General features: G+C 43.5%; 1 protein-coding gene and 1 non-coding gene across 6 annotated transcripts; one reads left to right on the forward strand and one right to left on the reverse strand.

Annotated features, from left to right (window-relative positions):
* Nucleotides 1-4,450: 4,450 nt before the first annotated feature.
* On the reverse strand, nt 4,451-4,543 carry LOC147884355 (small nucleolar RNA snoR69Y). Its single transcript, XR_015543727.1, has one exon. It is a non-coding gene; the product is annotated as a small nucleolar RNA snoR69Y (small nucleolar RNA).
* Nucleotides 4,544-52,037: 47,494 nt separating this feature from the next.
* LOC147884356 (E3 SUMO-protein ligase SIZ1-like) lies at nt 52,038-99,953 on the forward strand. 5 transcript variants are annotated; one of them, XM_087399150.1, is made up of 18 exons: nt 52,038-52,366; nt 52,880-52,960; nt 53,161-53,221; nt 53,484-53,562; nt 54,123-54,137; nt 61,166-61,331; nt 62,466-62,593; nt 87,728-87,796; nt 93,863-93,950; nt 94,240-94,315; nt 94,400-94,473; nt 94,616-94,723; nt 94,832-94,987; nt 95,195-95,299; nt 95,717-95,797; nt 95,913-97,224; nt 97,358-97,610; nt 99,490-99,952. In XM_087399150.1, the coding sequence occupies exons 1-17, from the start codon at nt 52,340-52,342 to the stop codon at nt 97,507-97,509; spliced, it is 2,778 nt and encodes a 925-aa protein (XP_087255276.1). In that variant the 5' UTR covers nt 52,038-52,339; the 3' UTR covers nt 97,510-97,610; nt 99,490-99,952. The 5 variants fall into 5 exon arrangements, with proteins under 5 accessions (XP_087255276.1, XP_087255274.1, XP_087255275.1 ...); XM_087399148.1 differs by lacking the exons at nt 52,038-52,366; nt 52,880-52,960; nt 53,161-53,221; nt 54,123-54,137 and having other exon boundaries at nt 53,488-53,562; nt 61,148-61,331; nt 99,577-99,953; XM_087399149.1 differs by lacking the exons at nt 52,038-52,366; nt 52,880-52,960; nt 53,161-53,221; nt 54,123-54,137 and having other exon boundaries at nt 53,488-53,562; nt 61,148-61,331; nt 97,364-97,610; nt 99,490-99,953.
* Nucleotides 99,954-144,179: the final 44,226 nt, after the last annotated feature.

Genomic DNA, 144,179 nt, shown 5'->3' on the forward strand with positions numbered 1-144,179 from the left:
GCCTCACAAAAAATCCTTTTTGCCTCTCAGTCATGCATTATGTCATTTTGCCAACTACTTATATTGGATATCAATAATCAAGACTGAACATCTAAGTTGCAAGGTAGATTGAGAGGCTATTTAATGGAGAGTACTTTGATATACAAACTCCCCATGGCACTATGCTTTTCCAAGGCACTTCGATGCTGTTATCGTTGATAATTCTAGTTGTCCAAAATCAATGGTGCTTTATGTTATCAACCATTTATAAAGACCAAATTCCAATGACCTTCTCATGTATCTTATGAAAATCTTATGTCACTCCACTTCATGGAGCGAGATAGAATATGCAATATATATGAGTTAATGAAGATCAAATATGAAGTGAGAATGAAAACCATTTACAAGACCCAATTGATGAGACTAACACTATATACTAACACAGAACAAAAAGTTTAAGAGAGTCTTCCCAACCTTGTTAAAGCATGCACAACCAATAAGGTGAAATAAATTATACATTATATCATTCTAATTGATTACTTGCATGCGCGGACGAGTTCAAACGACTGAATGGGACAGACACATTCATGGCATGATGTGGCCTGAGCAAGCCCTATGATATGGCCGACAACAAAATTGATGATTTAGCATTCACGTCTACAGGCACTTCATATGATGCAAACTTAAAGCAAAAGATGGCAATGACGGACACTCAAATTCGATGCCATGGCGTGCGTAGAATAAATTGCAGATTACTGAAATGAGACCGACTGTTGGAACAGGTTTTTCGCATGATGTGGCAATACAATCCTGATGATGTGGAGCGCACAAAGACCCGACCAAGGGAGGTTGCACAAACAACAAACAACCACCCCATGGGAGAGGTTATTCTCTCTCTACGAATGGTTGTTCACCTTCTCTTCTTGGTAAATTGAAAAATGCCCATCACTTGAAACACAATTCACATATAAATGTGGCAAGCTGATAGGTGCTAGAATATCCATGCAGAGCGTGCTACAATCTCAATAGCAACATGTTTACCTCAAGTATTCTCCCTTCCAAACTATAATCAAGGTCGACCGCATCGAGAATCAACAAGAGTTCTCTCTCGAAGTTCTCAACATCGCACACTCACTTCACTTAGCCGTTACTTCTTCTCTGAAGCTTTGGAAAGGGAAACCTCAGAGAGAGAGAGAGAGAGAGAGAGAGAGAGGGGGGGGGGGGGGGGGGGGGGGAAGGGGGGAGGGAGGTGATTGCCACATGGCATGAGGAAGGAAAATAAAATATAAATAAGTATATATACATATATACATACATAAATATATAAATATATTTATTTATACTATTGTATCATAAATATATTACTATTGTATCTTATATAAAATTTATACTATTGTATCATATATAAAACACACACTCAGAGAAAGAGAGAGAGGGAATATCTGATATACTATTTAACTAACACATACCACACACACACACACACACACAAATGTCACCCCCTCAACCACCTCTGCATGAACTCCATCATTATTGCCAACTCGCACTATTAACTTCAGGTCATTATACATAGGGTTGTGTGTGTGTTTATATATATAAACATGTAGATAGATAAATAGAGAGAGAGAGAGAGAGAGAGAGAGAGAGAGGGGGGGGGGAGGGAGGGGGAGTGTAGCGAGGGAGAGATCACTCCTTTCCCAACATGGCTTCATTTCATAATTGTTTTAGATCCGTTCAACTTTGTTGCCCAATTTGTTATAGATCCTTCCACATACCTTTCCAAAACACCCGACTCTGCACTTGCGAGTGTGAGTCCCTTGGGAAAGGTTGTTTTGTGATTTTTATGAAGCAAGAGAGGTGAAGTTGCATTTGGACGAGGACATCAAGGGGATGTGAGTAAGACAATGGACAAGAAATAAATTCTACTATAAAGATATGTTGGAATCCATTTATGATAATCAAGTTGCGATTAAGCAAGCAATAAGGTAAATTATTATCTGACTTAATTTATTTGAAGATTTATCTTAAGCAATAAGGTAAATTATTATCTCACTTAATTTATTTGAAGATTTATCTTTTGGCTGGGTCAAAACCATTTGTACATGTTGCCAAAAGCTCACATTTTTTATTATCAAGTTGCGATTAAGCAAGCAATAAGGTAAATTATTATCTCCCTTTATTTATTTGAAGATATATCTTTTGGCTAGGTCAAAACCATTTGTGCATATTGCCAAAAGCTTACTAGGTTTTATATTTTTCTTTGTATATATGTTGAGGTAAAAGGTGGCATGTTGTACATCATTACTTTTCTAGCTTTCCATTTTTTTACATGAGTAAACAATTTTGTCTTTATGCAAAGATTATGTTATGTTATGATTTTTATTCTTTTGTAAATATGTGCACTTTTACTCCAATAAATCACATAGGAAGTTGGAGTCCCACACAAAATAATAATCCATTTGGATATATTCCTCAATTAATGGCATCCTATCATCCCAACTTTGAGAACGAAGCGCATTATACCTTGTCGTATATGGATCATACTACTCATATGAGCCATAGGGGATTAAACATGAAGTGACAAGGGTAAAAAGAGAATGAGCGAGGAGGATAGTTGCATGTAAGAAAGAGGAGAATAATCTAGAGAACGAGCAAGGAGGACAGTTGCATGTAAGAAAGAGGAGAGTAATCCACCAAATTGGATGCTTATTCTCTCAAATCAACATTTGTGTTGACTAGGGAGGTAACAACTCAAATGTAGTGGCTTCTATGAAAAGCTATGAAAAGTAATTAGAGATGCTTTGGGTCTATATGACATATAGCTTACGTTGAGTGAAGGGAGAATTTGTTGAGGCATATTTTTGAACATGGAATAGTATGGACATGGATAGTACACTAATATTAACTTCAAAATGTCAAACTAAAACTTCTACCTATTTTGGTTTGACCTATACTAAGAGGGAGGGGAGGTGAGAGGGGAGGTTGCCGTAATTTACAAGATTCTTCTTAAATCTTTATGCAACTTTGCCTACTTAAGTGTTCACAAAAAATATTGTGGCATTCACTAAAGAGAGAATTGGTTGTGCACGAAAAACTTGTTCCATTCCTTTTGTTGAGAGCTAGTTCACTTTCTCAAAATCATAGTTTAGTTATAACATGCAACCAATTTATATATATATATATATGTGTAAATATAAAGAGTGAAATTTGTGCCGATTTTGCAAGAGCAAAAGACTTTCCATGGAACTTGCCCAATATATATGTACAAATATATAGAGAGAGAGTGAAAAACTTGTGCCCGATATTTGCAAGAGTAAAAGACTACTTCCATGTAAGTAGGTCTTGACTTTTGATAGAGCAAAGTATCTACATGCATCCAAGATGCATATTTTATGGGTAGGATAGGTAAAGTAGAGAGAGAGGGAGAGTTTGCAATCATCTTACCAATTAATTTAAGCATACACCTAAAGAAATGGTAAGCGCTAATTAAGAGCCATTCAAAAATATATCCTATCCTCGGATTGTTTTCGAATGGATGAGTATTCAGAATTCACTCAGCCCTTATTTTTTATATGCTTGCTCGAGCAAGGGAGTAACACTACCTTTAATGGTGAGTACTATTTCTGAAATATTTACTCTTTGCTGCAACCAGCTCGTCCACTAGGAATAACTTAGTCAACCTTAGGAATAACCAGCTCGTCCACTGAGGGTGGCTAACAGCTGCTTTATTATAATTTCATCTTCAAGTGATGTAATGAGAACATCTTCTGTGGAATGAAATGTAATGTGAACCAGGGATATACATCAGTTGGTAGGTTAAGAGTTGAGTATGAAAGCAAAAGTAATAATCTGCACTATGTTTCCTATCTGTCATACTGCCTATGCGTCGCAATATCACTGCTTCATTAGGTGAAATATATTTCACTTGCCAAGCGCCAAGCTTAGCAAGAAGATGAGAAAAACTTTAGACTCGAGTCCAAACCGAAGGACACATACATCAAGCTGACTTCAAGATATTTAACAATACATGCAATGAGTAAAGTGAATGTTGGGAAGAGCTGACTACACCTTAACTGATAGTTACTCCCTGTGCTTGATCATTCACCCTATTAATTCTATAAAAGTAAAATTCAAAGCACACGGAAGATTCAGGGAGAGGGGGCAGAAAAATCAGATGTACAAAAAAATTTCTGGAAAAGTGCTGCTCAGAATTTAATCGAAGATTTAACCTCCTCACAAACCTGACGGTTTCAGAGTGAGCTGGGATAATCAATTCATCATTGCAGCATAGAAAGGATGGCTAACTTCACGACAGCCCCAAGTATCCAAAGTTACAAAGTTGACAACACAGTACAATCGGAAAGCTCCTGTTACAAAATGAACTTTAACAATGCAAATTGATTTTAAACGACTGAATGTGGAGTAGCAATACGGGACATCAATAAACAGTTTACTGACGAAAAAAGGGGACCAGTGTTGCTCAGATTTAATTATGAAACTAGTTCTCCTCACGGACAAAGAGGCCTCAGAGAGCTGGGATTATTAAATCATCATCACAACATTGGAAAACGGGAAGTGACGAGAAGGCGTACTTACTGACCATTGCGAAAACAGCACGTTTTATTGCAAAATATCAGCTTCAACCAAACTATTCACAGAGCAATCCAATGTAAATCTCCACGTTTAAAAAAAATGAAATATAAAACAGAGGGAACTGATGCTCGTGATACACAAAGCTAGGATATTGATATCGCTGCAGCACCGGAATGCAAACTGTCATAGCGCGACAAAATGAGATTACGGTTCACCAAAGGGTTCGCCATACAATCATACGACTTTATGCAAGCTAACACCGACATAAACATTACGAACTCTTAGGAGCTTCAACCAGCTAAGATAAAAGCCTATGTAATATTCTTCTCCCGTGAAAGAAACTAATCCACGGCCATTCCCGTGGAGGAAAAATCCAAGACAAGCTCAAACTAAAAGTTGGACTATTGACCAAAAAATTTCAGTCATATGCTGGAAAAATTTCAGTCTGGATTCCTCAGCTTCGGCGTCAAACATCACTAACGGCTTTCCATACAATGAAAGCATTGCTCAGAATTAGCATGGCTTAAATCACACATCATCGGAAACCAGCCAAGTGCATTCTAGAATCTCCCATTCAAGCTTAGACTGAGATGGCTAAAACATTGGCAAGGGAAAACAACCTGAGCTGAAAAGCGGCGTTAAGAAATAGATCTCAAAATGTGGAGACGCAGTAGAGCCCGCAGTCTCAAGCGCAATAAGAACCTGCGCATGTGACGCATAATGAACTTGAACAAGCCTGCTACAGAATAACATCAAGAGGTATAGATCTCCATCACACTGCAATCTTACAAATGTAGGCAGTGAAACAGAAATGACCTGTAAAGGGGCGTGAGAAGAACATCGGAGCGTGTAAGATCACAGAAGAAGCAAAAGCAAATGCTGCGAGGAGGGCTTCGTAATCAGAATGCATTACTGGAATTCGGAAGAAAGCAATTTCTGTTGATGAAAACCATGAATGCGGAAACCGACCATCGAAGAGAAAAACTTTGTGAACGGAATACATCTGTCCGACTTCCTCTCTATCTACCAAACTTATATCGCCCAGTCAAAAAGCCCTAATTCGTCTCTTACCAAAACCTAATCCTTAGGGCCGGTCTCCTTCCCCAACCCTGATATTGAGGGTCCTTTCACACCACCAGCCTGCCCATCCAAGAAAAAATAGAATTGGAGGATGGCCACCACGTTCGCAGGCAATCACCCTATTGGCAAAGATGGAATGGGCCAATTATATAGCAGTTGGAGGAGTCGGCCATGGAGTGGGCGGCCTTCATGGGCTGGATATAGGTTGATGTTTGGGCATGTCCCTCCTATTGGACCAAGTAGCCCCTCATACCACTTTTGGAGGATGGCCATCGGGTGGTGTGAACCCACATCACCGCCAAATGCTATATGCACCCCTATAAGTAATCAAACATCCGCATTTTGCTTCACAACAAGCAGACGCTCACTATGCAAAGTAAATAAATATTATAAATGATGTACAACTCGACACTAAGCAAAACTGGTTCATCAAACTCCAGCCTAGTTTGAATCCTTGCTATTGGTGGTAGACGCAGGGCAGCATATTAAGGCCGCTCGACTTTCATTTCTTGGCTAAGCGTGACTCAACTGCCAACTCATTTTGTTGAGCATGATAGTGGATGTGTGTGAATGGGTGGAACCTGTAGCTTGATTCTTTTTGGATGAGACAAAGTTGGCCAATATGCAGACAGTTTTGAAACCCACCTTAGACACTATAGCCCCTACTAGGGAGAAGAAATCATAAAGGAGCTTGACTTTCCCACAATATGAAACAAGACAAATATTTTTCATTAGGCCTGTCCGAAAGGAATTAGTGGATGAAAGAAATTTGTGACAAACTTGCTCTACATCGAGCTCCATGCATCGTATTTTCACCTCATTTGGAGATGTCCTCTTCCAAATTCTCCCTCTCTTACTCTCCGATCTTCTCATTTCTCAAGGGAGAGGATGCACTCACAGCAGACTAATTCTTGATCGTGAATTGGACTAACTCGGCCCATCTGACTGTGAGATCGTTCTTGGATCCCAGAAGAGCTTGAATGGATGTGCCAAGGTGTTGCAACGATTTGTGGAACTAGTGCCTGCAGACTAAGTGTATGTATAGATAGAGAGATAGATAGACAGACAGACAAAGAGAGAGAGAGAGAGAGAGAGAGAGAGAGAGTTTGGAAGAGGACATCTTCACGTTTGGAGATGTCCTCTTCCCAATTCTCCCTCTCTTACTCTCCAATCTTCTCATTTCTCAGGGAAGAGGATGCACTCACAGCAGACAAATTCTTGATTATGAATTGGACTAACTCGGCCCATTTGACTGTGAGATCGTTCTTGGATCCCAGAAGAGCTTGGATGGATTTGCCAAGGTGTTGCAACAATTTGTGGAACTGGTGCCTGCGGACTAAGTGTATGTAGAGAGAGAGAGAGAGAGAGAGAGTTACGGACATGTTTTATAGAGATAATTATGAACATTGAAAATAATCCAAGGGTATGATTGAGGTGTCACATTGAGAGATGGTGTGAGGGTACCAATTAATGTGTCACACAAAGCAATCAAAATATCCATCTTTTGCTAGGGTAGATGGTTGGTATTGTGGATGATTCCATGTTAATACTAGCATTGCTAGTGGGAATAGTATCGTTGCAACTGGACATATTTTTATATTTGTATATCAAGCATGATTGTGTTGGGATTCATTGTTGTGATGATACGTCAATTAATTGATAGTAACACAATTGGTGACTTGCGTATAGATGATCAATTAGATAACAAGTAATGGAGATGGGTTAATAATATTGATTGAGCAAAATACCAAATTACTGAAAAAGGCCATGGGCCAATATCGTAAAATAATCTATATTAATCCATGGGCTAATTCTCTTATTAGTTTTGGATGAGCGCATATAAGCCTTGTAGAGCTATGTTAAGAATCCCTCCAATTGTGGACAAGGGATACTTCTAGATTTATCGTTATTGGCTCTTTGCTTTTTGAAATAAATAATTATAAATACTCTAATGGGAAGCTAAAGCCACCATTTGGAAGGGCATATTGGACCCAATCTTTCATTGCATCATCGCTGTCTTTTGAGTTTTCTTCATTTCCTTAGTTCATGATATCTTGTTCATAATTTCTAAGATGGTGTGAATTTTTGTTGTGGTTTTAGTGGTATCATAGTGAGGCTACACCCTAGTGGGAGAGATCACAAGTTTCCAAAGACCCCACATGCCACCTTAGAATTTAAAGAAGGCCAGAGGCCAGTGCAAGCCATGCAGTGCATACAAGCATTAAGTGAGCAAGGACAAACCTACCCTCCCTAGCTAGCTAGCCTCTGAGCCTACTACAACAGTCAAAGGGTTTAGAAATTAGACCTACTATTTGCAACAAAGTGGTCATGCAAGAGGAGCAAGTCTTAAGGAGTATTTGCACCCTTGCCAATAGCTAGTTCAACCAGTATTTAATATTGCCACATTCACAAATCTATGCAAAGATTTGGGAGGATTTGTCATCGCAAAGTACACATATAGATCTATATTGCCCCAATGGTTAACAAACATTCAGGATCCAAAACCAATCGAGGGGTGTCCAAATAAAGACCATGAGATATAATGGTCGCCATACCTTCCCTGAGGTAGCCATGCACAAATTCACAACATGATCAACTACCACATGAGCTCTAGGGGCTAGGTGTAGCATAATCTGTGTTTGAGGATTGTATAAATTGCCACTATGGATATAGCACATACGATCAAACCCTAACCCTAAGAGGTTCACACACACACACACACACGCGCACGCACGCACGCATGCACACACGCACACACACATATATGTATATGTGTGTGTGTTTGTGTATATATACATAGACATATACATACATACATATGTATATGTATACGTATAAATCTATATGTATGTATGTATGTGTAGTGTGTACACGTACATGTACATGTTTATGTATGTGTATATATGTATATGTATATATGTACGTACATACTTGCCTGTGTGTGTAGGGGGGGGGAGGTCTTCAATAAAACGAAGTGTGTAGTGAGCTATCTTGTGCACTCCACTCTCCCTCCAATCCTCCAATGTGGTATCAGAGCCACTCATGCTCTAGTCATTGTGGGAGAGTGCAAGCCCTTTCTTCGTCAATGCATAATCCCTGGCTCTCATCAAGGCATAAGCCCTCCTTCTTGAGGCATCTTCATCTCTTTTTCAGCTCTTCTTGTAGAGCTCCTTCCACTCTTTTCAATTCAAAAAGCTTCTAATACCATATTTGGGGCTTTAATTATCTCGTTTTGAGTGTTTAGATCTCTTGAGTTCCTTCCTTGGATTCCTAAGAGTTTTTTGTGAAACAAATAAATTCTTTTTTTGTAAGGCTCATTCCTTGACTATTTGTCAAGGTTCTCTCTCTCTCTCTCTCTCTCTCTCTCTCTCTCTCTCTCTCTCTCTCTCTCTCTCTCTCTCTCTCTCTCTCTCTATCTCTCTTATCTATCCCCTTGATAGCTCAATGTAGTTGACCACGACTCAACTTCTTCTAAAACAAGAAGGCAAATCTTTACCTACTATGATGTTGATCAACAAAGCTATGAAAAAGAATAGCAAAGCAATAGGCAAAATGCAACATGAACACAAGCATAGGATGTATGCTATAGCAACATGAACATAAGCATAGGATGTATGCTATAGCTAGTGATGCAATAGCTTACTAATTACACAGCTATAGACTCCTATGACTACTACAACAATGTCAAACACAAAGCATAGCCAGAAGTGCATCAACAATAGTGCACAGGCAAGCCAGAAGTAGTTATCAATGGCTCAACAATGTCAATAAACATCAACATATGCCAGAGAAGCACTGTCATGATAATAAAAAACCAAAGCAACAATTTCAACAAATGCAAGCAAGGCTCGACAAGGAGCCAAGTACGTAACACACACTTATCCATAAAGGACACAAAACACGCAACAGTGCACAACCAACCTACAAGCAATACTAATGCAACTACAAGCAACATAGGCAAACAACAACAAATGTAGCAAAGCAAGCAAGCCAACATAGCACTAATCAAACAAACAAAAGACAATTGATGATAGACAAGCAAGTAGCCAAACATGTAGGCAACAATAGCCTACGCTGATTGGCCAATGACAATATGCAAAATAGCAAGACAAAATAGGTAGAAATAGCAACCAATGGGCAACCCAAACACAAACAAAGGCTTTAATGGAACAATAGCAAAGACTCTCAGTGCTCACCAACAAAGTAACGCACAAAAAGATATGTCATCCATAATGCTCAAATATGAAACAAGGCTAGCTACAAATAAGAATCTTTAGCAAGAGCACCTAAAAGGCTTAACAATTAAGGCAACACAAGAAATATAGAAACAAATGTTTATTATCCATTGACACCTACATCAGAGCATGGCATAAAGCAGCAATATTCATGCAGTCGTACTCCACATCAAAATGGACTTGCAGAAAGGAATAACATGCATATTGGAGAGTTATCTCAGGCCATGCTAAATGAAAAAGACCTCCAAGATTATTATTGGGCTGAAGCAGTTGCTACAACAGTTTACATAATGAACAAGACTCCCACTGCAGCAATACATGGCATGACGCCAGAGGAGATGTATACTGGTAGGAAACCAGATATTTCTCATTTGAAAATTTTTTGTTGCATTGCCTATGTTCATGTGCCAGATGAGTTGAGGTCCAAGTTGGACCCAAAAGCTGAGAAGTGCATCTTTATTGGTTATTCTCTACAACAGAAAGAGTATAGATGCTATAACCCTTCTACTCGTAAGTTTACAGTGAGCAGAGATGTTGTTTTTTATGAGATGAGCAACTGGTATAAACCAGTGAATGTGATTGATGATGTAGATGCACAAAATGGTAATGCTGCACAGAATTCACAGCAGCAATCACAAAATATTAGTGGACCTACAGTGTCCTCTAGTAGTGGTTCACATACTTCGCCATGGACAGGCAGATTGAGATCAGGAGAATCTCCTCAAAGCAATGCCGATAGTGGTATGCAGGTATCACGAAAAGGAAAAGAGAAGGTAGATCAGCCCATGTTTGACATGAATGCAGGTCACTCTTATGTGGATGGTGAATCCAGTGGCTCAGAACAGAGCATTGATGATGAGTTGGGTATTCCTTCTGTTGTTACACTTGGAGTAAGGAAGACCAGGGATGTTTTGAGAGAACCTGGAAGTGAGCCCATTTTGCGCAGGTCTACTAGAGCAAGCTATCCTGTGTATAGGCTAAAATATGATGGATTTACAACCATTCACTATGCCTATATGGTCAAAGTGATACAGGAACCAAAACCCACTTCTTTTGAGCAAGCCATGGGAAAAGAAAAATGGGAGAAAGCCATGGATGAAGAAATGGATGCCTTGGAAGCAAATGCTACATGGGAATTAGTGCCTTTGCCTAAAGACAAGAATGCAATTGGCTGTAAGTGGGTTTATAAGGTGAAGCACAATGCAGATGGTTCTGTGAACAGATACAAGGCAAGATTAGTTGTTAAGGGGTATGCAGAGACATATGGCATTGATTATGAGGAAACATTCTGTCCAGTTGCAAGGATGGCAACCGTAAGAGCAGTCATTGCTATGGCTGCATCAAAGGGATGGTCTTTACATCAGATGGATGTAAAGAATGCCTTCTTGCATGGTGATTTGCAAGAAGAGGTCTTTATGGAGCAGCCACCAGGTTATGTTCATGCTGTTCATCCTGAGTTTGTTTGCAGGTTGAAGAAAGCCTTGTATGGCTTGAAGCAAGCACCTAGAGCATGGTCTGACAAGATAGGACAGTATCTTGTCACTATTGGCTTTCAAATTTCCAAGGCAGATTTCTCACTTTATGTGAGAAAAACAGAGAAAGGTATTATGCTGCTTGTCATTTATGTTGATGATTTGATCATCACAGGTGATAGTGATGAAGATATCCTTCATGTGAAAATGCTATTGAAGCAGAAGTTTGAGATGAAGGATTTGGGAGAGCTACGTTATTTCTTGGGCATTGAGGTGATTAGAGCACCAAGTGGGATACGGCTCTTGCAGAGGCAGTATGGATTGGACATGCTATCCAAATATGGGATGACAGGCTGTAAGCCTATTTCAGTTCCTTTGGAGCAGAATGTGAAGCTGAGCGCAGATGCAGGTGAGCTTCTGGAAGACCCTACTATGTATAAACGCATAGTAGGAAGTTTGATTTGAGCTATGCTGTTGGATTGGTAAGTCAGTTTATGCAGGCTCCAAGGAAACCGCATTTGGATGCGGCTAGACGCATACTCAGGTACGTGAAGTCCACATTGCAGTATGGACTATTTTATGAGGCTGGGGTTCAGATACAGTTGCATGGATACACTGATGCTGATTGGGCTGGTAGTATTTCAAATAGACGATCTACCAGTGGATATGTGTTCTCTTTTGGGAGTGCTGCAGTCACTTGGAGTAGCAAGAAACAGCCTACAGTTGCCTTGTCGAGCACAGAGGCTGAGTACAGGGGTGCAGCAATGGCTGCATGTGAGGTAGCTTGGTTGCATAAGCTACTTTATGATATGCATCAGTCTATAGATGGGCCAGTTGTCATTTATTGTGACAATATGAGTAGTATACACTTGGCAAATAACCCAGTCTATCATGCTAGAACAAAGCACATTGAGGTGCATTATCACTATGTGCGGGAGAAGGTTTTACTAGGTCTTATTGATCTAGTTTATGTCAGCACAGAGGATCAAGCAGCTGACATATTCATGAAGGCATTGGGCATAGAGAAGCTATGCAAGTTCAGAGCCCTGCTTGGTGTGCAGGAATTGGGATTGAGCTCGAGGGGGAGTGTTGAGATATCGAGCTCCACTCGTGATATGCCAGGGTGACTGTTATGCATTTATGTCACCGACTTGTTAGCCGCAGATGCGGTTGGTACACCGCCCATGAATAATAGCTAGATGACAGCTATCCTTATGTACTCTAGTTCGTGGCTCATTTAGTATGCCACCTTAGTTAGCTGAGTTTGGTTTGAGACGCACATATAGGGTTCTTCTTTTTCTTTGTACTAGAGCTCTTTTGGCTTTCACAACTAAGAAGAGGAAAACTGTTTTCAGCCTCCACCTTTGTGTGTATTCCCCCATTGTGTATGTGAGAAAGCCGCAAGTGAGACTCCTTCCTTCTCTCCCACTATCTTCACACATGATCTATTGATCATTTTTCTATTTAGATCATTGCAAGCTACAATCAATGTCAAACTTTGTTTAGGTCAAAAGTGGCCTTGTGACATGATGTGACAGCGTGTGTTCACATGCTACTTGGAACACATGCTAATTACAAAAGTATACCTATGTGGCACAATGGAATTGATGGCACGTCATGTTGATGTGGCATGATGATGTAGTAATGATGACATGTCAATTTAATGATGCAACTATTGACCTATCAATGATGATGTGGTTGCTAATGTGTCAATGATGATGCGACTATTGACATGGCTTGTGTGATGCTGTGGCATCTGAGGTGGTAGGTTGACTTAGATTGTTAGTGTGGCATAGGTGCCAAATTAGCCTTGTGGATTAGCTTATCTGCCATGTGCTTCTATTACCATGTGGCACTATCTTGACCTAAGGGTTAGCTAACCCTATTTGTGACATGGAAATGCCATGTGGCCTAGGTCTAGAGAGAGGAAGTCTTTGAGAAAATAAGCTATACATAATCTATGGCATGAGGGTGGTGATCAACATTGAGCAACACTCAAGTGCAGGAACCTTGCAAACTCATTTGAGAGGTACTCTCCCCCTCCATCTGACCTTAGGCATTTTATTTGCAGGCCTGTTTCTTTTTCAACCATAGCTTTAAAAGCTTTGAAATGCCCAAACACTTCACTTTTCTTTTTCATAAAATACACCCAAACTTTTCTGCTGTAGTCATTAATAAAAGTGACAAAGTAATGATAGCCTCCAATAGATGCAGCTTTAGTAGTCCACACATCAGAGTGGATTAATTCCAATGGCTTCTTACTCTCTTGAACATGTCTAGGAAATGGTTTCCTTGCCTGTTTTCCAAATTGACAGGCTTCACATACCTTATGCATTTCTGCAACCTTGAATTTAGGCAATCCTGCAACAATATTTTGGGCCTGCATTGATTTAAGTCACTGTACGTTAACATGACCAATGCGTTTATGCCAGATATCAATATGTGCAACTACACCGGTCCCATGTGCAAACATTGCTGCACTCAATTTAGGCATGTCTGCATCCAATGTAAACATCCTGCCCTTCTTCTTTCCTTTTGCTATCAAGCAACCATTATTTTTCATATCCTCAACAAAGCATCCATGAGGCTTAAATCTGACTTGCAAGCCCTACTCAACCATTTGACCAATAGAAACCAGGTTCTTGGTGATATTTGGGATATGAAATACATCAGACATGTATTTCTTTTTCCCATCCTGCATAGACAAAGGAATTTTACCAATCTCCACAATAGGATGTGCAGTATCATCACCAGTCTCCACAAATCCTGGTCTATCCATTTTCCTTGCATCCTACATCCATTTTGCATGACTTGTCATGTGGTTTGATGCACCTGAGTCAACATACCACACATCATTTCTTTCTTCTGCACTTGTCATAGAATCGGTCATGTGCTGCACCATAAATAGATGCTCATTTCTGTCATCATCCTGTCTACTGAAGATGCATAATTGCCTTGCTGCAATTTTCCATTCATAATGTCATTCTGCTTTTTGTAGCAATCTTTAGCCATATGACCCATTTTACCACAATAGTAACATTCAACATTGCTGTTTGCATTTTGGCCTCTCTACCATCCACCACGACCTCTTTGGCTCCCCCTGCCTGTAGAGTTATCATGTCCTCCTCCAAAGGACTGGTTTTCTTGAGTTTGCTGCATATTCTAATTTCTACCACGGCCTCCAGATCGTCGGCCTCCTCTACCTCTGCCTCTACGTCTTCCAGCATTTGAGTAGAAGATAGTTTCTTTTGAAGTTCCTCCTGCAGAAGATGCACCACCATTTCTCTGCTCTTCAGAAATTAGAAGAGCAAACAACTCCTCAAAATCATGAAATTTTTCACGGATAGCAATGGATGTCCGGAACTGTGCATCATCCTTTCCTAGACCATTCAAGGTCACAGAAACTAGATCATCATCTTCTACTGGCAACCCAATGGAAGCAAGTGCATCTGCAATTTTCTTCACCTTCATGTGATAGTCATTGATGCTCATATTTTCTCTCTGCACATTGTGCAACTCCTGCTTGAGCTACATTTTCCTGGCTTGCGTATTTGTGCTGTACATTTTTGCCAAAGTATCCCATGCCTCCTTTGGCGTACTTGCATCCTGAATATGCACAATCATAGAATCTGAAATACTGATAGACAGCCAGTACATAACTTTTCTAGCTCTTTCATGCCATCCTTTAAATGCCTGCATTTTCTGTTGATTGGGAACATTAGGAAGAACTGGTTCTTCTTCATTTCCTGTAATGAACTCCCAATAGCCTTTTCCCATAAGGAAATTCATCATTCTAAACTTCCATGCTTGGAAGTTGTTCTTGTCAAGCTTTTCAGTGACAATCTATGAAAGAGAATCAGACGCCATTACAGAACACTGCGAAATATTCTGTCACTGCAAAAAACACAGCTTCTGCCTCACATGGGCAAATCTGCAAAACTGACGAAAGTGGTATTTGACCACACAGTCACTTCCTAGTGACGATTTTGCATCAACAGGCAATAAGGATGATTTTGTAACTCCCAATATCTTTGCACACAGGCATACGATGCAATTTCTGTGGCAACTTTTCAGCAGTGTTCGCACAGCAAAAACAGGGCCTTTTTCTCAATGCTCGCGAAGAACTTCCACTCCAAAACGGGCCCCAAAATGGCCTCAAATCAGAAAAATAAAGTCACCAAGGGCTTTGCTCGCTCCCGCAGCATATATCAATTGTGATTTGCACATTCTCATAATTATTTTTTGGGCCAATCTAAGCTTGATGAAGTGTGATTTCTATCCATTGTCATTGTGGTTGTAGACATACATCATCATTACTGGGTGCTTCTAAACCAATGACTCCAACCAAGGTCATCAAAGGATAAGAAAACACTTACAGAACCTGCGCGAGAGATTTCCAGTATGCTTACCACTTCTACTCAGTAGTAGTAATTGTAACTTCAAAAGTTGCGATGATTGCTAGTGTCTGATTTGGAAATTCAATGGATGAATTACGTGGGATTGAGATTTGAATTGGAGGGGTCTTTGATTGCAATAAGATTGAGATTTCATACCTAGTGGGGGTTTATAGTCGCATAATATTTTGGAGAGAGAACATGGGGTGGTAGAGCCGTACTTTATCCCTTTGAATTGGAGGTGCTCTTTTTTATTGAGAGACATATTTATCTTGAAAAGTTCTATTTTGGAATCATCTATTCTTTCCTATTGCAAAATTATCTCACCCTAGTTCAAAGACATATTCCTTTCATAATATAAATTGTAGCATGTAGCATCACTTGCTAACTAACTAGTTGGGTTAAAAGCAAGTTGTAGGTGTATATTCAAACATTTAGACATTATTTAAATGTTAGAATGGAAAAAAGAAAGTGCAACTTGAAGAATTGTACTTGCTCACAATGTATAGTTGAACAAATGTGTCTATGTAGTGTAAGTAGTTAAACAGGCCAATGTAATTGTGATTAATTTCAATGTGTGTAGTTGAAATGGAATGTGTAATATAGAATAACAAGACTATGGAGCCATGGTTGAGGTAGCAATCTTGGTCATGTGCCAACCCCTCCATGTGGATAGCCCCATGAGTGAATTGAATAGAGTATTTGCACATAGTCCATGCATGTAGTACACTATAAGGGGGAAACACGATGAGGTGGCAAAGAATTTTTGTGCGAAATCTCCACTTGTCCTCATAGATTCTTTGTGTGCATTTTAAAATAGGGGAAGGATACAAGGAGGTGAGTTATGCAATCTTGTCTTTGGGGATTAGATCTTTTGATTATGTGGAAAATGAGACCAACTGTTGTTACACACCATTGAGAGGTATTGGGCTTCGATGCTAACATGGATGATACACTCACTCTACACTCATGTGCCTTGTGCATGTGGGATGCCACGAATGGAGAAAAAATTGGCCATAAAATGAGGGATCTTTCTTGATGACACAAATGCTCCATCCATTTTCCCCCGTGTATATTCATTATATTCATTAGTTTCTTACTTATCTCTTCCCTATGGAATCTCCTCTCCCTTTCACTCCATTCTCTCTCCTCCCCAACTCCCTTCCCCTTGGAGTCTATCTCACCCCTTGTAAATTCTTGAATATGATCCTTGCTCTCCTCCTTCTTCCCCTTGTGAAGCTTCAATTCTTAAATATGGTCCCCATTCTCCTCCTCCTTCCCCTCATGAAGCACCCACTCCCATTCACCTCCCTCTTCCCCTTGTGAAGCACCTTCCTCCTATTCACAAGTATGCACCTTCCTCCTATTCACAAGTATGCACCCTCCTCCTGCACTTCACTAGTATGTACCCCCACTCCCCTATGTCCATAGAGCATATGCTCCTCTCTTGTGGTGCACATAACATGCCACCATTACAGATGCCAATGAGGTCAAGTGACATAAGTGTTCTTCAAAATATCTCCCATGATTTTGGTGTGGCTATTAGGACAAGTTATCCATGTAGAGGGCAATAGACTTGAGCATTTGAATATTTTTACTATCTCTCTCCTTTTTATTCACTATCATGGAGAACTTTAACCCCTTCCTTTCCTCCCACGCTTGAATTTAAACAAATATTCTCTCCTTTTCAATTTTATTTGGAGGAAGGGACTAAGCTCCTTTGAATGTATTGAGTTAGTGATTTCCCCATTCTTAATTCTTCCATCCGCATTCTCACGTCCCCCACCCTCATTCTCTCCTTTGTTCTCTTCTCTAACTATATTAAGTCAGTAATTTCCTCACTCTTAACTCTTCCTTCCTCATGTATGATCTTGGCATTGAGTAGTTGCACTCCACAATGATACGAGCATCGTATTCTTCAAGCAAAGCTTCTCACATTCCTTCCAACATTCTGTCTATCTTTCTGTTCTTTCTAATTTATGTTTTTGTGGCATTGTGTGTCTAAGTTACGACCTGACCTGAACACTTCTGTTTTTGCCTTGACTAGTTTGCTATGTTTCCAACTAGTGGCTATGTATTTCATAAACACTGTACCGATATGTTTGTTGATGAAGTTTCCTCCCATTAACACTTTGGCGACCCCGATTGTCTAAGAATCCGCATCATATATGTCTACATGTGAAGCTCATTATCTTCCTCACAAATAGCATCGTTCTGTTGATTTGATGGAGTCCCTCGATTATGAAGAACCTAGCATGAGTGCTCTCTTGAAAGGTGGTCCACATCCAAGGATTTGCTCTTCTCTTTCCTATGTTTTGTCATAGATGCTAGGGTAGCTATTCCTATCCTGCCTTGCCATTGTTAGCGATGATGACATCTCCTGCATCACTAAGTGAGGGCCTTGGTTCTAGGTTTGCTACACATGTGAGGGGGAGAGAGGGCCTTGCTTATGGGTTTGCCCACCCAGGAGAGGTACAGGGGGATCACCATGATGGCTATCCACACCAGCACGTACATGAGACTATACAAAGCAGAAGTAGGGGTGTACAGAGCCTAGATCTTCTGACCATTTGTCTACCACTACTACAGGGTGCTATGGAGTCATATGTGCCTACCCCGGGCCTGCTACATGGCTACTACTAGGCTGCCATCACTGTGCCTAGGTGGCACATTAGATTGCAGGGTATGTAGGCCCCTAACAAGGGCCATATGACTAACCACTTGGTCAGTTTGCCTTGATCGCCCCCTAGTCAGCCACTATCCCCTCCTCTAGTCAATTGATTGGGGTAGGGGGTGACCCTATATATAGCCCCCCCTCCCTCACAATTTTTCCATTTGAATGTACAACAATTTGCTCACCTAGATTTGAGGTTTTTCCCTAGCAGGAGAGGGGTTTTATCCTAATATTCTTGTGCAAGTCTCTCTTGGTTTCTTGGTTTTTTAGTTTTGTCTTGTGAGCTGTTTGCTTTCTTCTCGCCCCCCACTGTTGTTTAGTATTGCTACATTTCTCACATGGTATCAGAGCTAAAGACTGGCCAAGAAGACTTTTGCTATGGAAAGGTCTTGGAACCTACAAGTCAAAGAGTTTATTAGAGCTATTCAAAGTAGAGGCTAAGAAGGTATGGGCTACCTTTTGCAATATAGAGCAAAGCATCTACTTTGAAGGGTGTTATCAGATCAAAGTGGTGGATTGTGTGGAGGCCAAATCAATGGAGTTGAACGAAGAAGTCTCTTCAAGCCTCTCTGCCTTGTCTTCCATCTTCCCTCCCCTCTTTTCTCCTTCATACCCCTTTTTCCTTCCCTCCTCCCTGGAGTTTTCCATTCTCTCCACTCCTCTTCCAATGGCTTTTGTTAACATCCACAAAATATAACCACCAAATGCAGGGTAATCAATGAATAAAGTTGACTAAGCTGAATGATCTACTCCAATAGGACAAGTCAAGGGAGTTTGATACCCAAATACACCAAGGTCAATGACTACAAGCAATGTGCACGGAAGGAGTATAGCTCAAGCTCAAGGAGTTTGGTCCCCAAATACCCAAAGCCCGCTCCAAAGTCCAAAGATTCCAAACAACGTGCACATGTTGTATGTTCCAACTGCCCCCGCCCAGAATAAGGAGGTGTAGGAACAAGGAGATGCACACTTCTGGGCTATGAAGAGTGCATGTACCTTACACTATTCAGCTCCACATCCACAAGAAATAGTGACACCAATGAAAATAGCCCTGGAAGAAATACAACTCAAAATCAGGGAGTTTGTTCCCCAAATATTCGGAAGAAAAGGCTTCCCAGCAACATTCAGGATTACCTTTGAGTGTCTCATGGAAGCCTAGCCTCGTCACTCCAGGTTTTGAGCCATGTTCATGAGGTTCAAACCCCAAATAGATGAAGGTGTGAGGGTGCTCAAGGAGTTTGAGCCCCAAATCACCCGAGCCTAGGAGTGGCGAGGCTAACCTAGGTGCTATTTGGGAACCGCTTAGGACCACCTCCTAATACCAGGTTTGTCCCAAGTGCTTTAATATGGTTAACACAAGCACCATTTCCACTAGTAGGGAGAGTCAGTAAGAATAGCAATGGCCCTCCCTTCAAAAGGTGACATGTATAAAAGGCCAAAGGGTTGACTTTGGTCTTCATTGTTGTTTGCACAAGTTTGATACAAGCTCCGTCTTCTCTTCCAAGAGAGTGTTTTGGGTGTTCTCTTGTTTCCATTGTAGTGCCTTTGTGGTTGTCACTCTATCCCCCATCACTCCCTTCTCCTTCTTCCCTTCCTCCTCCTCCCTTCTCCCTCCTTCTCCCTCTCCCCTCCCCTCTTCCCCTTCCCTCTTTCTTGCGTGAAACCACATTGCAACAATCCGGAGGCCACTTGAGTGACACTTGCGGATGGCTCATGCTATGCATTGCTCCCACAAGGAGTACTCAAGAGTGGAAGGTCCGTCGACATACCTTCAACTACCCCACGACACATGAGTCACCGTTGAGACCACACTACATTTTTGGTGCCGCTGCTGGGGAGAAAAGGTATGCTTTTACATTTGCACTTGTCTCCCTTTGATATAGTCCCATTGCACAAGTTTTCAAGCTTACCTTGAAGCTTGTTAGTGGAGTTGTAGGAAAGAAGAGAGGTGGAAGAGAGAGAGAGAGAGAGAGAGAGAGAGAGAGAGAGAGAGAGAGAGAGAGAGAGAGAGAGAGAGAGAGAGAGAGAGAGGATGGAAATCTACTTTTTCATGTAGGAATGCCATTTTTGAGCTTGGGAAGCTCGTTTTGGATGCTTTTTGGTGTTTCAAGTTGATAGGAACTTAGTAGGCTTGATTGCTAAGGTGTGTGTGTGGTCTAATCACCTCAAAAAACAACAAAACTAAGGATTTTTGTCAAGTTTTGAAGTACTTTCATGTTCTAGAACTTCCCTTTTCTGAGTTTTTGCATTTTGACTTTCAAAAAGTGTTTGTTTTCTAAGTTTTTTTCATGGAGTAGGTAGAATAGGTAGTGTATCACCCCCCCATCACAAAAAATCAGGCACAAAAACTGTAAAATCCTCAAAAATCACCAAATCTCAGTTGGCAAAACTATGTTTGACTATCCTACTGAGTCGACACTGTAGCTGTATCACACCGAGCAATTTTCCTGTTGATCGATGTGTTAGTCGGATCCCACCGATCAAACTTCGTTGACCTGGCACCGGAACACTTCCCTACCACCCTAACCTCTAACTATGATTTAACCCACTGCCCATAGTTAATGCTTGTTAGAGTTACTTCCGCACTGATCTGACAAGTCATTGACCAGTGCTATAGTGTTTTCCCATAGACCGTTGCTATCTTACTATCGCACCGCTGGCACGGTGAACTCTCCCCTCCATCCATGGTCATAATCGCTCCCCTTCACCATCGTGTTACTCCATCACACCACTAGTCGCTGTGCAATACCATCGTTCGATGTTTTTCGCTCACCCCGCTGTCATCGCTATACTATCCCGCAGAGTCCTTATCCCATCGTTCGGCATCATACTGTATCCCCATGCCCGTGGGGATATCCCTTCTGACCGATCACGCCGACCACGTGGCAACTATTTTCCCATCGATCATCGCCATACATTGATCACACCGACTGGTGCTATTTTCTTATTCCATCGATCATTTGCTGAAACAGGACTCTGGAATTCCCAAAATGGAAACTTTTTTTTCACAAGAATGGACTTCCATTAAGTATGAATAAAACTCCCTAGAGCAAGCTCAATGTGGTAATACATCATGGCATGCATGAAAAAAAATCCTCAAGAAGAGGTACAAAATGACCAAGGTTGAGGCTGAAAATGCCATCTCAACCTTGTGGAAGACTCAGAGAAGAAGGGAAAGTCCCTCCATTCCTTGAGGAAAGCAACCCTCCTAGCAGAAGCTACTCGAGAGGACCCCTACATGCCCGTCCAGATGGCCATTAGTGTAGGTATAGTGTCTATCCATATATTGGCCAGTCTGGGAGGAGTGAACCTTGGATCAATCCAATGCCTCTCTGCACTTGGCTCTCCATATATGCCATGCTGATATACTCGCTAGTATCTCCCAAGAAGAATCCACCGAGGTATGCACAGCGTGAGGCAGGAACATTGTTCAGAGAACATGGCTCAATCAAGTGTCATCTGATAGCTATAGCACATGCGTTCCATTAATTAAATCATTAGTATGCACCTACTCACAATGCTCGGGAAGAACAAAAGTATCACTTTCATCAATCTAGAGTTTGATGGAGTCTATAGCAAAGAAACCACTACTGTCTTTCCTCACTATAGCATGGGGACCGTTGTAAATAGTTCTAAACCATTTTACATCAAGAATGAAAATACTAAATTCTCTGAATCAATTTCATAGATTTTGTGTATGGTCCCACAACAATCCAACTGCGAGGAGAGAAGATTGGTATCCGAAGCACTTGCTCAGCTATCTTGTGTGAAGTTAGCCATGACTCCATAATCATATGTGACTCTCTTTGAATCGATGTGTTCCATGCGAAAATGTCAACCATATGACCATATTACTTTTTGTACTACAAAAGAGCATCATTAAAACAATGAGGATGCATCTATTTTATAGTGTATATTGCCACAAATAACTTAATTATATCAAGAGGTAAGAAACCTATATGTATCATATAGTCACCGAAATTGTAACAAAAAATTCAAGAACCTCAGTTCAGCTTGGGTGTCCCCAACCAGAGGCATCCGACATGCACTTGAGGTCCAAAAGGATTTTGCCAAAGGGTCCAGTGCCAAAAGAAAGCACTTCAGCTACGCTTAGCCCACCCTCCGTCCTAGTTGGGGGTCCAAAAGCTCGATTCCAAGCCACTCAATGTCCCCAGCCAGAGGCATCCCACATGCACTTGAGGTCTAGAAGGATTTTGCTAAAGGATAGGGTCTAGTGCTAGAAGAAAGTGCTTCAGCTACGCTCGGCCCACCTTCTGTCCTAGTTGGGGGACTAGAAGCTCGATTCCGAGCCTCCACTCATTCGTAGAACCCTGTCCAGAAACTCCATCCAGTTCAAACAAAACAGAGAGTCTTGAAGGAGTGATGCAAGACCCCATGGGTCTAAGAGCATCGGAAGCCCCCTTCATGAGTGTAGCCTCTCCCAACCCTCTTGCACCTTTGGTTGGCATCCATGCTTAGAGGTACATTCTCTAACATGTTCAGCCACTTAGGAAGAACAGAGTCAGTAGACATGGAGAACCCCTTTGCCAACATGTCTGCAGGAAGGGAAGGCCAACAACATATAGTCCCCGAGCCACAGACTGGGATAGATACTACCTTTGCCAATCCAGGTTCCTCCACCTACGCCAAACCCCCCTAGTGGGAGAACATGGATGAGGGAAGTCCGTAGACAAGGCCTGAGTTAAGGGGATACTATGAACTTCCGAAGTGGAATGCCTTATGACCCTCTAATAGTCCCAGCCCCACCAGCCTTCGTCAACCTTGGGGCACCGCAGTTCCCACCCTACCGCCCACAGCATGGGACCAATGTTACCATGCCCCAGGACCCCCCACCTCCAGGAGTCCATCCCTTCCCGTCTATACCAATTGCGCTAATGAACACAAGCATGGGTACTTCTATCCCAATGCCGACACCAACAACTACATGGATACCACCACCTGGGCTAGCCCCAGGGCAAGCCCTGCGACCCGTCAGGCCCCCAACAACAACACCTCTGCTGGTTGCTCAAATGGTGTAGACTAACGAGGCTATGCATATTTTGGTGAACGCCCTAGGAAGGGGGGCAACACCCAATCCAGTGTTCCCTGCAAGAATGGCAAATCCCTCGAGAAGCTATCCCATAGCCATTTCCAAGCTAATGATGAAATTCCAAGTAGAAAGTGACCCAGTCTCCCATGTGGAAAGGTTCGAGTAGATTTGTGAAGCCTTTGGTGCACCATGCAACCTTAAAATGGCCAATGCATTCGGCCTTAGCTTGGACGGCAAGGCAGGTCAATGATATAGGGCTCTCACCCCAGAGGAAATGATCAACTGGGAGACATTGAGAAAGGCTTTTATTGTGGGATTTGCTCCCAGCGGCCATAAATGGAGCTCAATCAATCAACTGTATGAGGTAAAACAAAACGACAAAGAATCTCTGAGGGATTACATTGCAAGGATTAAGCACCTCAATGCCCATTGTGAACCTTATGAGCGAATGAGCGATGAATGACTGTTGCCTCGCTTCCTTATCGAGTTAGCAGACCCAAAGCTACACGACCACCTCATGGTGATGAATCCCACCTCCTTTGATCTATGTAGCAAGGTGGCCATCCGTATATGTGACAATATGATGGACAAAGTGGATTTGGACAAGGCCTCGGCCCCCTCTGAAGTGACCCATTCAATTAGGTCCTCGAGTGTAAAGTCAAGCAATAAGGAGGATAATGAGCCTAAAAGCTTGGATGTGAGTGAGCTAGCCTCCAATTTGTTGGAGCAGCTAGGTCAACAATGGAGAGTAGGAACCTCCAAAGAGGTGCCGACTAACCCCCACTTGTTTCCACAAAGAGACAATGTCTAGTGGAGGGTATGCAATGGCAACCACCCCTCCAACAAGTGCCATGACTAAGGGCAACAAGGCCGGCACTCTATTGTGCAGACTGCCATAGGTGGGGAAACCATGATACCTCCCAATATCGATTTCCGAGGTCCCTTCCCCAACCCATGTATCAAATGTGACCCCCATTGGCCCTAACAGCCCCACCCAACCCCCAGATCTTGCAAGGTGGCCTTGTGGCTAGCCAGCTCTGCTACCTCCACCCACATTAAGTCCCTCACCCCTGCTATCTCGCATCGCCCTAGTCAATCAAGTGTTGGTTGAAGAGTTACCCAATGACTGGGAGGAAACGGTGGACCCTGATGATGGACCTCATGATTATTACCCCTACGAGGAAGGGAGTGGAGCCTTAGCTCCACTACCTCCCTCCAGAGGATCAACAAGTCCTTGTATTCTAGACTGCCTTGGTAATGCAAGGGTGAGAGATCTAAACTCAATTGCTCAAAGGCCCCCACTCCAATGTTATACCTACCGAGGTCCCTATAAAGCAAGTGAATGCCCCTACTGAGGCACTTCAAACCCACCGGTGTCCTGTTTCAAATGCTAGGGCCCACACTTCTTGAAGGATCATCCATACATGGATCATACACCCATTGCCCCAACCGCAACCAACCCCACTCCCTTGTGCGCAAGATGCAACACACAGCATCTATTTCAGGACTGTCCCACGAGAAGGCCAACCACTCCACTCACCCCGCCAAAGAGCACCAGCCTCAATCTACTCAGCATCGAACAAGGCCAGGTGGCCGCGGTGCCACTACAAGTCATTACCAAGATGCAGGCCAAGGCACTAGGCAAGGCCATGAAGAAGCTCACCAAGAAGGGTAAGGTATCCCTATTGCCCGGCGGTCTCGAGATTCCTCCATAGCCTCTAACTCATTCCAAGAAGGTTATTCGAGTAAGTGACGGATCTGATCAAGTGTTCATCCCGATGAGGAGATGGCTACCCTTGCCACCTCCTCTACTTCCAAACAGTCTTCCATCTAGGGTGACCTTGAGGTACCTCCTATTCCAGAAGTAAACAAACCAGTGCAGGCCCAAGGCTTGGCACCGACTCCCACCTATAAAGAGACATATCCTGACCCGGTCTTAGAAAAGCAATACATAAAGGATGCCCAAAACTTGGTGCGTGAGTGCTAGGATAAGTTCAAGCATCGACTAAAGGCCAATAGGGGATGAGATACTATCCATTCAACCCACCTGATGGGGCATCGAGGAGTGAAATCGATGAAGATCCCAGAAATAGTGGAGGAAGAAGAACACCTCAACTTGGAGCAATTGGAAGCTCCGGATCTGATGCAGAAGATGTTCCAAGAGGACCCATTGCTACATAACCTCCAAGATGAGGGAGACCTGTATGGCTTCAATGACATGTTGTCCATGGAGGAAGAAGCTTCACCGAAACCCTATGATAGTGCTGGGTTGGCTGCCTTCCTATCTACTGAAGTGAAAATGCCGACCGCATCCCTGCTAAGAGGAAATCCCATCCTATGGCGTGATCTATCCAATTGGATGAACAGATCGTTCCTACCTCCAGCCCCTGCTAGCCCTAAGCCCAACCAATCAATGCTAGATAAGGGGCAGGAACCTATCCAAGATTCCCATCAACAAGCTAGGCCAGTATTTTGAGGGTGATGACACAAACGCCTCAATCCCCATAGTCTACTGAAACCAGAAGGTGGAAGCCATACTGGATGGGGGAGCAGGAGTGAGTGTCTACACCAAGGAATGCTAGGAAAAATGGGGAAACCAGCACTCGAGCAGACCCATCTAGTAGTAAAGCTAGCCGATGGAGGAACCACTAAACCTCTGGGAGCACTGACTGGCATAAACATTAAGGTGTTTGGATTCACGTACCCCGTCAGATTTGTGGTCATGGACTTCACTCGATAGCCTGAATATGAAGCTATCCTAGGCAAACCCTTCTTGCGAATGTCCAAACTCGTGCATGACTGTCGTAATGTCTACTTGCAGCACGAGGAGCAAACCATGAGAGTAGACTTGCATACCTACTACAAGGCCCACCCATTGTCAGGGCACCTCTTTGCTACAAAGTCTGACAGAGATCACTCCCCAAGGATAGTGCCGAATAGAACACGGTGCGGGCAGCATTCAACCTGCTAGTGGTGGTAGAGAAATACTCTAAATAAAAACCCACGGGGACATCATTGGCAATCCCATGGTGTACATGTCGATCCTCTATCACGTGAAAAGTCAATATCCGCCAATCGGCTTCAGCCTCGCCGAGAAATCCGCCATCGATCTCGTACAGACCGAGCAAGAAGAGCCAAAAACAAGGCCCAAGAGAGCGAGGACAATGCCAAGGGCCACTCCAATCACTCAAGTGTAGCTGGAACCAAGTCAGCTGCCCAACCAATATGAGGAAAGCCAGTTGCATGAATTCATGCAATGACAACTACACATGCAGCGGTCAAGCCCACAGGATAAGGGCAAATAGGTGCAAGGAGGGCCTATTCTCATTGAAGACCTCCAGGGCGATGACACCATCAAAATTGGTCTCCATACAGGAGCCGAAACTATGCTGACAACCCCTGTTGCACCCTTCATCTCAGTCTCCACCACCCCTCAGGAGACATCCTTTGGCACTGACACCTCTTCCATGCCATGGGCAGGCCTAGCAAAGGCCATACAATTTTGCAACGTGCCCTAGTATAGGGCAACAGGAGGCTATAGCCACATGATGACAGAACACTTGTCATGCGCCGACATCATGTAGATGAATCTCCTTGAAGCCATGGCACAACTACCACAAGTCACTTGCACGATCTTACTAAGGAGGCAAGAGCAAGCTTCGCAACTCTCCTCCAATCTCATCCAAGCCCAGCTCTTGGCACATGAAAGGCACTCGATAATGGTCGCAGCTCAAGCAATAGGCCATGCCCCACTACATCGAGCCAATGAATACCGAGCTAAGGTGGATGAGCTCACTCTAACAAAAGTCAAAGATGAGCTCCACCAGTCAATCCCTGGTCTAGATGCTTATGGAACAGGTGGAAAAGGAAGAAACACTTGCACCATGCACCATCACCCAAACCCTGCAAATGCACTTTGATGCACTCCATGCACAAAACCTTACCTTCCATCTAGACCTCACTACTCCACTACCGCCTAACGCCCTTCCAACCATTCTCCGTCATAACCTCGACCACTACCGCACCATCTTAGCCATGTCTTATTTTTCTCTTGACCTTCAGCCCACCTCCCTATCTCTTCTCTACCCTTCTGATCTCCAAGCCCTATCCACCCATCCCATTCTTCTTAATTTTTAAGGTTGGTGCCGTGTCATCTCGTTGAGTCCCTTAATTATCCTGCGAATGATGAAGTGATGCAACTTACAAAGCCCAAGTATTTCACGCCATGGATCTGCACTCCCAAAAGTTTGCATGCAAACATCACTTGGATGTAGACCTATGGCCTAACCTCAGTAGTCCAAGCTCAAGGACAACTTGTGGCCTACCAATCCACCACTTACCAACCCCTCAAAATAATAATACTCTTTAATCGGGTGCTACAAGCTCTCCAAGACTCACTTGAGTCCTTGGTGAGCAATTTTGAAACAATTCACGTAGCGTACCCTGAGGAAATTACCAAGGACGAGGAACAAAATGCAATCACCCTCTTTCGTACGACTGCCCCCCCTCAAGATATTCCATTACCACCTCTGCTAGATCTCGCCCAACCCACCCAACAAGCTTCCCAACCTCCTCTCCCTTAGACAACACTACCCGAGTACTCGTCCAATGCCTCCAACACCACCATCTCATAGCACGGACCCTCCTAATCCATCACCTCCAATGCTCTGGTCGACCTCCTCGATGAGGCATTCAACACGCTGCTCAAAGCAGCACATTTTGTACAATGCACTGACGTCGTTACTCCTATAGGCCCCCCAGAGACAAAGCCCATGCCGCTTGCTAATGAAGAAGCTCCACCATCCCCACCAAAGTCTCCTCCTAAAGATGTTCATTGGTGTCCAGACTTACAGTCCTTCCAAGAGTTACTGGATAGTGTGCTCATCCACCATCAGAAGCACCAGCTCGAGGGCTCCAACCTCCATCTCTACAAAATTCTGGAGGTGTGCCCTCTCACACAGTTCATAGCATAGTCATTCAACAATTGGCGCCGCGTGCATCCCAAGTGCACCAGAGGAGGATACAACCTCACCCCCATCCCCGCAACTGATGTAGATGCCGATCTATAGCCAAATTGGTGACTCCCATTTTTGAAGCTAGAGAAAATTCGGCCCTACTACTACAGTGCGCCGATCGATCATTGAGTCCACCCACTCTACATGCCCATGGAACGATGTTGGACTTGGGCTGCCTTTTGAGCACTCCAACAACAAGACCCCAATGTGTTGTATAATATTCCTAAGTACAACTTTCCAAAAGAAATGACGCAGGAGGGTTTTTGCTTTTGCCTCCAGTCATTCAACAACACCTATGACTCAATCCCAGATCCAATCGTCATCGCTGCCATCCACTTCAATCGCCTCATCCTCTTACTCCTCCAAGATCTTCCTGCCCACAGCCGCCCCATCGACGACCGCATTGATCCAACTCAGTTCCAAGACATCCACCTCTACGTCCGCATCCGCAATCTCCATGGGCATCACCTCCAAACTTATGAGGATATGCATACCACCCATTTTGGAAGTACCGCTCATACCTCGCTCGCCTCATGTCCAGACAGTTGGACCGCTACGCCATCCTACAGTCAATCCTCTCCCCACCCTCCTCTAGCGTGATTGACTCGAGGATGGATCAGCAATAGGAAAGGGGGCATGTTAACATCCACAGAGTACAACCACCAAATGCAGGGTAATCAATGAGTAAAGGTGGCCAAGCCGAATGATCTACTCCAACAGGACAACCCAAAGGAGTTTGATACCCAAATACACCAAGGTCAATGACTACAAGCAATGTGCACATGGAAGGAGTATAGCCCAAACTCAGGGAGTTTGATCCCCAAATACCCAAAACCCACTCCAAAGTCCAAAGATTCCAGGCAACGTGCACACGCTGTATGTTCCAGTTGCCCCCACCCGGAACAAGGAGGTGCAAGAACAAGGAGATGCACACTTCTAGGCCATGAAGAGTGCGTGCAGCTTGCACTGTTTAGCTTCACATCCACAGGAAATAGTGACACCAACGAAAATAGCCCCGAAAGAAATATAGCTCAAATTCAAGGAGTTTGTTCCCCAAATATTCCAAAGAAAAGGCTTCCCAACAACATTCAAGATTACCTTTGAGTGTCTCACGGAAGCCTAGCCTCGTCACTCGAGATTTTGAGCCGCATTCATGAGGTTTGAACCCCAAATAGGTGAAGTTGTGAGGGCGCTTAGGGCGTTTGAGCCCCAAATCACCCGAGCCTAGGAGTGGTGAGCTAACACAAGCGCTATTTGGGAATCGGTTAGGACCATCTCCTAATACCAGGTTTGTCCCAAACACTTTAATATGGTTAACACAAGCACTATTTCCACTAGTAGGGAGAGTCGGTAAGAATAGCAATATGCCTTGGTGCCCTACAAGCCCAGGAGCCCATGGTTGTAAAGTGAGGGAGAGTGCTAAAAAGGAAAAGGGTTGGCCCTCCCTTCAAAAGGTGACATGTATAAAAGGCTAAAGGGTTGACTTTAGTCTTCATTGTTGTTTGCACAAGTATGAATACAAGCTCCCTCTTCTCTTTAAAGAGAGTGTTTTGGGTGTTCTCTTGTTTCCATTTTAGTGCCTTTGTGGTTGTCACTCTATCCCCCTTCACTCCCTTCTCCTTCTTCCCTTCCTCCTCTTCCCTTCTCCCTCCTTCTCCCTCTCCCCTTCCCTCTTCCCCTTCCCTCTTTCTCGCGAGAAACCACATTGCAACAATCCGGAGGCCGCTTGAGTGACACTTGCAGATGGCTCATGCTATGCATTGCTCCACAAGCAGTAGCCGGGAGTGGAAGTTCTGTCGGCATATCTTCAGCTACCCCACGACACGTGAGTCACCGTTGAGACCACACTACATCTTTGATAGAATTGGTAGAAAAGAAGGTATGGGCTATCTTTTGCAGTATAGAGCAAAGCATCTACTTTAAAGGGTGTTTTCAAATCAAACTGCTGGACTATGTGGAGGCCAAATCGATGGATTTGAAGGAAGAAGTCTCTTCAAGCCTCTCAACCTTGTCTTCCATCTTCCCTCCCCTCTTTCCTCCTTCATAGCCCTTTTTCCTACCCTCCTCTCTCGCATTTTCCATTCTCCCCACTCCTCTTCCAATGGCTTCTCTGATAGGATTGGTAGAAAACAAGGTGAAGATTCTATTATTGCCCACGTTCCTTGTAGACCATCCACTCGGCGGGAACAATTATGGCATTTGGCATGCCATGATGGACTCGATATTGCAATCCTATGAAGGCGGTTGAGAATTTGGCTCAAATCTAGGACAAAGTCAATGCAATAGTACATCCTTTCATTTTTCCTAACTCTACTCCTCATATTAAAAATCATTAAAGCACATGACCACAGCCACACATATTTGGAAGCATGTAGTCTCTCTATATAATAGGCCTTCCCATATGAATAGGGTCTCTCTTGAAGTTCGAATGTAGATATTGAATCCGACCAAGTTTCATCAATGCGGGAGCATATCAATAAGCTTCAAAAACTTCAATAGGAGATTCTTCAAGTTGAGAAGGATTCCTCTAAAGATATGGCCATTACTCTACTCTCTCATGTCACTTCCTAGTCTTTTGTCTCATATTCTTTGCTAATCACTAGTGGTAGAATGAGCACTTTGTCTTGGGAAGAATTGGTGACTACGGCGCTGGACCAAGAGGAGCAGTTTCAAAGTTCCTCCCATGGCAGTGGCTCCGATGCTCTAGTGGCAATCAAGAAAGAATAAGGTCATCAAACCCCTAATATGAGGACCAAAGTAGAAAACGAGGCACTCAAGGTGGAGTGCTCATGCAATCATTGTGGCCAGAAAGGCCACTATTGGAGGAAGTACCCTTTTTGGTCCAACAACAACGGTACTGGTTCCACCTCTTCTTCTAAAACTCTTGCAATTGTTCACATTGAAACTATTGATTCTCTAGCTTCCTATGTTAGAGACGGGGTTGTGGCTCTTCAAGCCAAAGATTCTAGGACTCGGATCATCGATAGTGGAGCATCTCATAATATGAGCCCTTCTTTAGCCGGTAGACTCAAAGACTTTGTGATCTCTATCTCGGTGAAAGTTCTATGATCAAAGTACCGTGGTGAAAGCAATCTTGACATAATTCCAAATGGAAAAGGAGGGATGCACTCTTCCAAAGTACTCTTTCTTCCCTCTCTTCCCACTCTTCTATTTATGAGACCTATCATTTAGGTACCACAGTTTTGTTTGATGAACCCTTCTTAGATTTCAAGGATAAAGCCACTGGCCAGGTTATTCAGACTGGTACAGTGAGTCATTGCATTATGTCCCTCCCCCCCTTCTCTCTCTCTCTCTCTCTCTCTCTCTCTCTCTCTCTCTCTCCCCCTCTCCCTCTCTCTCTCTCTCTCTTCTCTCTCTCTATCTCTCTCTCTCTCTCTCTCTCTCTCTCTCTCTCTCTCTCTCTCTCTCTCTCTCTCTCTCATGTCCCCCACCCTCATTCTCTCCTTTGCTCTCTTTTCTAACCAAATAAAGTTAGTAATTTCCTCACTCTTAACTCTTCCTTCCTCATTCTCATCTTCCCCACCCTTGTTCTCTCCTTTGTTCTCAGAATTTTCACCCTTTCATTTTCTATAAGACCTTGACAAAGTCAATTGTATTCAGGGCAACTCTAGTAGCTTCATATGGTATGGTATTTTGGTACAACAACTATGCGTTAGCCCATAACACTTGCAATTACTGGACGATATATCAAAATTTTTTTTGGCCCTCAAAGATCTTGGGAGCATTATGCATCAAAGTTGGAAGTTTGAGGTCATTCATAGTTGGTATGCCCATGAGAGAGTAGAAATTGGTGATTCTACAGTGAAAGTTTGTCTCCACAGCATGAGAAAGCTCTAGAACTTTGCAAAAAGTTTGAAGTAGTAACTATCCAACACATAGCAAGAGTGTTAAATGGTGTTATAAACTCTTTGGCACAAGAAGGTTGCCTACAAGGAGACATGCAATCATGAAAAGGCACAACACTCAATGGAGATGAATGGCTTGCATGCATGCCATAATTTGTAAGGAATGTGGTATTGCAAACATAATCAATCCTAGTGTGGGCATACCTTCATTGAGTTGCCTATCTTTAAACAATCATCGAAATGATCCTTAAGCTTAATGCTCAAAAGAAGAAGGCGGGCCCATCAGAAACTACTTGAGAAAATTTTATGGACACTACAAGAAATCAAAGAGATGGAAGGAGAAGCTTAGGCCCTTCCCCATCTAATATTAGCTAGAAATTTAGGTGTTATCTCATAATATTTTAAAGTCATGACACATGGATTTGATCAAGATAGAGAGTGTACAATTAGAGGTGTAGATTCCTATTCAAGGTATGTACTTTGGAGTGCCCTTATATGGCCCACAATAAGGTGGTAACTCTTGTAAGGGCTAAATGCTCTAGTATTCTATGAGTGGCTTAATAAGGTGTATGCTCTTGTAGTGATTAGCAAATATAGTTGGAAAGTAGGTGTGAAAATGGCAATCTTTTAAGTCATCACTGCATGTGATGATCAAGATGCCTAAAAGTATCTCAAAGCATTTGACCTAGGTCTTAGAGTGTGTTACTAGACTAGCCTACTTGACTTTGATAAATTCGTCTCCAATAATAGTGTGGCTGCTGACCCTTAGTTGGAGTTGTGGAGTTGTCTAACTCCTAGTCAGAGTTGCACCTATCCCTTTAATGGGTAAATGGCATCTATCATGCTTTTTATGGGGCAATGCTGCATAAACCGGATAGAACCACCCATTTTAATGGCAATCGATCGTCTAAATGTCTCCTAGTTTAGATGCATGAAATCATTACAAGTTGTGGATGACCATCAGTAGAAAAGTAGGATTTAAACATGCCATCCAGTTGTGAAGAGGTTGTTGACACCAATTGTCTTTGGAAGTTCAATTATTCAACTTTTCAATCCTTGCATTGAGTAGTTGCACTTTGTAGTGATACAAGCATCGTATTCTTCAAGCAAAGCTTATGGCATTCTTTCCAGCATTCTGTCTATCTTTTTGTTCTTTCTACTTTATGTTTTTGTGGCATTGTGTGTCTAAGTTACGACCTGACTTGGACACTTTTGTTTTTGCCCTGACTAGTTTGCTATGTTTCCAACTAGTGGCTATGTGTTTCATAACATCGTATCGATACATTTATTGATGAAGTTTCCTCCCATTAACACTTTGGCGACCCCGATTGTCTAAGAATACGCATCATATATGTCTACATGTGAAGCTCATTATCTTCATCGCATATAGCATCGTTCTATTGATTTGATGAAGTCTCTCAATTTTGAAGAACCTAGCATAGTGCTCTCTTGAAAGACGGTCCATCCAAGGATTTTCTCTCCTCTTTCCTATGTTTTGTCATATCTACTAGGGGAGCTATCCCTATCTTGCCTTGCCATTGTTAGCAGTGACTATTGTCACTGCTTCTCCCAAGTGCAAGTTTCGAGGGTATTGGTCACCTACAGTCATGTCGTTGCTCATTGTAGCATAGGTCCTCGAGTCGTGTTCCACGATGAGAGGTGTAGGCTAAAGCATGGAAAGTAGATCTCATGTGCACATACGTGAGAAAGAGAGCTCGATCATAATGATTGATGGAGGCTTTTGCCTCCATGGGAGTTCAAGGGTTTAGAAGGGGATTTCAAGGTTCAAAAAGGGGATAGGGTTGAGAGATATATCTAGGAGTTCCAGGGTTCATAGGAGGTTGCAAGTTTAGGAGGAGTCCAAGGTTGAGGAGTAGAGAGCTAGTCTCTATGGTTTCGAGAGGTAAGGGTTGAGGAGAAGGGACAAGGAAGGAGGAGGAAGAGGGAGGAGAGAGGAGGGAGGAGGACGAAGGAGGAGGAAGGAGGAGGGAGGAAGAGAGGGAGGAGGAGGAGGAGGAGGAGGAGGAGGAGGGAGGAGGAGGGAGGAGGAGTAGGGTGGAGGACGAGGGAGGAGGGTGGAGGGTGGAGGAGGAGGGTGGAGGAGGGTGGAGGAAGAGAGAGGAGGAGGGGAGGGTGGAGGAGGAGGGCGGAGCAAGAGGGAGGAGGAGGAAGGAGGAGATGGAGAAGGAGCAAGGGTAGGAAGTGCAAGGGTAAGGGCATGCTAGAACACGATAGTGTTAGAGAGCATGGACGCAATGGAGATCAATCACATGAACACAATAGTGAGCTTGAACATTGAACCCCAAAGAGTGGGAGCTTCATTCCATTGAGAGATATTTATACATGTTGGTCTCTACATAATCCATAGTAGGTACCTCCATGGTGGGACCTCTTTTGTAGGAGATCTTTTGGACAAGAGTCCCTCCATTTTTGGGGGGAACCTTTTGGGTCTCTACACAAAGTGGGGGGACATTAGAGATGTGTTATTGTATTAGGGACTGTCGTGTTAAGAATGTGACTAGGATTGTCCCACGAGAGTGGGGGATGTGCCAATGCCAACGAATTGTCAATCAGACGTCACGGTGGAAACTTATGAGCGAAATAGTGCGAAAAGAGGCCCAAACAGAGGTGCGAATTGATGAGTTTTTTGGATGCCTAAATGGTGTGGAATGGGCTGGAAAAATTCCTTGTAGCACAGTGTTTTCATGTGTGAATACGTGGCTCAATCTGGGTCTAATTCGGGTCCCAAATGAGCAAGTTATAAACCCTTAAATTTGAGTCAATTTTAGGCCTTTTGGGCGGTCTTGAGTCCTAACTGGGTGTGAATGGACTTAAAGTCTTAACTAAGGGAGACTAACTGAGCCAACCTAGTTGACTTAACTAAACTAGTCTAGTTAGTGTAATTGTCAGCTAGACACAAACCTAACTAGTTAGTTTAGTTTACTCAATTGAAATTTTGGTTACTCTATCCTAACCATGGGCTTAACTAATTGTAGGTAGTTGAACTAACTATAGTAACCTAACCTAACTAGTCTAGCTAGGGTTAGTGAGGGATTAAGTTAGGGTAGGGGTTAGGTTAGTGGTTTTTTTAAACTTTTTTTTTTAAAAGCTCGGTGGCAGTAGTGGTGGCGGTGCGATGCTCGGTGGTGGCGACACACGTGGTGGCAATGCACGTGGGGTGATGCTCGGTGTGGTAACGGTCGATGCTCGAGGCACCTGCAGTGGAGGTGCACAGTGCCTTAAGGGCTCACGATGCCTAAGGCATGGCCCTTGTGTAGGTGCGCAATCACAAAAGGTGCTCGGAGGGCACACGATGCTCAAAGCGCCAACCAACTGACAGCACAGCGCTCGCGAAGTGCACAGTCAAGGCACAATACCCACGGCTCGAGGCATGCAAATCGAGGGGAGGCGGAGGTGGTAGGGAGGTGGTGGCAGAGGGGGGTGGGAGGTGGAGAGGGAGGGGGGAGGGGGTGGGGATGGGAGGGGGGGGAGGTGGTGGGGAGGGGGGGGTGGAGGTGGTAGTGGTGGGCAGAAGAGTGGGAGGTGGTAGTGGAGGTGGGTTGGAGAGGGGGGACAGGAGGTGGTGGTGGAGGGAGGTGGAGGGAGGTGGTGGTGGTGGTGGTGGAGGGAGGTGGGTTGGAGAGGGGGGGTGGGTTAGAGAGAGAGGGGGTGGTGGAGGGGTTGGAGGGGTGGGTTGGAGAGGGAGGGGGTGGTGGAGGTGGGGAAGGGGAGGTGGAGGGGGAAAAGGGGAGTTGAAGGAGATGGGGGTGTAGAGAGAGGTAGAGAGATGGTGGAGTGGAGGGTGATGGGGGTGTAGAGAGAGGTAAAGAGATGGTGGAGTGGAGGTGGAGGGGGGAAAGATGATTACCTTGAGTGGGGGAGATGGGGGATGGATAGAAAAAGTGGAGGTGGTGGGGAGGAAGATGATGGGAGGTGGAGATGGAGATGGAAGGGCAGCTGATAGAAAAAGTGGTAGTGGAGGGGGGGTTGACAGAAAAAGTGGTGGTGGTGGTGGTGGAAATGGTGGACAGAAGTTGGAGGACATAAAATAGAGATAGACGAAAAATATGGAGGCCTAATGGGATTTGGAGAAGGAAGTGGCTTGCAAAAGTGTGGGGAAAGAAGTGAGGGGGGTTGGTGTTGCTTTATAGGATGTGGGGGGATCAAGGGTTAATTTTGGGTGTTTAGTGTATTAATGTGATTTTGTAAGTCAACATTATCCCTTTGCACCATTTGGAAGCATTTTTTCACTCCTTTGCCTTGAGGGATGTACCTTGAATGGTTTTTCAAAGGGGGTTCTTTTTCACACATGCAAACGCATGCTCTACTTTTGCTTTCGGCACTAACCTCCCTGGCAATGGTGCCAAAATGTTGTCAATGTTTACCCCAAGTGTAGGTTCCGAGGGTCTTGGTCACCTACAGTCGTGTCGTCGCTCATTGCAGCATAGGTGTTCACATATGTTGCATAGGTCCTCGGGTCATGTTTTGGTGAGAGGTGCAGGCTAAAGTGTGGAAAGTAGATCATAATGATTGATGGAGGCTCTCACCTCCACGGGAGTTCAAAGGTTTAGAAGGGGGTTGAGGAGTAGAGAGCTAGTTTCCTTCACAGTTTCGAGTAGTAAGGGTTGAGGAGAAGGGACAAGGAAGGAGGAGGAAGAGGGAGGAGGGAGGAGGAGGAGGAGGGAGGAAGAAGGAGGAGGGAGGAGGAGGAGGGAGGAGGAAGCAGGAGGGAGGAGAGAAAAGGGAGCAGGAAGTTGGAGGGAGAAGGAGGGAGGAGGGAGGAGTAGGAAGAGAGGGAGAAGGAGGAGGAGGGAGGAGGAGGGAGGAGGAGTAGGGTGGAGGAGGAGGGAGGAGGATGGAGGAAGAGGGTGGAGCAAGAGAGAGGAGGAGGAGGGAGTACAAGGGTAGGCACTGCAAGGGTAAGGGCATGCTAGAACATGATATTGTAAGAGAGCATGGATGCAATGGAGATCAATCACATGAACACAATAGTGAGCTTGAACACTGAACCCCAAAGAGTCGGAGATTCATTCTATCGAAAGATATTTATACATGTTGGTCTCTACACAATCCGTAGGTACCACTGTGGTGGGACCTCTTTTGTAGGAGACCTTTTGGACAAGAGTCCCTCCAATTTTAGGGGGAACCTTTTGGGTCTCTACACAAAGCGGGGGGACCTTTTCGGTCTCTACACAAAGTGGGGGGACCTTTGAGTCTCTTCACAAAGTGGGGGGATCTTTTGGGTCTCTATACAAAGTGGGGGGACCTTTTGGATCTCTACACAAAGTGGGGGGACCCCAAAAAGTGTAGGCTTTTGGTCTTTCCCTCTCTAGATTTAACATTTCTCTCTCTAGATCTTGATTTTGCAAGTATGATTGGATCTTTTCTAGTGAGGATTTTGGCTATCCTCATCCTTTAAGATTCATCATACCATCTTTTAGGCTCAAGATATTACAAGCGGAACTTTGCCACTACCCTACACACACAATGCTCTCATCGTTGTTGTCCTAGACTACACTTTTGGCCCTTGTTGCCACAGGGTTAACAATGACATCTCCTGCATCACTAAGTGAGGGCCTTGGTTGTGGTTTGCATGCACATGTGAGGGAGAGAGGGGGCCTTGCTTGTGGGTTTGCCCACCCAGGAGAGGTACAGGGGGATCACCATGGTGGCTATCCACACAAGCATGTGCATGGGACTATACAGAGTAGGACTATAGGGTGTTGTGGAGTCATATGCGCCTACCTCGGGCCTACTATAGGGCTGCCATTACTATGCCTAGGTGGCCCCTTAGATGGCACGGTATCTAGGCCCCTAACGAGGGCCATATAACTCCACCTCGTCAATTTGCCTTGACCCCCCACAATCCCCTCCTCTAATCGGTTGGTTGGGGTAGGGGGTGATCCTATATATGGGCCCCCCTCCCTCACACGTTTTCCATCATCTCAATGTACAACAGTATTCTCACCTGGTTTTGGGGTTTTTTCCTAGCAGGAGAGAGGTTTTCTCCTGAGATTCTTGTGCAAGTCTCTCTTGATTTCTTGATTTTTAGTTTTATCTTGTGAGTTGTTTGCTTTCTTCTCTCCACTGTTGTTTAGTATTACTGCATTTCTCACATGGTATCAGATCTAAAGGCTAGCTAAGAAGACTTTTGCTATGGAGAGGTCTTGGAACCAACAAGCTAAAGACTTTTGTGGATCTATTCAAAGTAGAGGTTAAGAAGGTATGGGCTAACTTTTGCAGTATCGAGCAGGGCATCTACTTTGAAGGGTGTTTTCATATCGAAGTGGTGGACTGTGTGAAGGCCAAATTGATGGAGTTGAAGGAAGAAATCTCTTAAAGCTTCTTTTCCTTGTCTTCCATCTTCCCTCCCCTCTTTCCTCCTTCATAACCCTTTTACTAAATTAAACCCAACTATAAACTTAACCAAGTTAACTTACCCCATCCAACCTTATCTGCCATGTGTCCTATCAAGGGACTGCCACGTGGCCTAAGGTAAGCCTTGGAGAAGGAAGAAAGAAGATCTTTGAGGCTTCTATGATGACGGCGATGAAGGAGCTGCAAGCTGCGAGCTGCACTGACAGAGATCCCTAACGTTAGGGGAGCTGCACTAATGAAGAAACCTGCAGTTTTGTTACACAGCCACAAAGCAGGAGTGCCACAGAGCCACGCTAGTGTAGATGCACTACTGAGAGCTCCTTGTGGGAGCACAGCAAGGCTACTTGACAATTCGAGGCTAGAGCAGTCGGACGTTGCAAGGCCTCTCAGGCCTGGAGCGGTAGTGCACTATGGGGGCTACTGGTGTCTATTGGTGGTCCATGGACACTAGAAAAGGAGTTTGTTGTGCAACATGCAACCGAGAGCAATTGTGAGGTAGATGCATACTAGGATGGTCGCTTGTAGTAGCTGAAGCACAGGATGGTTGCATAGCTTGGATCTGGAAAGGGTGGCATGTCTGAACCAAAAACATAGCACACCATGATTTAGAAGGTCGTAGGCTGTAGGTTGCTGGAGACATTGTTGATTGCTAGAGTTGCATGCCGTTTGTTGCTTTGCTACTGCTCAATGGAGCGGCTGAGGTGTTTGTTGGAGCTTACTGAGGCTTGTCAAAGCTGTACAGGCTTCTAAGATAGCTTCACATGATGAGACCCAGCCTTTGATGTAGCTCATGCTTGAGGCTTTCTTCAACAATAGGAGTAGAGCAGTTCTTCTCTCTCACACATACCTATCCTCTCTCAATGAAAGAGTAAACTCTTTCTCTCTTGAACAACATGAATGAAAGCGCTCTCTCTCAACCTCTCGATCAAAGAATAGAAACTCTCTCTCTCAATGAATAGAAATGGATGGAAATCTCTTACAATGAATGGAAATTCTCTATAGAAGTGAACTCTCACAAGAACACTTCAGAAGCTCTCAACCTCTCAATCAAGAGTTCTACATCTAATCTAGGAGAACTTGGCTCTGATACCATGTGAAAGCGCATGGACTGAGCTCTCCTATGGACCCTAATCTACTCTAATGACAACACTAATCTAAGGTGGATAAATCCTAAGAGTGATCATGATCTATAACTCAAGTCAATTAGGTTCCAAGATAGATTAGCTTGGACTCATAAAGAGAATCTTGAGATAGTGCAAAGTGCTTGATTGATATTACTTCAAATGAACCTCCCTTTTATAGGTGAGGGTACTTACATGCATATGCTTGCTCACACGCAGGATATCTCCTCCATGCCATGTGGCAGCTTGCCCTTTACTCATACCTTTGGTCTACATGTGCTCATGGCACCACAACTCTCAACATGTGTGTGTGTGTGTGTGTGTGTGAGTGAGCAAGCTTGTATGATCTATATTGTTGAGCATTGTGACTTTTTTATGAGTTGGTAGTTAACTCTAATAACGTGGGCTAATTTATATGTGAGGTTTGGATCACAAATGCCATTAAATCTCAATAGGCACTAAACCAACACACATGTGACAATTATACCTTTGCTTTGGATTCCAAAGTAGTGGCATAACAATTGCTTGATAAACTCCAAATAGGTGTTTTTAAATATTGGCTACATGACATTATCTGCCTCATAGGATCATCGCCATAATAATGCTTGGTACATATGAGACCATCGTTAGGTTTTTTCTATGTTATCTAGTCTAACATGAATATATCAATGTGTAGAACATTGGTTTCATGACTGAAGCAAATACTTGGAGGCTTAATGGCAATGATAGATCTACTGGTATAGCAAATCTGTGACGAAGAGAGAGCAACGGCATATTTTTTGTCTATAAATATGTTGACTTTTTGTCATGAACATATCGCATGGTGGACATTGTTTCAGATACTTAGAGGCTTAGAGATAGAATTTTTTGCACATGGACAACAAGCATGATTCTACATATTGATTGGTTGGTACATTGTTAGTTATCTTAGAATGTTGAATTAACTATGGGATTTGTAGTTGTTGCACACAAGAGTGGCGAATGATTTACTTTCCATCAAATTGGAACTAGAATTTCAGGCCTTTACAACCCATCTTTACTAACGCCTACAAGGCTATTTTCAGCCACCTTTTTCCAAGACTCTCCATCACAATTCAAGCTGTGAAACAAGTAGATAGACAGCAACAAAGCTTTATTATATACCATGGGATAATCAAATGCCTATGGAGGAAATATACTAGCTAGAAATAGCTAGATTAAATTATAGGTTAAGGCTACTTATTTATTTATACATTAATCTAGATACATGAGAGGCATAGCAACAAAATTTGTGGATGAAAGAACAGTGTCATTTGCACAATATAGTGCCTGATGACATGCCTAATTAGTAACTATGATAAATATTGGTGTCTCAGGGGAGATAACATTAAGGGAGATGGTGGAAGCCTAAGTACAATAGGTAATTGTTCAATTGAAGGGATGGTAGCATCTTTGCGAGTAAATATCTAGGGAACCATTTTCTTCAACATATGGATTATATGTAATGATGACAATAGAGCTATGTGTTGGTAGACCACACCATCCAGGGGATTCCTTATACTTTCTTTATATGAGTTAGTAGATATGATCTCCAAGAGAACATCGGACTGATATTCGTCTATCATTTATGCCACGTATCAATGACATCATGTTGTACGTGCATCTTTCCATGTTTGATAGAACATCTACTAAGTTAGTGTATTGAATATTGAATTGGGTCATGATGTTCCTCCTACTAAGGTAGCTTATTTAACTCGATTTACACTAATCACATATGATACTACAAAATCAATAACAAGTGGAGCTTTGTGTTGAAGCCTGCAATCCCAAAGTAAATGAAATTTGTTCTAAAAGATCTTATTGTGGATGGATGAAGGTGAGTGGTAAAATTTGCATTTACTACTATACACTTTGGGCAAATATAATACTCTTTAGCATCTTACAAAATTTACAAGATTGTGTCATTAGATTCTATCTGAGCCCGTTTGTCATGTTTTATCATGTCTTTTCTACAATGATTAAGAATGATTTGTCAATTTATGTAGAAGTAAAAGGTGAGCATGTCGATAGTCTTTTGCAAGTGTATGCACACAGACACTCATGTTCATCCATGCATGCACATGCCTGCATTTCGACACACACATACTCTTTCTCTCTCTCTCTCTCTCTCTCTCTCTCTCTCTCTCTTTCTCTCTCTCTCTCTCTCTCATGCATGCATGCACAATCTACCCATAAGTAAGGTTATGCATGGAAACTTTGAACCTTACTCTCTTTAATAAGGGGGTTAACTAGGAAATTTCCTAACACTAGTGTGATTTGGAAGTGTATAAGTTTATTTTGAGGGCTTTCCAGGTTTCCCAATCTCTGCGCCATGGGAAATCCATGAATATGTGTACCAGTAAGTGGCAAATTAGTTTTATGGATGGCATGTGTAGGGCATTGTGCTTTTGAGTAGAAGAGAGCATTGTTAATTGGTACATTCATCTTGTCTTAGCATGAAAATGGTTTCAAAAGAAGGCTAAGCTCTTATATTCTTGAAATATTTATTGAGGAGTCTAACCTTCGGATTAGTTTATGTTATGTTTTTTATTCTTTTGGGTATTCTTGACATTGTCATCTTTATCATTGTTATGTGTTAAGGGCAAGCTCTACACCCCTTTTACCACCTTGTCGATAAAAAAGAGTTGGATTATGAATCTCATAATATTTTATAGTATTTACATCTCTAATGCTTTAAGTCATATCTTATCATGCGTTATACTTTTGCCTTAGCTATGCAACATATAAAATACTATCCCATGAGATAGCAATAAAACCTTATAAATACCAAGCTCATTAAATCATTTTGGTGCATGACATGAACATGGCTTCAATTTAAATCTTTGTTGTTGCATTATAGGAATTCCTTGAGCCACATTCTCATTTGGCATTGAGAGAATAGTGGCAGACATTGCCCTTGAGTGGAGATCCCATTCAATGCAAATAGTCTTAGATATTGCTTTCAAAAATGACTCAAGTTAGTTGAAAATTTTCCATGGCCAATCATGCCTTGCAATGTAAATGTTTGGAGCAACAACATTATGGTTCCCAAGAAAGAAAGTAGATGTGATGCATGCATTGGGTGGCCTAATGTGACTCTCTCTCTCTCTCCCTCTCTCTCTCCCTCTCTCTCTCTCTCTCTCTCTCTCTCTGTGACTAACTAAGAGGGCTTACCTCTTTGGGTAAGGTTGTTAGTAGGGGGAACAAGATGGCAACGCCACTATGGTCGTAGTTGAGGTAGTACTAAAGAAAGGAAACCTTTAAGGCTCACACAAAATTAAACACTACCTTCTTGCTCTAACATGGTCAGCTTGACGAAAAACAAAGGAAAACCAACCCTCTACCCATATTAGCCAAAAAAATCAAGCACTTTCCATAGACCCTTAGCAGGTCGATAATGATTTTCTTTTAAAAGAAACAATTGGAATCAAGGGAGAGGACATGGTGGGCAACTATCTCATATTCACAAGAGATCTTGAGACCTCATAGCTATTGAGAATGTTGGGGTGAGCCAAGCATGGAGGGGTTGTTAGGTGGGATTGGAAAATAAGATGGGGCGGAGAGTGAAGCGCACTCCATGGGTGGGGGGGACAATTGACTTTGAGCATATAATGGAAATGAAACTTGGGCTAAAGTGAAAGGAAGAGATGCTACAGTATTAATATGGACATATTAAGTTGAGAAGGAGGAAGATTTAGGTCTGCGTTCTTTTGCTATCTATAACTTTCAATTTAAAACTCCAGCAAGCAGGATACCAAAGGTAACTTTTTTTTGTTTTTTGGTATGAAATTCCTATGCCAAAAACCCAATTCACATTAGATTTGATGAGTTGAAATTGACCTTAGAAAAGAGACTGATTGATTTCATTGGTGTGGGGGGATACCAAGACCTTGTTCACGCAGAAAACCAAAATTGCAAATCACTTATGTTGGATTTTAAAGCTTCTTTGTCTCCTTCTTTGGCATGTATGATGGTGAGCTAGTTGGCTTGCTCACTTCCCTCAATGAATGATTGATCTTCAAACAACTAGGAAAGCCCAAAGGGGTCCCTAGGGCAGCTCGTGGGGCAATCGGCCCATGCACCTCTTGTAGCTATTTGCCTAGCACATGCGAGGCTTTATGTTAGCATTCCACCACTCATTCCTCACTACAGGTTCTTGCTCCTTGCTCCACCGGCATTGCTCCCTACTCTATTGGCAATACGTGGCCCTCCTTTAAAACCAAGTTTTGTGAGAAGCACGATTTTCAAAAAGCTGAGGCTCGGTAGCAGCAACCAGGTGGCAAATGAGGCACAATTTTCAAAAAGCAGAGGCTCGGTAGTAGCAACCAAGTGGCAAATGAGGCACAATTTCCAAAAAGCGGAGGCTCAGTAGCAGCAACTTGGTGGCAAACGAGGCCTTGTGGGCTTGATGAATTGGAGTTTTGATGAGAAAGTTGACATATTCTGGAGGACTTTGAATGTCCACTCAAAGCCACCCAAGAGAAAGCTTTTGTAAAATTTTCCCAGTGTGTGGAGGTAAAGAGTAGTTTTCTTTACCTCAAAGAATACGTGGGTTGTGAACAAAAATTCTCTCGTGTTCACAACCCACATATTCGTTGGTGGCAAACGAGGCCCTGTGGGCTTGATGAATTGGAGTTTTGATTAGAAAGTTTACATATTGTGGACTTTGAATGTCCACTCAAAGAAACTTCAATAGAACATCATACTTATCTACACCTCCAACCTGAGCACACAAAACTTACCCACCCTCTCTCACATAAGCACACCAAACTCACCCACACTCTCTCACATGAGCATCCACACTCTCTCATATGAGCATGTGCTAGATTTTAACCACGGGACATAAAAAGATCAAACGGAGTAAATTGAGTTGAAACATATATAATAAGTACACTTGAGATCCCTTTAATTCAAATCAAGAAGCTTACTATAGAACAGCCTTGTCAAACCCTTTACCATCCACTACAAATTAATCAACATGGCACACACAAACCATATTACTGCACACACCGTAGAAGACTTCTCTCAATATGAAAATAAAAATCCACACCATCAACCAAATCCAATCTCTGTGTATCAAAATGTATGATAGTAATATGTATATGAAATATGTTTGTGGAGGAAAATTATCCATCCTTCATGTAGTAAGCATGAAAGTTTATTGAAGTTTGCAAAAATTCATAGGGTGAAGTCAGATCCTTCACACCCCATGACACACACTCCATCGTGGTTTTTTGTAGTTGCATTGCATTGTCCATATTTTTTTAGCATACAATTTTGAAGTTATAGTATCCTAATATGCCTTTTTAATTTTGATTTTTGCTTGTGTGTGTGTGTGTGTGTATGAGTGTGTGTGTGTGTGTATGGGTGTGTGTGTGTGTGCGTGCGTGCGTGTGTGCATGCATGCATGGGGGTGTGTGTGTGCGTGCATTGCATGTGCATGTGTGTGTTCGTGCATGTGCCTATCTGCATGTGTGAGTTTATGCGCATGCATGCATGGATGAGCATGTGCACGTGCCAGCACATGTAGGTGCGCATGTGCATCCATGTGTGTGCACATGTGCATGCACATATGATCTATATTGTTCAACATTTGACTTTTTTAGGAGTTGGTGGTCAACTATAATAATGTGGGCTATTTATATGTGAGGTTTGGATCACAAATGCCATCGAATCTCAAGCAGCACTAAACTAACACGCATGTGATAATTATACCTTTGCTTTGGATTGCAAAGTAGTGGCATAACAATTTCTTGATAAATAGCAAATAGGTGCATTTAAATATTGGTTGCATGACACTAGTTCTTCATAGGATCATCGCCATAATAATACTTGGTACATATGAGACCATTGTTAGGTTTTTTCTATGTTTTCTAGTATGACATGAACATATCAATGTGTAGAACATTGGTTTCACGACTGAAGCAGATACTTGGAGGCTGGATGGCACTGATAGATCTATTAGTATAACAAATCTATGACGAAGAGAGAGCAATGGCATATTTTTTTTCTATAAATACGTTGACTTCTTGTCATGAACAAATCGCTTGGTGGACATTGTTTCAGATACTTAGAGGCTTAGTGGTAGAATTTTTTGCATGTGGACTTCACAACAAACATGATTCTACATAGTGATTGGTTGGTACATTGTTAGTTTGATCACAGAGTGTTGAATTAACTATGTAATTTGTAGTTGTTGCACACAAGAGTGTCCAATGATTTACTTTTCGTCAAATTGGAATCAGAATTTTAGGTCTTTACAGCCCATCTTTACTAACCTCTACAAGGCTATTTTCAGCCAGCTTTTCACCCACCTTCTTCCAAGATTCTCCATCACAATTCGAGCTGTGAGACAGGCATATAGATAGTAGCAAAGCTTTATTATATACCATGGGACAATCAAATGCCTATGTAGGAAAATACTAGCTAGAAATAGCTAGATCAAATTATAGGTTAAGGCTACTTATTTATTTAAACATTAATCTAGATACATGGGAGGCATAGCAACAAAATTTGTGGATGAAAGAACCATGTCATTTGCACAATATAGTGCCTAATGACATGCCTAATTGGTAACTATGATAAATATTGGTGTCTCAGGGAGATAACATTAAGGGAGATGGTGGAAGCTTAAGTGCAATAGGTAATTGTTCATCTGAAGGGGTGGTAGCATCTTTGCGAGTTAACATCCAGGGAACCATTGTCTTCAACATACTGATTATACATAATGATGACAATAGAGCTATGTGTTCGTAGACCACACCATCCAGGGGATTCCTTACCCTTTCTTTATATGAGTTAGTAGCTATGATCTCCAATAGAACATTGGATTGATATTTGTCTATCATTTATGCCACGTATCAATGATATCATGTTGTACATGCATCTTTCCAAGTTCGATAGAACATCTACTAAGTTGGTGTATTGAATATTGAATTGGGTTATGATGTTCCTCCTACTAAGGTAGCTTATTTAACTCGATTTATACTAATCACATATGATACTATAAAATTAATAACAAGTGGAGCTTTGTGTTGAAGCCTGCAGTCCCAAAGTAAATGAATTTTGTTCTTAAAGATCTTGTTGTGGATGGATGTAGGTGAGTGGTATCATTTGCATTTACTATACACTTTGGGCAAATATAATACTCTTTTGCATCTTACAAACTTTACAAGATTGTGTAATTAGATTCTATTTGAGCCTGTTTGTCATGTTTTATTGTGTCTTTTCTACAGTGATTAAGAATGATTTGTCAATTTATGTAGAAGTAAAAGATGAGCATGTCGATAGTCTTTTGCACGTGTATACACACAGACACTCATGCACGCACATGCCCACATGCCCACACACACATGCATGCACACATACTCTCTCTCTCTCTCTCTCTCTCTCTCTCTCTCTCTCTCTCTCTCTCTCTCCCTCTCTCTCTTACACACACACACACACATACACATTCTAGCTAGTTGACACAGGTATGCACTCACACACAAGTACACATACTCGCATACATGAATACTATATATTCTAGCTTTTACACCCACAACTATACGCAGTCGCACATTAATTTAATAACTTTCTCAAATAATTATTGCTTAGAATTCAACTTTCCTATAGACAACTACTATTGATCTAAGGCGGTGACTATATGCCTCTAGTAATTGCTTTATGTTGCGACTATATGGCTCTTAACTTAGTCCTTGGTTTGATTACATTTAAAATCATTCTTATATATAGCTTAGAGTTATTTGTGAAGATTGTACCACAAATAATTGGCTAGGGAAGTTCCAACTTTGATTGATTTGACTAGTACTATATACTCTAAGAGTGTACCCAAGAGTAAGTTTTGTTTATTTATCGGCGATGGTTTATGCCTACTAATACACTTATGTATAAGATCTTAATTGTGGATTAATATAAGCCACTATTTTAAACAATAAATCATGGTAGAGATATAAGCAAATATCGACATTAACGTATGCTTGTTATATACTATCCATAAGCATAAATTGGCATTATTTGATGCTTGATACCATTTGGTTTACCAGCCTTATAACTCTCGTGTGTCACTCTTACTTAACCCTCCCTTTTAGCATCCACGTACACCTTCCCAACCATTTTTGGAGTGCCACTTGGCCATTTTCCCACCATCCACTGCCCACCTCCCACTGCTTTTTTTCAACCACCTTTATTGCATGCACCTACTTACCTTTAACTAGCACATTACGATCTCTTGCTGTGTATTCAACACGGTCTTCCCTTCTTTGCGAAGTACTCTTCCCTTCTTTCTTGTTTATGCTCTAACATGGCTGCTCGAGTCTCTCAGGTGAGTTCTCTTCTTGCAAACTTCCTTTGCCCCGTCGATAGTCTATTAGGTTTCCTCTTCGTTGTCACCTTACGTAATGGCTCGTAACCTTGCCTTCTTGGTTTTCAGTGCCTCCCACAGCTTCTGATCACCTCAAGAATTCACTAGCGATTCTCCCTTTTGGTGTCTTCCTCGTCGTTCATCTCTTTATTTCTCTATTCATGTACCACCCTACATACACTATGCTCTCTACCATGCTACCAAACTGTTGCTTCGACCCCCCTCTAGATCTACTTATGATGGCTAAGATCTTCTGAGTTTTATTCATTGTCAAGTTTATGCTTTGATAGCCACTTTACGGCACGTACGTGATCTCATGGCTTCTAACATAGGTCTCCATTCGTGGCTCTTACTGCATAGGTGTATTTCACCTTACTTCGAACTTCACATAGGCAATGTGGGCTTCCTCAGGTAGCACAATTGGCAGCTATGTATGTATTCTCTCTGGTTACATGAGCAACTTGGTGTGGATTCTACTTGTTTTGGTTTGCGCCCATCTTTGCCAATTCTCTTACTAATGTCTGTTGCGATGCGACCAACCAGTTAGACTATCCTAACATATTTTCGTGAGGAGAGTTAGTGCTCGACACATCTGCTAGCTCTTTACGTACTTTCGTGAACATTATTCCTAGTTAGGATTTACATTTTTTCTATGGTGATATAGTTAATGGTTGTCTTATCTCTAGTTGTTGGCTAGAAGTCTATAATTGTTTGATGATCACCCAATTATCCATTAAATGATACTCACTTCCCAGCTATATAGATGTTGCAAGTGCTTATTAAGATTTTTTTAGTCATTTATATTTGGCCTAGCGTAAGCATGTTTTTAACATTAATTATTTGTGACAACAATAACAAGTGTGTGGGGGATGCTTGGATACCTGTCACCCACACAATAATCAATTTGTTCTAACAATGGTTGTTGTTTGGTTGGCTGACAAGTATAGTTCCTCACTCCTCAGATTATTGGTGTTAAGGACGTGGATGCTCGGGCTTCTATTGTAACCTTGGTCTTTTTGTATCTATAATTATTTATCTTTTAATTAATATATTTAAGCAAGTTACTTAAATTCTTTCATATGAATTATTATTTTGGCAATTATATTCTGAATTGATTGTATGGTTCATATTATGATGGAATATTTGAATCTAAACACACACATTGGTCTTCCAACTAGCCCTTGGTGGGCTAGTACCATACAATCAATTTCAGTAAAGTAAATGAATTTTGTTCTTAAAGATCTTGTTGTGGATGGATGTAGGTAAGTGGTATCATTTGCATTTACTATACACTTTGGGCAAATATAATACTCTTTGGTATCTTACAACCTTTACAAGATTGTGTCATTAGATTCTATATGAGCCCGTTTGTCATGTTTTATTGTGTCTTTTCTACAATGATTAAGAATGATTTGTCAATTTATGTAGAAGTAAAAGATGAGCGTGTCGATAATCTTTTGCGTGTGTATGCACACAAACACTCATGCACATGCATGCACGCACATGTCCACATGCCCACACACACACACACACACATGTATGCACGCACACACACACAATGTTCCCATAAGTAAGGTTAACCATGGAAACTTTAAACCTTACTCTCTTTCAATAGGGGAGCATACTAGGAAATATCCTAACACTAGTGTGATTTGGAAGTGTATAAGGTTATCCTAAAGGCTTCCTAGGTTTCCCAATCCCTTCGCCATGGGCAATCTATGAATACATGTACCAGCAAGTTGTGAACTAGTTTTATGGATGGCATGTGTCGGGCCTTGTGCTTTTGAGTATAAGAGAGCATTGTTAAGTGGTACAGTGGGTAAACTTTCATCTTGTCTTAGCATGGAAACGGCTTCCAAAGAAGGCAAAGCTCTTATAATCTTGAAATATTTTTTGAGGAGTCTAACCTTCAAATTAGTTTATGTTATGTTGTCATCTTTATCATTGTTATATGTTACAGGCAAGCTCTACACCCCTTTTACCACCTTGTTGATAAAAAAAAGTTGGATTAGGAATCTCACAATATTTATACTATTTACATCTCTAATGCTTTAAGTCATATCTTATCATGTGTTATACTATCAACTTAGTTACAAAATATTAAATACTATCCCATGAGATAGCAATAAGACCTTATGAATACTAAGCTCATTAAATCATTTTGGCGCATGACATGACAAATGGCTTCAATTTAAATCTTCATTATTGCATTATAGGAATGAATTCCATGAGCCACATTCTTGTTTTGCATTGAGAGAATAGTGGTAGACATTGCCCTTGAGTGGAGATCCCATTCAATGCAAATAGTCTTAGATATTGCTTTCAAAAATGACTCAAGTTAGTTGAAAATTTTCCATGGCCCACCATGCCTTGCAATGTAAATGTTTGGAGCACCAACATTATGGTTCTCAAGAAAGAAAGTAAATGTGATGCATTCATTGGGTGGCCTAATGTGACTCTCTCTCTCTCTCTGTGACTAACTACGAGGGCTTATCTCTTGGGGTAAGGTTATTAGTAGGGGAAAGGTGGTAGTAGGGGAAAGGTGGCAACACCATTATGGCCCGAGTTGAGGTAGTACTAAAGAAAGGCAACCTTTAAGGCTCACACAAAATTAAACACTACCTTCTTGCTAACATGGTTAGCTTGACCAAAAACAAAGGAAAACCGACCCTTTATTGAGATTAGCCAAAAGTCGTATAATGATTTTCTTTCAAAAGAAACAATTGAAATCAAGGGAGAGGACATGGTGGGCAACTATCTCATATTCATCTTGAGACCTCATCTTTGTTGAGAATGTTGGGGTGAGCCAAGCATGGAGGGGTTGTTAGGTGGGATTGGAAAATGAGATGGGGCGGTGAGTGAAGTGCACTCCATGGGAGGAGGGGGAGTTGAATTTGAGCATATGATGGAAATGAAGCTTGGGCTAAAGTGAAAGGAAGGGATGCTACTGTACTAATATGGACATATTAAGTCTACTTTCTTTTGCTATCAATAACTTTCAATTTAAAACTCCAACGAGCAGGATACCAAAGGCAACATTTTTTTATGTGTTGGTATAAAATTCCTATGCCAAAAACCCATTTCACATTAGATTTGATGAGTTGAAATTGATGTTAGTTAAAGAGACTAATCGAATTCATTGGTGTGGGGGGATACCAAGAGCTTGTTCACGCAGAAAGCCAAAGTTGCAAATCACTCATGTTGGATTTTGAAGCTTCATGCCAATTAGGAAAGTTTGGAGGGGTCCCTAGGGGGTAGCTCGTGGGGCAACTGGCCCATGCACCGTTTATAGCTAGTTGCTTGGCACGTGCAAGGCTTCATGTTAGCATTCCACCACTCATTCCTCATTGCATGCTCACTTCATTCCACCACTCATTCCTCAATGCATGTTAGCATTCCACCACTCGCATGCTCTTGCTCCTTGCTTCGTCGGCATTGCTCCCTGCTCTGCTGGCAACGGGTGGCCCTCCTTTAAAACCAAGTTGTGTGAGAAGCACGATTTTGGAAAATCGAAGGCTCGGTAGCAGCAACCAGGTGGCAAACGAGGCACGATTTTCGAAAAGTTGAGGGGCTCGGTAGCAACAACCAAGTGGCAAACGAGGCACGATTTTCGAAAAGCGGAGGGGCTCGGTAGCAAGTGGCAAACGAGGCACGATTTCTGAAAAGCGGAGGGGCTCAGTAGCAGCAACTTCTTGCCCTCTGGTTGGTTGCTTTGTGGGCTTTGATGAGAAAGTTGACATATTCTCGAGGACTTTGAATGTCCACTCAAAGCCAACCAAGAGGAAGCTTTTGTGAAATTCTCCCAGTGTGTGGAGGTAAAGAGCAGTTTTCTTTCCTTATTTCATATTGACTGACCTTTTTTTTTTCTCTTTGCTTTCCTTTGTTATTTTTTCTTCCCCTGCTGCTTCTTCATCGCCATAGCCATTGCCTCATCCGATCTTCTCTCCATATCCTCCCTTCCTTCATCCCTTTCCCCTCCCTCAGATTGAATTTCTTCCAGCATCTGACCATGGGACGGCTCCGAGCGATCCGAGCTTCCGTTGACGGATGGGGACTTCGAGGCTTTCCCTAACGGAATCTCTGCACCTCGCATTATTCTACCATGGATGAATTGGCTGCGCGCTGTAAGGTACCTGCTTCCAACCATTTCAAAGACTCGCGCGGATTGAACATCCTTGGGGGCTCTCTTGCCCGAGAGCTGTGCTCGAGATAACTTAGCCGCCGCAATGCTCATCACTTGAATTTGCTGGACCTCCCGTCTGCTCTTATATCGTCTGCATCCTTCAGCTTGATGTTCCGAAATCGCCTTAGTTTGGCACACCACCAAGTTCACAGGGCGCAGGAGAATACACTACAGGCTACATACTCGAGGAACAAAAACGGAACGGGCTTGTATACGTGTTTGTCCCCGATAGCCGTCCTACTCTCCAGATCGGTCCGCTATACAATTTCAGCTGCTTTGTTTGCATACTGGCAGCAGACTTTATAGATGGCATTCATATTTTGTCCTAGGGTACTGCAAATGCGAATGAAATGTCCAGTGTCTCTTTCATTTGTTGAGCGTCACTCAGGTGACCGTGTGAAGCTAGAACTCTTTCCTTCAGACTGACGTTTCATTATTATCGTTATTTAAATGGTGCAGCAACAGCTGGAAACATTCCGTATCAAAGAGTTAAAGGACGTTCTTTCTCGTGTCGGTGCAGCAAAACAGGGCAAAAAGCAGGTTTGCTTGCCATTATTAGACATTTCAAGCTGTTTATCCAGGTTTCGGTTTCAATTGTGCATGAGTGCTGTACTGATCCTCTTGGATGCGAAAGATCCTGCCGGAAGAAAGTCCTAAGACTTGAACGATTATATGGCGTGTGGATAATTTGAATCGACCTCTTCTTTGTTTCAATGATATTGGCACTGTTGGCACGGCAGGTTCTTCTGGACAAAATAATGGCAATTATTTTGTCTTCAGAAAGGCTACAACTTCTGAAAGGTATGTGTTACTTTCAACAATATTGCCCTGGAGGTAGCTGTGCCAAAAAAAAAGTGTTGCAATGAACCAGTACGTCTTGTGGATTGGCTGGGGTTGGCTCAGTTCTCTAGCTTTTTATCACATGTCTGGACTTGTAGGCAGTTCTCATGCTGTGAATCGTCAATTGCATGCTTGCTTGCCTTAGAAATTTGTGCAAGTATGGTCATGCTTGCCTTTCTCTTTGTGATCCTTTCCTGACCGTCTATAGATGGCCTTTTTGCAGGTTTGAAGCCTGAAAGCTTCTCAAATAGACACATGATGAGCCGTGAGGAAGTAGCCAAAGTGATCGATGATATCTACAGGTGTAATTGTCAAGCTTATGTTTGCTCTCTGCATTCCAAATGCAAGTTTTTCCATGGCGTGCCATCTCTTTTTTTTGAGAGCAGACGTCTCGTACACAATTTCTGCACCCCACTCTGTGCAATTCGATTCCACCTTAGCTCCTCGATTGCTCGTCAGCTCCCAAAGCATAATAGCATGTGATTCCTCTGTTGAGATATCATAAAGGTGTTTTTGTCTGCCATCATAATTATCAGTTACGTAGATAAGTGGTTGAGATTTTGTGTATTCAAAACATCCCAAAGATCGTATATGTGTACTTTTTTGGCATTCGTGTAATGTTTTTACTTTGAATACACAGGTCTTGGTGGTATTAGAGCTCCTTTTCCAGTGTGTTGCAGGTGTTTACACCTTGCAAAGAGAGGAGTCCTCCATAGCTGAGGATGCTTTTCATAGAGCTCCTTTTCCAGTGCGTTGCAGGTGTTAATACTTTGTAAGGAGGGGAGTTCTCCATAGCTGGGGATGCTTTTCATGGAGACAATCCTGGGATGTCCAAGGAGCCTTATGGATGGAGTTCACCCAGAAGTTTACAATTTCTGTGACAATGAACATGAGAGATCGATTTCATGGGCCATGGCTCTTTATCACTTAAATAGGTTGGTTAGTGATATGAAGAAGAATGAGAAGCAAGGGGATTGCAGAATAATGACTCACAGGAGAATTTGGTGGCTTTATCAGTTTCACAGAGCAAGAACAGTACTACACAAAAGACAGCTATCATTGCCACAGGGCAAGCTGTGCAAAGAGGTATTGTCTATTGGTTTAGATGACGGAGGAAGCATCAGCTCTAGGAGCTGTTCTTATTCCAGTCATCACAAGGGAGATAGAATATAAGCAAAAGGGGTCAAGTTCGCTACAGGTGGCTTTGGAATATCATAGCTTCTCTGGTGATATAGGCAGGGATGAGTTTCTAGAGGTTCCTTATTTAGAACAATCTATGTCCAGTCATTTATAAATGTTTTGATATTGTAGATAGTTGTCGGTCTGGTTCTACATCTCATATAATGCTCAATATCTTTAAAAAATAGTCCTATGCGTGATGGAGTTTATGGTTTTCAATCTTATGAGTGACTATTATGAGATTGAAACTGCACTTTGTTATGTTTTTAGAGGATGAGTTTGGGCACGTTCCTGGATTCATCTAGATATATATGGCTCCTTTATTCTGTATCATTTGAAAGCTGTTGGGAAGTGTTATCCTATCATGCGTAGCAATGAGGCAAATTGATAGCGCTGAGCCAAATTTTGATTACTTAAAATGAATTTGCAAGAAATGTTGCTTTGTATATAGAAGTTTCCAACAAGCCGCCTTAGAGCCGTTTCCTTTTAACTTGAAGGGATATTTTGAATGTCTCTACATAGTGAAGAGGTGTGCTGCTTGCTCAATAGCCATGTGTGTCACGCCTGTCACATACATACAATTATTATTGTACAGCAGCAACAGCAGAGGCAAACGTGCCACGCCGGCAGTGCCATCATATGCAGCAGCATGGAGGCTGCAATTGCAGCCAAATCAGCATTATCAAGGCCATGAAGTTTGTGGCAGCATATGACAAGACAGGACAAAAGGCCGCTTTGATCTTGTGTCAAAACTGGACTTTTGACAGTTGATTGATGTGGTTCATACCTATCGTGACTACCAAATCAGGGACCACTTGGTTGATGAGGATGACGTGGAGGAGCAGGTTGTAGCCAGTGCTGTGTTTGTATTAGATGGAGCAGACTTGTACTTCAGTCCATTGGCATAACAAACAGAGAAATATGGTGCAGTTGCAACCCAATACTGTGCTTCCATGAAGGCATTGTCACAATCATTTTCTATACCAGTCCAGTCAGTACAATCAAGAACGAACTGAAAACCACTTTAGAGTATCGAATCGCAATTCACAAGAGCATGCTCTTGAGCAAATCACAATTCCAGCCTTTCTAATAGGCTACTAGATCAAATCGCAATTCGCTAGAGCATGCTCTTGAGCAAATCGCAATTGATTTGGAGGATGCCAAGTCACTTGTCAGGTCCACTGGTGCATTTTGCTACTCCTATACCTCTACTACAGCACCTCGGTATAGATTGGAGCTGGTTTGTTGAAGCGCTTCAAAAATTTCGAGCTATATCATTGCATTTGGTGCCTTTTCCAGCTACCTTCTTGAGGATTTCGGACCTACTCCAGCACCTTGAGCACTCATCTTGCCCACAAGTGCTGTTTTATTGGTTCATTCTTGCATTTCAGGGTATCTACTTGCTGGTATTTGACTTGGGTTCACTCAGTTCTCTATTTCGAGGAGTATTCTTGCTGCTTTTCCATAAGGGTTTGCATTTTGGAACCTCCGAGGTCGGACACCTTTATTCATGCCTTTGTTGAGTAGCTGATTCATTTCAGAGCCCTAGACAAGCTCCTTTATTGGCTGGTTATCTATTTCAGCTTGCTTCCTTTGCTACCTCAGTTTGACACTATGGAACCTCGTCCTTGTGGTGAAGGCTCATCAGCACCACTTTCAGCTACGGATGAGCAGCATGACAAAGTGCTGGTGTTTATTGGTGTGAGGTTGCTCAACAAATTGCTTCATCAACATGATCTCACTACTTTATCGAAGGAGACCTTGGACAAGCTCAAGAATATTTATGCTACATCTACTAGACCTGAGCAAGAAGCTTCATCTGCTATGTTGCATGATCTATTTCTCTCTGAGGTGGTAGATGATGCTTAGCTCTATGTGTTTATGTTGAGTCAAATAAGGGTTCTCATCCTTAAGTTGTCCCTATGTATTTGGTGTCAATAAGAGGTTCTCTGCCTTGGGTTGTCCCCCAAAAATGAATGTATTGTCTTTTACTTTGGTTTGATGGTATTGACCACCTAGTTCAGAGTAAGGGGGGGCTGACGAGTGATGGTTTGCCCTTGCCGGTCGCAAGCTAACTGAGAAGTCACTATCACATGGGAGGTGTTGGATAGATGGACTTGCTCTTTGCAGTATTGCGGTGGAGGGGGGATCGGTCTACTCCTTGCGTGTTGGGTCTCACACTCTTTGGTCTGAAGGGGGGTGTTGGAGATATCATAACCAAAGAGTGTGTTGATGTGATGTGTTGGTGTGTAGTACTACTAGGAGATCTAGTACTAGTGATTGTGTGAATCCCAAATGCACTTGGTGCAAGTGTGTAGCCTATAAGGCTTGTACTTCACTTGTCTCATTTAGTGATGATGAATGAATGAAAGCCTTCATGGATTCTACATTTGTCTATCATTTCTTCACTCCCTAGCTCTCTCTCTCTCTCTCACACACACCCCCCATGTTTCTAACAAGTATCACACGACGGATTGTGTTCCATACTTGTGTGCCCAGACTTCCCGTGTCTACCTAGTTGCTGATTTTCTGCTTTAGAGTAATGCCATATAACTTGTCCATTAGGCTGCTCACCATGATTGTGTGGTAGTTATTTGCCATTTTGGTGTCCGCCCCTTGTCGATTGGTACAATTCTGCTGAGTTGCCATTTCGAGGGAAACCCTTCTTTAGGGCCATATTCAAAAGCTTGGTGTGCATTTTCATTGTCTTCTTTGCCCCCATGTGAGCATCTCTGCTACCAGCCCTTGTGTGTCTCGAGCCTTCCCATTTGCTAGCTTTTTCAGCCTTTCCTTGCGTCTTCTTTCGTTAATGATTTTGTTTTTCTGCTTTGATGGAAAAATCATGGTGTACTCTCTCATCTCCCTCTCTTTCGTAGAGATCTTCGACGAAGTGTATCATGTCTTCCCATGTTGCCTGCCTCTCTCGGGCTTTGTGGCCATGCAAGTTTCTATATAGGTTTGAAGTGCCTAGCTCTAATAGTTGTCACCAATCATCTCGTACGTTTTCACTTTTGAATGTCCCGTTGGATTCTCATCTCTCTCTTGGTGATACTAATTATGTTCTCAGTCCTATTGATTGAGCAACTTTTGGCTGTCTTTTACCTCTACAAAAGAATCTAGATTTGTACGCTCTAGGGACCGCTTGTGAATGACAGACATTAACATGGCAAAACTGTTGTTTGCATACCTCACTTTAGTGCACTCACTTGTACACAATGAGCATGCACCAAGAATGCATTTTTGCTATTTTATTATGCACCCTTGACTCTTCCTCCTTGGGCTGGTCCTCCGTGTTCTAATTGTCTACATCCCCCTTGATGTCTCTTGCATAGTGTCGAAGCTTGTCACAATAAAAGCATGTTGCCTTTTTCTTATTGTTTCCACCTTCTGAAGAGTCTCTATCTTAAATGAGAATTGTAGAAAAGGGATAGGCACAGATTTGGAGAAAGGGGATAGAGGAGCAGAAGGGAGAGAGAGATAGGGGAAAAGGGGGAAGAGGAGGTGCAGGAGTGAGAGAATGAGGTAGAAGAGAGAAAGAGAGACAGAGAGAGTGTAGGGAAGAGATAGAGAGTGAGAGAGAGTAGGGTGCAGGTAGCAGGAAGGAAGTGGAAGAGTAGATTGGATTAGATGTCACATAAAAAAGTACATAGTAGGGGGTGGATGGGGACGCATATAGTCCCTCCACATTTTCCACCTAAAGGGCCTCAAAAGGGCCTTTAACTTGGCCCTTTTTCCCCTTCATTACAGCCGTCCCTTCCCATAGAATTTCGCCCTCAAAATTTCACAGCACGGCTGTCCAAAAAGTGCAGCAAACAGCAACTACTAATCAATATGGTAGGAGATAGGGGTGGTCTTGGACAATGCTTTCTGCATAAATTGTTTGCTGTGCATCCCAATAGATCTCCTCCTTGTCCACATGAGCATTTCCATGTGCATCCTCTTGCGCAAGATAAGGCATAGCAACCTCATGCTCCACATGAAAGAGTTTAGGCCAATGGCCTCGCATGCTACATGTGGGCTGAGTGTCATTGGATTATATACCATGCATATTATGTTCATTAGCACCACCGGGATCAAAGGGGAAATCAGCCCCCTTTGTGGCTCCAACATCTGGAGTTTCTTCCACGACTTGTGCACCCTCTGAATCATCATGAGTGGCATCCAAAGTCTCAGAAGCATCCATTAAATCCTCATCATCTGATATCTCAATAATCATGCTGAGTTTTGCAGTACCACTGCTACACATTTTGCAAACTTCTTGATGCTCAAGAGTCCACTTCTCACCACACTTAAAGCATAAGTTTGCCCACTTTTTGCTGTCCATAATAGCCCGGGTGTGTTGTTTCTGATTTTTAATTTCCAACACTTGGCTTAGCTCTTGGCTTAGCATCAAATGACCTGTATGGCTTAGCATCAAATGACCTGTATGGCTTAGCATATGGCATCTTGCTGCCTGTAACAGTGGGAAACCTCGGAAATGATGCTGCTGCTGATTTTCTTTCATGCCAATCAGTCACCTTAGGCTTCTTCTCAGCCTCATTTGCATTCCCATATGCGCTGCCCGCTGTCATCTTATACTTGCTGGTGTATTTGGGCTCAAATACCACTGCCCATTGGGCGGCACGCTCAATTGTTTGAGGGTTATGTGCCTTCACAAAGCCAAGCGAGAGAAGGACTCAATCCCTGGATGAAACGCAGCAATACATCCTGTAGAAACAAGGAAAGTCTCCAAAAACGTCGCAAGTACAGTTTGTGATAATGCATAGAATTCAGCCAGATATTGCTCCAGTATGAGTGGGAATACAAATGTGGTGATCATCAACTCCTTGAACTCTTTCCATGTGGCTGGCCTCTGAGGCGAGTCCCTCATATAACGCCACCAAGTATGTGCATAGTCTTGCATGTGCATACTTGCAAAGATTATGCGATCCTCATCCTGCTTTGGGTAGAAGTGGAAATAATCTTCCAACTTCGTAAGCCACTCCTCCAGCTCATTAGGTGTGCGAGTGTCCCCTTTGACCTTATGCACTTTGAGTTTGTCCTTGATATCCTTGGCTGCATAATTCTTGTGTGTATAACCTCCAGAAGTGCGGGCATCATCACGCTTGAGGTTCACATAATCGGAGAAGGACATCTCAAGTGAGATGGCCTCAAATAGGGCCTTATATGAATGCAAAGAATCTGCCAGCATGTCATCAAAAGTGGCTTGGTGCCCTCCACTAACCCCCTGCTGCGTAGTAGCTGCTGCCATCTCATGCACTTGCTGCGTTTGGCTATATGTGCTCGCTGGTGGAGTGATATGTGCATGAACCCCTGGCTGGGTCTCTGCCAAATGCATCTCTCCGAAATGATGGCATACCAAAGGGTTGAGAAGAGGATTGACCTCTCAGCATGAGCAACTGCCTTCCACACTGGGTGCATCCACTGGTGGTACAAAGATTCCTACAACTCAGCCTCTCTCTTCTGCATCTCGCGAAGCACTGGCAATGCAGACACAGTTTTTGGATACCCTTGCTTCTATGCTCCAGGGTGCCATCTGCTAGATCGGACAGGAGTTCAGCCAGCAGCTTACCACGGCCATGGCTATGTAGGATATAGCTCTTGCCCAGATGGGACAGCAGCTCGAACAGTAGATTGGTCAGGCTATGCAAGACAAGGGCAAGCAGCCCGCACCCCAATAAGGGGACCACTCAGACACTCAGGATGTTTTGTCTGCTCCACGCAGGGGTTTTATGGCAGATGCCCGCCGTGCCCATGAGCATTAGTCCTTTGGACCGTTGCATGTACCTGAGCATGGGGATTATCTAGACTTAAATGATGCATTTGCTGTGCCACAAACCTTCTTGCAAGATCTTAGGCCATCTTTTGGCTCAGCTTTCTACATCTATGCAGGCTGAGCCGTCTCTCTTGGGCCGACCCATTGGTGTACATCCGGTTAGTGCTCCTTTCACCGCACCACCAAGTATGCCTGGAGCTGGATTTGGTTTATATGGCAGCCCACACCCCTGGGAGAAGAGAGAGCTTGTAGATTGTAGAAGTTTTCATGCTACAAAAGCAAGACAACTGTACATGAATATGTAGATGCAGGATAAATTCTATAGAATTCTGGAAGTGGCTTGTTTGCTAATGTGTCACAAAGATATCTGCTCATCTGGAATATTTACAACGTGTACTACCATGTCATGCTCTCATTATGCTGACATGGCAGAAATATGGGCATCAGCTGAAAGCTCTCTGAATAAGCTTGCCCAATGATATATGCCACTCCTCACAATGATAAATATAATGTGGTAAATATGCAATAAAATACAAGGTGGACATAGTGATAGTACATAATGTCCATTATTAGCTGTAACACGACCTATTTCTTTCTTGCTGAGGGTGCTTTTGTGCAACCTTTATGCTGTTTCTACCAGCTATAGCCTCCAATGGTTCCCCTACTTGCATGGTATGGCTTCAGAAAATCCAATTGTGATTTTGTCAAATGGAAAAGCCTTGCCAATAGGTGAGGAGTTAAAATGAATTTGTGTCAAATCTGTACCCATCTTAACGATCAAACGCACAATCTGTAAGAGTCCAGATATCTATGACGTAGAACATTGCTTTATCACTGTTTTCGTCGCATTTTAGGAAGTTGCTACACTAACCCAGAGTTGCAGAATATGTTTTCGAAACGAAATTTGATGTGTTTGTTTGTTGGGTTTACAGGAAAATGCGTGGCTCTAGTGCCTCTGACTTGGCAACAGTGGGAGGTAACATGCCTGTTGCCTCAAATAGCATGGGTCGGATAGATGAGCATGCCAAGGTGCCTAAACGAAGAGAAGCCAAGACTCAATGCCCTTGTGGTATCTCAAGCAGCTTGGGTAACATGGCCTTGGGTAACATGATACAGGCATTGTCTCTCCCCTTATTTTCTCTGTCCTTTTTTTGGGGGGGGGGGGGGCTCAACTTAGAAGTATATGCTGGGGGGCCTTAGCATTCTATAAATGTGTCAATATGTACCCATGGAGCCTCAGAGATTGGCTTAATTTTGGGAGTAAAAGCTCTTGCAGAATTCAAGCTAATTTGGGAGTCTCAGTGTGTGGATGGTAGAACATGCATAATGTATTAGATTGGCTCAAGCTGTCTATGATTTTAACTCTCTTTCTTTTGGGCTGTAAAAAAGTTCTCTAGATTTGTGGGATGTGCACATGCTCATTGAAGAGGTTGGAGATTCACAAAGGGTAGATAGAATTTTTTTCACATGTTCCTTTTTTCACATATGTGTATGCATGTGCGTGTGTCTCAACTCTATTGATCTATCTACATGTGTGTGTGTGTGGGAGGGGAAGGGGGGAGAGAGAGAGAGAGATCACAGGGGATGATTGGGTCATAATTAACAGTATCATTATCTATCGGATAATTAATGTAGTTAAATTTCTATGTTTTAGAATGCAGTTTGAAAAACATGTATTCTCCTAATAAAAAGCATCCTGCAAGTTTTGGCATCAGGGTGGCTGTCAATACACATGTACAGACATGCATACATACGTATGTATACACGGTTTTTTCAAAGCGTTTTCTGGGGGTCTTTTTTGCAATACCCAATATTTTATTTAATGAACAAGGTACTTAAAAAAACATTTCGTAGAGATATGGATTGTCTTCGCTACTAATGCAATCGACCTCATGCCAAGACTAGTAGTAAGGGTCTGATGCATGCTCCAACATCCATTAGTTTGAATCTTGCGAGAGGATGCTACTGCCTTTGAACTTGGTTTAGTCACTCTGGCATACTGTGTTCAAGGCCTGAAAATAAAGCATATGTGATGCTAATTACATGACGTGTCTGTCACTTGGCTAGTTTTGGATGCATCTTTTGCATGTTCTTTCCTTACTTTCAATACACTTGTCCTTAAAGGAAACCATCATGGTATAGGCTTCTAGAATATGTTTGGACAAACTTCCATTTGTAACATCATGATTGTGATGCTGTATTTTGAAATGTGTGTATGAATTAAAGGTTTGATTTTGAACTTGATGGCAGTGTCAGGATCCGGATTGCATGGTATGGCAACACATCAATTGTGTTGTTATCCCAGAGAAGGAGGGAATGGAGCCAGAATTTCCTTCACCATTTTATTGTGAGATATGTCGTATTAAGCTTGGAGATCCGTAAGTTTTCTTGAGAAGGCTCTTTGATAATCCTATCATTTTTTAGTATGTCTAGCTGATTGTGGTCTTGACTCATCTACAAATAGAGAAATGAAAATATATTGATCGAGTTCTTACATTTGAGTAACTTCAGTATTGGGAGTTAGTGTATATTGCTAGAGTTGTGGGACAGCTCTTGTTGGTCACACTGAATTGCTTTTTGGTTGGCTCATGATTGTTGGGATCACGTCATTATAAGGCTTTAGTAAGAGCTTTTAGTTGTTTATCACTGAAACTGTGTCCAATAAGTAGATCTGGCAAGCCCATGTCGAAAGACAGAGAGAGATGCACATGATAGAGAAGTCCTCTCCTAGGATTACTTAGCATAGGTTCAGTTCAGAAACACACAGAGAACAGAGTCATACAGAAGTGGATTTTATTATAGCAGTACAAAAGAGTGGACTCTGGACAAAAGGCTCATTGTACAATTCCCTCAGACTGAGGAGAATGCTATTGCAACGGATCTCTGCTCCCATGCGAGACAAAATACTAGGCAACAATGCACTGGAGGTGAGGGGGAAATGATCACGGGAGAGGCTGGAGTGGACGGCGTTTTATAGGGGCTGGAAGAGCCCCCAGGACAGCCGACTGGATCAGGTGTGGGTCGACCTAGTTAGGGTTGGCCGAGCCAGCCAGCCAACCATCCAGTCAGTTGATGTCATGTGCATGGATCGGTATCTGACGTGTACTAGTTACACAGAACTAGCTCAGGTTAGCCTGGGGAGGCTTAGAGCTAGGCAGGCTTGATTCTCGGGTTGAGTGGCAAGGGTATGAACTATTTATAGGTCTTCGCTATTTTTGGCGCCGGGGCCCGAGTCTATAAAAGAGGCCCAGGGGGTTCAGTTCTCAGTGCGCAGTTGGGAGCAAGTCTCGTTCCCAGGTGCTAGGTCTGATCCTGGATTGTGTCGCGGACGCGCGCCTGCATCTTAGCGTAGCCCAAGGCCCAGTGGCAGATCCAGGGCTTCACAGCGCCACCTGGTGGTATGGGACACCAGGCTGGTTTGGATCTGATTGGGAGTTCGTGCCGGTAGCTCAGCTCGTGGCTCGGGGGGACATCTTCTGATTCGGGATCACATCCTGTAGATGTCACGGTTGGGTGGTGAGCAGCCTGCTCAGTTCTGATGTTGTGTGTGGTTATTTTGCAGATCAGGAGTTTCAGGAGTGCTGGGATGTGTCAGTTGGTATCAGAGCCAACTCCTGAGGTAGGAACTTCTGATGCGAGAAATTTGACGGATTTCTCTTCCAGGTATGCCCTAAAATTCGAGATTTCCTGCTGCGTATTTGCTGTCTACCTGGGGTAGAAGGGGTGAGGAAATATCTGGAAAAGGAAGAAGAAGAGGAGTGAAATAGAAACGAAAAATCTGAAGGCTACAGAGAGAAGTCTGAGGGAGGAGAAGGAGAGCAGAAAGGAAGGAGCGTAGGGCAGGAAATTGACAGCCTAGGAGTAGAGTATGCGGGGAGTAGAAGAGGCGAGGCTGTAGGGGCAGGACAGCCTGCGCAACAGGCTGCGAACAGCCTGCCTAGGGCTGCGTGCAGCCTGCGCAGGAAGAAGGGCAGGGGGAAGGTGCTTTTTTGCGAAAAAGCACCCCTCCAAAGTTGGAGGGGCTCAGGTGCTTTTTTCGTAAAAGCACCCCTCCAAAGCTGGAGGGGCTCAGCCTTCTTTGGAAGCCTAGCTTCCAAATTAGGCCGCCCTGCACCCTATATAGGTGGGGGCTGGGAGCTAGGCAACCCACAAGCAGCCAAGCAGCCCCAGTTTCGAGATCTTACCTTGAGATCTGCGCCAGCCCGCCTCGCCCAGTTTCGATCAGCTCCTCTGCTGCAGCCCCTGCCTGCGTCAGCCCAGCGCTGCTCCCAAGGCTCCAGTACCAGCCCGTACAGCTGCAGCTACAGCCGTACAGCCTGTACGGACTGTACTGTCACCTGCGGTACCTGCAGCTGCTCCGTACAGCAGCTGCGCCTGCACCTACAGCCACCGTACGGACTGCGTCAGCAGCCGTACAGGCCACGTCAGCAGTCCGTACAGCCTCCACCATTGACTGCGCATCCGGTTGCAGATTCGGGGAGGCACCAGGGTTCGTGGTCTTCCAGATTTCAGCATCCTTTCTGTCAGATTTATCTGGGACGGTTTTCTTCTACTCCATCTCCCTCCGTGCTCCGTTTCAGTTATTTATTTCTCTCAGCCTGTAATCGAGTTAGTATTCAGCCATGTCTGATGCTCCGAATCCCGAGTTCACTATGGGAGAGCAGGAATTAGATTACACTCCAGTGGGAGAGGATGATCAGGGTCTCTATGACGACCTGATCACTAAGAAAGCCTTCAGTGAGTTCACGACTGCTCTAGATGGTAAATTTGAGCAGGTCAACGCTAATCAGTCGGGGTTGACACAGCAACTCCAAGGGATACAAGCTACCTTGACTCTTCTGGCTAGCACGGTTCAGGCACTCACGCATGTGGATGCCATGGCCTCCGTGCTAGGCCCGAATATCACTCCGGATCCCTTTCCAGGTGACCAGAAATCAAGAACAAAGGAGGTGGTTGACACTTGGCTGCACAAGTGGCAAGTTCACTTCCAATTTCACCCCTATCCAGACGAGAAAAAGATTCAGCTAGCAGCAGGGTTTATGTCAGGTAAAGCCTTGCTTTGGTGGAAAGAACTCCAGCCTAAGCCTGACACTTGGACAGAATTTGAGGGTATCTTCAGGAAGGAGTTCCTGAAGAAGGAAGATGACTATGATATCGTCGGCAAGCTCAAAGCCCTCGATATGTCAAAATTGAATTTAACTTTTGAAGTTTATCTTCAGAGATTTAGGGATCTGCAAACCAGGGCCACCAAAATGGATCCTGTAACCTTGTTAGGTTTTTTCGTGGATGGTTTGCCAGACTCCTATAAGTTACAGATTAAGAATAACAAGTGCACAACATTGCAGGAGGCCATGACATATGCGCGCATATATGATGATACCATGGCCGGTATTAAAACAACCACAGTTACCGAGACCAGCGGAAAGAACAAACGCAAGTTCTTTCAGCATGCGACTGGTATTGGGGAGACGAAGTCTACGGACAACGCCTCCAAGAAAAGCTTAACTCCTGCGAAGAATGGTAAGGCCCGTTTCCTTCGCACTCTACAGCTCAAGAAAGAGGGCCGGTGTTTTTATTGCGAGGAGCGGGGCCACACGAAGAATGAGTGTCCTAAGCGGAAGAACCAGAAATTAGTGCTAGGACCGAAGCTCCAGGCAGGTCAGCGTACCGCAGCCAAGGGAGCCAACCAGGTTACGATGACAGGTATTTCAGTAAATGTCATTACCTGCCCCCTTTCTTGTAATTGTACCTTTAATACTTCGTTGTTTGGTTCCCATGATCTTTTCCGAGTTTATGGAGAAGTTAGGGACCAACAGGTTCACATTCTCTTTGATCCGGGCAGCTCTCACAATTTTGTTAATTGCAAATTTGTGCAGAAGATGGGGCTGTCCACAGTACCTAGCGACCACACCTACGAGATGCAGCTTCCAGCTGGGAAGCAGTTTTGGGATCGCAAGGTTGAAGCGCTTCCCATCCGGATTCAAGCCTACACGGGAGCTCTCACATGTTACGTTATGCATTTAGAGCATGTAGACTTGCTGATCGGGATAGAGTGGTTTAAAACCCACAATATCCAGATCGGATGGACGGAGCATACCCTTTCTTTTGAAGACAAAGGCACCCAATTTTGTATTCGGTGTGATAAGATTACCCCTTCTCAGGGACCTATTGTATCTGCGATGCAGCTTCGGAATATATTGAACACTTCTCATTATGATGTCTATCAGTGTGTTTTGATTCCACTTTCTTCATTTATTGTTTCGGTAATTAACAAAAATGAATTAAGTGTGTTTGAACACCGAGAATTGAGAACGTTGTTCGATAATTTTAAGGACGTATTTCCAGCTCAACTGCCGGAAGGGTTACCTCCAGAAAGGGCAGTAGATCATCGCATAGATTTAGTCCCAGGGGCTCAACCTATCAGTGTACCACCGTATAGGATGAGCCAGGTAGAGGAGGATGAGTTAGCTATCCAGCTTCAGGATTACCTGAATATGGGCTATATCCGCCCAAGTAAATCTCCTTGGGGTGCACCTGTCCTCTTGAGAAAGAAGAAGGATTCTTCCTGGAGGATGTGTATAGATTATAAACGACTTAATAAAGTTACAATTAAGAATCGCTATCCTTTACCTCGTTCTGATGATTTGATAGACCGTTTGGCCGGAGCGAAGTATTTCACTAAGATTGATTTGCGTACGGGTTATCACCAAATCCGTATCTATGCTAAACACATAGATAGGACCGCATTCCGGACTAGGTATGGTCATTACGAGTTCCTCGTATTACCTTTTGGTTTGACCAATGCTCCTGCTACTTTTCAGCAGATGATGAACGATTTGTTCAGGGATTATCTGGGCAAATTTGTTGTAGTGTTCTTAGATGATATCTTGGTATATAGTAAAACGCTTGAGGATCATATAGGACACCTTCGGGTTGTCTTACTTGTTCTAAGACAGCATAAGCTTTATGCCAAGATGAGTAAATGTGACTTCTTTATGAAGGAGATCATTTACTTAGGACACAAGATTTCTTCTGAAGGTATTAGCATTGATCTGGATCGTATCCAGAAGGTTTTAGAATGGCCTATCCCTCAGACTGTGAAACAACTTCGTTCTTTCCTAGGATTTACGGTATTTCTTCGGAAGTCGGTCCGTGATTATTCACAAATCACGGTACCCTTGACCAACATATTGAAAGGTCGTGGACGCAGGTCTACTCAACCGATCCCTTGGAATGATGCAATGAACAAGGCTTTTGAAACCTTGAAGTTATCTATCAAGGAAGCACCCGTTCTTGCATTACCCGATCCTACCCGGCCTTATGTTTTAGAGGCCGATGCGAGTGATTATGCGATTGGGGCCGCTCTATTCCAAGAAGGTAGACCTGTAGCTTTTGAGAGTAAGAAGCTAGACGACACTCAGTATCGTTGGCCCACACTTGAGAAGGAACTTTATGCGGTAGTGTATGCTCTCAAGGTTTGGAGACACTACTTGTATGGTTCAAAGTTCCTTGTATTGACTGATCACCAGTCAATCAAGTATGTGTGTGATGGATCAGAATTGAGAGGAAGGAAAGCAAGATGGGCAGAGTTAATGCAGGATTTTGATTTCGAAATACGTTATCGTAAGGGTTCGTTGAATAGTGTGGCGGATGCCTTAAGTCGAGTTAAGTTTGTAAATGCTTTGTCATTTACGGAAATATCCTCAGACCTATTTCAATCCTTGAGAGGGCTATACGCAACTGATAGTCATTTCAGTTCTTATTGGCAGAGAGTCCAGGATGGGAGCTCTATAGTTGACCAGGACTCAGGGATTGTGCCACCTAGGATACAGGCGGCGGGAGGTCAGTGGATGATTAGGAACGGCTTGCTGTTCCGGAATGAAAAGATTTGTGTACCTGATGTTCTGGACCTAAAATCCAAGATTCTCTGGGAGTGTCATGATGCTCCTAGTGCGGGACATCCAGGTATACATAGGACTCTGTCTCTTGTGAAGCATACCTTTTATTGGCCTAAGATGCGTGCATTTGTAGAGAACTATGTGGTAGGTTGCCGAGTTTGTCAGGTTACTAAGGCTGAACGCCTTAGGAGCGCGGGCTTATTACAGCCATTACAGATTCCAGGTAATAAGTGGGAAAGTATTTCCATGGATTTTATTACTGGTTTGCCTCGTACGCGCAAGGGTCATGACTCTATTTGGGTCATAGTTGACCGTTTGACAAAAATGGCTAGATTCTTACCTACAAGAACAACTATTTCAGCTGTTCAGTTGGCTCACGAGTTTGTGGACCACTTGTTCAAGCTGTATGGTTTGCCATCTGACATAGTCAGTGACAGGGACTCAAAGTTTACAAGTAACTTCTGGACACTTGTATTTGAGAAGTTGGAAACTACTCTAAGTATGAGTTCCTCGGATCATGCACAATCCGATGGCAGTACAGAGAAGGTCAACCAGTTGGTTGAAGACATACTTCGGGCATATGTATCTAAGAGACAGTCTTCATGGGAAGATTATCTACCCATGATTGAATTTGCTTACAACAGTGCAAAGCATTCTAGTACAGGTTATAGTCCTTTTATGCTTATGTACGGGTTTCAACCTAAGTCACCAGTTATGGTTGGATTAAAAGGGATTCAAAATGATGCTGCTAAGAACTTCTTGCAAGACATGCAGGAAATGTTGCAGTTTGCCAAGGAGTCTATTAGAAGTGCCCAAGATCGGGACAGATTTTATGCTAATAGACATCGTTCACCTAGAGAGTTCTCTGAAGGAACGATGGTATATTTGAGAATTCCTAAGGAATCCAAGAGCCTAAGTACTGGTTTGGTTCCGAAATTATCCCCCAGATACTGTGGCCCATTCAAGGTCATTAAAAGAATTGGACCAGTTGCATATCGACTAGAATTGCCTCCTGATGTTAAAGTACATCCAGTCTTTCATGTCAGTAGACTGAAAGAAGTATTGGGTGCAGATGATCAAATTGTTTCTCCTCATGAGATTATAGAAGTTACAGATTTAACTTTTATTCCTCACGAACCTGAATCTATTCTTGAATTCCGTGAAAGACAGATTCGAAATCGTACTATCACGGAATACAAGATTAAGTGGAAGGATCGTGTTGAGGAGGATGCAACATGGGAGACATTACAAAACCTCCAAAGAACATTTCCCGATTTCTTAGCGAACTCAGGAGTGAGTTCTTAGAGGAGGGGGAGTATGTCATGTGCATGGATCGGTATCTGACGTGTACTAGTTACACAGAACTAGCTCAGGTTAGCCTGGGGAGGCTTAGAGCTAGGCAGGCTTGATTCTCGGGTTGAGTGGCAAGGGTATGAACTATTTATAGGTCTTCGCTATTTTTGGCGCCGGGGCCCGAGTCTATAAAAGAGGCCCAGGGGGTTCAGTTCTCAGTGCGCAGTTGGGAGCAAGTCTCGTTCCCAGGTGCTAGGTCTGATCCTGGATTGTGTCGCGGACACGCGCCTGCATCTTAGCGTAGCCCAAGGCCCAGTGGCAGATCCAGGGCTTCACAGCGCCACCTGGTGGTATGGGACACCAGGCTGGTTTGGATCTGATTGGGAGTTCGTGCCGGTAGCTCAGCTCGTGGCTCGGGGGGACATCTTCTGATTCGGGATCACATCCTGTAGATGTCACGGTTGGGTGGTGAGCAGCCTGCTCAGTTCTGATGTTGAGTGTGGTTATTTTGCAGATCAGGAGTGCTGGGATGTGTCAGTTGACCAGCCTGCTGCTGGGCGACCATACCCTGTCCGATATAATGTCCCCTCTGGCAGGGTCAGCTCCCTGCCAGTGAGGGCTGCTGTACTGCAGCATCCAGCAGCCTGCACCAAAAGATAGGGCTCCATACCAACTGATGATATCGTGTGCCGTCCACAATGGGAGAAGAGTCGTATTTGGAAAGCTTACTCCCTGGATCCATGGGAGTAACTGCTGGACTGCAATCTGCCATTCAGAATCTCTCCAAAAGCTCTAGACAATACCTATGCTGGCTAAGAAAAATTCCATCAGCCATCCATTGAATCTCCATGTCGAGGAAGTAATGAATCTCACCAAGATCTGTCATCTCAAATTGTTTTGAAGCATAACCTGTATATCTCCTATCATTCTATGATGGTTTTCAGAGATGATAAGGTCATCAACATATAATATAACAGCAAGGTAAGATCTGATGGGATATCTCAAGGTGTATGCCCCAGGCACACCTTGGGTTCTATGTGTGTGTGCTAGAGGCACAGTTAGGTGCCCATAAGCACTGTTAGGTGGTGGTAGATGCCACATAGGATGATTGAGAGATTCTAGGAGCTGATTGAGGAGATGATTGTGGAGCTTGGTGGCTCATGTAGAGGTGCCTACATATGGACCTCACCTTTCTTCATTCCATAAGCAAGCAAGCAAGCATTCTCATTTCGTGTTCAGCTTCATCCTTTCCTTTCACTTCTTCAACATGGTATCAGAGCACTATGATCCTCCTTGAGCCCATTTGTGCCATGTCATCTTCTTCATCTTCTTCTTCTTCTTCACCTTCCTCTCCATTTTGCCCCTTTCTGCCCAACCACTTGGAGGGCTGAGTTCTCTATCTACAAGCAACCATTCCCAGGGTCCTTCTGGCTGGAGAGACCCTTCATATGGGCGAACTTCCACGTCAGAGGAATTAGACAATGGTGCCCACGAAACTGCGCAACAGTCGCCTTCTTCTTGACGCCATTTTGTTCATTTTTTTTTTGGGGAAAAAAACAGTGCTGATTATATTACTTCGAGAAACAAGAATACATGGGGTCAGTTTTGCAGCTGACGGGGCTGCATTCACAAATCGGACGCAGCCCTAAGAGGAATCAAAAGCTCTTTCTCATGGAGGGATCAGGCGGGTGTGAGTAAATAGCCAGAGAGGCGGTGAGTAGCGCCACTAAAGGCCCTGAGATGTATGCTCGAAGAAGAGGCCCTGCGTATCCCAATCTCGGAGGAAACGTCTCCACTTCTCCCGGCCGGCCCGGGAGTCCCCCTGGATCTGGTCCCACTGACCTCTGAGCGTGTGGATAATCTCGCTCCAGATGTCGGCCATGATCTGGGCAATCGAGGGTGAGGTACCTCCGAGGATCTGCGCGCAGCGCGAGGTCCAAATGTGCCATCCAACGATGCTGCCAATAATCTCCCAAACTGGCTGCCTCACCTGAGATCCTGTGTCCACCTCTGCCAAATGCTGTGGGATGCCCTCAAGCGGCCCCCAAGTCCCCTGGGTGATGAGGAACATAGGGTCCTGCGGGCCTGCCTCGAACATCTGGTGATAGCTAAGTATGGTACTGCACCAGCAGAATGCGCCCCAAGTGATCAAACCTAGCTCCGGCTCTGCACGAGTGAGGATCTCGAAAGCCCACCTCCACACTTCCTGGGCGCGAGTGCAGCTCCACAGGCAGTGTTTTGGTGACTCCTCGTCCTCATGACAAATCTGACAGAGTCCCTTCTGACCAAACTGCCGCAACCAGCTCCCCACTGGAAGTCCCTTGTGGGCGAGTAGCCAAAGGAAGTAGGAAATCTTCCGCGGCCGCCAACTCTCCCACAAGGCCTTCCAGAAGGCCTGAAGAAATAGCCTGGAAATACCCTGAGCATACCATCTGGGCCGCTGGGTGGGCGGTCTGCTCTGCATCCTCCCGAGAACGCTCCTGCCGAGCTTCGCACTGTATGCGAAGAAAGGGGTCGGCCCCTGGTCTGCCACAACCTCTGGCCATCTCCACTCTTCTGGGTCCCAGTCAAGCTCTGAAAGGGCCCGCCCCTCCCAAAGCCAGAGACGCCACAACTGCAACTGATCCTGCTCTACTCTAGGATCAACCTGCCAAACCTTTCCCAAGAGGCCTACAACACGAACCCTCTGCCACGGGAGAAGGGGGTCGATGAGCGCACCCTCTCTCCTGAGTCGGCCGTCATCCAAAACGGCGAAGGAGACAGAGGTGTCGGCTAGCCGACCTGCGACAACCAGTGGGATGCCACGGGGGGTGAGCTGTCCAAGCCAGCGGGCATCACCAGGCATGAGGATCTGAATCTCCGGTGGTGCCAACCAGCGGGCAGGAATTGCTCCATCTATCTCTGTGCGCCTCGCCTGAGCACCACAGACGCCCCTGCTGCGGCTGCAAGTGCAGTGCAGCTGTCTCCAAGTGCATGTAAGTGTCCCTCCAAACTCGAAGGGACCGAGCGGGCCCCCGCATCCAGCCATCCCACGAGATATGCGACCTCTCCCCCAGCTGAAGGCCCGAGACATCTCTGACCTGACCGTTCCAGATGAGCCGCTGATGGTCGATCTCCTCCTGACTGCTAGGAGGCGGCTGGATGAGGCTGAGACGAAGTCGCCTCCAAATAGTGAGCAGGCTACGAATGAGCGGGGAATGGGGGCGGGTAAGCGGTGCAGAGGTAAAGATCCACCTGAGGGACGGCAGCCACTCTCCTCGGCGCGGGGTGCAAGAACTGATCCCCTGTTGAAGTAGCAGCTTCCACGTTTGCCCCCTCGGGATCAAACCGCGGATAACTAACTTGCCCAGCAGGGCCTGACTCTGGAGCTCTGGATCAATGACTCCTAAGCCTCCCTCCGCCTGCGGGAGAATGAGTGTCTGCCAGGCTACCCTGGCTCTGGTATCTCTGAGACGATCCCCTCCGGACCACAGGAAGTTCCGAACCATCCTCCTGAGCTGTGCCACGCAAGACCGCGAGAAGCACCAACAAGAGGCCACATACCAGGCCGTGGCCAAGAGAACCTGATTGACCACAAGGGCTCGACCTGCAAGAGAGAGCTTAGCAGTGCTCCAAAAAGCCAGCTTCCGTCGTATGGAATCTAGCACTGGGAGAAACTGCTGAGCTGGCGTAATGTCCAGGCCAACCTGAAAACCGAGGTATCTAGTAGTCTACCCCCGCGGGATCCATCTGAAACCCAAAAACCTCCCCCACTGTGAGCAGGCCCTCGGGTCTGTGAGAAAACCAACTGATTTGTTCCAGTTGATTTTCGCACCGGTTGCCGAACAGAAGACCTCTAAGGCCAGCCTCACCCTCTCCAGCGTCATCTCATCATCTAGTACATACAACGCCGTGTCGTCTGCATACTCCGAGTCCAGGAGCTCAGAGTCCTCCGTGATGGGAAGGTGAACACCCGAATCCCTGTCGTCCTAGCTCGAAGATAGTGCGTCATCGCCTCGGCGAAGAAGAGAAACAGGTAAGGAGCAAGTGGGCAACCCTGACGCACTGATCTCTCCAAATGAAATCGCTCTCCCATCCTGCCGCCGATGATGACCCTGCTGGAAGCTGTCCTGTATAACGCTGAGATGCCGTGAATCCAGCCCACTGGGAATCCAAGTCTCTCGAGAGTACCCTCCAAGAAGGACCAGTCCACTCGATCGTAAGCCTTCTCAAAGTCGAGAAGTAGGATGGCTAAATGAAGCCCGCTGTGCTGATCTCACTCCGTCGCCTCTGAGAAGGTGAAGACATTATCTAGAATACTGCGATCTTGGACAAAGCCTGTCTAAGTGTCATGGATGAGGTCCGGAAGTAGTGATCGAACTCTGGCGCTGATCATTTTGGCAAGGATTTTGTAGGCGGTGGTGAGGAGAGTGATCGGGCGCCACTGACGGATCTCCTACCGATCTCCCCCTTTCGGGATGAGGCAAATCAATCCCGAAGAGAGGCTCTCTGGCATCTGGCCGCTGCTGAAAATCTTCTGGAGAGCTGCAAGAAGGGGCTGATGGATCTGATCCCAGAATGAAGTGAAGAAAGCTCTAGAGAGCCCATCCTCACCAGGGCATTTCTGCCCGTCGATAGCCATCAAGGCCTCCTGCATCTCGACGGTGGTGAACGGGGCCATCAGCGTCGCCTGCATGCTGGGCTGAACAAGGGCCGGAGTGTGCCTCCACACCTCCTCGCGGGAACGTCTGGTGCGGGGGGCAAGCTGCTCCTGCTGGAAGAGAGTTTTGTAGAAGTCGGTAGCCAACCCCATGACCTCCTCCTGGTCGGTAGTGATATGACCCTCCGTTGTCCTAAGACTCCGGATTTGGTCTCCTGCTGCCCTCTGACCATGAGTCCTGAAGAACTCTCTGCTCATCCTGTCTCCCTTCCTAGCCCAGTAAGAGAGGGAGGCGTGATAAGAAAACTCCGAGCGTCGCTGGAGAGTCTCCTCAAGAAGGGCTCTGGCTCGAAGGGCCTGGAGACGAAGCTCCTCCGAACCCGGAGCTGCCTGTTGGAGCCGCTGAATGGAGGCGAGGTCCCTACGAAGAGCTCTCTCTCTGCCCCACCACTCCTGACGAATCTGAAGGGCTGCTAGCTGGCAAATCTGGCTGGACTCCTGCAGAGCTTGAGCCACCGCCTCTGCCAAATCCTCGCACTCGCCCCAATCTCTGTCCCAAAGGCTACCGATACGATTGTGCACCTCCTCCCTGGAAAAGATGGAATCAGGAATCCTGCACGAACGGGGGCAAGGGACTGAGCTACCGAGTCTAGTGTCAAGAGCACTGGCGCGTGGTCGGAGAGCGTCGTCCCTGGCACTACACCCACCTGACCACCTCTGCCGATGGCCCAATCACTGACATAAAATCTGTCCAATCTCTCCAGGAGTCTGCCCCCTTCCCTGCGGAAACCCCATGAGAAGTCCAAGCTCCCTTGCCATCGACGGAAGGCAGGGTCTCTCCAGCTGTCCCTCCCTCCTATCGCAAAGAGAAAGGAGTCCCACGCGGACTGCTCTGCCTGAGCTATGCCTGTAAACTCTGGTCCTCTGCCCTGCTGGTCCTCCATGGTCTCGAGATTGTTGAAGTCCCCTCCAACAATCCACGAATTCATGTCTGGGAGAAGCTCTGTAAGTGTCCTCCAAAAGGTGGCTCTGTGACGGAGATCTGTGGGTGCATAAATGTTGAGGACTCCTATTCTGGAGCCCTCCAACTCTAGGCCAACCCACAGCGCACGGCCTGGGATCAACGTACCATGGTCAAAAACCCCCTGGGCAAGCGACTCGTAGACGGACGTGCAGACACCGCCACTCCTCCCCTGTTCACCGATCGAGGGCTCCCAGTAAGTGTGAGAGCGCCCAGGGAGGATCTTCCCGCAACTACTGGTATGAGCCACTGAAAGCTTATGCTCCTGGAGCAGGAGCATATCCAAGCGACCAATCACCGCCGGCTGAAGTTCCTGTCTCAAGATAAGCTTCCTAGGACCACGGGTGCCAGAAGAATGAAACCCGTTCACATTCCAGGAAACGATGTGTAAGCTCATGGCGTAGACTGGTAGGTTGCGAACAACTGTCTGCTCGCGGTCAAGGTCGATGAAGAGGGTGGCTGTCCGGAATGAAGGCGCAGACGCTTCTGTGAGGGTTTTGAGGGGGAGGCGGGGTCATCCTGCCCGTTCTTCAAAACTCTGAGCAAAGGCGTGAGGCCTTTGGTGCCATGGACGAACGCTTTCTTGAGCCAGCTCGAGATCTCTGAGGTTGTCATCCCGTAGAAGGCGCAAAGTTTCTGTGCTGTCCAGACTCTGACATCCTGTGGGAGGTGCCAAGGCAGAGGGGGCTTGAGGATCACAATCAACCTGAAACGCTTGGCGACGCATCGCCACCGTAGGCGCACGTCACCCTCGGACCATTGGGTCTCGAGAAGCTGTCCACCCGTCGGGCCTATCCAGGAGCTAATCTGAGCGTGTGTCTGCTCCCTGAGAGCCTCCCAGACCGAGTCGTCTGTCCAACTCTCGGTGCCGTCGCTGAGAAAAGTGAAGGCAAAGCTGGGCCCATCCCTCGGGGCCAAGGCTGCGATCTTCCCATCCGTCCCTTTGCGGAGCAAGAAGATACTGATGTCAAGGCAAGTTGCGAAGGTCCCGAGGTCGGCCACATCCAAGTAATCCCAGGGTCCGGACCTGTAGAAGTCGCGTGGGAGCTCTCTCTCCTGGAGCTGAGGCCCGCCAAAATCTGCGACTGAGGGGGTCGGGCTAGCAGACAAGGAAGGCTGCTCCTGGGGTGGTGAAGTCTCGGGGTGCCCTACCAGGGGGGAGGAGGGGGGAGAAAGCTGCGGGGTAGGACACACTGACTCCACTGAAGCGTCTAGCTGGGGGGGCGGAGGTGGGGGAGTAGGAGCTGCACGCGGCTGAGATAACACCTGTGAAGATGATGCTGCGGGAGAGCTGAGAGGGGCGGGGGGGGATGGGGCTGGGGCTGAAGAGGAAGAGGCGGGGGCTGAGGCTGGGGGGCGGTAGGAGGGGACTGCGTCTGGGGCTGGGGCTGGGGCTGGGGGAGGGGGGGCTGGGGACAGGGAGGATGGGGGACCTGATGCTGCGGGGGGTGGGTAGCAGCCGAAGAAGAAGCTCTCGCTAGACCTTGGGGCGGCTGCCTGTCAGGTCTCTGAGGCACTGCTGCAGGCTGGGTACCCTCTGCCTCCTTGCCTTTGTCAGAATTCTTCTTATTCTTTCCCCTTTTCCTTCTGACCTCGGTCCAGCCACCAACCACCTCTGGACTGGACTCGTGCTGCCTCTGCTCTGCCTGGCGTGGCTGCCTGGAGGGGGGGAGGGGGCGGGGGGGGCCGAGAGGGGCTGGAGAAGCACGGTGTCCAAAACCATGACAACGCAGGCAGTGGCCTGGTTGTCCTGTGACCACCATGCACTGAGTAATGATGCCAGCATCTGTCACAACCTCGATCTCTGCAGGGAGGGACGCAGGATCTGCCACAGCCACGCGGACTGTGGGAGCTCCTGCCGCAGCAACCGTGTCGACAAAAGTGTCATGCATCACCCAACCAAAGTGGGCACCCAGGTCCCTGACTATCGGCCGCAACTCAGCAGCAAGGCCTAGAAGTACTAGTGTCACTAGGTGGCGAGGTATGCGGAAACGAGCATCAAAGTCCGCTGCACTGAAGCCTCGGTACCAAGGGACTATCATGATGATCTTCCCATCCACTGATGTGGGGGAACAAGCAATCAGGTTGCTCGTAGCTCTCGCAGTGGAGAGCTTGAGCCAGAAGATGCCCCTTCCCATAAGGGCCACCTCCTCAATGTGGCTATCCTCTAGCACAAGGGTGGACTGTAGCCAATCCCTGATGGCTGCCCTGGAGGGAGAGTGCCCAATGACTCTGCCATAAACGGAAGTGTGGGCAAAGTCATTGGTAGCCTGTTTCACCAGGGATGACTGCCGCTCTGTCAAAATCATGCGGTAGGCTAATGGAGAGGGGGGGTCCGGCTGGGCCTCCGGTTCCGGGCAGGGAGCCACCATACCGCAAAGACAAACTGCGAGAACTCCAAAGAAGGAAGAGGCTACCACCGAGATACAAGGCCAAGCCAGGGGGAGGGGTCTTCCAGGCAACAGGCGGGCTGCCACACGATTTGCAGCGAGCAGGGATCTTCGAGCAACTGGGCGGAGCTTCGAGCAGCTGGGTGGAGCTTCGAGCAGCTGGACGGGGGAGACACCTGAGATACGAGCAGGCGGCGGCAGCGACGAGCTGAATGGGCAGACTCTGAGCGCGGCGAAGTTCTGAACAGGGGGGAGAGGACAGCTTGTGCGAGCTCGAGCAGGAGGTAGGCGACAGAGAGGGAGAGATAGACGCGCGAGGAGTGGGGGGTGGGGGGGGGAGAGAAGAGGAGGCGATGGCGAGGCGACGGGCGGAAGAGGGAATTAGGGGGAGGTAGTCGCGATGGCGAGGAGGACGAGGGCTCGCAGGAGCTGGAATTGTTGCACTTGTAAATCCATTGTTCATTTCGTTCAATTCGACTGCAGCCATTCCAAAATTCCTCTAAGCCAAGCTTGCACAACAGTATGAGCTAGCTCCTGTCCAGATTTGAAGGGAAATGGTCCACCAGGGAGGGAGAAACAGCCGAAAAACCAGTCGACTTTCAAGCTGCTGGCTATGGCGACATGACGCGTAATTTCGCCTCTCTTCCTCAGTGGCTCTTCTCTGGCATACCAGCTTTGTTTCTACCTAGAAAGCCCTCTTTTCTTTGCTTTGAAGAGTGAGATACAAGTTCTCCAAGTTCAGGCCTCTGTTTTGGACTGTTTTGACAATGTTGTGAGTTTGATGCTATACATTAGATGCTACTTTAGCATTTCTGATGTTTTAAAGTGTTGAATAGCATCAGTACAATTGTGGCTACAACTTTCCTTTAGGTTGCTATACTTGGATTTTCTTGGAATACTTTCATTTAGCCACCTCTATGAAGCATGCAAGTTGAAGCATCATTTCCATTATGATTTGTAGTATGGAATTTGGTTACAAGTCTTTGCTACACTAAATGCTTGTACTTTGAAGCTTTTCAACTCTTTATAGCCTTGTAAGAGAGTAGACACTGCCCATTTTGGGTTAGACCCTCTCATGGCTACCTTCTTGAATATGGATAAGTTCAATGGTAAAGGCTTTCACACATGGCAGATGAAAGTTAAGTTTGCATTGATGAGGAAAAACCTCTGGGGGCTTGTCAAACCTGCTTCAACTTCTTCTTCAACAGCCTCTAATGCTGGAGAATCCTCAGCTCCTACACGCCCGGCACGAGATCCTGCTAGAGAGGAGAAAGCCTATGGCATTATTGCTCTTGGCTTAGGAGATGACTATATTCATCACATTTCGGATTTGGAGTCTCCTTCTGAAGCTTGGCAGAAGCTTGATATTATTTTTGGTGCTAGCTCTCACATCTCAAAATTGTCACTTAAGATTGCTTTCTTTGAATTGAAGATGGCTAGTGGCACTCCCTTGGCTGCCCATGTCAATCACATGCGGAGTCTCATGACTCAACTTGCTTCTATCAACTCTCCAATCACTACAGATGATGCCATGGCAGTATTGCTCAAAAGTATGCCTGAAGATTATGATCATGTTGTTACCACATTGAAAAATCTTCCTAATCCTACTTTTGAAGGTCTTATTACTGCTCTTCAAGAAGAAGAAAGACACATGGAACTCCGAAGAGGCAATGCACAGCCTATGCCATAAAAACTCAAAAGGGCAAGTTTTCACCTTGCAAACATTGTGGGAAGACTAATCACCTCTCAAAAGATTGCTTCAAGATCAATCCTTGCAAATATTGTGGCAAAAACAATCACCATGAAAAGTTTTGTAAAGCCAAAAAGAAAGCAACTACAAAACCAAAAACTGCCAATTTACTTTCAGTTGATGTGCCTCCACAAGATAAGGCCTCCTATGATGATTATGCTTTTTGAACCATCTCCATATATGCTCCAGATCTCTTTTTTATGTTGAGTCAAGGTACTCTGCCTGGATAGTCCTCCAAAATGAATGGAATAAACTATTGTGTTCTTTGTAAACACCTCTGGTCACCATATGATGTAGGCCATGTGTATGTGTTTTGCTCCATGGTACCTCCCGCAGACATCGTGTGCATGTACATGCAGGGGAGATAACCTTTGGAAGGTCTTATGTATCCCTTTTGTTTACTTCACACCCTTGGGAACCCCTTGCTAGCGTGAGATCCTGGCCATAGATTTATCCTTGACCACCATGAGATGGCATGAGAAACTATGAGACTAGATGTATCCTTGACATAGCCTGAGGCATTCCCTTGGGGGGGAGTATGATGGGATATCTCAAGGTGTATGCCCCAGGCACACCCTGGGTTCTATGTGTGTGTGTGCTAGAGGCACAGTTAGGTGCCCATAAGCACTGTTAGGTGGTGGTAGATGCCACATAGGATGATTGAGAGATTCTAGGAGCTGATTGAGGAGATGATTGTGGAGCTTGGTGGCTCATGTAGAGGTGCCTACATATGGACCTCACCTTTCTTCATTCCATAAGCAAGCAAGCAAGCATTCTCATTTCGTGTTCAGCTTCATCCTTTCATTTCACTTCTTCAGCAAGATCACCTTATACATGTGGTTAAGCTAATCAATCTTATGATACCAAGATCTTGTTTCAGCCCGTACAATGCATTTATCAATTTGCATATTAAGTGCTGCCCCTTTACCACAAAGCCTGGAGGCTGCTCAACATACACCTCCTTTGTTATGTCCCCCTAAGGACATAATATGAGCTGACACTAGAATGGCGTTAGGTCCTAGCGCATGACCCATTTAAAGGCGTTGGTGAACTCAAGGTTAAGGTTATTTTACACCCAGTGTGCGGGTACCCTAAAGTTAGGGACAACCTTGGGTGAGTCTATATGAGCCATGGGCTCATATTTGGGGATCCCACATTTGGATGAGACTCTGTGGGACACCAGGACCTAGAGTAGATCTAAGGCTTGTCAATCCCTACATTGGTGGGATTTGTCGTATGGGACACAATTGCTTGGGAGAGGAGGTGGGCTTGGTGGTGGCCTCGCCTTAGGTTTGCGGGGATCCGATGTAATGGTTGGACGAGTACCAAGCCAAGTTAGGGGCAAAGGGGTACTATGATGAGACTTTTGCTCCTAAAGCCCGCATCACAACCATTACGACATGCTGCCTTTCGCAGCCCATCATGGTTGCCCACTGTTGCAGATGGACATGAAGCCGCATTCCTCAATGGTGAGATTCACGAGGAGAAGACATTGTCACGAGGGCGTGATTTCTGGTGCATGCATGTTGGCCTACATGTGGGTAGGACCCTGGGAAAACAAAGAGCGAGGTCATGGGTTGCTTGGAATGCTAGAAACCCCTAGCAATAAATGCCTTGGGGACAAAAATGGTGGTTGGGTCCAAGAGGGGGGCAAAAAGCCCTAAGGATCCAAGGTTGGGCCATTGGAATGGACCCCATAGAAGGGGCAAGGGGCAAATGCCTTTCAAGTTGGTCATTGGACTGACCACATAGGAAGCTTGGGGGCAAACTAAAGCCCAAGGGGGAAAATGGAAACGTGGGCTGCCACGTGGCATGCCCATGCAAAACCATTTTGGAAAGGATTACCTTGGAAAGACCTGACAGGGGCACAGGAAAAGAAATACGTCACGGGCTGGCTGGTTATCAGACGGGTCGATGAACGTACGGCAGAGCATGTGAGAGCTCATGGGTTGGGCGAAGGGATCGACGGGATTTGGTATGATGACTTAGCTTCGAGTTTGAAGAGGAGGATGGCACGGATGGTCATCAGCGTACGGACGTACGGGAGCGTATGGATGGTGCTTGCTCCTTGACACAGGTGTGGGCGGCTGGTAACGTATGGGTGTACGGACTCAATGCGGGCTACTGAAAGGCTGCGGTTTATCCTTGTACGGGTGCTCACAGGATGCAGTACGTACGTACAGTACAGATTGTTACGTATGGAAGTATGGGCTTCTTTTGTGTGATAGATGTAGGGCCTCCGCACGTGATGCTTACAGCCTTTGTACGGGGCAGCATGCTAGTGGTGTATGGGCAGCTTACAAGTTGGCTGAACGGGTCTGTACGTATTAGAGAGTACGGGCTATTCCTTACGTGGCAGTATGGAGTGGTGGTTCTCTACCTGGGTGCTCTAGCTGTCTATAGACTATGAGCTGATTCTATTTCCTTGGAATTGGCTGGCCAACGAAGGGCAATTCCTTTGATGTTGGCTGTATTTGTATGCTTCATTTCTCTGCTCGGAGCAGATAAATGGCCATGTGGGCCCTGGTAATAATTATGTGGGATTGTGTGGCCTGGTAAGGATGCTAGAAATAGTTTTGGGCTAAGTGCCATTTGTTAAATCAGAATTAAATGCTTACTATTAAGCTTGGTGAGAGCAATGCATAACAAAGTGTAAGCATGGGGCATTGATGCCTACCAGAGTGTGAAGCCTTGCCAATGGATGCTAGCTGTATATCCTTGCTTAATCCTTGTCCTGAGCAGATGAATGGTTAAGAGGGCACTCAAGGCAGCTAAGGGAGTCTGTGTGACCAGGTATTGGTTGCTAGGAACAGGCCTAAGCTGAGTGCAAGAGTTTTGGACCTGAAATGGATGCTCTTTAACTATGCTTGATGGAGCACATCTTGAGTACAGCCTCGCTGCTGATGAGTAGGCTGGGGTCGGGAATCCATGCTTGGAATGGGAAGTATCCCTGGAACCCCCAGAGGGATGGTACAGGTGTGACTGCCATAGTGTTTGCTGTGTTGTGATGCCAGCTCTTTTTTGGGAAACGAGTTGATGTCTCGGGATGTATGCTGACCAATAGGGTCCTGGACAGTGGAGAAAGCTCTTGTATGCTTTCCTGTTCTGCTTTGAGCAAATGGATGACTAATTGGGCACTCGTGACAGCTGTGGGGAGCTGAGTGGCTAAGTGGGCTGCTAGTAACAGTTCCAGGCTGAGTGCAGTCAATCTGGAAAAGAGATGGATGCCTTTTGCTAGGTTTAGTGAGAGCAATGCACAGCAGAGGCTATGCAAGATATGTGGATGCCCAATGGGATGTGAAATGCCCCAGTTGTAAGAAGGAATGTATCCTTTATGTAGCCTGGAATTCAGGGCCTCTCACTTAAGTAAAGAAATACCAAAAGGGGCGCCAAGGTTTGGGGCCAATCTGTGTCTGTCTTGGTGCAGGGGCACTCTAGCTCCCAACTTGCTGGTAATAATTGTTAATGTAACAGTGTTGACTGGTTACTTTTAGTTTTACTGCCCTTTGATTTTAGTGAAGGCTGGTTTAGACATCTACTCAAGCACAAGTTAGCTAGGCCTATACCTGGGCGTATCCAAGGTCACATACTCCGAGCAATCCATACCTGCAAACAGCGCAAGGTTAGCAAGGCCCACGTAGGGAGAGCTGGTAAGCTCACCTTCCAACCATAGATAGCGCTGTTAGATCTGTGCTTGGCCTTGAAGGTCTACTTGGTTCCTACAACCTTCCGCTTCGATTTTCATGAAAACAAGGTCCCAAGTCTTGACATTTGAATGGAATCAATCTCTGAGTCCATGGCTGCCATTCATATATCGGATGCTCGGATGCCTCCTCAAAAGTGTGAGGCTCTACATCGTGTTTGGATAGTCTTGCCTTTGCCTTTTGACCCTTGGGCTCTGGAATATTGGGTTGTTGTCGTGGGCTCTTCCTCCTCGAAGATGACGTCTTTACTAACCATGACCTTCTTCGTGGCCGGATCATATAGCTTCAGGCTTTGTATCCATGCTATATCCATTGAAGATACATTCTTTGGACTTTGAATCCAGTTCTTTGTCTTTTGATTTGGGATACGAACATGGGCTTTGAACCAAAACACAAAAATCCTCAACTGAACGCTTTTTCTTGAATGAGCCTCCTTTGGTGTAACTCTCTCCACTGCTCTCGTCTTTGTCTTGTCGATGAGATGGATGAATGGCGTCAAACTCGTAAATCCTTGTCAAGCTCTTTGCCTCCATCATACTTCTTGCCATTTCCATAATGAATTGGTTCTTGCACTCCACCACACCATTATGTCAAGATGTAAGAGCAACTGTCATGTGTCTCTTGATTCCCCTCTATGCCTCTATGTACAGACTGCTATGAACTCCTTACTGACACTCTCTCCTCCTCTGTTGTCAAGAGTTTTCAATTGGTGCCTGCTCTCCCGCTCCACCTCAGCTAGCCATTCTTTGAATTCCCAAAGGCATTTGACTTCTCTTTTAGAAAGTACACCCACACCTGCTGGCTATAATCGTCTATAGATGTGAGAAAATACAAAACACCACTGAAGAATCCTGTGGACATGTGCCTGCACAAGTCAGAGTGTACCAGTTCCAAGGGTGTGATGCTCCTCTTCTCGCTATGTGTAAAGAACTGCTGATGTTACTTACCCCTAAGGCAATTTGTGCAGATAAAAGAATGTGGGTGAAACGTGGAAGTCCTCTCACCATATTCTTCTCATGCATTCTTGCCAACATGGTCAGTGTGCCACAACATGCTCACCGAATCCTATCATGAGCAAGGAATGCATTTATCCGTTAAAGACGGTTGTCCTTGATCCCTCGAGCCATTATCTCATTTCTATAGCGATTTCTCAGCAAAATCTACGTGCTATCGAACTCCACCTTCATGTTGTTCCTAGTCATGGCAGAGACTGAAAGCAAATTCTTAGCAAGAGTTGGCACATAGAAAACATCAGATAAAGTTTTGTGCACACCATCATGAGTAGAAAAAGGATTGAAACCTTTCCCTTTTACCAAACATTTCGAATCGTCACCAATGGTGACCTCTAACTCTCAAGGTACAGGTTCAATCTGTGAGAGCCACCCTTGTGCCAGGTCATAGGAGAGTAGGTCCACCGTCGATGTACCATGGGTCCTTTGACCTTTGTGAAGAGTAACTCGTCAATGCTCCTTGATAAAATTGTTAGGAAGAAACTTTAAGTGGTTAATTTCGATTTGAAACTAGTAAAGCATGATTTGAGCGGAAATATCATTCATGCATGGCTTTCTTATTGAGTCTTATGCTTTTGTCTCAAAGAGATGATGACATTTTGGCCTGCCTTGGAGGGTAGGCCGTCGGCCAGGTATAGGGCTGGTTCCAGCCAGCCTACCATGCCTAGAAGAGGGCAGGACAGGAGGGGCTGGACCCTGCAATAAATGGAGGGCTTGATGCCCTGGAACAAGGGCTTGGAAAGGGCCAGATAAAGCCCTTATATAGGGTCCTGGTTGGGCTGGTAGGGGCAGCCAACCAGGTTGGGTTTTTTGGAGCAGACTGGTCAGCCATTGAGGGGCTGCCAGTCAGCTATTTTGACCAGGCCTTGGGGCCTATAAAAGGAGAGGCCCTGGGCCTCATTTTGTATCCAGCAGTGCAGCCTTCCAGGAGCAGTAAGGAGCAGCAGCAGACCTATACTTGGGCTTACTTCAGGAAGGTCAAGGAGGATCAGGAGTGCTGCAGACTTAGCTCTACATTGGCTGAGACCTAGGTTGTTTACCAGGGCAGTAAGGTGCTGAAATCTGAACAGAGAGTCTACATATGCTCGATGTGGAGCACGCGGGCTCAAGTCTAGAGATATCCAGCAGATAGTAGAAGTACCTTGTGGTAACATCAAAGGACCACACTGTGGTGGGACTTTGGATTTATCTCTTTTGTATTGTGTCCATAGTTTTGGACAGAAATATATTGTTTTGGTGGTTTCTATATCTGGCTGGATCATTGTCTATTGATGAGTCTGCACATCTATCTGATGCACATAAGTTAAAGAAGTTTGTGATTCCACTCCCCACACATTGTGTGAGCTCCTGGGCTATTCTATCAGTCTTCTGCTGTGCGTACCCTCTGATGGTCGATTTCTAACATGGTATCAGAGCCCAAGTAGGAGCTCACGAGTGTGGGAGCCTGAAGGCAGGGACTTTGCTGAAGGACGACCCTGATTCAGAAGCTCTTGGGACTGGAGGACAGTGCCCTTACAAGAGAGAGGGTGACTCAGGTTCAGTCAGGTACGTACAGAGTTCTGGTCTACAGGAGGTTGAGTTTGTTCGATTTTGCTGTGTGGTTTAGTAGCAGAGTTGTTGATTTCAGAAGCCTCTTAAGCCCCTTCTCTCCCTTCCTCTCCCCCAGATTTCTTTCGCTTAGTGATGGCACTGCGAATTAAACTAGGTGGCGATATGCGCTGGAGGTTGGAGGGATAGATGGTCTGCGACCAATTTTGGTAGGCTTGGAAACCCAAGCAAGTAAAAGCACGCCAAAATTAGGTGGATGGCCGCTTTTCGCCTAAGTATGACGGATTCTTCCCTCCCCTCACAGAGTACCTAGTTTCTGCAAGAATTCGCAGCAAGGCCTTACCTTCAGCTCACCTACTTCGAGTTCCTTCAGGCAGCCCGATTTTCTGCTGCTCCACGGTCGAATTCGGATGCCCTTCTTTCCTGCACTCACCCGAGCTATTCGCTTCTCTCAGACGTAGTTCCTATTCCCGCCTGGCTCTTGATTCAACTTCACCTGCTGGCCTTTTCTCCAGCCTGCTCTCTCTTTGGAAATCAGCCTCCACTCTCCTTTTCCTTGCTTGAGGTTATTTATGGCTGATGCGAATACTCCCAGCCATCCCGAGGTGGGTCACGATATGGATTTTCATGGAGGGGACGACCAGGGTCTTTATGATGACCTGGTTACGAAGAATGCTTTCAGTGACTTCACCTCCGCTCTCGACGAAAAGTTTATTTTGAATCCTATGGAGTTGGCACAACAACTCCAAGGGATTCAGTCTTCTCTTTCACTTCTAACCAGCACTGTTCAAGCGCTTACTCATGTGGATGCTTTAGCCTTAGTGTTGGGTCCGAACATTACACGAGACCCTTATCTCGAAGATCGGAAATCCAGGACCAAGGAAGTGGTAGACACTTGGTTGCACAAGTGGCAAGTACACTTCTAGTTTCATCCATATCCTGATGAAAAGAAGATCCGGCTTGCAGCAGGGTATTTATTTGGAATTACTCTGGTGGAAGGAGTTGTGGCCGTAATACTCCACCTGGATAGAAATTTGAAGAACTCTTTAGGAAAGAGTTTCTAAAGAAAGAGGAGGATTATGGTATTATAGGGAAGTTTAAAGCCCTCGATATATCCAAGCAGAACTTGACCTTTGAAGTTTATCTCCAGAAGTTTCGTGATTTGCAAACCAGAGCTACATAGATGGACATTGTGACTTTATTGGGATTCTTTGTGGATGGATTGCCCGATTCCTATAAACTCTAGATCAAGAACAATAAATGCACCACTTTGCAAGGGGCCATGAATTATGCGCGCATATATGATGATACCATGGCCAACGCAAAGGGAACCACTACTTCAGATACGAGTGGGAAGAACAAGAGGAAGTTCTTCCAGTCAGCTTTTGGAACAGTGGAGTCGAAGTTAGTTGACAACGTCCCAAAGAAGCACTTGACTCTGACAAAGAATGGTAAAGCTTGTTTCTTACACACCATCAAGTTAAAGAAAGGACGTTGTTTAATTTAAGAGGAGCAAGGCCACACTAGGAACGATTGTCCTAAGCGCAAGAACCAGATGCAAGCATAGGCATCAAAGTAGGCTAAGGAAACAAAGCTAAGGGAGCTAACCAAACCTAGATGATATGTATTTTTGTAAATGTCATTACCTGCCTACTTTCATGTAATTGCACTGTTAATAATTCGTTATTTGGCCCCCATGACCTTTTTCGAGCTTATGGAGAAGTTAGGGACCAACGAGTTCACATTCTCTTTGACCCGGGCAGCTCACACAATTTGGTGAATTACAAACTTGTGCAGAAGTTGGGACTGTCCATGACACTTAGCGATCACACCTACGAGGTGCAGCTTCCCACTGGGAAGTAGTTTTGGGATCGCAACATTGACGATCTTTCTCTCCGGTTCAAGACTACACAGATACTCTTATGTGCTATGTTATGCACTTGAACATGTGGACTTGTCGATCGGAATAGAGTGGTTTAAAACCCACGATATTCAGATCGGATGGAAAGATCATACTCTTTCTTTTTTGGATAAGGACACCCAAGTTTGTATTAAATGTGAGGATATTCCCTCTTCTTAGGGACCTATTGTATCTGCGATGCAGCTTCGGAATACATTAAATACTTCTAATTGTGATGTGTATCAGTGTGTTTTGATTCCGCTTTCTTCATTCGTTGTTTCCGTCAATAACAAAAATGATTTAAGTGCGTTTGCTTGTTACTTACAGTGTCTTTCAATGACTTTTGCCATGGGCTTCAGGTTTTGTGTTGCTGTTGAGCACCCATTGCTCCCGACCAAAATGATCACATCCATTGTCGCTTCTGAGGGGTGAGTCTACCATGCTCTGGATTAAGTGTCTCTCTATCTGGTGTTTGGTATATGATTGTGGTTAAAAAGCGGTAACATGATTGATGAGTGTGGATATAGCTGCTGCAAGCACTGGTGGGTGTTTGTGGCACGGGCTTGAAGTGCTATTGCTACTTGTTGCAGTCACAGTAGTTGTAAATGTTGAAAATTTGGAATTTTAAGCTTGGAAGACTGAGTTTTTAAAGAAAGCACAATAAAGATTGATAGAAAAAGTTATTCTAAAAAGTTTTCAGAAGTAGAAGCATTCTAAAGCTCTTGTCTATTTGCGGTTACCCATTTATGCCTTGTGTATGCATGTAGTTCTAAACAACAGTTGATGATTGTGACTTTTTGGCATACAATAGACAGAAACTCAGTATGCAGACTTTGTATAAATGTGGATGCTCAAGTATGTGTGGGTGTGTGGATTTGTATGTGAGAGCATATTTTTATACTATGGTCTACACCCACTGTTGTGCGCTGATGACGTCAGTGGGGATGTCATAGTAGCTAGTCCTTGCTATGCGTGATGGAGTTTATGGTTTTCAATCTTATGAGTGACTATTGTGAGATTGAAACTGCACTATGTTGTGTTTTTAGAGGATGAGTTTGGGAATGTTCCTGGATTCATCTAGGTATATGCTTTGGCTGTATTAGCGTTCATGCAAATTTCACCTTGTGAAGTTTTCGTCCAAGTTGCAGCCTGCTGGTATTGCAATAATTCTTTCTATCTTAAATGGTGCGTTGCCCTATCAACTAGATTAGATGCTCGTTTGGGAGAGACTAAAATGAATCGTTTAGACTTCCCAAGTAGTTGTAGCTTGAATGAAGAGATTTTGGACTACTTTTTGATGTCACCTAGGTATGGACATATTTAATGTGTTGGAGTAGAGCAGCTGATTCGAGGAGAAGAACAAGGTATTACATTATTTAAAGCGCAAACCATCTGGATTACCTTGTTGCTCATTGTTTCCAGCTTCCTGCTTTGCTGTTCCTACCCTTCCATTGAGTCCATATCATATGTAGCACAAAACGACATTGATGGCTAAGTCTCAGAAAACCTTGAGTGCAAACGCTCCAAATTACGCTATTGCTCAGTGTTTTCAGGCTTCTGCTTTAGCGTTCTTACCCTTCCACTGAATCTCTTGGGGTATGTAACCCCCCCCCCCCCCCCCCCCAACCTTTTCCCCCGGCGCATGTACTGTGGCTTCCATACTGTCGCCCATCCTGTACTTACCACTGCAACCAATCCCTTGCTAGTGGGACATACTTCACCCATGCCTGTGTGGTTGACCTGTCTGGAATCCTGTCGTGCAGGGGGAAGGGCTCTTGACTGCAAGTACCATTTTATCGTCCATGGCCTTCTGCCCCCCGCCACCCACCTTCCAGCATGTTTGCATGGGCATAGACACCCCACAAGCGCCTCTTGTCAGTTCACGTCCAGGCCCCTCGATCCCGTCAACATAATAGATTGAGCAACCAATGATGTCCTTCACCTTCACAACTGTTTCTGGTTCGTCTAGCTCCATGGACCGTCTCTCTCTATGTCAGACATAAAAAACATTTACACCCTGGATCTGCCCTGGTCTCAAAGATACACAGATTCATCACCAAGAAGAGTTCTTCACCACATTAGCTATTGGCTTGGAATCCTTTGACTCAAGCATGGACTCCTCCTTTTGATCTCCTTTCTTCTTCTTGTAATCTCTTACATAAAGTCTAGGCTCATCGCAGTAGAAGCATCTTTTCTTTTACTTGCCTCCACCTCTGGAAGTGTCCTTATCCTCGTCGGACTTGTCTCTTGTTGAACTTACTTGTGCCGGGCTTGCCCTTTCCGATGTCCTTTTCCTTACTCTAACAATAAAGGCCTTGTGTATGCTTTCATCTTTATCGTAAATCTTTACGCAAGCCTCTTCCTGCACTCCCATAGTCCCTGGCTTTCAAGGGTGAGTGACTTTGGACTTTCCAAAGTCTTAGTACAAAAGAACTAAAGCTTCTCATCAGCATATTCAACAGGAGCATTGACAACTAGACCGGTTCCATCTTGTGACCAACTGCTGCCAGCTGATCCCTCTTTTGTGAGGTAATCATGCATGGTCAATATGATCTTAAAAGGCCAATACGTTGGGAGTGCCTTATAAGATCTCTGCTCTTCGCATTTGTGTTAGTGTACTTACTTTACTGCACTCTAATAAGTAATCATTTGGAGGTATAAGTGGTTTACAAGCATTATGATTCAGATTTGGAAATTCCTTGATGTGGCTAGGAGGATTTCATTAGTGACAGCTCCAACAACAATAACGACATCAATAAGAAGCATGGGAATCAAAACTTCCATAAGAACAAGGCATGGATATTTAAAGATGGCGATGGCTATGGTAGTTATCTAAAGACAAAGGCACATGGAAAGTTTAACAACTAGAATTGTTGTTACAATTGTCAAGTTTAAGCCCACAAGAAGCAAGGTCATCCTCACTACAATATGTTCTTGAGGAGATGGCCACATTTGTTGTTCCAACCACGGCATTAGACACTCCCAAAATGACCCGGTTGTCATTGAGGTGCTGGACAATCAATGAAAGGGGGAACCATGAGAGTTTCCCACCATGTTCCAATTCTTTGGTGATTAGTAGTCAGAATGTCCCCATCCAGGCAGGTTGCTGGACCAGAGTATTAATTTCATTTTCTACACCTTTTGGGCCCAAGAGGTGGGTTCTTGAAGGGAAACGTGATTCCCAGCCTGTGATGTCAACATCTCCACACTTGCTGCACTTCTGCATCCAAGAAAGCAGTTCTTGGACCTCGATTGCAATCCCACCTATTATGAATGCAAAGCACCTGCAAATTTATGACACCTCACTAGGTAGCAACGCTACATCAGTTTTTACAGTAGGATTTCCATGTGTTTATTACATAGGAAATGAATCACATAACTTTAATACGCATTTCTTGGGTTTGTTGGGTAAAATGGGTGGGTCTTAAGGCAAGGCCTGAATATAGAGTGCAGGTTGGGTGGCACAGCCAGGGCAACCTAATGGTTTTAAAGGTCAAATGTTTTGGAAGCTTCAGTGGGGAGGCCAAAGCGGCCACTTGGAAGATTCCATGGTGGTCAGATAGTAGGACTATCCGAGTTGCACCCACATTGGCAACAGATATCATCCTAGGTGGATGGATGGTGGCATTGGTTCAGAGTCACATTAGTGGCAGGATCCAGTGTATACCAAAGCTACTTCTGCTTTGGATTAGGTTCCTGATTATTGAGTAGAGAATAGAAAAGGCATTGGCATCCGATAGGGTGTGAATGAGGTACATCCCCTCCCTAGGCTAATCCTAGGTGTATTTCTTTTATTCCAATGATGCAAGGCTTCAATTACAATAGTAATACAGATCCTCGGACAAAACCCAAGGAGGACCTAGAAATCCTATACATACAACTGAAGTATTACAATGACGTTTCCCCTATGGAGGAATGTGAACTATGAGAATGCAAATATCAAAAGAAAAGAAGCCAATGGTAGTCCCTGGAAATATCCAAGTGAAGGAGGGCCCCAAATCTCTCTAAGCAGAGTCTAATCTCAGCAAAACGCCAAGGCTAGGATTCTCTGGGTTCACCATGTGGGCAACAACCTCTTTCTTAAACTCTTCTAGCTTGTCCAGAGCTTGGAAATATATAAATTGTAGACTGAAGCATAACATGTGAGAGTTTTCAGCAAATCCTGAGGCCAAGAAGAAGCAAGAGCAAAACCACAGATCAGAATTTGCAAGCAGGAGTGGCCCACAATGTTAATGCTGAGAAGCAAGAGAAAACAACCAAACCACAATTTCTTTAGAAGGTGTTTCCGCTGCTGTGAATTGTTTCCCAGCCCCTCCTCTTTGTTGTGAAAAAACTTTTGAAGAACTCTGGCAAGCTCAAAACTGCTAAAGGCTGTTCTAGAGAAGTTCATAATCAAGATAGGAGTTTTCTGGATCACATATAGGCGCTTGGATAATAGAAAGCAAGAGCTGCACTGCAAGAGGCAGAGAGAGCAAGAGAGCAGCGGTTGAGCTGGACACGATTGCAAGAAGCCCAACAAAAACTCAAAACTAATCCCAATTTTACCTTTTTCATACAACTGAAAGCAGTGGTAGAACTGAACACGATTGCAAGAAGCCCAACAAAGACTAAAAACTTATCCCAATTTTACCTTTTTCATACAACTGAAAGCAGAAAGTTCAAACACTAGGAAAAGTCACCAAAGCAAGTTAGAGCAGCTGTAAAAAGTAAAAAACGTTTTTTCTAAAATTTTAGATCCTAACTTTAATATTTTATTAGCGAATCTAGATGAGAATAATTAGTTGAATTTTTAATTAAGTCTTCTTGATAATTTTTCTCCCATGATGCCTCTACCCATGCATGCGATTAATTAAACAAATAAGCCTAGAACAAAATACAACCTTAGGCTTGCTAGGTTCATATCTTGACCTAGACAACTTATAATTTATCCTAACTGAAACCATTAGTTAGAACTCAATGTGTCCTAACTACTTGTGCATGTGAGTGATCATGGAGCTTATTTCAATTTCTTGATGCTTTGCACATCCACAAGGGTTTCCTACCACCAATTCGGTCTACAATGTCCATGGTTTCTCCTTGACAACTTAAAACTTTGGGGTGAGCCTTCGTGTGTTTAACCATGAGGCGGATGTGATCTTTGGAACCCGTAATCTCGTATGGCATGTCAATAATCCAATATCAGGTGGAAGGTATCCGATAGGAAATAGTCACATGATTCATAATGTCATTGATGTGATGTCCACCCCACGCAATAGCTTCCAACATCTTGCCACTGGATGTGGGATACTGAAGATTCATCACCATATTGTAGATGGCGTAAAATAAGTCCATGCTGAAGATGGCAAGAAATAGATCATATTGAAGATGATAAAGTCATACTAGAGATAACAAGAATCACAATGAAGGTGTTGAAGGTGACATAGCTATACTGAAGTAGCATGCATGGTGATCAGCCATGATAAGAGGTAACCTCTGAATGGTAACATGATTTGTAGAAAACAACCGGCCAGAGTGTGAAGTTTGTCACAAGAACTCACACAAAGAAACTTATGCGTGTGGTTAGCAAACATATGCACATAAAAGAATAAATGAAATTAATTGGAAATAAGATATCCAATAATAATCTGTAAATGTAGTCGAGTAAAAGTGTAGGTTTGTTACGGAAAGAAGAAATTTTCATGCCCACCCTTGATGAAGATTCTGAATCTTTAACACACTGAAGCAGCATGTGGGTTTTGGCAACTCTGTGGAGGTCGCAGCACCTTCTTCCTTGCATCGCTCCATCATGATGTTTCTACTTCCTCTAGCATTTAACCATATGTATCATTTGTTCGTGAATGGTTGCTTGTAGATGATTTTGTCGTTGAGATCCTCTCCAGCTATCCTTATGTTTCATCAAGATGTTAACTGACAGCTTATGACTATCACAAGTGCCTGCAAGGCCTTCATCTGCAGCAATAACTGTGTCAGGAGCCTAGATAGAGAAAAACCACTCCAACCTTTTACTTCACAAGGCCTTCAAGCTGAGATCCGAGATAAGGGCAGACTTGTTTGACCTCCATAGTGTTTGAGACATGCACAGAGCAGTAGGAAGATGATACCCCTGACGTGGTTATATAGGTCTATGACAGCCCGTATGCAGTTTTGTAAAAGCTCAAGTTCAATGGGAGAACTCAGTTCTTAAACAAAGACTTGTCTTATGCGCAAAAACCAAGAGACCAAAGTAAAGGCATGCTATGCTAGTCAAGGAAAGACTTCTTCCTTGGGCATCATTGGACATATATGTCTTCAATTTATGATCTCATTGCAGCCACGGAATGCTATGAATATCAATTAATATGGAATCTGAAGCAAATCATAATTTTGGATTTTGTCATGTATGAGGTTGAGTACTACTTGAGATTCTATTCTCATGTTTACCTTGTTAACTTCCTACTTCAAGTAAAAAGTATTTAGCCATTTATAACTCTTCCGATTCTGTTGTCTTCATACAGATCAAGTGCTCTGCAGAATGTGGAAAAGTCGTTCATGCTCAGCAGCAGTCATCAAGAAATGTTGCGGAGACCGAATTATGATCTTCAGGTCCTTTAGAGCTTCTTCAATGTATTAATTGTTTTGCACTCTGGCATACAGTATGCATGTGCTTGTTTGAGCATATTCTTTTGGGCATAAGGTTTTGTGGATAATAGTGATGTACATAGTATCAGAGTATCTTTGTAGAATTTCTTATCTCTTTGGTCTGAGTGGTCTCCTATCTTTAGGATTGGGGATAAAAACTTAAAGTTGCATTTTAAATAAATCAACCAGCAGCAGAACCAAATGTCTTGAATATAAGTAATTTAACTATAGTGTTTGTTGGTTTTACTCCCAGATCTGGAGTGTGATGCTCAATGACAAGGTTACATTTAGGATGCATTGGCCTCTATATGCAGATTTACGTGTGAATGGTGAGAACTATGCTCTGGCATTCTTTTAAATAAAAGAGACACTCTTTTATCACTTCAATAATTCCTTCAATGCATGTCAAACAGGAGTGCCTGTACGTGTAACTAATAGACCAGGGCAGCAGTCACTAGGAATAAATGGTCGTGATGATGGACCTGGGGTAAGTTTCTGGCTGCTGGCTGTAGGTCCTACTGATTTTGCATGTTTTTGATGGTTGTCAAAAAGCAGTTTATTATTGGATGAGTTGTTATTGAGTTAGTCTTGTTGATTAATGCTTTGATGAGATCTGTCATGTTTTGCAGATTGCAAATTATACTAGAGAGGGAACCAATAGCATCTCTCTGTCTGCTTCTGATGGGCGCCCTTTTTGTATAGGAATTCGGATAATTCATCGCTTGACTGTACCTGAGGTGTGGCTTACATGGTCCCCTTAGTCATCCTCTAGTGATGTATATAGTATTTCTTGTGGAGAGCATGCTGCCTGTAATTCTACCATTTATAAACAGTGACTCTTGCAGGTTCTGAGTTTTATCCCAAGTGAAGCAGAAGGTGAACCTTTTGATACAGCTCTTGCTCGTGTCCGTCGCTGCATTGGTGGAGTAGGGAATGATGACGACAGTGACAGCGATCTCGAAGTTGTTTCAGAATGGGTCCCTGTGAATCTTTGCTGCCCTGTAAGTGTTCTGCTTATTATGGTTTGGGTCTACCAAATGGCCAAGAAAAATCATGTACGAGATGTGACATTGTTAGTTTTGATCCTGTCCATGGCGCGCCCCCCCCCCCCCCCCGTCCCTCTTCCCCTCTTCTCATTCGCCCTTCTTCTCTTCCCATGACCACCACCACTACACACACTTGTTGTAAAGACTTTCTCCTGCATGCAGGTTAGTGGTTCTAGAATGAAGGTGGCTGGAAGGTTCAGGGCCTGTGTGCATATGGGTTGTTTTGACCTGCACACATTTGTTGAGTTGAATCAGAGGGCACGCAAGGTAACACGCCTTTAGCTCACCTTTCCACTCAAAGTTTGCAGCAAATTGACTCCATACATCGGTAGCCATTATGTCTCCAATAGTCGCCTTGGGCAACTTTTGTTTTAGGGGGAGGAGGGAAGGTGGATTCTTGTGGCTTCATTCTTCCTCTTATGCTATTAAAAGCTTCGGTCACATGATATACACTATTTTTAAACATGAAAGATAATGGGTATATGCTTTATATGAGCAGTCGATTGCTATTGCTATCACCAAGCAGAATGATATGATGCTTTGCCAAGTACTTTTGAGCAGGGCCAAGTCAGCAGACTCATGGTTCCTATTATTAGCCTGAACCTATTTTTATATGACTACAGTCTGTTTGATTTCATTCCAAGATTGTTGCATGTTAAGATTTATCTTCGTTTTCTGTTCCAGTGGCAGTGCCCTATATGTCTGAAAAACTACCTCTTGGGCAACTTGATTATTGATCCCTTTTTTAATCGAATAACCAAAGCAGTAAGTGAGATTGGTGTCTGCAATCCAGTGTATTGTCTTCCCCTTTCAACCTTTTTTGCTTGAATACATATGTGGGTGGTTAATGTTACTTGCATTATACTTGACTACTCTTCAGATGAAAAGCTATGGGGAAGATATAACTGAAGTTGAAATGAAGCCCAATGGCTGTTGGCGGCCTAAGCTAGAAGGCGATGTTAAACTTCGGGAGCCATGGCGTTCACCGGATGGCTCTATCAGTTTGGTGAATAGTGACAACAAGCCTATGAGTTACCAAGGGGCATTAAAGGCTGTAAAGATAGAGGAAGGCCTTTCAGTTGAAAAGGTTCCACTGAAGATAGGGTTCAAGAGAGCACGGGATGGGACTTGGCAAGTGAATGGAACAATAGGGCTTCCTTTTTTGGCAAGCAATGGTATGCCTACACACAATCAAATCCCAGAGAATAGGGTAATTTATCAAAGTAGCAGTGCAACTGCTAGCAACGATGAGGATCCTAGTGTAAATCAGGATCAAAGTGAGCTTCTGAATCAGTCCAAAAGGGATGATGCTGAAGTTAACTCAGCATCTATGGAACCTGCAGCAAATGGTTGGCTGAATGGGCCAATTGTTGGGGATTCAGAACCTCCTAAAACTTCGGACGTCATTGTCCTTAGTGATACAGAGGAAGAAAACACAGATGAATACAGTCTGGGAACTGAAAATTGTAATAAGATAACAAATTTCCGATCGCCAGCTCCTCTTGCAGAGGAGACACCAGGTAATAGCATGGGGGTTGCTTTGGGTTCCAGACAGGAATTTATTCATGAAAGACCAGAAACAGCTCTTCCATTTCCTGAGGTGAACTCTGCTCCAGAAAACACAAATGAAGCTTTGGATTTTTTTGGATCTAACACGGGGGATTTGGCTGCACCACTCTTGCACAATAATTTCTGGACATCGCAAGCGCAAAGCGCCCCATTTGAGTTTTTGGGCTCTGTACCAGATGCTTCTATGGGAGCCCCAAGTCGGCACCATTCCGAGTATCAGACTTCTGCTCAAGCTGTTCCAAGGCCAACTTACGGTCTATCAAGGCAACACCACAGGGAAAATGGCATGTTACAAACAGGTTTTTTTGAGTATGATAGGCCATCTCAAAGTTATATGGTGCCTGAGTATCACAATGAAGCGATGGAGAGTGCCAGGGGGTTGGCCTCAGCAGATCCATCACTGCAACTTTTTCTGCCCCATCAACCAGCCAGAGCATCAGCTCAGCCTATTGTTCATGAGCCTCTTATGACTTCAAATGAGGGCTTGCAAGATGGCTGGTTTTCTTTAAGTTTGGGTGGTGGTGAAAGCGTGACAGAATCTCCTGCCTATGCTGTGGATCCCCCCTATGATGTTGAACAGGCTCCTCAGGAAAGAAGACGACTTGATTCTGTTGTCGATTCAGGTATGCTCAGAAGATTGAAACATCTAGTTTTAAGCGTCTCTCAACTGTATAGCTTCTCACCTAAATGAGATTTCACAGTATGCCGACTTTGGATTTTGGAAATGAGTGTGGGGTTCATTTGTTTGCTTGGCAGCTTCAGTTCTTCTTGACATGAGCACTCATGGAAGACGAGCAGTGTCTGGAGACAGCATGACACCTGTACAGAGAAGGACATCAGGCATTGCTATCCATCGATCTTCTCCTCGACCAAGAAATTATTTTCGAGTGGATTCTGACTCTGAATAATACTCTGTGGCTGCTTTGTAAGAGTGTATATTTTTGGCTGACAATCTCTACGAGAGAAAAGTCCATGGCGGTATCGTCACTCGTGTATTTGTTGGTGCTGGGTAAGGCTATCATCTTATTTTGGACTGTTCATCTGTGTGCTTTACTCAGTGATTCAAAGTGAGCAATTTTTTTGCAGAAAGCTTAACGAGCTTTGGCACTTTGGTCAGTCATTGTGCTTGAGAGAAGATTGTCAACCTTAGAGTTGCAGCAGGTCTCCTCAGATTTTGGTTGCCTTATGATTCTTGTGGTCCTGAGAACAAGGGGAATTCGAAATAATATCCATTTATTCAGCTTATAAAGTGGCCCCTTTTCAAGATGTATGAATTAAAAAGTTCTCTGCTCCTGAGAACTGAAGGGGTCTGATTACCAGAGGGAAGTGAAGAAGGAATTGCGCTTGCCAGTGTGTATCTTTGCACTTGTCTGAAAACCTGCACCTCAGGTTTTTTGGCCCTTTTATCTTGTGCAATGTCCTAGTACTGGTCCACTGTGATACTGAGATGGCGGCTTTGCTTGGGCTATCTGGGATTGCAACGATATGAACAAATAAACCTACAGATTTGCTTGGGCTGTCTACAATGCCCTGCATTTCCTGGACTTGAATGTGCAGGTTTCTTATGTCTGCTAGAGATATTCATCCCTTGTGTAATTTTTTACATTGAGTAATATACCCATCGGTTTATGTTACAAGATGTGGGCTAGGGTATCTACAAACAAACCATGTGTCAATGTAACAGGTTGAACTCTAAAAAATGGACCTGCTGGTCAGCCAGCCTTGAAGTTTGATCTGTTTCTGGCAGATAATCTCATCCCCTAATTTCACAGATTTCTTACCAGTCCCAATAGATTGGGAATCCCATGTTTTGGGTCCTCTTGCCCTTGCACATCAAAGCAGATCTTGGGGCAAGCTGCAATGCGAGCCACTGGCACTGGATGTAGCACCTATCACTGGCCAGTGTCTTCTTTGTCCCGGAACCAAGAACAAGCTTTATAGTTGGTCAGTTGACAATGAGGGTAGATGCCAGACCTGTGGGGACTGCACATGCTGTAAAAGGCCCGGTCGATCTTTTGTTAAAGGTTTCACAGATAGACTGCATTAATGTTTCCCCCTATAACTATAGGATCATCAATGAAAATTACATAGCATCTAGAGGAGAGGGGGGATCATCTAGCTCGAGGATGTCACCACACCATCACATGTACCAAAAATAAGAAATAAGAAATAAAAATAAAAAAGTAAAAAATGAACGATAAAGGAAGTAAGAAAGCAAGCAAGCAAGCAAACAAGCACCCTTCAAAAAGAAAAAAGAGAAAAAAACACAAACAAACAAACACCCTTCCCCTTCAGTGGCCTCAGCTGCCTCAAATGTTCGGTTGACTCCATCGTGGTGGAGACTTTGCAGCTAAGCTGGACAAAAGATTTTAATGAGGCAGGTTGCTGGCTTTAAAACTGATTGGGTAATGATTATGCTGGTAGACCTACTTCCATCATCCATGTACAGCTTACTCTTTTGAACCTCTACTTTTATATAAGACAGGATGCTGGCTGTGAACCCCCCCCCCCTTCCCCCACCCGTTACCCTTTCTTCCCCTTTTCTTTGTGTGTGTGTGTTTTGGGAGGGGGGGAGGGGAGTATTTTATTGCCCCCCCCCGCCCCCCCCCTTCGCCCCTTCCCCTTTTCTCTCTGTGTGTGTTGTTTTGGGAGGGGGGGGGGGGGGGGGGGAGTATTTTATTGCCCCCCGCCCCTTCCCCTTTTCTGTGTGTGCGTGTGTTGTTTTGGGAGGGGGGGGGGGAGTATTTTATTGTTGGCCATGCCTGAGTTTGGTATTTTATGAGGGGCCAGTGTTGGTGTTTGTGATCTGATTTGTTTGCTCCAAAGATTTATGAGCTGCTTTTTTATGCCGTGATCCAAAAGGTGATGTGAAAGTGCTCGTTGTGTAGGAGAACATCTATAAGGCACTCCAACAGGCAGTGTGTAAAGGCTATGAGCAGGTGATGACCAGAAAGTTTTGATGGTATGATTGTCAGGACCTTGGAGAAGATTGATGAGAACAGTCACAAATGCCATGTGCGGTAGTGCCAGCCTTTATTATGAAACACAGCACTGTTTATGTCCTTTTCAATTCTCAGAACTGCAGTGCAAGGTACCAAGGAAAGACCTTACTTTTTTTGTCAACCTTGTTATGGAATTTAGGTCATGAAAAGATCACTGCAGGATCTCAAAAATGCATAAACGCTGTGGATGTACAGGTGTATCATCGCAGCAGACAGGCTAGCCTTTCTGGCACTTAGTCCTTGTAACTTTAGCATTTGGATTATGTAAAGTTCCTGAAATTTTGGCCATATTGATGTGGCTATTGGAGTTTTCATAATGATTTTGAAAGCTCATTGTTAAATAGTATAATATTGTCAAGATATCCCATCATTTACTACTAAAAGTGGGCTCTTGCTTCTCTTTTCTTTTCTGGGGCAGGGGGTGTTATTTTGGGGGGCATGCAAAAGTTGCTCATATACCTATGATGTTGCAGATCTGAACTAACTATACTAAATCTGGACTCCATCCAAACTGAATCTGGCTTGTAAGGGCACATGGATATATGTGCATACGCACATACATGTGCATGCTCACACACGTGGATACTCGTACCAAACGATTGATTCGCAATGGGTGGAATATATGGTGCACGTTTAAAACCCAAAATAAGAAAAGGTAAAATTTTATGTCTTGCGTGTTACAGCCATCAGAAACGATTGATTCATCATGAGGTGTGCAGATGATGCACGTTTAAAACCCAAAATAAGAAAAGACAAATTTTTATGTCTTGAGTGTTACAGCCATCTTTATTTCAAGCTGTGTGCCCTAATGCACCATGGCACCCGGCTCTCCAAGTTTCATGCCTACATGCACCATGGACACATGTATGCACACCCCTGTGACTTGGCCACTGATTAGATATGTACATGCCAACCACATGAAAACATACAGCGACACATGCATGTGCTTGCACGTACACTCCCATCATGCTTTACGTGCACACTTGCACATGCTTATGTTAAAACTTGCACACGTTCCAAAGATTACAACATGCGGATACATGCATATCTGCATCACTCACCCAAATGTTTACAAGAATGCACATATCTATATATAACACAATAGTAAGCATATACATCATCAACTGGAGCATCTATACATGATTTTAGCATATGTGCGCTTATGCACATTTATGGTCGGGAATCGCACATGTAGATGTTAACATCAATACGTTGCACATGTAATGGATGCAAACTCTGATCATTGTTGCCTCTCCTTTGTTGCCCTCTTCCATCTCTACTCTCCCTCTCCTCCCTATCCTCTCCTCTCCCCCTTTAGAGTGTTGCAATGCTTAACGTTGGTTGCAAGCTCTAAAATTGTAGCTCATACAAGTTCTTGATTTTCTAGTTGATGGGGTTTCATATTCCAAATGGGAGCCATCGCTCTTTTAGCTCTTTAGTTCATGAGTTGATTTTGGTGGAACTCTCTAGTTGGCCTCTTGAAATAGTAGCTTATGCGGCTTTGTTGTTACAATGGAATGGCCTTCCAATCTTTCTTGATTTATTGCCTTTAATATTTCGTGCCTTGGAGTTTATCAAGTGTGATTGTCACTTTACTTGGTGCTCGATAGTGTTGTGTTTGCCTTTCCAAGTTGTATTTCTAGTTTGTTTTTGGCTTTACCTCAGCCTTGGTTTGTCTTGTTTTGTTAAGGGATTGGCATCATCCGTGCTAAGTACTACTTGCGCAAGGTTGTTGGCCTGATTCTTGACATTTTATGCTTGAGTAGCTCTTCTTAAGAATCCCTTATCCATGTTTTGTGGATATTGTTGAACTTTGTGATCTCTTGATTGTAATAGCTAGCTCTTCTTAAGTATCCCCATATCCATGTTTATGCATATTGTTGACATTGCTTGATCGTCATTGACCACAAGGGTTTTTAACGAATGTTCCTCTTGTCATACTGCTCTACCCTTAGGCTCCTTGCAATGAAGGAGGCAATAAGATTACTGGCCCAAGTGGCTTAGAAGTGGCTTGGGAGAGAGACATACTTTTTAACAAAGCAAACTTGAAGGTTTGTGGGCTCGCTAAGCTATTACTATTGCACAAGGTTTTATTTCCTTGAGATATGAAGAACTCGTCTGTGGCTTGTAGTGTTTGGACTTACAACTCGTGCTCGTAATATTGGATAATTTTGAACACGTGATCTTGCACTTCTTACTTTTGTGTATGTTAACCTCCTTGAAGGGAACAAAACATTGTAGCTTCCTAATACAACTTTTAACTATATATGGGGTGTTATAATGAATTCAAAATCAATGGAAATCTATCTTGCCTGATCCATGCATCATAAGTACCACAATTTAGGTCCTCTAAAAGGAATTTCACTATTAAATCAAGTCCCTCGACCCATTCAATCAAGTCCCTCGGCCCTCTCGAGCCTTATGAGAAACCGTATAATGCAAATGCTCTTAAGCAAGGTAAAAAGTCCCCTGTTAATTGCGTAAGTGCTATGAAAACCATCATCGTCCATATTGAGATTAGCTTTTCCGGTTCCCTGCAACTATAAACCCACAACTCTATCATCATTTTGGGCAAGTAATACGGTGATAAGCTCTATAATAGAGCTATTCTAGAGCAGCACAAGACGAGCAAATGTTTCTGAGACATTCGGGCTGTTCCAGCAGCAACAAATATTCATAGCCATCTATGTGATTTGTGAATCCAAGGTACCAGTGCTCGCAGCTCCCACATAGACAGTAACGTAGAATTCTCTATAAATTTCCACACATAAAAATATATATTGGTGCTGCGCATCGTGGTGGATTGAACTACCGTAAGTAATACTGAGGTCCATTGCGCCTTTTGATAATCTCACACCCTTCATGGAGATCGTGGAATCTATCTTACCTTAGCAATATATCAACTATGGACCATGGGAGCACACATCCCCCCTGTGTATCACGAACTAACGACGTTTGATACTCAACAACCCAACACTTTTTCATAAAAAACAACAGAGGTCTCTCAGGAGCAGAGGTCCTCGTATACATTCAAAAATCAAGAAAGGTCTCTCAGAGGTCTCTCAGGAGCAGATGTCCGCTTAGATATGTGTAGATCCTACTGAGGCCATCAGCCAAAGTAAATAGGAGAAATCCAGCAGTTCGAATTGTCACGGCGGCAGGGACTGGTTCCTAGAAGATTCTTAAGGACAAGCTGTCACGTAATCTACTGGCATCTAGGGAGCTCGTGAGCTCAGTCCATGAACCAATGCCCGTAGTCTATGTAGTTGAAGATAATGAAAGGCAACTCATAAAGCTTAGAAGTTTACAATCTGCGTAGTGAGTGTGCTAGCATGTAGTCCCGGGCTCAAAACTTTCCCAGACGAGGGGATTTGGTTGTTCGTTGTGGCAGAAAAGTGATAGGCCGAGGTGAAGTAAAACACTCTCGGGTGTCAAGAATACATACCTGGAGAGCATCAATGCAGTGCGCCTCTTCAGTCGAAGGTCCTATGGTGAAGGAGTGCTCAAGCTCTCATGTGGTACATCAAAGCTTCTTCTGCGCTGCTGTAGTCCACGTTCCAAATCATGTAGAAGTATGTAAAGGGGTCTCCTTCAGGGAATAGAGCTTACTATAGTTTCGAGCTTAGGAGCCCTTGTAATGAGTATAGCTTCGTTCACGAGGAACAATGAGCAGTGATCCTATTGTCGATTTCAAAGCCTTGTGTCTTCTTGCCTGAGTGGACTTAGCGTGACAGCCACTTCCTCTATAACCGCAAGCCCATGAGATCTTTTTCCAAAGAGTTCTTGTACTTGTTACTTAATGCATTCTACTTCCTACTCTTAGTACTAGACCATGGCAACATTTGTCATGCCAGGTAAATCCAACCATAGTACATGTATATAGTCATAAAGGAGGCCAAATCAATTATGATTCCTATGGTGTGGGGTTCGAGGTCCGTTATAATCAAATCTCCTCCAATCACATATGAATATACATATATCCATATCTCCCTATATATAGAGAACACATCCCCTTCCTTGGGCTTGTATAGGGAAAAGCTATTAGTAATCCTTTATATCTTTATATAAAACTACTAATATATAGAGTATCTATATGCCAATGTTATCTAGCAATAATAATTGCAAACATTTGCAATCCATTGGTCAGTCCAATGCCTCTAGATGCCTCTAGTACATTCTTCTCCTCTCCATGTTATGGGACACTATATGATATAGATGATGATGTTCCCTGTCACTCATTTTCCCAAGTACTATATGTCCTTCCACACTATTAATTATTTGATCCTTACACATAGGATTCCCTCCAAAAAATCTTGTATTCCTCATGAAATTAAAAGATAGGGAATTCCAACATCCATTGGTGAACTGGGAGGTCTAATAAATAATCCCTTCATGCAAGGTCTCTCATCTTTCTGAACCAAGGGAGAATACTTGTTAGAGCCTTATTCCTCCAAAATTACTAATATACTCTTCTCAATGACGGGGTCAAAACCAGTAATGTTTTTTTGGGTTATCCAAATGTCAAACCATGGTAAAGCTATCGAGGGTATATCCCAAATCTTTTAATTGACCTATCATAAGTAGAAAAGAGACCCATAATCTAGTGTACTAAAGTTTAAATTCTTAGAGTCTTAGCAAAATCTAAAAAACACAATGCTCCCCAAGGGGATGAGTGTCTGTGTCAGTAATTCTCATCATTATCATTACTGTCATTATCATTAAAGTATTGATACACCCCGAGTACTGCAACGGTCCCCAAGGGTATGTGTGTGTGTGTGACCCACCCCCAACCCAGAGGTAAGACCACATGGTGGGGAGTAAGCCCACCATGTGGAACTTACTCCCCACCTAATAGCTAATGCCAAAAAAATGGATCTCTATGATAAGTGTCAAAGTGATATAAAAGCATGATGCCATTAGAAGATGCATAATCCAGTTTTTGGAACCAATGTTTCTACACATAAAAAGAAATCATTAGTAAACAAGGGAAAAGGACTCAAAATATTTCTAATGACAAATATTTAACCATGCTTAAAATTATCCTATGATTATGATTTAATTGTATGGTACTAGCCCCGACCAAAGGCTAGTTGGGAGATGAGTGTGTATGTTTAGATTTAATAATCCCATCAATAAATGAACTATACAATTAATTCAATCATTTGGATAATTATAATAAATTGCATATGAGAAATGGATTGAAATTTTTAAGAAAACTAAATTGAAGTAACTTTTGACAATATTGCAATCCAAAATTTTGGTAAGGACCTGAGCACTATTATTGGCAATAGAATTTTTCTTTATCTTGAGTTTGCAAACTTAAGCAAAGAATTAGAACAAAATTTTCAAATCCGTTAGGTAGTCCAAGCTCCGAGGTCAGGGTCCACTTACTTGTCACCATCCAAACAAAACAATGTGTTAGAACATCATAGTTTTGTGAGGGAAGACAGGTAATGCCTATAAACCCCAGCTTGTTATTGCTTATACCACCAAGCAAGACACCTATCAAGATTTTGAAATGATTAAAATGGGTTGTTAAAACATTAAAAAGTAGGGAGGCATTTAAATCTCTTTAAAAAAAAAAACAAACTAGAGGAGTATTCGACATGCTTGTAAATGAAAAGAAAATTATCATAGCTTATTGGAACTTATGGGGGGTATTTCTGCACCCACAGTGAGAAGCAATGAGGGGGGGTGTTCCACACCATCATGAGATAGCTGAATTAATTAAAAGGGGCATTGTCCACACCCTCCTTTGAAGGAACCAAAATTATTTTAAGAAAGTGAAAAAACAAATTTTCATCAATACCACAAAAAAGAGAAAGAAAGAAATAAAGAAATAAGCACACTGTATTCAATTAATGGGCTACAACAAAGCATAGAGTATAAATCAATTGCCTATATATAAATAAAAAGGAAAAAAGGTTGGACATACAACCATAAAAATAATTCTTAAAATTACTTATAATTCAAGAAGACCTTACTCTTAGGCCTATTTAATGTCTTTTTTATTTTGTAAATAAATAAGCAACAAATCCTTACATAGAAGATTCTTTGTTTAAAAAAAGGAAGTAAATTTATTTTAGCCAAAACAAAATTAAATGAGTCTAGAGGAAAAATCAAGAGAAAAGGTATTATTAATTAAAAAAGGGGATACAACCATAAATGAGTACCAAATAAATGGAAAAGGAAAATGTCTAAGATAAATCACAAAGAATCGACAAAATAGTTCATACTACTAAAAGAATGAATTGAGAACAAAGTGGATTTAAAAGTAATTGAAACTTACACACACACACACACACACACACACACACACACACACACACACACACACACACACACATACGTACATACATTTAATGTCTAATGTGGATACATTTTTCTTTCCAACATAGGTTATTGGTTTATGTTTTGGTAGTTTGGAACAACTTATTTCTTGACTTTTGTGTACCTGCATGCACATGATATTGTCATGGTTAATGTGGTCATCTTCACATGTCTCACACAACCTTGATAGGGACTTAGTAGCATCTAAAGTTACACTAACAAGTTGTTTTTTGAGTATCCAATAGAAAAAGAACAGGTTATAGATTTTCATTGCAAGTGGCATAGATAGTGGTTGTATTAGATTAGGAAATCTCATGGAGCACTTGAGTGTAATGGCGAAAATACATTGTACAAGGGGGAGATAAGCAATAAGAAACTAGCACCAAGGTAGTGGGACATCAAGAACTACCTACTACATGACCTCCAAACGTGATTTCAAATATGTTGAAATTGGCATTGAGAGGACTTTTAGTAGAAGAGAGGGACATGATAAGGGAAATTAGATTATGACTAAAATGAGTAAAAAGTGGATCAAAAATTTGAAACTAAGATATGGAGGTAGGGCTTCTCTAAGATTGAGACACAAAATGTTGATGGTCTCGAAATATTTATATGTGGAACCTATCCACCCACTTTGCGTATGTTTGGTCCCCCTTCCTAGGCCATCCATGGATTATAAAGGATGAGGATGCCACCATTAAGGTTTCCATACCATTGGTAAGGCCAAATGGGGCTTGTGCTTGCATCTCTTGCCAATGGTCAAAATATGCATGAACCTATGGAATCCCCCATCTAAATGTCGATATCACCATGCCCAAAGAGAGAGTCAAACATATAAGGCTGTACAGCTAGGCAAGCATAATTTGGAATCAATCTACTTTACAAGTTGCCAACTTAACGAAGAAAAAATGAACTATATGACCACAATAACTAATAGTATCTAACTTCACAAGAACACCGCTATCCAAAATGACCATGTTGTTTTTGGTCCATTGACCAAGATTTAGCATACGTTGAGATTAACATTCTCCTATATTACAAAGGTGTTTTTGCTCGTAATTTGACCAACAAATGGAAGCAACCAATTGTGTTGCTCAAAAATCTCTTATTGTACAAAGCAATAAAGCAAACATGTAATGCGAGAATTATTGATATTGATTGAGTGAAAAATGTGTAATTGTATGAGTAGATGTGATGTCTGAACCCTCCACAAAATGTAATCAAACTCTTAATGTTAATAATAAAAAACCCTTTTAAAATAAACTTACCCTAAAATAAGCTACCCATTCACCTAACCAGCACCTAACCTAACAAATCTCGCTTCTTACCATCCTCTAGCCTAACTACCCCATGCATGAGTGCATTTTGTCAATTTAGTCCCCTCTTAACTACTACTAACCTAAGTACTGCTATCCTTTCCCTTGTGCCACCGCTCCACTTCTCTCACAACTACCTTGCATGGCCTTCTTGTAACATTCATTGTGCCTATTTAACTACTCAACTCCACTTCATTTGCTTCCATGCTCTTGTGGGCCGTAAGCCTACTTTTTCATCGCCTCATCCACTACATTACACTTTGCCATTACTTGCTGCTTCTTTCGTGACACTTACTCTCCTCCTAGCCTTCCCTTATGGCCCGTGTGATTGCCCCTTGGTGCTTGGTGATTGCCTCTCAATTCTGTCTAAGGTTTTCTCTCTAGCTATTGAGATATTGATGTGGTTGTCACTGCTTTTTTTGTAGTTCTCTTCTGGCTTAGGTAGTTGGCTTTCTTCCTCTTACCACCCGTGTTGTGATAGCTTGCCTTGTACATTCGATTGATGTTATCGAGCTCGAGCTGTTACACCTTTTCCCCACTATTTGCTTGCCTCTTAATCTTACTGTTGCTGCGGAACCATTTACTCAATTGTTTCCACTACAGGCAGTTTCTTCATGGCGTCGACTCTCTGCATGGCAATGTGCATTCTACTGTGCAAAGTACTGCTGCATGGCCTACAAGACACAATTTCATTAACCACTCTATTTACATACATGGCTTGAGCACGGTGGTTGGAGAATGATATTGTTTCTTTCAGCTTTGCCTTCTCTACAGCTCAGCCCAGACTGATTGGAGCTTTCGGGCATTGAGCACCCTTGCTGTTCCAAGAGCATTACTTTGTTGGCTCTCTCGTGTCTGGAGTTGTCCTTGCAAGCTCTACACAGGTAGAAACTATCAACTACAATGCCTACTCTTCTTTCCTCCTCCTATATGCGGACGTGAGGTGACTTAGATGATGACAAAGAAAGTCTATGTGAGTGTGTATACATACATACATACATACATACATACATACATACATACATACATACATACATACATACATACATACATACATACATACATACATACATACATACATACATATATATATATATATATATATATATATATTTATAAAGCCAATTGAATATATATACTTCCATATAAACATAAATCTATATATATGGACAAAGAGACCAACCCATGTAAGTTAAAAGCATATTTGCTTTAGTTGGCTCTATATATTATTATTATTATTTTTGCTTTGAGCCTTTATTTATAGGCTCTTTGTCTTTATTTACGTGTGTGTGTGTGTGTGTGTGTGTGTATAAACAAACCACGAGTCAAGGCCATGTAAGAGAATAGTTGGCTAATGAAACAAAGAAACAAGAGCGACCTCTAGTAAGCGAAAGAAGAATAAAAACTAATACCAGTAAGGAGAGCGTGAGACTTACCACTCTTTTGTGATACTTCTTAAGAAGGGGATAAAGTAGGGTGGTAACACCAGCTCAGTCTAGTAAGGCATAGCAAGTGAAAAATAGTCAAGGAGCACAAGTAGAAGTATAGAGAGGGGTAAGCAAGCTTGAGTAGTCACCAAGACAAGGTGGAGGCATAAATAGATGCACGTAACCACGCAGAGCTCTAGATGAGTGTTGGAAAAGGTAGGTAAGCAAGCAGTAACACGTAAAGTGAAGTGTAAACCGAGAAGCAATCATATATATATATATATATATATATATATATATATATACTTAAATGGATACTTGGATGAAGAAGTATGGCTACATTGAAAATGGGAAAGGGAAACAACTATGTTGATTGAAGAAATGTCTCTATAGCTTAAAGCAAGCATCCAAAGGTTGATATAGCAAAATTGATAAGTATCTTGCTAACATAGGATACACAAAATCCAATGTAAATCATATCATCCCCACAACAAAGTTCAAGGGGAAGTCATCACCATGCATTTTGTATGTAGATGATTTGATAGAAGCAATCATAGCTTTGTAATGGACTTCAAATAACACTTCTTAGACGTATGCATTATTGTCCTAGTATTGAATTTTGTAGAGATACAGTTAGTATATTTATGAGTTAGCACAAATATGCTAACGTACTAAAGAAGACTCGTATGTAGGCTTGCAAGATTGTAGCCACTATGGAATAGAATCTGAATCTAGAAAAAGATGAAAAAAAGACAACTATGTATAGACAACTTATTGGGTCTTTGATATATATGACAATCACAAGGCTAAATATATGTTATGATATCAATCCATTGGCACACTTGTGCCAAATTCAAAACAACCACATTGGAATGTACACAAAAACAAGTTGTGTGCCTTCGCTTAATACCAATATGCTCCTATAGACATAGAAAACTCCTCAAAAGCATTTTCACTCGGTGACTATTTTGGATTAGCTTTTGACTAAAGAAGCTGCTCCCTAAGAATACAATAGCCCAAAATTTTCATAGTGAAATCCCCTCACCTATAGTGGTTTATAAACTCAATTTACATTTTAAAAAGTGGAGATAACCTAAATCAAATATACGTTATGGAAGCAAATATAGGAAGCATTGATTAAGCTACTGTTTCCTTGGCAAAACCTACATTATCATAAGTTTTTCTCCTACACCTAAGATTGCTCCCCTTACTATGCAAACACTTACCTTGCAACATCCTAATGTTTGAAGATGAAGTAAGGCTTACTATCCATACCTCTCCTTTAATTGGAATGTCCCTCCTCTAAGTCGAAGCAAAGAACTTGTTACTATTTCTACTGAGTTCTCTTCTCTAATTGATTAGATGCATGTGTATGCATGCACGTGCACATGCATGCACACACACACACATGCACGTTCCTACATGTGTGTGTATGTGCGGATGCACATGCACATGCACGTGCACGCATACACATGCACACTCACACATGCACGTTCCTACATGTGTGTGTGTGTGTGTGTGGATGCACACGCACGTGCACAGATTCCTACATGTGTGCATGTGTGTGTAGAACTAAAATTAATAGGATTGTACCTTGCATGATTCATTAGAAGGAATAGCATAAGTGAGAGAAGGAATCTGATATAAGAGATGAACAGGGGACCAAGGCCCATATCAGCTAGAGTCTAGATGATGAAGTCCCATTCAAGTCTATCATATGCTTTATCAAAGTCAACCTTCAGAAAACATATGTCTTGCTTTGTTTCTCTGGCATACTCACATCCCTCCCAAATATTGATGATGGCTTCAGGAAGATGTCTGCCCTTTATGAAGCCTTTCTGTTTTGGAAGTATCCACTTGGCCATTCTATTCTTAACTCTCAGAGCCAGTGCTTTAGCAAAAATTTTATAGCTACAGAGTTAAGCATAGTGAGAGGCCTCTAGTTTCTTAGCTCATCCTTATCCCCTTCCTTAGGAATAAGTTTAATAACACCCCCATTAATATGAGTAGGCAGATTCCCATTATTGACACTCTCTTGCCATAACAGTAGGAGATAAGGACCAACATTGGGCCATAATTTTTTGTAGAATTCAATTTGCAGTCCATCCTCTCTTAGTGTTTTGCCATCTGCCATCACCTTGACAGCCTCAAAGAGTTCATCAATAGACAGAGGTTTTTCCAGGTACTTGTTATCAAAGCTGAGTACAGTGTTCTTTCTAACATCCTTGCATAGTCCCTTGGCCTTGATCAGTTCAGTGTCTACTTGTATAGTGGAAGATAGAAGTTTCTAAAAGTGGAGATGAATGAGATCAATATTCTCCTCACTTCAGTGTCTACTTGTATGTCTACTTGTATAGTGTCTACTTGTATGTCTACTTGTATAGTGGAAGATAGAAGTTTCTAAAAGTGGAGATGAATGAGATCAATATTCTCCTTAGTAGATAGATCAAAAGAGTTGGCAGCTTTTCTAAGAAAAGGAATCTCTTCATTAGACCTTTTCCTTCTAATAAGCTTGAAGTAATCGTTGGTAGGTCTCTCAATTTTACTAGCCCACCAATCCTTGAAGTATATTTTGGAATCATTCAGAAGAATTTATTCTTCATTCTAAATTCATTTCTTTTCAAAATCAAGTCAACTTGGGCCTGTGGATCCCCCTGTTTGGCTAAGGCCTCCAAGTAACAATCATGTCTTGAATGCTGTCCATTCTCTTAGCCCTTATTTTGGCTTTGTCCTTTCTTGCTTTTTGGAGCAGTCTTTGAGTCGGTTCAATTGCTATACACCAGGAGTCATTGATTGAGATAGAATCAGTGAAGGCCATCAGCCAAATTGCTTTAACACCTTCTTGGACACTTTTAAGGTCAAAGAATTTAGGATCACCCTTAAACCATGATGTGGTTTTTTGACCTGGGCCAAAGTCACATTTCAGTTCTTGAGAAGCATAGATCCTATCCAATCTAGCCTCTCTTTTGTTGGCTCCAACTTGGCTATTGGACCAAGTGAAAATAACTCTCATTCCCATGTCCACAAGGCTTAGGTCTTCTTTCAAATTCTCCCAAAGAGTCAGTTCCCTGCCTTTGATTATTGTTCCTTTACCCATCCAACTGTCAGTGGAGTTTTCCACCATGTTAAAATCTCCCACCACAAAACATTTATTTCCTGCAAGCAGTAGTGATTCCCAACTCACCATCCTTTCCTATGTACTGTTAGGGTCATATAAAGAAACCACAATGAAAGACTGACTCTATAGAGTGCATTTGAGCATAATCCATCTGTTCTGTGTATCCAGTTCAACACCTAGTATTCCATGAGAATAGTTAGAGAGTATCCCAATCACTACTCCACCCTTTCCCTCCTCATGCTGAGTGAAGAACCATTTCCTTCTCTTATCAATAGCTATAAGTCTCTTCTCTAGAGAGGGTCCAAAGATTTTAACTTCTTGTAAAGTAAGGAAAGTAGGGGAAAGATTGTTGGTTCTCAGCCAATAAGCTAACTCTTCTCCTCTGCTAGGGTTAGTGAGTCCTCTGACATTGAGGGAGAGGATGGCTATTGGTTTACTTAACATTCTTTTTGGTTCCCTTTCTGGCCTTGGGATTGGGGCTGTTGATCTGGGGGAAGCACTTTTTCCTTGAGAGAGCTTTCTCTTACTTTGCACTTGAGTAAAAGTCTTGCCTTGAACCACAATATCCTTTTCCATAGTTGTGACCATGTCTTGATCAGCTTCTAGGTCTTCCTCAGTGATCTTGGAAGAGGTTATCTCATCCTCTCTATTGATGTCCTCTTCAAAATCCTTTGACCAGCTTCGCTCTATATGAGAATCTAGATCCATATTCTAATTTTTCTTTATCCAATCTTTAGTTTCACTCGCTGCTAGGGAATCAAATGCATTGTTAAGTGCTAGAAAGTCATCTAGCTTCCCTTTGCCTTTGTCAAGAGAGAGTAAGGGTTTGGCAGGATCTTCCTTTTGGAGAGTCATCTAGCTTCCCTTTGCCTTTGTCAAGAGAGAGCAAGGGTTTGGCAGGATCTTCCTTCTAGAGAAGGATTCTTTTAGGAGAGCTGGGACCTTGGGGATCCATCTTTCAGTTTGCTTGCTTTTGATAGGTGCATGAGGATCCTTGGGTTTAGCTCTGGCTCTCCTCTATGGGCAGTTTTTAACTACACGACTTGGCAGTCCACAAAGGAAGCAGGAGTTTGGGAGATTTTTATAGAGAAGGGGCTGCTCTTTGTAGACACTACCATTCCTATTCACCATTACCAAGGTGCTAGGCAGATCCTCAATAATGTCCATTTTGATACAAACCTGAGGATTAGCTCTAGGATTAATAAAGTTTTATTTCTCAACTCCAACTATCTCTCCCAACCCACTGCACAGAGAGGCGATTTGGTTGCAGAAAGAGAGGGGCAAATCTGGGAGCTCAACCCACACAAGGGTAGTAATAGTGGACCTAGGTAGATCAGGATTGAAGTTCAGCTTCCACTTCTCTAAGTAGAGAGGTTGGTGTCTGATAGTCCATAGAGTACAGTTGAGAGCCTTGGAGGCCATGCTAGGAGACTCAAAGAGGAAGACAAAAAAACCTTTCCTTAGAAATCTAACATTAGTAACACTGATGCCTTATCTCACCCAGTTTTTGTTCTCACCCAACTCTCAATGAAAGCTAAAGGAGGTATGGGTCCTGGAAGGAATTCTATCAGAGCATGAGTGCTAAGCCAATCAATAGAATCAGATAGAAGATCTTTGTTGATAAAGGCGGTGATTTGCTTACCTCTTGTAGATTTTTGGCTCTCACCGACAATAGCCTCTTTCTCTTCACATCAAGTTTGGAGCTGTTGTCTGGGGCCTATGGGTCATCCTTTTCTTTCTCACCATGAAACTGCTTTTTAGTTCCTTCTTTTTCTCCCCCATGCACCCAGTCATTCTCACTTCGGGGGTCTCTTTGATTTGTGCTTGCGCTTGGAAAACCTCTGGAAGGAATAGCTCCTTCTTCACTTCCTTCTCCATTGCCAACCGTTCCCTTTCCTCTCTCACCTCTTTCACCTCACTCGGGTTCTTGAGTTTTGCGCTAGGGTTCTCTGATTTCTTGTAGCTTTACATTGGGACTATCTCGTCCTTCATTTTCTTTGACTTCTGTCTATCCTGGGTTGGCAAAGCGAGAATTAGTATCCTTTCTTGCTAGGAGGGAGAAGAACCCGCCTCTAGCTTTTTGCGCTGCTGTCGTGTAGGATACTGTGGCCCCCCCTCTCTTAGCTCGGAAAGCTGATGGGGAGCGTCCATTTCTGTCCTGTGGTACTGGAGCTTCTTTAAAGATGGAAGATGCTCTGTCTTACCTAAGGGCCCCTGTGTCGCTTTTCAGCATCGACTGGCAACATTCAGCTGAGAAAGTTTTCTCTTTGGCAAGTTACGGGAAAGTGTCTTCAAATGTCAAATCAGCAGACCATTTTAGATGGGATCGAAGATCAGGACAAGACATGCCATTACTTCAGTCTTCTTCTTCCATGTCATTTTGGATGGGATGGAAGATCGAAGATCCAGATGAGACAGGTTGTCACTTTAGTCTTCTTCTTCCATGTCATAATCATAGTCTTTTCCAAGGTTATTTCCAATGTCAGATCTATGTGGTGGGCGGGGGAATCTAGTTTGAATACCTCCATCCCCGTCTCCTTCACCATCCTCTATCTTCATCTTCCACCTACAATTCCTTACTTCTCATTCTCAATGCAAGAGCTTTGGCATAGATCTTGTAAGAACTATTTAACATGGTTAGGGGGTCTCTAATTTTTTAACACTGTCCTGTCTCCATCTTTTGGAATGAGCTTTATAACTCCTCCATTTAAGTGGTTGGGTAAGGAGCCCTATTCAACACTCTCTCTCCAAACTGCCATTAGAGAAGGGCCCATTGTGTCCCAAAAAAACTTGTAAAATTCTATTGGAAGACCATGCTCCCTTGGAGTTTTGCCATTAGCCATAGAGAAGGCTGCCTCTTTTAGTGCTTACAGAGGAAGGTCATTTTCTAATTGCATTTTGTCCAAGCAAGAAACTTTATATTGTCTGATTGCTTGGCATATGTCTCTAGCCTCCAAAACCTTATCATCGCTTGGGTCAACTGTACTTAGTAGGTTCTTGAAATGACTGACAATAATCTCCACATTTTCCTCTTGTGTTTTGACCATATCACCATCTTCCTTTTGCAAAAGAGGGATTTCCTACCGGTTTCTCTTTTTTCTAATCCTCATTAAATTTTATTTGGTTGGTCTATCAACTTTTCCTGCCCACCATTCCCTCGAGAACCTTATCGCCACTTGGGTCAACTATACTTAGTAGGTTCTTGAAATGATTGACAATAATCTCCACATTTTCCTCTTGTGTTCTGACCATATCACCATCTTCCTTCTGCAAAAGAGGGATTTCCTCCCGGTTTCTCTTTTTTCTGATCCTCGTTAAATTTTATTCGGTTGGTCTTTAACTTTTCTTGCCCACCATTCCCTGAAATATATTTTAGCAATATGGATCTTGATTCGTTGTTGGATTCTGATTTCCTTTCTTTTTTCCAAATGTTGTTGTTGGGCATTGCTATCCTTCATTCTTGCCCTTTGTTCAAGTTGTTCCAGCTCTCATTCTTCAACTTATCCATCCTCCTTATCCTGATGGAAGCTCTGCTCTTTCTGGCCTCTTTTAAGATTACTTACACACTTGCTACATCATCTTGCCATCCCTGGGAGCAAGAATTTGCAGCAAAGAAAGCTAAATTCTATCTCTCAATAATATGTTTCTGTATAGTCTAGGGTTTGAATAGAGAGGGGTTTGTTTTAAACTAGGAATTACCTTTTTCCCTATTTCCCAAGTCAATCCAAGCTAGCACTGGCTTATGATTTGAAAGAGTGAGAGAGGAAAAGGTTCTTTGCTTGACTTTCAAAGCTTGATCTACCAGAGATTGGGCAACATAAACTCTGTCCAACCTTAATTCTCTTCTTAGATCACCTATTTGTCTATTGCACCAAGTGTATGTGCTAGGTAAACCTATGTCAACCACTTAAAGGTTTTCCTTGAGGTCTTCTCAAAGTTGAAGTTTAGGGCCTCTAAGTACAGACCCTTTTTGTAACCACCTGTCCTTTGAACTCTCAACCATATTGAAATCCCCTGGAATAACAGTGTCACTGCCCAAGTTCATCATTGCATCCCAAGTGGCTCTTCTGTCCATTGATCTAGTTGGGGCATAAACTGAAACTATAGTAAAAGAAATCCTTTTCAACTTGCATTGTAGAGCAAGCCATCTGTGATTTAAATCCTAATGGCAGTTAAGAACACAGTCTTTGTATAGTGAGATAGTATTCCAATTGCAGCTCCTCCTCCGCCTTATCATAATTAGTGGTAAACCATATCCTTCTGTTGTCTATACTCTTGAGTCTATTTTCCAATGCATCGTTAGTGACTTTAACTTCTTGCAGAACAAGAAAGGTTGGAGAAAGAGAATTTTCTCTCAGCTAGTTGGCTAGTTCTTGACCTCTCCATGGGTTAGTCAATCCACAAGAGTGTGAGGAATGAGTAAGGACTACTTACCATTCTTACTTTTCCCCTTTTTTTCCTTGGGGGCAGGGCTTTATGGAAGAATTCTAGGGATGACAACCCACTTGAATGATGCTTATCCTGAGTCTAAAATAACTCGAATGATGTCCCATCTCACTGAAGATCACGGATGGTAGCAACTAGTTGGATTGGTGGGATTTGCAACCTATATTTGAGCTCCCACTTCCTGGAGCTGAAGGCATGAGCATTGGCTGTGATAGATGAGTTCACGTCGCCTCATGCAAACCATATTATATTGCCACCTATAGCTTACAGTATGGAAGTCATGCAAACTATGTTATATTGCCACCTATAGTTTTCGGTATGGAAGTCATGCTAGATGTTATGCAAAACCTCCAATAGATGAAGACCTTAATTCATTGATTGCCTCTTCATCACCCTCAAAGTCATCCTAGGGTGCTGTGGCAATTGGTGAGAGTGCTCTCAATGGAAGCAAGAATGGAAGAGGGAGAGAGAGAAATAGAGGCACATACTAGTTTTCGTGGGTGCAGAACCACCCTAAACTTCTTTTTCATTCATTTATATATGTGTTTGAGTATTGTACATAACCGGGGTAAAGGCACAGTGACCTTTAACCCCCACAACCTCCCACTTAAAGGACAATGTGCCTTTAAGGGAGAATAACCAGTGAGCATACTATCCAATGCCCATCAATACACGACAATACTCAAACCGCTGAGGTAGACTCTTCGTCAGCATATCTGTAGGGTTATCATCTGTATGAACCTTGACAAGCTCTATGCGCTTGTCCTCAAGTACCTCCCTCATGAAATGGTACCTGACCTCAATGTGTTTGGTATTTGCATGAAAGACCGGATTCCGTGCTAGCTGAATAGCACTCATGGAATCACTATGCAATGTCAGTACACCTGTATGAATCCCCAAATCTCCCACTAGCCGATCAAGCCATATAGCCTCCTTGCAGCCCTCTGTGGCTGCAACATACTCAGCCTCTGTGGTAGACAAAGCAACACACTTTTGTGCACGAGACATCCACGACACTGCACCACCTGCAAAGGTGAACGCATAACCAGAAGTGGATCTCCTACTATCCACATGCCTTGCATAGTCTGAATCTGTGTACCCAAGTACACGCATGTCTCCTCCTCTACCAAAGCAGATGCACATCTCCTTGGTACCCTTCATGTACCTCATGATGCACTAAACTGCCTCCCAATGCCTCTTTCCTGGATTAGCCATATACCGGCTAACAACTCCCACTGCAAATGCAATGTCTGGTCTAGTAGCTATCATAGCATACATAAGACTCCCGACTGCTGATGCATAAGGAACCTTGGCCATCATGGCCCTTTCCTCATCTGATTTGGGACTATCTGTATGACTCAGTTTCACTTATGGAGGCAATGGAGTACTCACTGCCTTCCCCCCCTCCATATTGAAATGCTGCAATACTTTTGTAACATACTCTTTTTGTGAAAGCCAAAGGAGTTTCCTACTCTGATCATGCACTCATCATGCATGATGCGCATACCAAGAATATGACCCGCAAGTCCCAAATCCTTCATATCAAAGGCCTCATGCAACTTGGCCTTTAATGCATCTAGCTCATAAGATCCTTGCTAGCCAATAGCATATCATCCACATATAGTGCCAAGATTATCAGGCTATTATCCTTAGCCCTTTTAGTGTAGAGGCAGTGATCAATTTCACTCCTTCTAATACCCTAGGACCGAATGAAAGCATCAAAATTTTGATACCATTCTCTAGGCGCTTGCTTAAGACCATAGAGACTCTTCTTCAGCTTGCAAACTTTGCCCTTTTCTTCAAAGCCTTCCGACTGCACCATGTAAATTTCCTCATGCAAATCCCCATGTTATAAAGCTATCTTGACATCCATCTGCATAAGCTCCATATGCTCTGATGCCACTAGTCCAAGCATGCATCTAAGTGTGGTCATCTTCACAACCGGAGAGAATATCTCATCAAAACCCACACCCTTCTCTTGCTTGAACCTTTAGTGACCAAACGGGCCTTGTACCTAGGCACATCATCACTTGTGACCTTCATTTTATAGACCCATTTACATGGCAATGCTTTCTTTCCATGTGGCAAAGAAACCAAGTCCCAAGTCTTATTCTTCATAAGTGAACTCATCTCTGATTGCATCTCTGATTGCATAGCATACTCCCACTTGTGTTGATCCTCGTGCATCATAGCTTCTCTGTAGCAAGAAGGCTCCCCGCAATCAGTAAGCATCACATAGTCTACCCCTAGAACATACCTAATAGGCGATCTAGACACTCTAGATGATCTTCTCAAGGGCATTTCAGCTTGCTGTCCCACCTGCATATCAGCCACATTTGGCTCATCATTTCCACCAATAAATGATCCATCATCTACCCTTGATTATATACCTGTGGGAGTACTTGGTGGTACCATTTCTTGCACATTTGGTGCATGGACAGGTTGCTGTCTATCAACATATGCAGGTGGATTCACATCTTGGAAAGTGATTCTCCTCATTTCCACATCCCTCATGGGTGCCTTATGCATCTTCTTCTCATTAAAGACTACATCATGGATGCGTATGATCTTCTTTGCTTCTGGATCTTGCTTCTGGATCCCAGAGATGATAGCCCATCTCTCTACTTTCACCATAACCGAGAAAGATGCATTTCCTAGACTTAGGATCTAGCTTCTTTCGAAGCTCTTTTGGCACATTGCATATGCCTCACACCCAAATATACACAAATGAGAGTAAGAGAGCTTCTTGCCACTCCATGCCTCTTCAGGAATACCACCATCCAAACTCTTACTAGGTGATCTATTGATCACATCCACTGCAGTCTTCATTGCCTCAGCCCAAAAACCACCAGAAATACTTGCATTGGAAAGCATGCATTGCAACCTTTCTTGAATGGTATGGTTCATCTTTTCTGCAACTGGATTTTGCTCTAGAGTATGAGGGGATGTGAGCTCCCTCTTAATCCCATGTGTATCACAGAAATGCTAAAAGTCATGAGAGAGATACTCTCCACCATTGTCAGTTCGTAGGCATTTAAGCGTTCTACCTGACTGATTCTCAACCAAGGCTAGCCATTTCTGAAATACCTAGAACACATCACTCTTCCGAGCTATAGCATAAGCCCACACTTTCCTAGTTGCATCATCAATGAATGTCACATAGTATTCAGCCCCGCCTAATGACCGTATAGGCATGGGACCACATACGTCTGAATGCACCAAATCAAGCTTTTCAAACTCTTTCTTTCCCCTTCTTTTATGGGCTGATTTAGTCTGCTTCCCATAGAGACAGTGCTCACAAAATTCAAAATCAGAGAAACTCAAATGCGGTACATAACCCAAACGACATAAGAGTTTCATTCCATTCTGGCTCATGTGCCCCAACCTGCAATGCCACAAAGAAGTGCTTGGCTGCTCGGTTATTGCAACAACATGATCAAATACCCCTGATACATGTAAGGGATACAAAGTCCCACACTTGGCACCCCTGGCCAAAAGCATAGAGCCCTTCATAATTTTCCAACTCTGAAAGCCAAAAGTGGTGTGAAAACCAGCATCATCTAGCTGACCCACTGAAATAAGACTCTTGGTCAACTTAGGCACATGTCTCACATGTTTCAAAATAAATGCAGACCCATTTGCAAAAGAAAACTTTATGTCACCTACTCCCACTATGTCACATGCATAGTCATTTCCAAGATGCACACAACCTGTCTTTCCATTGTCATAAGTGGAGAACCATTCCCTATGGGGAGTAACATGGAATGAAGCACCAGAATCCAAAATCCAATCTTGGGAATATGCATCATCTGAAGTGGTAAGCAACTCTGCAGATAAACTAGACATGAAGAGAACGTCATTGTCACTATCATGTGTGATTGCATTGATCTCCTGAATCTTCACTTTTCCTTTGTCCTCTCTTGGACTCTCTTCCTTTTGATTTGCACCCCAATTTGCATTCTTTTTCTTATCCTTTTGCTCTCTTTTCAGCTTGTAGCAATCCTTTTTCATATGGCCCTTCTTGCCACAGTGGTAACACTCAATGTTCCATGCCCTGGATTTGCTACGAGACTTTCCTCTTTCTTGGGACTTCCCCCTAAACTGTGATCTGCCCCTTTGCACATTTAAGGCTACATCCTGCTTGTTGCCATCCATAGACTTCCGTCTAATCTCCTCGGCCAACAAGCTACCCACAACAACATCAAATTTCAGTACTCCACCAGGTGCAGAGTTACTGATGGCTGTACGGAAGGTATCCCATGAGGATGGCAATGAACATAAGAGAAATATTGCCTTAGTCTCCGCATCAAAAGTCATATTCTGAGCCTGAAGCTGGCTGAAAATAATATTGAATTCATTCAAGTGAGGAGCAATGGAGACCCCTTCCTTCATCTGCAGCTCAAACAACCTCTTCATGAGGTAAACTTTATTAGAGGTAGTTTCCTTTTCATAAGTGGCACACAGTTTCTTCCATAAATCTTCCGTAGTCTACTCATTTACTATTGTGAAATAAACTGACTCTACAAGATGAAGTCTAATAGTAGATTTTGCTAATGCATCCAACTCATTCCAATCATTCTCAGACATATTTGCAGGCTTAGCTTCAATCCCTGCCAAGGGTTTAATTTGCTTCTTTTGAATAAGCACATCCCTTATTTGTTCTTTCCATAAAGAAAAGTTTGTCCCATCAAACTTTTTAATGCTAAAAAACTCCTTTTCAGACATGGAAGAGGATGCCATGATGTAAATGAAGCAAAAATCCCAAATGCTAGTGCCTACAAGAGAGAATCACACCAAATACTAGGTGCACCCAAATGTGCATGCCACAATAGAGTGAAATATCACCAAAACTCATGTCTCAAAGCATCTGACTCATGTGCATATACTATGCATCCATATGAGCAAATCCGGTCCAAAAGAAAATGCCAACTGCAATGGCAATCCAAAATGCCAATAAGTGCCAAATGACTCAAGCATAAACATCGTCCACTAGCTTATGCATTAATAATATCTCATCCAAGAGAGCATAGCACTATCAGTGCATCACCTACAATGTGTCAAAGCTGTCCCTCAGCATAAAATAGCATCCATGTGCAAAGTGTCCATAAAAATAGCATCCGACAAGGCAATTTGGGCCTATCAGTGCATCCAATAAGGACTGCAATGCATCCAAATGGCCTATAAATCATCCATTACAACCCCATGCACACCACAAATGAGCGTGGTGTGCATAAGGGAAAAACGCAGAAACTGACACATTGAGTCAGAAATCCAATGAAATGATCCTAGATTTAAGAATGAAGGTGTTTCCAAGCTCCTGAAGTGAAGTGGACACCAAAAGCAAGCAATAGTTGCCTCTACAAGTCAATACGGAGTCTCTGTCATCGAACGGAACAGGGAAAAGCTCAAAAAACGACTTTTTCTTTGAAAACACTTAACAGGCTCTCAAAAACACTTCGCAAAACCAAAGTGACTTTTCCAAAGGTTCCTCCAAGGTCTGTACACACTTGGATGCAAGTAAAGTCATCCACAAAGATTCCCACAGAGCTTCTCCTTCCTCCCACAGAGCTGATGAGCTTCAAGCATTCACGCACGCTCAGCTAGACCACTCGGGCTTTGATACCAGTTGAGAGTGCTCTCAACGGAAGCAAGAACGGAAGAGGGAGAGAGAGAAATAGAGAGCCATACAAGTTTTGGTGGGTGTAGAACCACCCTAATCTTCTTTTTCATTCATTTATATATGTCTGTGGGTATTGTACATAACCGGGGTAAAGGCACAGTGACCTTTAACCCCCATAATTGGAGGCGTGACAATGTGCATGGACCTATGTACAGCTGTGACAAGACCAAATACGATGGAAGTTGTGGTATTTACACATGTGCGACCAACTAGGTGAGGCATTGAACCCCAAGGCAGGCTTCCTCGATGATTTTGAAAGATGAGGCATTGTGGGCCATTGCCATATCCTATTGTAGGACTTGGCATTCTTGATAGAGATCTTGGGCATCCATCCTTAAATTTAGCCTTGTCTTGTCAGCAATCAAGTTTAGGATCTACTATCACTCGGGGTTTTTCTTTTGGTCATGAGTCTTAGGCATGGGTGGGGGCAGAGGGAGCACCAATTGGGTTGGAGGTGGGGTGGTGAGAGGTGTCTGATATGAGGCGAGATCAACTGAGGTGGCCACCTTTTGTGATTGCACCCTCCGCTATAGCATGCAGAGTTGTTGCTAGAGGACGAGATCTCCTTGTCATACTATCCCTCCTACTTACTCCATGCTTTGCTCTCCAACTCAAAGTTGAGGTGGGCTACTTGCAACTTTGCAACTCTACCTCGTACGTGTCGCAAATGTGTTGGAGTGCCAATACTTGCTTCTTAAGGAGCACAATCTATGGGGAGTCGACTGATGCATCCTGGGCAAAGTCGGCAAGGAGTGTGAGGGCATCTGGGTGGGGTGTCTCGACACCTTACCTTCTAGAGAGATCTTGCCCTGTAGCATGGTTGTTAACCATTTGTGTATCATTGGCTGGGACACCTTCACCGTGCTTAGATTGATGATTATTTATTGGGGTTGGTGATCTAAAAAATTTATTGGGATGGCATGATGGATGCAGTTCCAATGTTTACAACTGATTTAGGACCTTGCAAAGGAATCCATTCACTTGCAACTAGGCATGAGTATTTTTGCAGTCGGTTAGTGTGCTACTGCCATTGCGCTCCTACATGATGAGCTCAAAGAGATCCAATAAAGTTGTTGGATCCATGGGGATGTGTTTTTCAGTTGTCTCTTTGAAGGAAATTTCTCAAAGTTTCCAAGACCTTCTCATTGATTGCCATGTGGCATTTTGGCTAAGGTTAGGCTTCCTAAGGTTCATTTTTGCAAGTAAATGCAAGGCTTGACTGGCTCTTACTCCATCCTTGGATGAGATTTTAGAGTTATGATATAAGAGAGATATTTGCAGATTGTCTTGCTGAGTTCAAGTATGCAGTGACACCCATGTTTTGAGACATCTCACATTCTATTTTCACTAGCAGTCATTGCTATAGGGCCGTGATTTCTTGGATATCCCTTATGCAGATCACTCTGGTTGTAGTCTAAGCTATGTGTGCTCATTTGTGGTTTGCATTGGGTTGCAGTGGATGCTTTACAGGCCATTTGGATGCATTGCAATCCTTGTTGGATGCACTGATAGGCCTAGATTGCCTTGTGGGATGCTTTATTGATGGACGTTTAGCACACAAATGCTATTTTATGCTCAGGGATAGCTTTAACATAGAAATATTGCAGTGGATGCATAGGTCATGCTATGATCTCTTGGATGAGACATTATTGATGCTTATGCCCATGGACAGTGTTTATGCTCGAGGCATTTGGCTCTTATTGGCATTATATTTGCCATTGTTTTGTCATTGTGGGTTGATATTTTCTTTTGGGCTAGATTTGCTCATATGGACGCATAGTATATGCACATGAGTCAGATGCATGTTTTTGATGCTTTGAGCCTTGCGTTTTGGTGACACTATCCTTCATTAAGGCAGAAATATTGGGTGCACCTAGTATTTGGTGTGATTTCTTTCTTGCAAGTACTAGCATTTGGGATTTTGTTTCATTTTCATCATAGCATCAACTTCCATGTCTGAAAAGGAGTTTTTCAGCATTAAAAAGTTTAATGGGAAAAACTTTTCTTTGTGGAAAGAACAGATAAAGGATGTGCTTATTCAAAAGAAGCAGATTAAACCCTTGGCAAGGATTGAAGCTAAGCCTGCAGATATGTCTGAGGATGATTGGAATGAGCTGGATGCATTAGAAAAGTCTACTGTAAGACTTCATCTTGCAGAGTCAGTTTATTTCACAGTAGTAAATGAGAAAACTACGAAAGATTTGTGGAAGAAATTATGTGCCACTTATGAGAAGGAAACTGCCTCTAATAAAGTTTACCTCATGAAGAGGTTGTTTGAGTTGCAGATGAAGGAAGCGGTCTCCATTGCTTCTCACTTGAATTTTGATGAATTTTGATGCGGAGACTAAGGCAATATTTCTCTTATGTTCATTGCCATCCTTATGGGATACCTTCCGTACAGCTGTCAGTAACTCTGCACCTGGTGGAAGACTGAAGTTTGATGATGATGTTGTGGATAGCTTGTTGGCCAAGGAGATTAGATGGAAGTCTATGGATGGCAACAAGTAGGATGCAGCCTTAAATGTGCAAAGGGGCAGATCACAATTCAGGGGGAAGTCCCAAGAAAGAGGGAAGTCTCATAGCAAATCCAGGGCACAAAACATTGAGTGTTACCATTGTGGCAAGATGGGCCACATGAAAAAGGATTGCTACAAGTTGAAAAGAGAGCAAAAGGATAAGAAAAAGAATGCAAATTGGGGTGCAAATAAGAAGGAAGAGAGTCCAAGGGAGGACAAAGAAAAAATTAAGATTGAGGAGATTAATGCAGTCACTGATGATAGTGACAATGACATTCTCTTCATGTCTAGTCTACCTACAAACTTGCTTACCACTTCAGATTATGCATATTCCCAGGATTGGATTTTGGATTCTGGTGCATCATTCCATGTTACTCACCATAGGGAATGGTTCTCCACTTATGACAGTGGAAAATACAGGTTGTGTGCATCTTGGAAATAACTATGCATGTGACATAGTGGGAGCAGGTGAGTGGGAGCAGGTGACATAAATTTTGCTTTTGCAAATGGGTCTGCATTTGTTTTGAAAAATGTGAGACATGTGTCTAAGCTGACCAAGAGTCTTATTTTAGTGGCTCAAATAGATGATGCTGGTTTTCAAACCACTTTTGGCTTTCAGAGTTGGAAAATTCAGAAAAGCTCTATGGTTTTGGCTAGGGGGGCCAAGTGTGGGACTTTGTATCCCTTACATGTATTAGGGGTGTCTGATCATGTTGTTGCAATAACCAAGCAGCCTAGTACTTCTTTGTGGCATTGTAGGTTGGAGCACATGAGCCAGAATGGAATGAAACTCTTATGTCATTTGGGTTATGTACCGCATTTGAGTTTTTTTGATTTTGAACTTTGTGAGCACTGTCTCTATGGGAAGCATAATAAATCAACCCATAAAAGAAGGGGAAAGAAAGAGCTTGAAAAGCTTGATTTGGTGCATTCAGACGTATGTCGTCCCATGCCTACATGGTCATTAGGTAGTGCTGAATACTATGTGACATTCATTGATGATGCAACTAGGAAAGTGTGGGCTTATGCTAGAGCTCGGAAAAGTGATGTGTTCCAGGTATTTTAAAAATGGTTGGCGTTGGCTAAAAATCAGTCAGGTAGAACGCTTAAATGCCTACGGACTAATAATGGTGGAGAGTATATCTCTCATGACTTTCAGCATTTTTGTGATACACATGGGATCAAGAGGGAGATCACATCCCCTCGTACTCCAGAGTAGAATCCAGTTGTAAAACAGACGAACTGCACCATTCAGGAAAGGTTTCAATGTATGCTTTGCAATGCAAGTCTTTCTCGTGGTTTTTGGGCTGAGAGGCAATGAAGACTACAGTGCATGTGATCAATAGATCACCTAGCAAGAGTTTGAATGGTGGCATTCCTAAAGAGGCATGGAGTGGCAAGAAGCCCTCTTACTCTCATTTACGTATATTCGGGTGTGAGGCATATGCACATGTGCCAAAAGAGCTTCGGAAGAAGCTAAATCCTAAGTCGAGGAAATGCATCTTTCTAGGGTATGGTGAAAGTGGAGAGATGGGCTATTGTCTCTGGGATCCAGAAGCAAAGAAAATCATACGAAGCCATGATGTGGTATTCAATGAGAAGAAGATGCATAAGACACCCATGAGGGATGTGGAAATGAGGAGAATCACTTTCCAGGATGTGAATCCACCTGCATATGTTGATAGTAGATAGCAAGCTGTCCATGCACTGAATGTGCAAGAAATGGTGCCACCAGGTACTCCCACAGGTACACAATCAAGGGCAGATGATGGATCATCTATTGGTGGCAATGATGACCCAAATGTGGCTGATATGCAGGTGGAACAACAAGCTAAAATGCCCTTAAGAAGAACATCTAGAGTGTCTAGACTACCTGAGAGATTTGTTCCAAGGGTAGACTATGTGATGCTTATTAACTATGGGGAGCCTTCTTGCTACAAAGAGGCTATGATGTGCGAGGATCAGCACAAGTGGGAGTATGCTATGTAATCAAGGATGAGTTCACTCATAAAGAATAATACTTGGGATTTGGTGTCTTTGCCACATGGAAAGATGTAAATGGGTCTACAAGATGAAGGTTATAGGTGATTGTGTGCCTAAGTACAAGGCCCGTTTGGTTGCTAAAGGGTTCAAGCAAGAGAAGGGTGTGGACTTTGATGAGATATTCTCTCCAGTTGTGAAGATGACCACACTTAGATGTGTACTTGGACTTGTGGCAATAGAGGATATGGAGCTTATATAGATGGATGTCAAGACAGCTTTCTTGCATGGGAATTTGCATGAGAAAATTTACATGATATAGTCGCAAGGCTTTGAAGAAAAGGAAAAAGAGCATTTGGTTTGCAAGTTGTAAAAGAGTCTCTATGGCCTTAAGCAAACGCCTAGAGAATGGTATCACAAGTTTGATGCTTTCATTCGGTTCCAAGGTTTCAAAAGAAGTGAGATTGATCATTGCCTCTACACTACAAGGGCTAAGGGTAATAGCCTGATACTCCTAGTACTTTATGTGGATGATATGTTATTGGCTAGTAAGAACACTTATGAGCTTGATGCATTGAAGACCAAGTTGCATGAGGTCTTTGACATGAAGGATTTGGGACCTGTAGGTCATATTCTTGGTATGCGCATCACACGTGACCGGAGTGGGAAACTCCTTTGGCTTTCACAAAAGGAGTATGTTACAAAAGTGTTGCAACATTTCAATATGGAGGGGGAGAAGGCAATAAGTACTCCATTGCCTCCATATGTGAAACTGAGTCAAGTAGATAGTCCCAAGTTAGATGAGGAGAGGGCCATGATGGCCAAGGTTCCTTATGCATTAGCGGTTGGGAGTCTTATGTATGCTATGATAGCTACTAGACCAGACATTGCATTTGTAGCACAAGTTGTTAGTCGGTATATGGCTAATCTAGGAAAGAGGCATTGGGAGGAAGTTAAGTGTGGGGGTTAAAGGTCACTGTGCCTTAACCCCAGTTATGTACAATACTCAAACACATATATAAATGAATGAAAAAGAAGATTAGGGTGGTTCTGCACCCACCAAAACTTGTGTGGCTCTCTGTCTCTCTCTCTCCTTCTTCCATTCTTGCTTCCGTTGAGAGCACTCTCAACTGGTATCAGAGCTCGAGTGATCTAGCTGAGCGTGCGTGAATGCTTGGAAGCTCAGCAACTCTGTGGGAGGAAGGAGAAGCTTTGTGGGAAGCTTTGTGGGTGACTTTACTTGCATCCGAGTGTGCAGAGACCTTGGAGGACCTTTGGAAAAGTCACTTTGGCTTTACGAAGTGGTTTTGAGAGCCTGTTAAGAGCTTTCAAAGAAAAAGTCGTTTTTTGAGCTTTTCCCTGTTCCGTTCGATGACAGAGACTCCGTATTGACTTGTGGAGGCAACTATTGCTTGCTTTTGGTGTCCACATTACTTCAGGAGCTTGGAAACACCTTCATTCTTGAATCTGAGATCATTTCAGTGGATTTCTGACTCACTGTGTCAATTCCTGCGTTTTTTGCCCGGGTGTTGGAACTCAAGTTTGGAGCAACCATTTGCAGATCTGTCAGTTCCGGTGGACTCAGGAGGTCCTAAAACTTCTATGTTGCTCATCATTCGCACTCCGGTAGAGTTTACAGATAGCTCTGTTTCCAAAAACGTTTTTCAGTCCGTGTGTTGGACCCAGTGATTGAGACCACGGTTTCCAAAACCGTCTGTCCCATTGCGTTCCGGACGCCCAAAAACCCCTACCTGTCAGTTCTTGCGCGATTCGGTGGAGGATTTTCAGAGTTATAAATCTCTGTGTATTCGATTTCGTCTCTCTGTTATGCATTTTTCATTCTAAGGTTTTGAAACCTTAGATTTATGCCACATGGCAGTGGATAAGTGTTGACTCCCATTTCTCACTCATCGGTTGGGATTTTGGAGTTCTGGCAGAAGAGAGATATTTGCAGATTTTCTTGCTGATTCCGATTATGCAATGGCGCCCATGTTTTGAGGCATCTCAGGTTCTATTTTCAATAGCGCTCATTACCGTGGGACTATGATTTCTTGAGCATACCTTATGCAGATCACTCTGGTTGCAGTTTGAGCAGTGTGCGCTCATTCGTGGTGTGCATTGGGTTGCAGTGGATGATTTATAGGCCATTTGGATGCATTGCGGTCCTTGTTGGATGCGTTGATAGGCCCAAATTGCCTTGTGGGATGCTATTTTTATGGACGCTTTGCACATGGATGCTATTTTAAGCTGAGGGACAGCTTTGACACATTGCAGGTGATGCACTGATAGTGCTATGCTCTCTTGGATGAGACATTATTGATGCATATGCCAGTGGACAGTGTTTATGCTTGAGTCATTTGGCACTTATTGGCATTTTCTTTTGGGCCAGATTTGCTCATATGGATGCATAGTATATGCACATGAGTCAGATGCTTTGAGCTTTGAGTTTTGGTGATATTTCACTCTATTGTGGCATACACATTTGGGTGCACCTGGTATTTGGTGTGATTCTCTCTTGCAGGCACTAGCATTTGGGATTTTGCTTTATTTGCATCATGGCATCCTCTTCCATGTCTGAAAAGGAGTTTTTCAGCATTAAAAAGTTTGATGGGACAAACTTTTCTTTGTGGAAAGAGCAAATAAGGGATGTGCTTATTCAAAAGAAGCAGATTAAACCCTTGGCAGGTATTGAAGCTAAGCCTGCGGATATGTCTGAGGATGATTGGAATGAGTTGGATGCATTAGCAAAGTCTACTATTAGACTTCATCTTGCAGAGTCAGTTTATTTCACAGTAGTAAATGAGCAGACTACGGAAGATTTGTGGAAGAAACTGTGTGCCACTTATGAGAAGGAAACTGCCTCTAATAAAGTTTACCTCATGAAGAGGTTGTTTGAGCTGCAGATGAAGGAAGGGGTCTCCATTGCTTCTCACTTGAATGAATTCAATATTATTTTCAGCCAGCTTCAGGCTCAGAAAATGAATTTTGATGCGGAGACTAAGGCAATATTTCTCTTATGTTCATTGCCATCCTCATGGGATACCTTCTGTACAGCTGTCAGTAACTCTGCACTTGGTGGAGTACTGAAATTTGATGATGTTGTGGGTAGCTTGTTGGCCGAGGAGATTAGACGGAAGTCTATGGATGGCAACAAGCAGGATGCAGCCTTAAATGTGCAAAGGGGCAGATCACAGTTCAGGGGGAAGTCCCAAGAAAGAGGGAAGTCTCGTAGCAAATCCAGGGCACGGAACATTGAGTGTTACCATTGTGGCAAGAAGGGCCATATGAAAAAGGATTGCTACAAGCTGAAAAGAGAGCAAAAGGATAAGAAAAAGAATGCAAATTGGGGTGCAAATCAAAAGGAAGAGAGTCCAAGGGAGGACAAAGGAAAAGTGAAGATCGAGGAGATCAATGCAATCACACATGATAGTGACAATGATGTTCTCTTCATGTCTACTTTATCTGCAGAGTTGCTTACCACTTCAGATGATGCATATTCCCAGGATTGGATTTTGGATTCTGGTGCTTCATTCCATGTTACTCCCCATAGGGAATGGTTCTCCACTTATGACAGTGGAAAGACAGGTTGTGTGCATCTTGGAAATGACTATGCATGTGACATAGTGGGAGCAGGTGACATAAAGTTTTCTTTTACAAATGGGTCTGCATTTGTTTTGAAACATGTGAGACATGTGCCTAAGCTGATCAAGAGTCTTATTTCAGTGGGTCAGCTAAATGATGCTGGTTTTCACACCACTTTTGGCTTTCAGAGTTGGAAAATTCAGAAGGGCTCTATGCTTTTGGCTAGGGGTGCCAAGTGTGGGACTTTGTATCCCTTACATGTATCAGGGGTATTTGATCATGTTGTTGCAATAACCGAGCAGCCAAGCACTTCTTTGTGGCATTGCAGGTTGGGGCACATGAGCCAGAATGGAATGAAACTCTTATGCCGTTTGGGTTATGTACCGCATTTGAGTTTCTCTGATTTTGAATTTTGTGAGCACTGTCTCTATGGGAAGCAAACTAAATCAGCCCATAAAAGAAGGGGAAAGAAAGAGTTTGAAATGCTTGATTTGGTGCATTCAGACGTATGTGGTCCCATGCCTACACGGTCATTAGGCGGGGCTGAATACTATGTGACATTCATTGATGATGCAACTAGGAAAGTGTGGGCTTATGCTATAGCTCGGAAGAGTGATGTATTCCAGGTATTTCAGAAATGGCTGGCCTTGGTTGAGAATCAGTCAGGTAGAACGCTTAAATGCCTACGGACTGACAATGGTGGAGAGTATCTCTCTCATGACTTTCAGCATTTCTGTGATACTCGTGGGATTAAGAGGGAGCTCACATCCCCTCGTACTCCAGAGCAAAATCCAATTGCAGAAAAGATGAACCGTACCATTCAAGAAAGGTTGCAATGCATGCTTTCCAATGCAAGTCTTTCTAGTGGTTTTTGGGCTGAGGCAATGAAGACTGCAGTGCATGTGATCAATAGATCACCTAGTAAGAGTTTGGATGGTGGTATTCCTGAAGAGGCATGGAGTGGAAAGAAGCCCTCTTACTCTCATTTGCGTATATTTGGGTGTGAGGCATATGCACATGTGCCAAAAGAGCTTCGAAAGAAGCTAGATCCTAAGTCTAGGAAATGCATCTTTCTAGGTTATGGTGAAAGTGGAGAGATGGGCTATCGTCTCTGGGATCCAGATGCAAAGAAGATCATACGCAGCCATGATGTGGTCTTCAATGAGAAGAAGATGCATAAGGCACCCATGAGGGATGTGGAAATGAGGAGAATCACTTTCCAGGATGTGAATCCACCTGCATATGTTGATAGGCAGCAAGCTGTCCATGCACCAAATGTGCAAGAAATGGTACAACCAAGTACTCCCACAGGTATACAATCAAGGGTAGATGATGGATCATCTATTGGTGGAAATGATGAGCCAAATGTGGCTGATATGCAAGTGGGACAGCAAGCTGAAATGCCCTTGAGAAGATCATCTAGAGTGTCTAGACCACCTGATAGGTTTGTTCCACGAGTAGACTATGTGATGCTTACTGATTGCGGGGAGCCTTCTTGCTACAGAGAGGCTATGATGCGTGAGGATCAACGCAAGTGGGAGTATGCTATGCAATCAGAGATGAGTTCACTTATGAAGAATAAGACTTGGGACTTGGTTTCTTTGCCACATGGAAAGAAAGCATTGCCATGTAAATGGGTCCACAAAATGAAGGTCACAGGTGATGATGTGCCTAGATACAAGGCCTGTTTGGTTGCTAAAGGGTTCAAGCAAGAGAAGGGTGTGGACTTTGATGAGATATTCTCTCCAGTTGTGAAGATGACCACACTTAGATGCATGCTTGGACTAGTGGCAGCAGAGGATATGGAGCTTATGCAAATGGATGTCAAGACATCTTTCTTGCATGGGGATTTGCATGAGGAAATTTACATGGTGCAGCCGGAAGGCTTTGAAGAAAAGGGCAAAGAGCATTTAGTTTGCAAGCTGAAAAAGAGTCTCTATGGTCTTAAGCAAGCACCTAGAGAATGGTATCAGAAGTTTGATGCTTTCATTCGGTCCCAGGGTTTTAGAAGGAGTGAAATTGATCACTGCCTCTACACTAAAAGGGCTAAGGATAGTAGCCTGATAATCCTGGCACTATATGTGGATGATATGCTATTGGCTAGCAAGAATACTTATGAGCTAGATGCATTAAAGGCCAAGTTGCATGAGGCCTTTGATATGAAGGATTTGGGATTTGCAGGTCATATTCTTGGTATGCGCATCACGCGTGATCGGAGTAGGAAACTCCTTTGGCTTTCACAAAAAGAGTATGTTACAAAAGTATTACAGCGTTTCAATATGGAGGGGGGGAAGGCAGTGAGTACTCCATTGCCTCCATATGTGAAACTGAGTCATACAGATAGTCCCAAATCAGATGAGGAGAGGGCCATGATGGCCAAGGTTCCTTATGCATCAGCAGTTGGGAGTCTTATGTATGCTATGATAGCTACTAGACCAGACATTGCATTTGCAGTGGGAGTTGTTAGCCGGTATATGGCTAATCCAGGAAAGAGGCATTGGGAGGCAGTTAAGTGCATCATGAGGTACATGAAGGGTACCAAGGAGATGTGCATTTGCTTTGGTAAAGGAGACATGCGTGTACTTGGGTACACAGATTCAGACTATGCAGGGCATGTGGATAGTAGGAGATCCACTTCTGGTTATGTGTTCACCTTTGCAGGTGGTGCAGTGTCGTGGATGTCTCGTGCACAGAAGTGCGTTGCTTTGTCTACCACAGAGGCTGAGTATGTTGCAGCCACAGAGGGTTGCAAGGAGGCTATATGGCTTGATCGACTAGTGGGAGATTTGGGGATTCATACAGGTGTACCGACATTGCATAGTGATTCCATGAGTGCTATTCAGCTAGCACGGAATCCGGTCTTTCATGCAAAGACCAAACACATTGAGGTCAGGTACCATTTCATCAGGGAGGTACTTGAGGACAAGCGCATAGAGCTTGTCAAGGTTCATACAGATGATAACCCTGCAGATATGCTGACGAAGAGTCTACCTAGTCAGCGGTTTGAGTATTGTCGTGTATTGATGGGCATTGGATAGTATGCTCACTGGTTGTTCTCCCTTAAAGGCACATTGTCCTTTAAGTGGGAGGTTGTGGGGGTTAAAGGTCACTGTGCCTTAACCCCAGTTATGTACAATACTCAAACACATATATAAATGAATGAAAAAGAAGATTAGGGTGGTTCTGCACCCACCAAAACTTGTGTGGCTCTCTGTCTCTCTCTCTCCTTCTTCCATTCTTGCTTCCGTTGAGAGCACTCTCATTAAGTGCATCATGAGGTACATAAATGGTACCAAGGAGGTGCGTATCTGCTTTGGCTGAGGAGAGATGCGTGTATTTGGGTACACAAATTTAGACTATGTAGGGCATGTGGATAGCAGGAGATCCACTTCTAGTTATGTGTTCATCTTTGCAGGTGGTACAGTGTCATGGATGTCTTGCCTACAAAAGTGCGTTACTTTGTCTACCACAAAGGTCGAGTATGTTGTAGGCCATAGAGGGTTGCAAGGAGGCTATATGGCTTGATCAGCTAGTGGGAGATTTGGGGATTCAAATAGGTGTACCGACATTGCATAGTGATTCCATGAGTGCTATTCAGCTAGCACAGAATCTGGTCTTTCATGCAAAGACCAAACACATTGAGGTCAAGTACCATTTTATCATAGAGGTACTTGAGGACAAGCACATAGAGATTTTCAAGGTTCATATAGATGATAACCTTGCAGATATGCTGACGAAGAGTCTACCTAGTCAACGGAGCAAGTACGATGACAAGTTCGCGAGTTGGTGATGAAGGAGCCACCCTTGAAACATAATCTCTTTAAGACCTCAATCATGGAGTACTTTACTGCTCTTCAGCCAAGGTCATCCCAATGGCATTGGATAGGCATGTTGTTCCATGGCAATCACAATGAAGCTAACTATATAATAGATGCCACCTATAGAAACGAAGCCAAGGTCATCCCAATAGCATTGGCAATCACAATGAAGCCAAGGTCATCCCAATAGCATAGGCATGTTGTTCCATGGCAATCACAATGAAGCTAACTATATAATAGATGCTACCTATAGAAATGACCACATCTTGCGACACTCTTGCGACATACCCTTTGGGGTCGACTAGGCATCATTGATCTACCATACACACTCAAAAATGTGATGGCTTTATGACTTGAACTTCAAACTCTAAGAAATCTCTTTAGAAATGATGTTCACTCCAGAACCACCATCCAATATTAATCCTGGTATGGTTTATTTTCTAACCTTAATGGTGATGATCATTGGGGCTTCCTCATCAACTACTGGAGTATTAATTATAGCTACAATAGCTAAGGATTGCATCTCTTTTGGTTGGTTGGATGATTCCTTGATCTTCTAAGAAAAGAAATCACGAAAGTACAAAGCTATTCATATTAACTTGGCAAATGTCAAGATGACTTGCATATTCTTAAATATTTCCCATGCTCGGGCTAGGTCTTCACTAGATTCTTGTGAAGGACTCGGCTCTTTTTCATTTGACTTTGAGGATTCCCCTCTCTTGATAACAAACTACTAAGGTTGCATGGGTAAATATTTCTACTACTGGAGCTTTGTCCCTTCAACTCCCTTGCAATTTTGGCTGCTACAAACTCCTTTTGATCCTTCCAATTGATGTCTTTACTCAAGGCATATGTGTCTTCAATGGTGGTTGCCACTGATCCTTTCAACCGAGTGACCACTTTGGCATCAACTACATTTGGTAGCTTTGCTACAACTACTCGGCATTCTAGATCCACTTATTTTCTTTCCATGTTAGTCTTGAGGGACTTCAAATGTTCATCCCATATTGGACAGTCAAAATACATATGGTTCTCTCCACAACAAAAGCACTTAAGGTTAGATGGATTTGTCTTCTCCTTACCATTCTTACCTTTGTCCTTCTACTTAGGACATGATTGTTTACCATTGGGGTTCGAGCATCAATTGCCACTTGGTTTGCTGATACTTGATGATTTTTGCTATTGAACCAACAATCTGATTCATCATGCCCAAACTTTGTGCAGGTGTTACAATACTTAGCCTTGCATTCCTCTTCCACATGTCCACCTCTAAAACACTTGTTATATCATTTCTCATTGTTATAATACTTATCCTTGCACTTTTGGGCCCTCAATTTAGGATTCCATTCAAACAAAGGTTAGTTACCCTAAGGTGACCCTGACCTAGTCTTTCACATGTGCACCTCTGGAACACTTGTTATACCATTTCTCATTGTTATACCTCTTCCACATGTCAACCTCTGAAACACTTGTTATACCATTTCTCATTGTTACCTAGCTTATCTTGAATGCCCAATTCTTTTAAGGCCTTCTTCAACTTGGTTTTAAGTTTTCCTTTCTTTGCTGGCATTTCTTTAGTATCACTCTCAGCATTTTTCTTTGCCTTGTTCTTCGAGCCTTCGCTTTTCTCCAAAGAAACAGCTCGGTCTAGTAGTTCCTCATAGGTTTTAGTCAAATTGACTATCTTTGGCTTGCGCAAATCTACTTGGGTGCAACCCATGATCAACCAGGCTTGCATAGACTTGTCACCCAGAACCATGCTCAATTGTAGATGAGAGCTTGCATTCTAAGCACAAAGTCTTGAATGGATTCTCATTTGTTTATCTTTAGCTCACTTAGCTTTGTCTGAGCATCTTCTTCATTGATCTCTTGCTGAAACCTTCACAGGATTGCTTCAAACATTGCATACCAATCAGGGAAATACCCAATTGGGAACTAATTAGACCATCTCTTGGCATTTTTTATTACGGTACATGAAAATAATTTATATACTCTTCATTTGCTATTGCAGCATTGATGTGACAGACATGCAAGAAGCTCTGCAAATGATTGTAGGGGTCTTCATCACCTATGCCTTTGAAAATTTGAAATTTCACCTTGATGTTGGAGCTAGACTTAGATTTTTCTTCTCCAAAACTCAAGTAGGCAGGTCTTCCACACTCTGAAGGATCGAGTCACTAGCATTCCACCTATCATAACCACCTTCATGTGTGTAAGGTCACTATAGACTCTCCCTAAATTGGTTGGTGCTATCTTTCGGCCTCAAAGGTATAGTTTGATGTATGCATGTTGGTCGAATAGAATTCCTATCTACTATGAGAGGAATCAAGCAAATTGTCTTAGTTGCTCCATGTTCACCTCAGGGCTTTGGGGGCATCTCTCTCCATCAGAAGCATGCTGCTCTTTCTGTTGATTTATTCTTTGACCATCAACTGTAGCTCACCTTCTATCTTCATATCTTTCTCAAAGCAATCCCTTTGGAATGATTGTTGAGAGTTCACGCTCAACATCATGTGATCATGTGTGCATAGCACCATCATGTGATCATATGTGCATAGCACTAACCTTATAGAGTGCCATAAAGGAAAGGGTTAGATCCCCTAACCCTAACCCTAAATGGTTTGTATATATTCTATTTTTTCAACTAAATCTAGTGTACACTTAGTCATTTGTGGTGTGCTCTCTAGCTGTGCCCTCTCTCCTCATCTCCACTCTTCTCTCCCCTCTTCATATTTTGTCATGGTATCAGAGCTCCCTTGCCTTCCGTTGAGGCATTGCGATTCTTGAGAGCTTGAGAGAGATTGTGAGATTGAGAGTTCTCGAGTGTTCTTGTGAGAGTTCACTTCCATAGAGAATTACCGTTCATTGGAAAAATTTCCGTCCATAGGATTTTCATTCATCTCTTTCGATAGTTTGTGAGAGATCTATTCAACAAGAGAGAGTTTTACATTCATTGCTTGAGTTCTTTGTGAGGACTTCCATTGTGAGAGAGAGAGAGAGAGAGAGAGAGAGAGAGAGAGAGAGAGATTTTCCATCCATTGTGCTTGTGAGAAAGATAGGGAGAGACTGAGTTTTTTTAGTGAGCTTTGAGGGAGAGGGAGAGCCCCATAGTTTCTTCTATCTTGCAAGCCAAGGAGACTAAAGGTTTCTGGAATCTGCACTCCAAAGCTAAGGCTTCAGCATCAACTAAGCTCCCATCGACTAAGGTGGAGGAGGGTAGTCATAATGAAGCTCCAACACTCAGCTTCAAGCGACTAAGGTGGCTCTGCCAACCTCTACTCCAATACGAGCCCCGTCTAGAAACTCTCTCAGTGGCTCCTATTCAAAAGCGACTACCTCTCTACTCCATTAAAGAGGGAGACTCAAACTCGACCAACTCCACTCAGAGATGCTTCAACAAACCAGAAGGACTATAGCTCCTGCAACGACCTCCCAAGCTAAGGAAGCTAACGGGCTACACTCCAAAGTTTCCTATAGGACGATAGGAATCCCCGTAGCCTCCTTCAACGACTACTCTTCTGCAAGCCATCTACGATTGGCCTCTACGAACTTGACATCGCCATAGCTCCATGCTCTCATCTCCCTGCAGCAACCGGCTCCTTATAGCCCATAGCTCCCGAACGGCTTCTCTCAACGAGCTCTAGCACCTCTTGCACACACACCGACAAGAAGGGCTCTCCACGGCCACCATAGTCTACACGTCACGATAGCTCCAATAAAAGCTTGGCCTTCCTCTACGACAAATAGCTGCTCCACCAGCCACGATCTCCATCGAGCCTTGCAAGAGCTCTCAGCATGCTGCAATGCTCTGGACGGCCATCCTAATGCACGACGCTCTTAAGTTCTACCACGAACAGCTCGCTCGTCTCCTCTATATGACGCTCCAATGCTTCTTTGCTTGCCTGTGCAAGCTCCAACCAAAAGCAACGGCTCCCATGGTGGCTCCATGCTTGCAACGCCTGCTCCTAGCAACCCATCAACACCCGCTCCATGCCTGCAGGTCGGAACGGCTGGCGAGCAGCTTCACAGAGGCCTCCACTACCACGTAAGCTTCTCTTCACTATCCCACAAACATGTAAGCTATCCCACACACAACTGGAGAAGAAGAACGAAATCCTTTTAGATTCTGTTGGAATCATTAAAGATTTTGATGCCCCGCACAATGCCATGTGGCATTCCACACTCAACCCAACCTTATCCTAAGGTCATCCTCAAGCTTGGTCACCAAACTACCACTTGGTACTCTATCTGCCACATCAGTAAGTGCCATGTCAACCTTATCTACCACATCATCATCAACTACCATGTCAACATTGCCATGTCATCTACTGACATCATCATCTGTGCCACCTCAGTAGTGCCACCTCAACTGTCCAATTAGCACTAAGCCCCTGCAGGCACAATTACCTCTTCACAGTCATTTCATGTGACCCCACTCCTGCCACCTCAGCATAGGGCTCCACTAGCACACCTCTTGCTAGGCACAGTGCCACATCATCACTGCATGTGACCCACAGTGACACATCATCATTGAGCACCATTTGCACTCCTTCTGCCCCTCCACCTAGATCAAGTCGTATCTCTTGATCCAAGAAGAATTTGAGGGCGCTCCAAAAAGGAAAGTCACTCATTTTTTTGTGCTTTGCGTGCTTGTCACATCACATGCACATTTTGGCACAAGTTACACTCACATTTGAGGCTCGCCCACGACAAAACCACTTCCTTCATGCACATTTGCCTCTATATCGACGCATCTGACCCAGCACTTAAAAAGAACAAAAGAAAAGGAATTATTTGCTGTTCTTTCATCGATCGACGATTGGTATAGATTTAGATCAGAGTAGACTAAATCGCCATAGAGGGGACGCTTTGAATTTCCCCAAGTTCCTAATCTAAGCCATGCCCGAAATTCCCAACTAGTACCTACTCAGAGTCAATCCATACGCTCATATACGGTTTCACATCATTACATTACCTGAAACCTTACGTTCATCAGTTCAGTGAGCAGACTTTAGAGAGTACAGAGGCATTGCAGATTGTTTCAGTGGGCAGATAGCACTTGATTTTTCACACACATGCCACCATTGTAAAGCCTATTCGACTATCTCACGGCATCATGCACATCATTTCAGCCTTGTAAAGCCACTTGGTTATTCCTAGCATCATTGCCACAAGCCTTGTAATACAGATCAGATTCTATATATATTGCAGTTCTATCTTCACCGACGGTTCAGAGATTTCACTTGGCATAGTCAGTGTATTTACAGTTGATCCATACAGAGATTTTCATGACACTTTTGAGTACATTTCTTGCACCATGTCTACGACTAGCAACCTCAATCTAGAGGCATCTACTAAGTTAGACAACTCCAATTACGGTACATGGAAATACCAAATGAAGACCATTCCTATACTTCAGGACAAATGGGAGTATGTCGATGGATTTACACCTAGACCATTGGACGATCCAGCCACTAGTAGCTCTAATCCATATGTTGTCACAACACTAGCAATGGGATCTACAACTACACAAATAATTTCCATACTAGTAGCAGATCCTGCCAGAGCTCAAGCAGAATGGGATAAGAAAGATAAGTATGCCTATCATCTGATCAAGCAGAATGTGCAAGATGTCATGCTAGGACAGCTCAACATAGTCAAGACATCGAAAGAAGCATGGGATATGTTTGCAACTCTCTATGAGTCCAAGAACACATCCAGGATTCTCATCCTGAGAAACCAAATCAACCAGAGTTTCCACAACAGTAGTGAAACCGGTCATGCTTATGTACTCTGCATAAAAGACTACAACAATCAACTTGCAGTAGCAGGAGAGACTATGAACCCCACAGAAATGGTTCAAGTCATTTTGAATGGACTAGGAGAGGGATACAAGAATCTAGTCCAGAGTATTGCCATCCAACGGCAAATTCCAACACTGGAAGAACTTTATCAGTCCTACTTGGTGAAGAACTCAGGACTCAGGCCATTCAAGCACGTAAAGGTCATTCTAATGATTAGGCATTCACAGCTTCAGACAAAAACAAAGGCAAAGGCAGAGGTAGATCATACCAGAGAAGTGGTCATCATCATCAACAAAATCAAACTGATATGATGATCTATACTGCTATTGAAAACTATGTCCAAGGTATGTGAAAGATCATAGTGGTAGGGAGAGAAGCACTAGGAATGGAAAGGAAAGATAACAAGCATAATGGAAATGAAATGGAAAGAAAATGAAAGCAATGGACATACCAAAGAGCTTGATGTTGACTGATGTGAAAAGACTCAAGACAAGTACAAAACTATATAATGTGACACTAGACTCTAGAAAGCCATAGTGTATATAGGATAACTCCCAATATGACACATGGCATGTCTAGGACTCACTAGACTATAAAACACCCCCTAGACACCTAGAACACTCATTTTAACTCACTTTGGCTTCATATTCCAACACCCCCCCATGAAGGCAAGGTGAGAGACTATTGGAATGGAACCAAGAATAGAACATGACAATGACAGTCATCAAACTATGCACCCTATGCAACTCAGAGGCTAAAGTCTGAGCATGTTCAGAGGTTGATCCAAGCACTCTCATGGCTTGCTTAGAGGCTCACGTTATAGCATGGCTACATGACCAGCTCGTAGGTCTAGGAGTACACCAACATCTTGGAACTCGGCCAGTCCTGATAACAAGGCCTATCAAAGCCAATACATATGGCTCCCATAGTACATCCCCCCTTGGCTTCATAACAAGACATGTTAGGAAGCCACACACCAAAATAGGAAAACCAATACATCTTTTTAGGAGGACTATCCAAGGGAGAGGACCTTTAGACTCAATGAAAATCAAACACTCAATACATATCATTTTAGGGGACTACCCAGGGCAGAGGACCCCAAAATACATCAAGCTGTAGGAATAATAGATCACAAACAAAAGTCCCGATCATCATGTACATAGATCTCTAAATAGAGAGAGAGAGAGATCTCTGATGTCGGCAGTAAGAGCATGAGTCGGTGTCGAAGCATCATCTTCTTCTTCATCTTCACTTGTTGCAGTCCCAACCGAGTTGACATGATCCTTGTGTTGTTGCTTGGCAAGCTTCTGGAAGCAATGATCCTCAGTGTGACCAAGCTTCCCATAGTTATTGCATTTGAAAGGCTTGAATTTGCCTTTGCCTTTACCCTTGGAGTACAATATAGTGCCTTTATCCTTGGAGTAGAGTACAGTGGAGTCCAGAGTTTCTGCATACCATTTGTCATGATTAATAAGCATAGCAACCATATCATGATAACCCATTTGTGTCACACACAATGCTGGCATGATCTCCCGATACTTAGAATTTTCCTTAATGCTTGAGAGGAGCACATCAACAACTTGATCATCTTCTCCTACAGGGGCCGCGAGACTAGCAAGTTGAGTGACAAGGGATTCCATATGATTGAAGTGAGCAAGAAGAGAGTCTTCATGCTTCATTTGTAGCTTGAAGAATTCTTGTTTGACAAATACCTTTGAATTGATAATTTTGTTGCCGAACAATTCTTCAAACTTATCCCATAAGTCGTGAGCAGTGGAATCAAAATCAAAATGATGATATGTCATCACCCAACCCCAAACCAATGAGAGAAAGAGCTTTGTTATTCAGATTCTCCCACTATGCAATTTTCTTTTCATCTGATTGTGCCTTTTTCTCCTTGCCATCCACAACATTACACACTCCATCTTTCATAAGTACAAGATGCATCTTTGTTTGCCATGTAGGGAAATTCTTACCATTAAACTTCTCAAACGAAATGGTAGTTGATTTGGGAAGACTCCATGGCTGGAAAAGAGTAGAAATGCAAGTGTAACTATGGAAAGATCACCTTGATAAGTTCTTCATGAGATGGAGCAAGTTTAGAACTTCATGGCAGATAGAAGTAGAAGGACAGCAGCTCCAAGAGAATGATGGCAGAATATGGGCACCAACTTGCGGGCAGCAGCTCCAAGAGAATGTCGAGCGGAAGGAGAAAATGGTGGGATGGAGCAGAGGTCAATGATGAAGAGGATGGACAGCTCCACATTGAATTGGCTGCATCATGCTTTGGGTTGTCAAATCATTGAGCTCCAGAACAAAATTTGCGCGCAAAAACAAATTTCATCACTTCTTGCAAGGGCTGTAACTTTTCATAGAAAACTCAGATTGCAATGATATAAAAACAAAATTTGTAGTACTCAAGGTTCTCTACAACTTTTCTGAAGACGCAAAGCTGTGATTCTGCCTCTAGATTAGGATAGAAGCATCACATCATCCGCAGGTCCCAGAAAGATGTAGCTGAAGGAAGGAGAAGAGAGGTGGTAGATCATGGCGTGGAGAAGAGAGCTCAAGGAAGGAGAGAGAAGAGGGTAGAATTCCAAGGAGGAGGTGGTAGAGTAGCTTCATTTAAGGAAGAAGAGAGGTGGCAGATCATGGTGTGGAGAAGAGAGCTCAAGGAAGGAGAGAAGAGGGCAGCCTTCCAAGGAGGAGGAGGTAGAGTAGCTTCGTTGCACCTCAACCTCTTGGAAGGGAAAGGGAAAGAGAGAGCAAGGCTAGGAACATGGCTCTGATACCACATGAAATGTCATAGTGATAGGGAGAGAAGCAAGCTAACACTAGGAATGGAAAGGGAAGATAACAAGTATAATGGAAATGAAATAGAAAGAAAATGAAAGCAATGGACAAGTACTCACATGATACCAAAGAGCTTGATGTTAACTGATGTGAAAAGACTCAAGATAAGTACAACACTATATAGTGTGACACTAGACTCTAGAAAGTCATAGTGTATATGGGATAACTCCCAATATGACACGTGGCATGTCTAGGACTCACTAGACTATAAAACACCCCCTAGGCACCTAGAACACTCATTTTAACTCACTTTGGCTTCATATTCCAATTGTATGCTCTGTGTCAGAGGTGAAAGCATCAGTGATGGATGCTGGAATAGAATCACCTGAGGAGTTGAACGTGCCATGGCATGTATCTTTGCATGCTGCTAGAGATGTGAGTGCCTCATATGGAGGAGTTACTTGTTGAATCACTACATGATCATTTTGTTGTGAACTCCTGCTGCATATCTGCATCTAGTGTGATAGTAAATAGAGTCAGATCCATGCATGAATGTGATGGCTGTACATCACTAGAATTAGCCTGTGCTGATGTAGATGGGATGCCTCATGCTAAGGGATTACTATCAAATATGCATGACCAAAATGTGAAGGCTGACTCATGCTGTCAACATTTGTGTCCAATGTCTCAAGACAATGAGGCTCGAGTCAGTGTTATAAATTGGTACATAACCTGTGGCAATGAATGGTCAAAGTATTTTCAATACCCCAAGAGGGGAGCCAGTAGGATGACCTGCAAAGCGGGTTCTATTTCCACTCACAAATCTCGTATATGGATTCATGACACCATGCTAGAGGAGTTCGGTACTCTGTGCTAGAGGCTTACCTTTGTATTGGTGAGTGTCTACCCATAAAAACACTGTGTGAGAGCTGCCACTAGGGGCTTATGCTAATTGTCAAAACCAAGTCATGTGAGAACATATGTATGCCAAAAATCTAGCTTGTAGTAAAATGATGACAACTATGTGTTGCGAGTAGCCAAGAGATTGTACAAAGCTGATGTATGTGTGCAGGAACCAATACCAAAAAATAGTCGATCCATATGATTGTACATGGATGGCATATGTGTGTGCAAGAAGAATGCAATAATCCTTAATCCAAGGAAAAGATGACTCTACCAAGTGTCACATTGAAGTGTTGAACTACCAAATGCTAAGAGAATTGAGTTGGTGTCAGATGTGTGAATGTGTATATTGACGATAGAACTGAATGAACTGCCGCTGGTGGAAACTAATCGGGTGATATGGCAATGACTTACTTGGCTTGGTGGAGTTTAATATCCTCTATAGCTATGTTAGTCTATAGCTAGACTACACATCGAAGTAGCTAATGCAGCAAATGAATTTTATCTTGATTCATTTTATGTGCTGGGTACACTACAATGGATAAAGAGGTGATTCCTATGATGAGGATTGGATGATGCTGACCTATACATAATCTAAAATGCAAATCTAAGGTGCTCAATGCATGGAGCATGATTTGCCAAATCATTTTTTATTTTTGGATCACCTCAAAATTCAATCTGGATCAAAATTTATGGCTCTTGAAAGAATGTCCAAACTTTAATGCCTAGAGAGAGGACAAAATGTTGATGTGGACGGAGGGTGATGTGGCACCTGTTCACATGCTATTTGCAAAAGGGTGCTTGTGTAGCACTATGCTTAGGTGGCCCATGGTGACATGGCATGCTGAGGTGGCCAATGTGGG

Source organism: Dipteris shenzhenensis, chromosome 27, assembly GCF_047967505.1.
Source record: "Dipteris shenzhenensis isolate YYH24624 ecotype China chromosome 27, Dip_SZ_1.0, whole genome shotgun sequence".
Lineage (NCBI taxonomy): Eukaryota > Viridiplantae > Streptophyta > Polypodiopsida > Gleicheniales > Dipteridaceae > Dipteris > Dipteris shenzhenensis.

Excerpts from the sequence above, each read along its gene's own strand:
- LOC147884356 (XM_087399150.1), top strand. The coding sequence starts at position 52,340 with ATGGATGAATTGGCTGCGCGCTGTAAG. Across the intron at positions 87,797-93,862 it reads TCCATTGTCGCTTCTGAGGG|ATCAAGTGCTCTGCAGAATG; the intron begins GTGAGTCTACCA and ends GTCTTCATACAG. Across the intron at positions 94,724-94,831 it reads ATCGCTTGACTGTACCTGAG|GTTCTGAGTTTTATCCCAAG; the intron begins GTGTGGCTTACA and ends TGACTCTTGCAG.